Genomic DNA, 144,179 nt, shown 5'->3' on the forward strand with positions numbered 1-144,179 from the left:
CACCCCTATAAAAATGGCTTCCGCCATTCAATATACATCTGACTGACATTCTATTGCCCCTATCGCCATTCGATTGCTCTCGTTTGAAATTTATGGACACGGTATTACCCCTTTATTGAAGTTTGGCACTGACGTGGTAGGCGCTACAATGGCAATCAAATGGCGAAAGAACCCTTTAGCGTCTTTTTATTGGCAGGTGTCAATACAGAATTCGGGTATCGTCTTTTTATACTCATCCTATTGTCAATCAAGCGCCCCCGGTGGCAGTGCAATACCGGCTGTTGTAGAACCAGATTGGACAAACTGAATAACTGTGTATTAAAGGTACACACTGAAAGTTACATTGCTATAAAGACAGTTTCGAGCAGAAGACGCGTTAACCGCGTCTTTCCTTTAGGAGGACCCAACACAAAGAGACCGAGCCACACCCCGGCAACCCAGAAATTCCCCCGTTTCTCTCTCTCCTGGTCATAAAACACTACGCCGACTACGTAGACTAAACACTCTCCGAAAACTCCCCGTCTTTGGGTCGGGTTTCCAAACTCCGTGCCCCCTCGCCGCGGCTCAAGTGATTTGTGGTATACGAGCCAGTAGACCGAGGTGGCGCGTGAAAACTCTATCCGCAACATCCTCCCCGCAGATGAGCTCAGCTCATCTCAAGTGGGTATAGACGCTGAACAGGGCGCCTGACCTCTGAGCCGTTACACAATTTTATCTTACAGGCTCGCACATTTCCGTCCCGACCTGGGAAACACTCCAGAATCCTGCCGGTTCTCCAAAACAATCGAGGAACGTGGTCGTCATGCACAATTACGACATCACCAACATTGAGACCGCTGCGGGATTGAGGCCTACGAGCATGCGCACTTCGTAGGTTATACAGATATTCTTTAGCCCACCTGTTCCAAAACATATTCATCAATCGCTGGCGGTGTGACCATCTCCCAACCAACTCCGTTCGAGTGGATGTCGTGTCTCCTCTTTTATGATGAGGTAATGTGGTTAGCCTCCTACCACAAAGGAAGTGAGCAGGAGTTAAGACATTTGGTTCGTTTGGTTCGGAGTAGACATACGTCATTGGTCGAGAGTTGATCACAGCCTCAACTTCCGTTAGTACAGTTGTGATCTGATCGACATCAAGCGCAGCTTTGCCGATGTTTCTTTTCAGACAACTCTTAACCGATCCCACCATACGCTTCCAAAAACCACCCCACCATGGAGCTCTTTCAACGATAAACCTCCAAGTGATCCGGTGGGTGGTGCAGTAGTCTTTCAATTCGGAACTACATAACACATCGTACATCTGCTTTAGATCTTTAGCAGCTCGTTTGAAAGTCAGTGCATTATCTGAACACATCATTCGCGGCAACCCACGCCTTGACACAAAGCGTCTGAAAGCCATTAGAAAGGCGTTGGTAGACATATCCAGGACAAGTTCTAAATGTATCGCTCGCGTAACAGCACTTGTGAATACAAGAATATATGCCTTGACACTGTTTGTTCCGGATTTCACGAACATCGGTCCAGCAAAGTCCACGCCACAGACCTCGAACGGTTCTGCCTTGGTCACGCGGTCTTCAGGCAGAGGGGCCATCGGGGCGGTCATGGGCTTGAGCTTGAGTCGAAGACACATCTTACAGCGTCCGATCACTCGTTTTACGCACTGTCGCCCTCTCACAACCCAGTAGTGCTCCCGCAGTTCACACAGAGTAGCACTCACACCACCATGCAAAATGCGAACATGCGTGTGCTCAACGAGGAGCTCCGTGAAACGGTTGTCTCCCGGAAGTAGCACCGGAAACTTCGTCTCGTCGGGTGCCGAGACATTCTGCAGTCGAGTCTCAATGCGGATCACACCGTCTTCATCCAAGAAAGGGTGCAGGTCCCGGACACGCGAGCTCGACCGCAGGCGGTCACTGGCGACGAGGCTTGCTTTTTCTTCGCTGTAGCTCTCTCCCTGAACATGTTTCGTCCAGTATCTCTCTGCCTCCTCCAATTCATTGGTGGACAGAGATCCGCTGACTCTTGAACCCATGCCTTGCAAGTTTTTAATGAATCGCATGATCCACGCCGTCACCCTCATTGCCTTGAGCCATTTGCTGTAGTCTGTAAGTACGAGGAGAGGCCCTTGTACGGTTGTTTTGCTGAGCAGCACTGTGCTTTTGCCTCTTAGCTCTGCGTCAGCATCCGGAACCTCGTCGTTCGTCTCTCTTCTTTGAGGCCAGAAATCTGGATCACGTGACAACCACTGCGGGCCCTGCCACCACACCTTGGAAAGGGTCAGGTTGGAGGCGGGTACTCCTCGGGTGAGCATGTCCGCGGGGTTGTCCTTTCCTGAACAGTGTCGCCACCGAAGGGGGTCGGTGTTGCTTTGGATCTCCACGACCCTGTTGCACACAAATGGCTTCCATTTGCTTGCCGATGCCTGAATCCAACTGAGGGTGATGATAGAATCTGTCCAAAGGTGGCATTCCAGGTCAGGCAAATCCAATGTCTCAATCAAGAAAGCCATCAATCTTGATCCGATAAGAGCGCCGAGGAGCTCCAGACGTGGCAAAGTCATTTTCTTCAAAGGTGCAACACGTGCCTTGGACATCACAAGCCGTACGCTGGTGTTTCCGTTAGTGTCCTCGACTCGCATGTAGGCCACAGCTCCGTACGCCTGAGTGCTTGCGTCCGTGAAAACATGGAGTTGTCTGGACTTAACTGCTCCCTCTGTCACCAAGAAGCATCTGTCGACCGAAAGAGAGCCAAGTTCAACAAGCTCGCCGCACCATGCAAGCCATTCCTCACGCAAATCATTTGGCAATGAGGTGTCCCAGTCGATTCCTTTCTCCCAAATATGCTGAAACAAAATTTTGGCTCGGATGCTGTATGGAGAGAGCAGTCCCAAAGGGTCGAAGAGCCTCGAAGTGGTCTGAAGAACGAACCTCTTCGTATCCATTCTTTCTTCGACGAAGTCTGACAGTGACTGTAAGTTCACCTGAAGATTGTCCTGTTCGGTGTCCCAAAGAATTCCCAGTACCTTTGTCAGACCTGACGATTCAGCACAAGTAGACGTTTCGTCCGCTGTCTTTTCAATGTGACACTTGAGTTCCCTTGAGCTCGTCGACCACTTTTGAAGCCTCATTCCCGCCTTGGCAAGTATTTCCGTGGAGTCATCGTAGAGTTTCTGCGCCTCTTCGTATGATGAGACACCCACAATCAGGTCGTCAACATAAAAAAAATGAAAGCCGTTTACAATTCCCTGTAACGCCGGTTAGAGCGCAGCTCTTGAGGAGGAAGATGGAAGCGTACTGAGGGATAGGTGACTCCTTGAGGTCACGTGACCTCAAGGGGGTCACGTGACCTCAGGGGGTCACGTGACCTGAAGGGGTCACATGACCTTAGGGGGTCACGTGACCTCAGGGGGTCACGTGACCTGGGTGGGTCACGTGACCCCCAGAAGTCACGTGACTTCAGGGGGTCACGTGACCTCAAAGGGGTCACGTGACTTCAGGGGTCACGTGACCTCAGGGGGTCACGTGACCTAAGGGGGTCACGTGACTTCTGGGGGTCACGTGACCTCAGGGAGTCACGTGACTTCTGGGGATCACGTGACCTCAGGGGGTCACGTGACTTCTGGGGATCACGTGACCTCAAGGGGGTCACGTGACCTCAAGGCGGTCACGTGACTTCTGGGGGTCACGTGACCTCAAGGGGTCAGGTGACCTCAGGGGGTCACGTGACCTAAGGGGGTTACGTGACCTCAAGGGAGTCACGTGACTTCAGGGGGTCACGTGACTTCTGGGGGTCACGTGACTTCTGGGGGTCACGTGACCTAAGGGGGTCACGTGACCTCGGGGGTCACGTGACCTATGGGTGTCACGTGACCTGAGTGGGTCACGTGACCTATGGGTGTCACGTGACCTCGGGGGGTCACGTGACCTCGCGGTTACGCCGACGGCGACGCCGACGGCGACGCCGCTCAAGCCGGAAACGGGCCCCTAAGAGCTGCGCTCTAAAACACCTTTCAAGGTGCATCGCCGTTGGCTTGGCTTCTCCCTCGACCGAACGCAGGTGATGCTGCAATGTCGCTGTCAAGAGAAAAGGGCTTGCAGTTGACCCGAAAGGAACTCTTGTCATTCGAAACTCTTGAATGGGAGGCAATTCTTCTCCAGGAACGGGAGGGCTGTCAAACCACAAAAAACGAAGAGCATCCCTGTCCTCAGGTCTGACGCTGATTTGAAGAAAAGCCTTCTGAATGTCAGCTGTTAGTGCTATCCTGTGACAACGGAAGTTCACGAGGATCTTCAGCATGTCGTTGTTTAGATTAGGCCCTTTCTCCAGATGGTCGTTCAGTGAGAGCTCTCCTGTAGTGTGCGAAGACGCATCGAAAACCACTCGCAACTTTGTTGTGGCTGAAGCTTCTCGGATAACAGCTCTGTGTGGCATGTAGTACACATTTTCCTTTTCGTTGGTTTCTTCCGTCACTTTCTCTGCGTGTCCGTCGTTTAGGTATTGCCTAATAGCAGAGTCGTACTTCAGAAGAAGTTCTTCGTCTCGAGCCAAGCGATGGCAGAGCCCTTGCAGTCTCTTCTCTGCCACCTTTCTGTTATTGCCGAGATCTCCTAGGTTCTGAGACTTCCAGGGAAGAGCAACTTGGTATCTTCCATCTGTCATTGTGATGGTTTCCTCAAAACCCCGTAATACAGACTCGTAGTGAGCAGAGTTGGTCGTTGAGTCCTTGATGCCGAGGCTTTCAAGTTCCCAGAACTGCCGCAGGGTCGAGCTTACTTCATCGTCACCCGTTGCACCGGCTCTGAGCACGCACACGTTGCTGCTTGTTTGCTTTCGTCTTGAGTTCTTCGAGGTCACGCGACCCTGAAATGTCCATTCCATTGTTGTTTTCACGGCTGATAGACACCTGTTGTTTTCATCCCAGCATACTTCATGCTCCAACAGCTTTCCAAGCTGATCTGCTCCAACTAGAAGGCTGATTCCGCACTCTCTCTGAACGCCTGGGAAGACCAGCACATCCGCTAGATACTTTTTTTCTTTCGCGATTTTCTGCACGAAGTCATTGTCCATCGGTATCCGATCGATGTCTTTGCAAATGACCGGTACCTCAATCGCCTCGATCCTGTGCTTCTGATTGTCGTACTGACTTTGAAGTTCGATTTCGACCAATCTTCGCTCGTGCCTTTCGCTGTCCCGGACACTTCCGAATGCGTTAACGCTCAGATTCACTTTGCCAATCACCTTCAGTTTAAGCTTTCTTGACACATCTTCTCTGATGAAGGTTCTCTGACTGCCGCTATCAATGACGCCTCTAATGTAACAGCATTCATTTTTTGTCATGAGCCAGCCGCGGAACGTCTGCAAAAGCACATCGTCGTTGTCATCACAACTTCCTTTTGTTTTTGAAGCTGTGTGAATACTCGTGCTATTCAATTCGTCTCTTCCGACCTCAGGCGTCTTTTTTGCATACCGCGGGTCGCACATCGTTGTGGCATGCCTGCCCTTACAGGTTTCGCATGTTATCTTGCGGCGGCAAGTTCTCGCGCGGTGTCCTCGTGTCGTGCATTTAAAACACCTGCCATCTTTAGACAAGCGCGTCATCTTTTCTCTGAGGCTCAGTTGATGTTTGCATTCTTCGGTTTTGTGCCCACTAGAATTACAGAAAAAGCAGTCATTTGAGACCAGCTTGCTGTGGAGAGCCATGGAGGTTGGAAGGACCTTTCCTTTTGGAGCTGAGCTTCGTTCTTTGTTTTTCTGAGCGAACACATCATGCCCGCTACGCTCTCTGCTTTCAACTTCGACCGACAGGAACTCCAAAATCTTCTTAAGCGTCCCCTCTGATGTCTCAGCTCCCACTGGGCCGTTATAGCTTCTGTGTCGATGGTAAGCTACAACTAGGTCACTGGGCATCGCCTTCAAGAGAACTTCACACATCATCGACGAGTAGGACGCCGAATGTACACCCAGTGAGGTCAACCCCCGAATGTGAGTCTGAACATGATCATGTAGCTTTCGCAATCCAACGACATCGTCTGGGGACCTCACCTGGTGCACCGTTCTAAGCTTGTTCAGATGCTCCTGCTCGATTTGGGTCTTATCTCCAAACCTCTTCTGTAGCAGCTCTATCACCTCGACGTAACCTTCCTCAGTTGCTACAAGTCCAGACAGGGCAGAGGCGGCCGTTCCGGTAAGTTGAGATCGCAAATAATGAAATTTCTCAACATTCGACAAGCTGCGATTATCGTGCACCGTCGCTCTGAATTGATCCCAAAATCCTTGCCATTTGCTGAGTTCTCCGTTGAAGGTGATCATTTGCAGCTTAGGCAATCTGGTACCGCTTCCGGTGGCTCTATCCCGATGCAGCGAGTCGTCTGTGCGCGACGTCATGGGGCCGTTCTTCAATCGGTCGATCTTAAGTTCCAACTGCGCCAGTGAGGCGATCGCCGTGTCTTCGTACTCCATCACGGCGTCGCACTCAACACTGAGCTCCTCGGCAGGCACTAAAGGCTCTAGTTCTTCATTTAGCTTCACGAGCTCGGTGTTGCTCAGTTTCAATCTTTGGTAAAGCACGCTAAGAGCCTCAACGTCTGGTTGAGGCGATGCCAAAGATGCTCTTACCTCGTTGACCAAACGAGTGTTCTGGGCTCTCCTCGATGCTCGTCGTACTTTCAGGCGATCCATGGTCTTGTTAATCCAATGGTCTCGTTAACACAACTTTCTTTATCTTCCCGGGTTTCGGCACCAAATTATGTTGTAGAACCAGATTGGACAAACTGAATAACTGTTTATTAAAGGTACACACTGAAAGTTACATTGCTATAAAGACAGTTTCGAGCAGAAGACGCGTTAACCGCGTCTTTCCTTTAGGAGGACCCAACACAAAGAGAGCGAGCCACACCCCGGCAACCCAGAAATTCCCCCGTTTCTCTCTCTCCTGGTCATAAAACACTACGCCGACCACGTAGACTAAACACTCTCCGAAAACTCCCCGTCTTTGGGTCGGGTTTCCAAACTCCGTGCCCCCTCGCCGCGGCTCAAGTGATTTGTGGTATACGAGCCAGTAGACCGAGGTGGCGCGTGAAAACTCTATCCGCAACACCGGCCAAATTCTGCTGCAAGTAAATCAAACTTTAGGTACAAACCATAGTTATAATATACGCTAGAGGTTCAATTGGCTCTTGTGTTCAGCGGCAAATTGAAGAAAACCATACATGGTAAATTTCTTCCAAAATGTAATTTAATTACAATTACAATCATTTCGCTCCAAAAGTAGTTTAACCATAATTACAACTACTACTATGTGAAAAATAATTCATTACAATTACAAATTACATCAAAAAGTAATGCAATTACTTTACAATTACTTATTTCTGGGAGCGACCATTTTCGTCTATATAACTTCAAACAACATGTTAAGGATGCAACGCATTTCTTCATTCCTTGCCCAAATGTTTGAATCGCCGAATATATGTCACGAATTGTACATTTTTTTTTGTAAATTTTCTTAAATTAATGAGAGAAGTTAACAATTTGGGATAATGAAATCCTACGTTCTTATATTTTCAATAAATAATAATAAATTAGTTTATATACACGAAGACACCAGATCACTAAAATAAAATTGGTTGACACACTTTTGTTAGCAAGGCAAATAAAAATGTGACAATTAGCCATATCTGAATATTTTAATAGTGTTAATATATGACTACAATCTACATCCACACGCGCTAATACAGAAACATGGAACACATCGAAAGACATTCTGCTGAAGAACAAGAAATACTCGCACGCGAAAATGACACTACCTTAAGACTTAGCTCGTCACCTAGCCGGTAACATCAGCCGTGCCTTCGACACACGTTTCACTGATATATTACACCAAACGAGATTTTCAGCTGAAAACGCACTTGTGGCCGCTGATCGACGTTCAGAACAAAGGCACGGTATTCAAGGATTGCCTGGACATGTACGTCAACACGCACTCGAATGTAGTACTTTTTAACCGCTTCGCCTAGGGAGTAAACAAACAACCTGCCAAAGTCACTGAGAAAAGAAATGCGAAAGCAAAGAGGGGTCACACACTGCTAGCACGTAGAAGATTGCAGCGGGCGACTCTTATTTACCGGGCAATGTGAGCTGGACTTCGCTATTTCTTTCCTCTGTTTTGTTCTTAGCTCCTACGAATGCCGCGAAATCAAATAAACAAACGTGTAACGAGCAGCTAAAAACGAGCAGCTAAAAAAAATAGTGAAGCGCTTTTTTTTAGTAGTTTCGTCGTGTTGCTTTCGCTTTGTTTGTTGTGGACTCATCCCCGACGGCGAGCACCACCTGCGAATTTTCAATGCTCTCACCGACGAATCGTGCGATCGCAGTTGTTGAAGGAGGTCTTTGCAGTGTGATTTGTATCTTGCATCGTCTAACTTTTTTGTTTCATTCGCCCTCGTTCCACGACTGTTCCCCATTTCTTTTTTTATTTTCGTCTGGGCTGCGGACCCCATCTTTTCTGCAAAGTTCGTAAAGCGTTTGCGCGGTCATTTTTCTCGTCACTTTTTGTTTTTGTAATGCTGCCAATGCTGGTGCACTTGCTTTGGTAATTTTAACATATTGTTTGCGCACGTTTTAATAAGCACCCATCCAAGTAAAAAATTGTGACAACGCAGTTTGTAACGGATAAACAGTAACCTCTTACGACGCAGTTCGAGTTGCTAAACGCCTTTTTTTCCGCTTCCCAGATGCGCTTCAAACCCGTGTGGTCCCCCTGAGTGGCGTTTGAGACCTCTAAATAAAGTGCTCCATCTTTGTTTCTGTGCGCGTTGTTATTTGACTGTCGTTGCAGTTGCGATCAGTGGATTTGCTTTGCAAGCGGACTGAGCGTAATGAATTGTTTTTGCTGTTGGGGTGACGAAACGGGCACGCAAAGATCGAGGACGTCGCAGAGCCTATACTTTTCCATTGCGTCGACTGCTTCCGTAGACTCGGAGTCCGCTAGAGGCGCCACTGCTACGTTCGCCGCCGCTTTCATAGGTTTTCAGTGGAGCTTCCAGTATTAGCGAAGCTATATCGTATTTGTTCTCACTCTCGCTATGGGCGCGCTCGGGAACAATAGCGCCGCGTCTCGCGATTTTGCCGCTTCGGTAATCGGTCACTTGTGCTACTCTCTTTCTGTTGGAGCTGTACACACGACCAACCGCTCAAGCTTACCTATCAGATACAATCTCTTAAAATTATATGATTTTGAATTCATTTCTTGTTTGTCAAAAATGAACTTTCTATAGATTGAATATTATATACCCTAACACTGACCAACGCCAAAATCTAGTGCTCCGACGGGCGATAGGAAGGCGCCGTGAACCCGCGCGCTCGATTGCCAGATTCTCTTTTGTTTGAGAAAGCATATATATATATATATATATATATATATATACATATATATATATATATATATATATATATATATATATATATATATATATACATATGCGCTTGGAGATAGATGAAAGATGAATGGTGCTTGGACACAGTAACGAATTTCAAGCAGAAAAAATGTCCGAGTGCAAGAACTTTTGTTCATAAAACAACTTGTTACCGCCAAATTTTAACTAGCGCATGGAGAGTGGAGTGGGAAACAACAAAAGAACTTCCACATTGTGGCATCGTAAAGTCCGCTTCTTCTAGAGGACGGCAAGCTTCGCCAATCGACCGAACTCTCTTAGTCTAGAGAGCTCTGCCTTTTAGGTTTGATGGTCACACATTTTACTATTTCACTATTACTACAAGCATTATTTTAACAAGATTATAATCATACCGTTTTAGTAGTACGTCTCCTGCATATTTGACGTTTGTACACTTTTAGCTCGTTCTAAATAAACTAAAAATAAAAATTCAAACACATCCCCTATGAATTAAAGTAGATAGTTCACATATATTCTGAACAAAATGCTAGTATATTAAAGATGTTCTACACATGTTTATTGCGTGCTTTTAAACAGCTGAAACATATATTTCCATTTTGCTGGTTTATTTTGAAATACATAGAAAAAGTACCCATACTTTTGTCATAGTTTAAAATAGATCTAAAATAAGTAATAATATTTATGGCATGCATTTAGATACACTCAGAACATGCATGCATATTTCTGGCATACATTTAATGTAATAAGCAGTATATCTGAAATGTATTTCTGACGAACTCAAAATATTGTTTTGAAGCACGGATAAAAGCGTCAAACGAGGAACACAAGAGAGAAAAAGAAACACGGGCGCCTGCGTTCTTTTTAGCGCTTTTAACCATAGTTCAATACAGTCACCATCAACTAGCTCAACAACAAGTCCTTTTACATCTGATATGTATTTTGTGTTTGGACAAAGTATACCCTTTTTTGCTAAGGGTTACTCCTTTGTGTGTTGAATTAAGATATACGTGGTAGAATATTAGATATGATTTCCGTTATTTTTATGAAGACGTACACTTTCCAGATGCCCATAGCATAGTTTCTTTTTCCGACAACCAAATCTTGTAAGGACTATACTTCGTGCTGCGGATGAATAATGCGCAAACTTTGTTTTTCTTGATGTGACAAGTAGTACACACGACAAAGCGCTTCGTGTTAGGCAGGTCCGCAAGGGATTTGTGACAACTGGCAACACTGTATCCACTCATCAAAATTGTTAACGCTACTTTGAATCATATCTTGTTTAGCCGCTCTGTGGTTCGGAAAGTTTACAATGCCTTTGGTAAAGAAAAAAAAGAAAGACAAAAAAGAAAAAAAGAAGAAACCGCTGGTCAGGGAAATGATGCGTTTTTGATTGTTCCTCTCCACCTCCCTGCCGACATCTAGCTATACGAAGAAAAAGATACACAACTCCATTACTATTGCTTCCAGATTGCTTCCAGAGCAACCCGGCTTCCTGCAGACTATCTTTTGTTTACGGTGCAGCGTGCGGGGGAAAAGGCGGTGGGCACGACTGTGTTTACACACGATACTTTGTTGCCACGTTTCGCTTCGACCTTCCGTTCTCTTGGCTCTTTTCCGTTCTCTTCATTGGCCTTTGCCTTCCCGACATTTTTGGGGGAAAAAAAAACGGGGAATTCTGGATTTCCGCTCGCTTGTGCAGCTCTTGGTTTTCGGGAGTCAACCCCGCGTCCGAAGCATAGCAACTCTTAGGATAAGAAAAACAAAAAATCTTACGTTTGTCAGCTGCAGTTTCGAATCGAACTGCCTCTCTGAGGTTTTATTAGCTCTCCACGGAGGCCTCCGTTTTATACATGGATTTCTTTGTTTTAAAAGAAGAAAATGAAGTAAGGAAAGGTGCGCCCTTGTTCTGATGTTTTTTTTTTTTTTTTTGACCGGGTTGTTTAGTTTTGTTAAATGGAGTAAGGAAAGTTGCGCCCTTGTTTCGGCGTTTTTTTTTTTTTTTTTTGCCTTTTTCCACCATGTTGTTCAGTTTAGTTATGCACCCTGGGGGTGAGGGGGCTACGTTTGTTTACGGGCTAGGATGACTCATTTCACTATTTTGGACACCGCGGACTCGCTTTTCGACGCGGAAGCGAGGCCCCTTTTTTAATATATATTTCTGATCTATCCAAACCACGGCCGTCTGACTTGTGCGTGTTTTGCGAACGGTGCGGTTATTTACGGTCTTTCTCCAAGGGTGCTTCTAGGTCTCGAAATAACAATTCGTATTTTGTTTTCTGGCGCGCCTGCGTGGAAGAGCTGTTCGACGCACCCTGAATCACTCGAGAACTTCTCTTTGAATGGTGGACGATGTTACAAAGTTATACAATCTAAAATGACGCGATATTGCATGAAATCTAAAAATAACCGCGTGTGCATTCATTTTGGGGGATTGTGCACCCTGATTACCGATCACGTAATTTCGGTGGTTTAACGGATCATAATTGGAATGTTTCTGGCATATATGTCTGCCTGATGAAAATGAAGCAAAGTTTCGCTCTCAGCTACGTCAGGCTCATGCTTTGTTTATTATCGGAGTGAGAAAATACTAGTGGAGAAATAAAGTAACCGACCCTTGAGACTAAAATATGTGGCATGTATTTATTTTTAAATTACCCTTGCCTAGACAGCAGTGAATGTAAGCCCATGTACACATGTTCAGATACAATTTTTACAACAGAAACAATAAAGGAAAAATCATTAAAAGGCATCACTCTGCAAGAGCTTAACAGGGAGAACATATAAATAAATTATAAAAACGGTCGCACTATCCAGTTCTAACAAAAACAGAGACAGTACACACAAACAAATGATTAAAGGCATCATACTAATCTGAACTATTGCCACGCGTGTCGCCGAACAAGCGCGTGCGTGTCCGAGTTGTTACCGCGCTTGACTTTCGTGCGGAGGCCCCGGGTTCGATTCCTGGGAGCGACGCGTATTTTATTTATTCTTTTCATTTAGTGTTGTCGTAAGTTCGAGAACTTTGTCATCTAATCGAGGCACGAATGCTCTATGCGCCGAAAGTTCTACTCCGAATATTCCAAATCTCCAGGCGGTAAATCCCGTGACCATTTGAAAAGGTCAGGGGAGTGACCTATTGACATGATTCGTAAAGGCAATTGCCCCCCCCCCCCCCTCCCAATCAGACGCGTGTACGTCAGCGACCTTTTAAAACGTAGATGCGCAAAACGTAGAGCGACCTTTTCGGCGGTACCCTGGTACCGCCGAAAAGCTACGAAAGGTAAACGAACCCGGCAAACCATAACAGCTCAGCAAAGCTAGCACGAGCATCTAAACAAGTCCGGATCTGCCCGACGGAAAGCGAAGCCGGCGTAGCTAGCCCAGCCAGCGAGCAGATACCCACTCTAAGAAAAGCCCGTGGGTCTTCTATCCCCCACCAACACTCGGACAGCCAATCACCGCAACTTACGGAGGCAGCTCAGCGAATGACAATGCAGAAACATATGGTTAGACCAAAAAACGCAGTCTGAGTCGTGACATTAAGCAAGGCAAGCGTGACGTTTTGCATTGCTTAATGTCACAACTCAGACTGCGTTTTTCAGTCTAAACATATGTTTCGGCATTGTCATTCGCTGAGCTGCCTCCGTAAGTTGCGGTGATTGGCTCTCCGAGTGTTGTGCGTGAAAGTTGACGCAAAAACATTCTTTAGAGTGCGGCCAAATCTGCTGGATCCTTCATGGCGGCCAAAAGGGCGGAATGATGGGGTAAGGTCGCGTGTCATACACGGGTCTACCGCTGAGCTCGGCGGCGTGATCAAAGCTTCTCGCTACTTTTTCCAGTATAGAGGAACTTTATGTGGGATATGTTTGGTTCACGTGACTTCCGAGGCAGCGTTGTGATTGCATGCCACAGTCATGTACTCGAAAGAAACACAGATCGCAGTCAAATTGGTTTTCTGTTTCGAAAATTCTTTTTGGACTTCTTTTTAATAGATTCTAAACTCGGAATGAAATAATTCAAGTGTTTTTTGTTGTTTTTTTCAAATAAAAATATTTTGTACTTCATTTAAATTAAACGAAATCGGAGGAAGTTGGACGGCTAGATCAAGAGCTGTGCGCGATTTAATCATCTGAAGAAGCACGCCTATTTGGAGCATCTTCATTGGTTTCATATTTTTAAAAGGAAAGCTCAGATTCGAAAAGTCCCGTCGGCCTTTATATTCTAAAGGGAGATGCTCGCATAATGCACCATTGTAACTGTATTGATTCTAGGATCTGATGAAATTACTTCGTGTGCCACGACTACGAGTAAGGAGAAGCAGGTTTTAGAGAAATTGTCACCTGGTTGATGCCCATATTAACTCTGATTTGGCATAGAGAGCTTCGCTGTAATCGCCGCACCACCTAAAGAATAAAGCAAAAAGTAAGCAGAGGCTGTAGCCTTATTCCGCTCACGCTTTTCTTTAGAGGCGGAAAGGCCATTGAACAAATCACGGAATAAGCAAGGCCGCCCGTCTAATCGAAGTGGCAGCACTAAGACTGCCGTTGCCGGATTCGATAGAGCTTTTGTCGGCGTGAAGGGAAACGCACCGAGCAGACGGCCGGGAATTCCCTAGACGCCAAGGGCCCCGTGGGGGAGGCGTTGCAGACGGATAACTGGATTAGGCGCCATTACACTCTCAGAAAAAAAGGAGCCAAATGAGCAAAAAAGGGTTCTTTTCGCTAAACAAGAACCGATTTCGGGGAAGATCCTTTAGAAGCGTGCTTTCTCAACCAAAAGCACCCCTCGCAAAGTAAAAAAAGAAATGCAGAGCTAGTTTCCGGCCTGGAGAGAGCGAAAAGGGTTCTTGTTGCAGCCAGGAAAGAGATAAAGCGATCTTTGGAAAAAGGAGGTCACTTAAGTCTTCTTCCGGATAGAGGGACACAATGACCAGGCTCGAAAGGCTCTGCACGCGAGAAATTGGGTGCGCCATTCTGTGGAAACAAAGCTGCCCGTGCGAGCTGTCAAGTCCTTGAAAGCTTAGAGAGGTGGAATGTCGCAGTTATTTACCAAGTCGCGTTGTGTTATTTACCAAACCGAGATAATCTTCGCCTCGGACCACAGATGAAACAGGCTTCGATGCCTTTGACTCCCGGGCCACCTGCTTCAGCGGTTTGAACACTGGCGTTCGTTTGCAAGCCTAACTGCTCGCCGTGTTTTATTTAGTAAGAAATGTTGGTATAAAGCTACTCTTAGGTACTCATTTGTATAAACCAAACGGGTCATTGAATTAAAGTTTATTTGAAGAAATCTGTACCTCCGGAAATCGATTGTGTAGTTTATTTCCCCCCAACCCCCAAAAAATGCATACAAATTGTCAAAGGTGCAAAACTTCGATGAATGAGCAACACACACAAAAAAGTGCATGTTGCGATGAATGAGTGATACGGTGATTAAGCGGCGTCGTGTTTTTTTAGTAACAAAAGCTATTTTTTAACTTGCTTTCGTGTTTAAACAATATATACGTATAACTGCGCGTATGAATGAAAAAAAAATAGAACAGAGGAACGTTTTTTGGTTTTTTTGTTTTAGTATAGAATGCAGTTGTCCTAGCTTGTGGTCATGAGTCATGACACCACCCGTCTCCCAATACGGCGCCTCTGATTGTTTCGCGGCACGCGTCGAGCCGCAAAAATAGAGTTGGGACCCATCCGCGAGGGGCATCAAAAATCCTGCTGCGCGGAAGGTTCAAGTGATGTGTTGCAGTCATCTTTATCTTCAAAAATAAATCAGTCTGTAAATGGTGGTTTTTCGATTTCAAGGAGCAGTTATGTCTAGAAGGATACCCCGAAATAATCCCATAGGCATATTCTATAAGTGCGTTTTGAGTGAAGCAAAACTAAACTTCGATATGCTGTGCGTTCAAATTTATGTGCAGTGTAAGAAATGAGTGCTCCGTCCGCCGTTGAACCCCGCTCGCTACTTTGAGGTCGCCCACCAAGAGTTAGGAGAATGGGATGGCATGAGGAAAAAAAACAACAACACAGAAACGTGGTCGTTGCTGTTCTCGTAGTTTTCGCGAGCAAGATGGCATGATAGGATGCAGAACAAATGGCCTCGGACGAAATGGCCCTGGACGAAACGGCCCCGGACAAAATGGTCCCAAGTGCAATCCCGGAGAGAATGGTCCCAAGTGATTTTTAGACACTCATCTGTTAATAAGGTGCTACTCTGAAGTTCTGTTAAGTACATTCAATGCTCTTATAATGCAACTTTTGTAGAGACTATAAAAAAAAAAAAAAAAAAAGAAGCTCAATATAGACGCGACAATGTCGGAGAAACACACACACAGGGCAGGCACCTGTCTCGTGTGTGTTTTTCTTCGACTTTAAACCGTTTATTTTGCATTCTTTTTCATTATGCCGATCAACCAACTAGCCCAACAATCTATTTTACTGCTTGATACAACTCTTTCCGATCTCCTGCTCGAAGCTTTAAATTGATGCCGTACAGTTACATTTTGTGAACTTAATGTTTTACCTTAAAGGAGTTCCCTCTTCTAGCTCTGTTGAAAAGAGCTACAAGAAGACGTTTTGAGTGAAGCCAAACGTAGCACACATTTACAACTAGTTTCTTTGTGTAATGAAATGTTTATTTCACAAAAAAATGTATTGCATTATACGAATATTTATCGTTTTATATGTTGGGATTGTACCAATTAAAGCTAATAAAAATAAGGAGCAAGAAAAAATACGAAAAAAATTTATTTGAACCATTTTGTCCGAGTTTTCTATTCGAACAATTTTGTCCGGGGCCATTTTTCCGGTTTTTGGGCTGGTTCTATGTTTTTGATTCCCATTTCTAGTGTAAAAGAGATAAGCGCCGCCTGCACGCCCAGCATTTGCGTGACGTGGCGCTTAACTGAGCTAATATTTGTTCAGAAATGGCAATCGACGGTTCGGAGGTGGCTCCGATTGGAAGAAAAATTCTTTGTCAGCGACATCAATTCGCTCTCTCTGATTGATTTATTATCACTTCTCCTTTGAGTTCCAAAATAGGCTCGATTATCATTCAATCTTGTTCCCAGGCCCTCTATTTTGATAAATTCCTATAAAAAACACGTCACTGACCGGAGACTGAATCACCGAACCTAGGTGCGTTGTCGTACTGCCGGCACAAAAGTCGCTCAGCCACCAAATAGGCCAACACGCGTTGCTCAACACAGTGTGTTGATTGTTTCCGTTGCCGGAAGGTGTCACGCTGAATCGAGAATTTCGCTCTTGTTTATTTTGTGTTTATTTTTGGCAAGAGAGTGAACTGCCAACAATTTTACCGGCGGCTGACGGACATGCTTGGTGACGTGATCGCCGTGTTTCCTGGCAGACAAGGACGGAAAAGCGATGACATCTGCATATTATCTTCGCCAGCGAACCATGGTTCAGGCAGCTCAACGGCACCCCAGAAGATAAGCCGTAATGTGTTCAAAAGCGATGTTTCGGGGGCTAATCTGCTCACCACTAGGCTGACAGTTCGTTGGGAACGTCATGCTCGTTTGACCAGTGAACCTTCTGCCTTGCACCCTGTGATCACAACCGCAGAGAAAGGTGTCAGGTGATAAAAACCAGGCGACTAATTGGTCCGGCAAGCACGTAGCTTCCACCGTGCTGTCAGCTTAGCGGTGAACAGGAAGGGGTCGCTGAAGGTCACTAGAGCCAACAGGATCTAGTTTCGGTGCTCGAGGGAGTGCCACACTCGCTCGTACGAGTGGCGGAATGTTTGACCTCCTCTCCCTTTGGGTTTGAAGCTCTAGAAGGAAGTACCTTCCTCCCTTTCCTCTTAGCCATCACTTGCAACATGTCAGCGGACGTGAGCACATGGACGATTGGAGACGTCTGCTGGTGGCTTTTTGAAAACGAACGGCAATCGGCCTGTTCATCATTTCAAGGTAAAACTTCTTCTAATCAGGCAATATTTATAATTTATCTTGAAAATTGCTATAAGTACAGTAGTGCTCAAAATGGCCGGAAATTCTTTGATGCATAGGCAGAATAAGTAGGACGGGGGCGGCTTCTTATTAATTAAGCTACTTGTCGTTTGAAATTTGTTTTTATGCTATTTTAACTTGGAGTTGTCCAAACAAGCACGTTGCAAAAAAAAAAAAAACATTATTTTACAGACTTGTACGTTGAACTACACAAGAAAAAAACGTTTTTTAAGCGAACACTGATTTCATTACTACAATACTGACTATATATAATATGACAAAATGCTGAGTTCAAGCTTTCCGCCAGAAAGATCTCAAGAACAGAACTTCGAATTTACAGCGCGAATGAAATGAGCAATGATATCTCTTCGTAAATGTAAAAACGTATGTTACCGGGCTTTAATTAGCTAATGTATCCGTATTTATGGCCCCAATAAACGTGAGCGAATAGGTGCTGTAAACGTTTTTGTTTTTTGACCGGCCAGGGACATGGCACTCTGAGAGCCAATCACTGCAATTTACGGCACCGCTCAACTAATGAGGATGCCGAACATTTGGTTAGATCCAAAGATGCTGTCTGCGACATCAGGGAATGCAAAACGTCCCGCTTGCTTTGCTTAATGTAACAGCGCAGATTGCATTTCTTGGTCTAAACGTATGTTCCGCGTCGTCATTCGCTGAGAGGACTTCGCAGGTTGCAACGATTGGCTCTCGGAGTGTTGTGCGGAAATCGACAGGCGCGAACTTTTTGTGCATTTTGTGTTTGCACAAATGTGGATTTATGTTTGATAAAAATAACTGTTATACTTGGTCCTATATTCAGTGCTGCAACTATTATGTAAATAGCTTACATGCGTAAACGGCGCATCAACGTAACAAATTGTTTTTGTTTTAGGGATTCGTTGATACTCACAAATGTGAAGACGCCGTGAGTGCTCGCCGTCATGTTTTGCTCATGAACGAAGAGATAACTAAAGCGCCCCTGAACGTCGACTTGATACAAGACCGCATGATGCGGACGTTTCAGTCTTGCCAAGAATGGATCCTCAACGATGCTGGAGCCCTCACAGTCCTTGAGGAATTTCCGGCAATGACGATTCCCGGAATGGTAACTCAATATTATCTTCTTTATATTTAGTCTTAAAGTTTCGAGATTTTTACAGGTCATCAGGACTTCAAAAGTTTCTTACTACCCGTTTTATCGCCTGTGAATGAGATAAGGGCTTTTGATACGTGCTAAATTAAATAATTTTACCTCGTAATAAGGCTAGGCAATCAATTAGTTAACATTTCGATTAATTAACTATTGTTTTACTCTGAATCAAGTGAGTTTAACAGGCATATTGGTTGGATTTAGAGTTACGAAAAGTCTTATAAACAAAAAAGTAAAAAGAATATTCATTTAATTCTTTTTTTGTGTTTATAACACAATTGTCTCTCATGGCTACTTAAGTGTTTTATATGATTATTATCTAGAGTGGTTTTGAAGTTTAAATAATAACGTACAAATATTTTATTTTAAATGTTTTCCATGCTTTTCTTGTGTATGAGCACAACGGCAAGTTGATATTTGAACTTGTTATTGTACAAATATGTACATATATTTTATTTTAAATGTTAGCCATGCCTTACTTCAGTATGAGGCACAATGACAAGTTGTTATGTACTAAGCCTTATAAGACGTAGTAAAAACTTGTCAAAGAAAAAATCGGTTGTTCTAGGCCTTTTCTGGACACAATATCTTTCCTCGAGATCAGCGCGACCTATAAATTGATTAACTAGTCAATATAAAAGAAAACGTAAATCGAAATTATTTTAATTGACGCCAAGCCCTACTCCACTATAGTGAAAGTAAGTGGTCATTTAGTTTATATATATATATATATATATATATATATATGTGTGTGTGTGTGTGTGTGTGTGTGTGTGTGTGTGTGTGTGTGTGTGTAAACAATCCGTGTGTACAAATTCATAGCGCATAAATGTACTTTTGTAAACCAACAACACTGTCCATTCGTTGTTTATTTTTCAGTTACTACAAGACGTTAAACTGCCGTTCGGCAAAAACATCCGGAGGACATGGGAGCCAAGATTGAGGCATTTACAGCTTCTACACAGGTGCTCCTCAAAGGAAAAGAACGTCACTCTGAACCTCGAAGAGCTGCTTGAAGGTATACTTTAGTTGGTGTTTTTGTAATCTAGCACAAGTTTCAGACTGCGACGACGCAGAGGTTTACCTTCGTCCACCATAAATATGCTGGGTTAACTTACTACCTCATTACGAAATGATGACCGCTTATCGGGGCTATTCGTTTAAGACAGGGTTAACTTATACTCAGAAACAACTTTCTGTGGCGTTTCTGAAGTAAAGAGTGCGTGTGCATAGCTTTGATTGGCGCTTAAAGGGGAACTCCGGCGATATTTTGAGCAACCCCAACTAACGATATATTCGAAATCGCCGTCCGTTACTCTTTTCGGTATGCTATTTAGTATCGCGAAATTCAGAATAGTTTTTGTGAAATCGGCAAATGAAAACGACGCCAAAACGAAGATTCGAATATACCCGCGCTTTTCATTGCCCTGACGTCACGGTTGGGCTGGATTGCAGTTCGAGCAGGCAGTCTAAATATGAACTATGCCGAGCATTTGTATCGTGCTGCTGTGCCGGGGGCTGGAGCGACCTTCCAAAGCATTCATTTGACACCATGAAACTGTTTGTAATCAGATGTGAACAAAGTCTACAGCCCAAAGAGTGAACTCCTACCCAACCATGACGTCACTTTTTCAATGTTGCCCGTAGAGCTTTTCACTTTGAAAAACACGATGAGGTCCAAAATTGTAAATTCTGTAACTGCACGAAAAAACGTTATTTTGTTCAAATATTTGGGTTACTAGTTCAGCGATGTTTGTTGGTGTGTCTAGCAAGCTTTTAGGCAAATCGGGGACTATGAAGAAAACGGCGGAGTACCCCTTTAAGATGCGCGGGCGTTTTTAACTTCGACTACATTGCCAAAAAAGTTGCCCAAGTCACCCCCGAGTATAGTGCATTGTCACAGATGGTAATGCAAACTTGTCAGGGTTATATCTTCAATATACGAGCTAGTAATATAAAACATATCCTTGCTTTATTTTCTAAAAATAATATAGAGGAAATATAAGCGACTAAAGTCAATGACAGGTTAAGAAAAATCTAAAAGAAGAAAGCCGATGGACGCTTGAAATGGAGAGAAGGTTTCTCCTCTCCCCTACAAGCTTCTGTCCGCTTCCTCCTCTCCAGCTCGTAGATTTTTTCTTAACCTGTTACTGACTGTAGGGCAAGAAGGATTAAATATGGGTAGAACCAAGGTTTCTTGAAACATGCTTAAAATTCCTGTGCATCTACTTCCCGCAGAACACTCGAGAAGCCAATCACACCAATCCACGAAGAGAGCTCGACGAATAAAAAGGCCAAAGCATGTTTAGACATATGAATGAAGCGAGAGATGTCACTGAGCATGGCGGTTCACGTACTGACTTCATGCTCAGTGTCACGTTACAGACTTCATTTTTAAGTCAAACATATTTTCAGCTTCTCCATTGGCCGAGTTTTCTTCGTAGATTGCATTGATCGGCCCCTCGAGTGGACGCACGGGCATTTTTAAAAGCAGAGAAAATTCGGTGGCACGTTGGGCATTGTTTTACGTGTGTACTGCACATATATTGTAATTCATTGACTTCCGATCTTCTTCCTTTACTAGTTCTTGGATGGAAAGGGAACGCTTGATGCTGCGTACCATTTTTCGCTTTTACACATTGTTGTAGCGAAGGGGGCTTCGAAGGGGACGCTTCGTCATCCGCTGGTCGCGCTCTCTAGATCGCACTGATTGACCCACTAAATGTTTTGAGGGAAATCATATCTGCGGGTATGTTTCAGAGCGTAAGGCTAAACGAGAAATAAAATGCTTAGTGAAACCTATACAATTATAATTGATCTGAAAGCGCGGCGAATGAGCAACTCCCAGCATAATAATACAGAGGAAAATGTATGTGTTCATATTCTTGCTTTCTTGTTGTAGGAAGTCCGGACACTGATGCCACTCATCCATCTCCAGGAAAATGAATTTGACATCTTTTTGGACGGTGTCCTGACAGTGAGCGACATCAGAACGACAGTAGAAGCTGTGTGCACATTGCTGGCAGTGATACCCGTCTCGTCTTGAAACTGTTTCGAATTTCGTTAGCTTTTTTACTGCGAACAGAAGAATCAATTTTTGCTACTCCAATAAAGTATATGATTGGACATGATGTTTACTGTTCTGCCTGTCACCTAGTTAATTACGTACAGGAATGAAGTGTGTTGACTCTGGCCAGACTGATGTTTGTCAACCTGTCGAAAAGGCCCAGTGCTAGCGATTAATGAACAATCTTAAGACACTTTGGTTGGTAGAAAAAAATGCACCTTGTGGAGCAAGAAATACAAAATACGATTTACTAAAAACTAACTAGGAATGTAAAAAAAACTCATTTGTCATAAAAGAGGGTTAGAAGTACAAAATATGGTTTACTAAAATAACGCCAACATAATCTAAAGAACTTGGGATTTATTGAAAGAACCAAGGAGGGTTCCAAATAGAACATGAAATAGGGTTCATAAAGAAAAACCAAAGAAGGATCCGTAAAGAACCTCGAAATAAGGTTCATTAAGAGCACGAAAAAGGGTTCTGGAAAGAACCCAAATGGGGTTCATTAAGAAGAACCAATAAAGGATACGAAAAGAACCCTGAAATAGGGTTTATTTAGAGCACCAGAAACGGTTCTAGAAAGAACCTGAAATAGGGTTCATTAAGAGCACCAGAAAGGGTTCTAGAAAGAACCCGAAATGGGGTTCATCAAGAGCACCAAAAAGGGTTCGGGAAAGAACCCGAAATAGGGTTGATTAGGAAGAACCAAAAAAGGATCCTAGAAGAACCCCTAAATAGGGTTCGTTAAATAGAACCCAGAAGCGTTCTGAAAAGAACCAAAAATAGGGTTCATTAAGAAGAACCAATAAACGATCTGAAAAGAACCCCGAAATAGGGTTCATTAGAAGGAACCCTTTTTGTGGGTTCTTTTCTGCACCTTTAAGGGTGCCGCCCATTGGACAAGCGAAAGAACCCTAAAAGGTGCTAGTTGGCACGCTTTTTTTTTAGAGTGTAGTGTTAATGTTCCGTGGAGAGTGACCCCAATCTTTGGCGGCTTCCTCGTCTGGCCAGAAAGCACCAAAGTCGAATCTTCTTTTCTTTCTCACGCCACACGCACACACACAAACACACTCACTCACACGCGCGCACAAACACTTAAGCACAGAAACGCACACAAACTCAAACATACGCGAAAAAGCTTGAGAATAGGGGGAAGCCAAAGCCTTTCCTTTTTCTTTGAACTTGTTTAGCTTCTTAGAGTCGACTTTCACTTTCCATCTCGGAGTCACTGATTATGTTGAGGTATTTGCAATCGACTGTGTCTTATGTATTTATATTTCTTATGTATTCTACTTCCTGCAAAAGACAGATAGATACCGAAAGTAATTTATGGTGCTCCTCAAAGCAGTGCAACTTCTATAGTCGATACAATTGACTCATATGCTGCTGGATTGATAAATTCTGTTCTTTGATCATCCTGCTTGGAGGGACGCGATAGATTTCGATTCGTTTCGTGTCTGTCAGTCACACAACTGTGCGTTATCAAAATTCCTCCGTTTATTCCAGCAGCCGCGAATATGTACACTCTAAAAAAAGTCTGCAAGTCTATGCTTCGTCTCATCCTACGATGGACTAAAGGTCAAAGCCACGGGCCGCCAGGTCGAATCACGTTTCATGCTAAACTCTGACGTGCTTAACATTGATTAGGGATGAACCAATAATGCTCCGAATCAAAAAGCGCTGCGTCATTTCTATAGCTTCGACACTGCAAAGAGTCTGTATGTCGTCGCTTTCTTTGAGATGTTAAATTGATGAGTCACTCAGTGCTATTCAATTCGAACCACTGTCCGCCCATACTCATTAGTAATCCTAGACGCAGGCACCGACACGTGCATCGAAGCAAAATACCATGCAATTTCCAAGTGGCTTGTGATTGGATCTGGTGGACCGTATATAGCTTTTACCGTTAGTCCATCCTAGGGTGAGACGAAGTATACTTTCACGCACAACACTCGGAGAGCCAATCACCACAACTTACGGAGGCAGCTCAGCGAATGACGAATCGGAAACATATGTTTAGACCAAAAAACACAGTCTGATTTGTGACATTAAGCAATGCAAAACGTCGCGCTTGACGTTTTGCATTGTTTTTTTATACTTTTTTTAGAGTGTACAAATGAACAGATCACGTGACTTGTGATAACAGTGGAAAGGAAGGGAGTACATCACTCTAAAAAAGTCTGTGCGTCTACTTTCACGCACAAGACTCGGAGAATCAATCAGCGCTACTTACGGAGGCAGCTCAGCGAATGACGATGCAGAAACAAATGTTTAGACCAAAAACGCAAACTGAGTTGTGACATTAAGCAATCCAAGCGTGGCGTTTTGCATTGCTTAATGTCACCACTCAGACTGCGTTTTTTGGCCTAAACATATGTTTCGGCATCGTCATGCGCTGAGCTGCCTCCACAAGCTGCGCTGATTGGCTCTCCGAGTGTTGTGCGTGAAAGTAGACGCACATACTTTTTTTAGAGTGTAGATCGACGCTTAATCACAATGACATCACAGCATCCTTATCACCGCTCGCCAACTTGATGCCTATTGTCTTCTTTGATCTTTCTTTTTAACGTGAGTGCATTAAGGAGCTCGTGTCATACGAAAGCCGGCATCGGTGGAGTGCGCTAAAATCAAGGATTGGTCGATAGTCTCATGACGTCACAGCCACATGCCCTCGTGCTGAACAACCCACAACGCTCACGTGAAACGTGACGTCATGCGTGGAATTAAAGTGATTAAAAACAAGATGTGTAATACGACTTAAAAGTCGCGCCATCTCTAAAATGATTTTACTTTAAAAAGTAGGTAATTAATTTGCCTTAAAACAAAAATTTAAAAAAAAAATAATGAGGGATTCGAAGCCCCGACCGACTAGGCCACGGCTTAAGAACGAGCGGGAGTTTGTAAGTGTGTATGTTTCGCTATCGAATTCCAGTCCTAAAGGCGAAGCTTAAGTGTCCTCCAAGTGCTTTGGAAATATAATTCAATGAATCTAAATAAAACTTTTCGATGGCACTTAACAGGCCGACCTACATCAGTGTAAAGCGAACATTGCGAAACGATGGCCAGATATTGGAGATACAACGTGTTGATAGCTCGAGTGCTATAGCGTGCATTAAAACATATGCGCTCGACTAGATAATGACCTGACACCAATGCTCATCTTTTATAGTACTCGTTAAAGGAGTCATGAAACGCTTTTTCAACTTTTTTCTGTTTAGCTTTCCTCCTCAACTCATAAATCGCGCATTGTACGAGGGTGATTCAATAAATAAGGTGAATATTTTTGTACAAGGACTTCTAATACAGATAGAAGCTTACTTTTTTTTTATTTTTCTACGTAGTTTCCCAGCACTGTCACAGACTTTTCCCATCTGTGCACAAGCTTCCTTATTCCCTCAGCGTAAAAATCTTTAGACTGATGTCTCAGCCAGTCGCTCACAACACTTTTGACTTCATCGTCACTTTCAAACTTCGTGCCTCTTGTGAACGCTTTCAAGGGACCAAACAGGTGAAAGTCCGAAGGGGCAAGGTCTGGGCTATGAGGGGGAGGATGAGGGAGCAGTTCCCAGCCGAGCTCGTTGAGGGTCTGCACCGTTAAGGCTGCTGTGTTAGGCCTTGCGTTGTCATGATGCAAGATGACTCCTTTTGACTGATGACCTCTGCGTTTGTTCTTCATGTCTTTATTGACCTGCCTCAGCAGTTCACAGTAGTTGGCACTGTTCACAGTGCTTCTTTTTTCAAGGAATGAACTGGTGATTGGGCCTTGCATATCCCAAAAAACGGTGAGCATCACCTTCCTAGTGGACCGCTGGGACTTGAACTTCTTCACTGGAGAGCCTGCGTGCTTCCACTACATGGACTGTCGTTTAGACTCAGGCTCATAGTGCCAAACCCATGTCTCGTCAGATGTGACCACCTTCTACAGAAACTCATCACCATCCTTCTCATAGCGGGAAAGACACTGCTGGGACAACTCGACCCTCCTCTGTTTGTGCTCCGCAGTAAGCATCTTTGGCACCCACCTGCTGCTGACCTTCGAGTAGCCAAGGTCATCATGGACAATTTTGTGTGCTGTCCCCACAGATAAGCTCAAAGTCTTTGCAATGCCATCCACTGTCACCCTTCTGTCAGACTGAATGAGGTCATTGACTGATTCGATCACCTCAGGAGATCTCACTTCTGTAGGCCTCCCAGGCCTGTCTTCATCCTCAACACTGCTCCGTCCTTCTTTGAACAATTTAGCCCACTTGTAGACATTTTTCTGGCTGAAACATGTGGCACCATACACAGTTGACATTCTCCTATGAATTTCAACGGGTTTGCACCCTTCAGCAACCAAAAACTTGATAACTGACCGCTGTTCAACCCTGGAGCATGCTTCTTGGTCAGCCATCTTTGTTACTCGGTTAAATTCTCACAGTGTTGTTTGTAATCTGCATAAGAAATTAAATCCACGTGGAAAAGTAGTAAAACAATAAAAATAACTAAAAAGTAAGCTTCTATGTGTATTAGAAGTCCTTATACAAAAAAAATCACCTTATTTATTGAATCACCCTCGTACCAAACAGTTCAAGAAGTCGGAAAGAAGGGAGTCCCCTCTTGCTCGGAATCTCGCTTGTGTAGCCCGGACACAGCCATTGTCCCCCTAGAAGATTAGCTCGTCGCTCAAAATTCCGACTATACTCCGTTTCACCTTCCGTCCGAGCACAGCGGACGCTAGGAGCCATCCCAGCCAATGCGGCGTTGAGGGAGTGTCATGCGACCTTGAGCTCCCTGTGTCGCCCCGCCCCACCGGCAGGTCACGCGACTTTCTCCCGGCGCTGGATCGGCTGGGATGGCTCGTGGCGTCCACTGCGCTCGGACTGAAGGTGAAACGGAGTATAGTTGCTTTCCCCACCCCGTTCACCCCGAAGCTGACAGTGCTGTGGAAGCTACGTGCTCGTTGGGCCAGCCACACATTTTCCACGTGATCACGCCCTCTCGCGCATACCGACCCGCAGAGAATGAGGTCAACTGATGAAAGGGAGGCGGCTGATTGGTCCGGCAAGCGCGTTGCTTCCACCGCAATGTCAGCTTAGGGGTAAAGGGATCAAGTGAGGTCCGGTGTCGTGTGACGTGCGCTTGGGCCCTGGTGACGCGCTGCGGGGGCCCGGTTATGGTGGCTAATAGCCCGGTGACGCGCTGCAGGGTCCGCGGATGTATCACAGTGAAAAGGCGGAGAGTTTACGAAGGGAAGGAGGTACGAAATAGTCCGCTATGTTTTGCAAATTTTTGTAGCGAAAGTCAGGCTTCTGACTTTCTACCTTTGTTCTTTCGGCCCACTGAGCAATGTGCTATTAGTAAAATCCCAATAAAAATTGATTTACTCCAGCCCAAAATTCGTTTCATGGGTCCTTTAAGTGCGAGAGAGAACGTCTAAGGTCCAAGCGCCTAAAAACAAAAAAAGTTTTTTTTTCTTTTTTTGGCGTTCCTTCAGGTGCGTTCTGAAAAGCCAATATGGAGCGGAAGTTCGTCCGCTTCTTGAGCAGGTGGTGCGGTGACGTCAGAATGCTTGTCTCTGATTGCCTCCGATTGGAAGGATAGTGGGTAGACCTCAAGGCAGCTAGCATTGAGGTCTCTATACCTCCGTGAAAGCCAATCAGACATCGGCGTTCTGACGAAGGTGCGATCCCCGCGCACAGAGCAGACGAACTTGCGCTCCGCATTCTCTTAAACCGAAGTTACCCTGCTCATGTATCACACGAAAGACACGATGTTCACTGTAGACATGTTGACAGAATTATCTGCGGAAACGCCTGAAGCATGTTCGAAGCATGGTTGCTTCATGCATTTGCATCGAACATCTCTGCAGGCGATTTTTTACTTCGAATGTAACAGGACCGTTATACAAGGAAGAAACATGCATCCGAAACTGTCTGCAGACTGTCTCTTGTTCAATGTGTTGGCAGTTCGACCGCGGCGTTAGCGAAAGGAATGATGCGTCTCCGAGGTTCCCACGAGGTTCCGTTTCATTCATCGGGCAATGGATTTGTAAACATTTGTATACATCTGAAACTCCCCGTCTCGAACATCATCTCTTCCGGCTCGAGGTAGCACACCCTCGTTTCATCGAGCCGTATGCAGGATCACAGATTTGGAGGAAACGAAACAGAAAAAACGATGCATCGTGCATTCGGTTTGGGTGACCGTACGGGCAAACATTTTTTCCGGGTCCTAGCTGCACACAGTGCATGCTCAACGGAATCGAGGCACGGGTGAGGGGTTGCCACGCAGGGATTTCCTCGAAGGAGACATGTGCGATTTCTGGTGAGCGATCGCACAATCCCGCGGAGCTCCCTCCGCGTGTTTGCCCGGCATGGCGCCACACGAGACGCGTGCTGCCGTTTGCGCTGGGATCAAACGATTTCGTTCTCTCCCGCTGTCTGTCTCGGTGAATGCGCGGGAATAAAGTATTGTGGGAACATCCTTTCGAAGGCTGTGCGAAGGATGGCGAATATCCATTACAATAGTAAATAAAGACGAATCGGAATACGCGAGAATGAAATAGCGTTTTATCCGTCGCAAGCATTTGCACGTTTATATTGCTTTTTGGTGAACTCGGAACAGAATATATTCTTTTGGACACTCCGTATGGCAACTTTGATCAATATTCTCATATAAGTGTGTGGCATCTGTGCCGAACTAAGGGCGGCCTTCTTGAGGAAGATGGAGGAAGAAGTTGAATATACTACCAAGCGAACGTCTTTGAAAACAACGACAACAACAATGAGGCATGCCTATTCGAGTCATCGGTAGAACTCGACGCATGGATTAGATACAACAGCTGCGCAAGTGTTCATTTTGGAGTATGATCCAATCAACTTGTTCGCACAAGTGTGACTCTAAAACCTTTTGGTGACTGAAATTTATTCCAGGAGTGTTTCGTTCGCCGCTTTGGTACTGGTCAGTTCTTATGTTCGCACCGTCGAAACTGAGATATACGAAGAGAGAATTAAGAAGTGATTGGAGAACCAAATATCTGACCGATGCCTGTTGATATACATTTTTATGACCGCCGTTGGTTTGTCCAAAGTGAAACAGCCTTATGAGTTATCAGATGGCACTGAATATTGCAAAGAGTATGTTCGCCCTTTTCAAAACTGCGCCTCCTCCAGTAGCTGTCCCGTCGATTATACGAGCCGCCATATTTTGGGCACGCACTTTGAGCCCGCATGGGTAGATGTGCTGCGTCAGCGTTTGGGGCGCGCTCGGGTCTAAAACTACTCGATTCGAACTGCGTCAGAGTTCGGCGTAAACTCGGATCGAATTCCACCCTTCGCTCAGGAAGAGATGTCAAATATATGGCGGCCACCAGTGTTGCTTCATGGCATTTTGGAAATGGTGTATATTCGTCAAGCTTAACTAACAAGTCAACAGGTGGAACAATATCGCGTCCTGGTGGCTGTGGAACCGATGCCGCGTCTGATGTGGTACCGGCAGCAGAGGTTCTCGTTCGGCGTTGCCCAGGTCACCGTCAAAGCAATGCTGACCCGAAATTTGGATTTCGCAAAATAAGGCCGCAGAACCGTTGAACGAATTCCAAACACCTCCTATAGATCGATGTCTCGAACGGATGGCCGTACTTGTGGAAAATGAGGGCGCTATCAAGCGAAAACTGTGACGCCACGATCCTCGTGGAGCAGTTGAGAATGAGGGGAAGCGGCCTCGCTCCTCTCCTCCTCGCTTCGGTTCAGCTGCTCGAGGGGACGAAGCAAAGAGGAGAGGGAATGGGAATCGTGACGTGAAATATCTCGTCGGCCTCGTCGGCCGTGTTCCATCGCGTACTTTTTTCCCGAAAATACAGGTAACCGTTAGAGGTATCGCTGTATGAGTGATGTTTTGTGGTTGTACAGCGTCCCGCTTATCGCTCAAGTCTTGTTTTGTAAGCTCCAAATTTCGGTCCAGCAACTCTTTAAAGAGAAGTTGAAGCGGTTCTGTATTTGAGTAAAAACACCTAAATCGTCGTCATTTGACCCCCAGGATCACGAATATCGAGATTATTTTTCAATTTGGTGCATGGAGGCTACAGAAAAGCATTTTCAAAGTACCGCCGAAGCCCCTCCTTCCGGGAGCGTGACGCCATAAAAGGAAATTTTAGAACCTCCGTTCTCGCGCAACTTCACCGCTTGTCAAAGCAATGACGCGCACTCTTGCCATTTTCAAAAAAGTAAGAAAGAGACGTCACGACTCGTGTCAGTGCGGTGCAATATACCTGGCAAGCTTGCAATTGCACGCGTTGCCCATACGAGCGACACGCGCTTGGGGGCCGAAATATCCTTTTATGACGTAAAGACTACACAGAGTTTTTGTGTTTTCTCGCGCTTAGATACATCTTCGGGGAAAACGAACGTGATATTCAGATTCACTGAATAAAATACTTTAGATTTCACCTCTAACTCGTTTTCTTCGAAAACCTCTTCAGCTTCCCTAAACACCGACGTACATTCCCGCTTTACACTTTTGCCCGCCCCTCCTTTCCTATATCTTCTCCACTTTCAACCTCGCCCCAATTCGACTCCCCTCACAGCTTAGAAGAGGGGAGCGCTAGGAGGATTATCTGATTATCTTCCCTGCAGAAAATCGAGGTTTTATATCGGTCTTTAAAGGGATACTGAAGCGAAACTTAAAATACACCTGTTATGGTCAAAACTAGGTTTAATATGATCAATGATATCCGTAAATCATAATCGCGCGTTTGTATTTTGAACGGATGGCTATATTTTTCACCTTGAAGGGCCCGATTGAGCGCGCGCTCGAAAATCAGCCATCGGAGAGCGCGATGCGTCTTGGGATATTGGCCGCATTCGTGACGTCACTTGTGCCGGTAGGGAAAGGCTACGGCGTGGATGTTGTGGTTACGAGCGTTGCCACTCGGTAGCGCGTCGACGATACACGACCTGTGACAACTTGGCCGTTTGAGATGTGCAAGGGCTGCGCGCACGCTGGAAACGTGGGAAACGAGGGACGCGCGAGGCGGGTCCACACAGCACGGAGTTTCTCGTCGGCCGGAAACTTGCGCATCGGCAGCTCGCGATGTGACAAGCTGTTGCCACAACCCTCTGCCACACAATAGCGCGGCATCGCGGCGTTAAAACCAGGCTAACGACCGGCCGTGCCAGCAGCGTGCTCGCGTCGTGTCGTGCAAAGAGCCGCAACGAGAACGAGCTCACTGTGGCCAACTACGCTTGGGATTTCTCCGCCAAGGCTCTGCAAACGCGTTCAGGCCTAGGCAAATTCTGCCGGCACGCCGTATTGCCGCAGAACGGCGCTGCTCCTATGCCACAAGTGATGTCACGAGAACTTCCCCCCATCCACCAGATGAGAATTTGAAATCGTTTAATTATGTTTAAAATTACTTCTCCTGTGTTTTACAGCGCGATATTTATATTTCCGAGGTGGTGCCTGTCCCTAGCCCATATTTATGCAACAAGATCGGCGCTAAAATTTCGTTTCACTACCCCTTTAAGGCTCCGTTATACATCGACGTAGAGCGCGGCCAACGCGGCGTACCGCGGCACGCAGATGCTGATTGGTCGCAGATATCGGAATCCTGCTCGCCGCACAATGAAACGGGCGTGTTCCGCGCTCATCTGCTTTCGCTGCGGTCAACGTCGGAGGACGTGTGGGTGTCTACGCGTCGCATGTTCCCTCGAGGTGATCCTGTCGCTTGGTTGAAGGGGCAAGGGTGTTCGATGAACTCGGAAAGGGTGAAGACAGGGCGAGCGAGCCACGCGCAAAAAAAGGTTGAAATAAAGCAAATGCTAACTGCGCTTTTCCGCGCGATAAAAAAGGAAAAACAGGAGTAGAAAAACGTCTGCCATCTGCGCCGGTACTTTGCTCCAACGAAGGAAGTTTTGAGTTCTTGTTTCATTTTGTCGCGTCTAATCTTGGGCCCAATCTCCTCATGTGGTCGGAGCTTCTCGAGTGTTCGCATCATAGAGTAATTTTTTCGCGAAAGGTATTTGTATAATAGCAGATACTTTTAGAGCGCGCTTCTAGGTGCCCGTTTCCGTGTTTTGCGGAGTCGCCGTTGGCGTCGGCGTAACCGCGCTAAATTTTGCGGTATAAGTGACGTCACGTAACCTCAACACCAATTCAGTTCTCCGCTAAATTTAGCGGGGAATTGAATCGGTGTTAATTTTAAGTTAATTTAAGTTAAAAAGTTTATTTAATACCGAACGTATCCACAGCGCGTCCATTTAGGTAATCAAATCGTAATTTATGACTAAAATATGTTTCCTACGATTCAACGTGCTTCACGAAAACCGTAGATTACTCCTAATGAACACTCGACCCCAGCTCCTGCGAGAGGTTGGTACATTGCGCCGTGCACCTAGAGGCCTTTGATAGGCGTCACCATTTTCTATAAAAGTGATCGGTCGACGAAATGCAAAAATAAATGACCGACGACACCAATTCTAGAGCGGCGATTGTCTTCCCCCCTGCAGCCTATAGGGAAACGAATCGTGGAGCATCGATTCCGTTGCCGTAAGAGACCGATTTATCCGAAGCCATCTTTATTTCCCGTGTATTTTTCTTTTCTTTTTTTTCTTTGTATGCGCGGGGGAAGCGACCAAACGTGAGGTTGCAGTACTCTTGAATATTGAAAGTGCCTAGAGATCGTATGCAGGACTGAGAAGAAAACGAGTTTCTTTTTTTGTAAAGGGCAAGTCTGGAGGAGATGGCCGACTTTCGGATAGCGCTGGGAGGAAAAAAGCAAAAAAAAAAAAAAAAAAAAACCCGCTACATTTTTTTTTTTTTTTTTACTACTGTGGCAGTTTCTGTGTTAGAGAAAAACAGGGAGAGGCGATTGCGTGGAAAAAAAAAAAGAAACATTTTGCCCTTTATGTTTTGCTAGAGCTGAGTTTGGTCACGGCATCGCCGCCGCCTTCCCCCAGGTTTCTGCCTGCTCCATCCCTTCAATTTCTTCCGTTTTTGGTTTTTTTCTAACCGGAGCAAGACGACCCGTGACTGGCGATTTTTTTTCCTTCAATTCTCCTATTTTGACAGAGGTCAATTACAGCGCGTACCGCTATTCAAAATAAAAAAAAACGTTTTTTTTTTTGTTTTTTTTTTTTTGTTTTTGTGTGGTCTGATTTGAAGTTGTGGAGGTTGAAGAGGCCACCCGCCACGATCGATCCGGGTTTTGTAAGACCCGTGCCGCTACACAATTGGGTAACCCTGTTTCCAGGAATTTTGGGACGCGCAACTTTCCCGAGTACCTGAAGGAATAAAACATGAGAGCACTTTTTGTTTGCTTCTTTCTTTCTTTATGGGGATTCTTACCGCCGTCGCCGGAAAGGGATGTCAGGTACAAAAAGTACTGCTACTTGAGAGAATACCTATCCACCAAACAGTTCGACTACATTCTACTATAGTCCACCAAACAATCTACTATATTCACGCTATTTCGTAATGGCAATAGTGAAAAAACTAAAACCTGCAGATGAACATTAATATACGCAGAATTACTGGGCGAGACAGCGGAACACCAAAACAAAACTCCTCTAAAATATGCATAAAAGCTTACTTACAAAATTACAAACAATAAATATTAAGCATCTTTTTATCTCATACACCTAATGCGAATATCGTTGATTACGTAATTGCGCGCACAATTTTATCTTAGTTTATAATCTCTAAACCCTGCGCGAAGCAAATTTCATGTATATTGTACTTGATATACTAGGATATATCCTAGGGTTCCTTCATTCATGTCATTCATGTTCAACGTTTTGTAATCGCTCCTAAGACATATCCTTTATGGATATGTCTTAGGAGCGTAAATTAACAAACATTATTTGTAGTCAAAAAGTAAACTCCTGAGTTACTTCATATGTCGGATAATGGTGCGCGCTAGAGTTGCGTAGCTTTTTTTATAAAAAAATAGAAATACGAGGCCCAATTCAAAGTTCCCGCCAGTGCACTGTGTCGTAACAGTGTACCGCAAGGTGTCGGGGCGGTCAGATGGCAGGCATCGGCCTACGTCACTGAAAGTGGGTTTGCCGGATGTCACGTGAGTTTCACTCCTCGTGCCCTCCGCGAGCGTGCCTAAGACTTTTTTTTTCTGCTCTTCGTACGAGCAATTGTAGAAAACGAAGTTTCAGTTCCACTAGCTCTTTATCGCCGCACCGTTGGTTAGTTTGCGTGCTGTAAAAGTTGAGGACGAAGAGTCAGTGGATCGACGTGATGGAGGTCAATGATGAAAGCGTTGCGAGTACAAGCCAATGTACGACTGCATGCAGTCAGTCCGATGATACAGAGCTATACTGGGCACAAAAAAAAAACTATCAAGTTTTGAAAAAAAAATTTAGAACGCTCGCAGAAATTAGGATTGCTAGCGTACGACACGCCCAATTGCATTGCTGAAGGTTCGGACACCGAGGTCGTCGAATCATCGTATACTCTCAGGGATGAAGATGCCTGCCGTCTCTCGGAAATGCTTGCAGTGAGATCTCTTTTTCAGTTGCTGAAATACCGGGACAGTCCCTCACACAGCACCTTCTAGGCATTGTAGTTGATCACGTCAATTCACAGAATCCTCTTCTTCTACCTTTACAGCAACATTAAGCGATGAAAAGCAAATAAAAGAAAGCTTGTCTGCTTGGATTGCTCGTGGAGGTGCGGAGAAGAACAAAAATATTGAAAAAAAATATTACACGCGCTCGCGGTAAGCACGAGGAGGGATGCAACTCACGTGACCTCCGGCGATGCCTCCCTTCTGACCGCCCCGACACCTTGCGGTACACTACTTACGTCACAGTGCACTGGCGGGAACTTTGAATTGGGCCTCGTATTTCTATTTTTTATGAAAAAACTACGCACCTCTATAGTGAAACAATTTTTTTTTTGTAATGTCCTGACATGCCATTTCAACGCCTAGCATGAAAAAAAAAATTTTTTTTTGGCGTGTCAGAGGTCTTTTAAGCGCTGACTAACTACTCTGTGGTATTCATAATACAAAAAGAAGACGAAGAAAAAGGTGTAAATATACCAGAGAGTTGTTAGTTAGCGCTGCGAAAGTGTCTCTGTCTCCTTTTCTGTGCGTGGACTTGAGTGACTGTTTTCCGGGTGCGCTGTTCCCCCTGTATGTAAATTCTCAACTTTCACAATCTATAGGTAGTATTCACTGGCGGCCATAGCTGTGTGCGCGACTGCTGAGCACGTGCTGACGGCGTGCTTCCACAGTTCTTTCGCCTCGTGCATTCCGCACCACCAAGATTGTCGGTCTTAGCAGCCTATTAACGTGAGCTCGTCCCGAGCATGCGCTCTAAACATCGCCCTCAAATATGGCGTACAGTGAATACTCCCTATAGGGGCCGTGCTGGTTCCTATCGGAATAATACCCGCGTCAGACGGCGTTCTAAAGATCCTTTTCACTAAGCTCCTTTATAAAATCGGCCAATCTGCTCGCGATGTTGAGTGCGGACGTGCCCTACGGCGTGCGCGGGTTCGCCGATTTTATAAAGGAGCTTAGTGAAAAGGAACTTTAGAACGCCGTCTGACACGGGTATAGAGCCCCTCTATGCTGAAAAAAAGTGTCGCCATTCATTGTTGTGGAAATGCTCGAGACACGTGCCGCTCGCCACTTTTGGGAAGAACACGGCGTCTGAAATCTAGATCAGTGCTGTGCTGTGCCGCCACGATCTTCTCAAGGGGTGCACATTGCACGTGCCTCTTCCGTCGACGCACTTTGCGCTACTTTTAAAACATGAAGGGGCTTTATTTCAGAACGGCTGTGATCTGGATGATCCGCGTAGAACAGCAGGACGAGGTAGGGTCTGCGATTAGTAATTCTAGTTTAGTAAACTCCGAGCGATATAAGGGTCTTACTTCGTACTTTCACGTCAGAAAGATGTAAGCGTGGATCTTTATTGTGAGGCTTGTCATACAGGAGCTAGGGAGCCCGATTTTCACACTGTGGTACCGCCATCCCTGAAAGCTGCAAATACGAGCACTGCCAAAATATTACACTAAAGGGAATCCGCTAACCGCTCTAAAACCGATATTAAAAATGCCACCACCACGCTACTCAGCGAGCATTCAGCGGGTTTGCTGTTTGTCAACCAGCCTTATGCAAAGACGTCATGTTCGAACTCAAGGAGATCACTCCTTTGTACTGCCACCTCTTTCACCGTGTTTTTCTGTTGGGTTTCCGGCCGCACGCGCGGGCTATTTTCCTGTTTTGATATGTTTTAGCGGCCGTAGTGTGTGAATACTCCGCAGCGATCGCGCACGAAACATTTTCGACACCTTCCTCGCTCAAGAGCGTCAGGGTGCCGAAGGCGGCATTCAATGGCGGCCATTGTTGAGTCTGTGCTTGCTCAACGCGAGCTTACGATATAAGCTACGACAGCACTTCTGCAACGTCTACTAAATAGCACCGAGATTGTGGTTCTCAAAAAGTACGTGGGGGCTCGTTCTGAGCCTTCGCTGAGCCTGTGTTCATCCCGGCGAAGTTTCGTTTTAGGCGGCTACTTTATGATTGTGTATGATGTTTGACGTCTACGAAGAAAAGCAGTAAATCAGCCGTAGCATCTTACTTGACTTATCGGAAATGCTGCTGCGACTGGGCCAGTCGTACGTATTGCTGTACCGCGGTACGAACCTTGCATCACACGGTGGCCATGCAGCCGATCACCAGGGTTGCCATCATTCTCTTGCCGGTACTTTCGGTTTCTTCGTACACCCTCGAAACAAAACTTTGTGAAACAATATCAACAGAAATATACGAGTCATCGGAAAAAGAATACACCTCCTAATTTAGGCACACGTTCTTCACTAAAAACAGTCATAAGCCCAAACTTGAGGAAATGCACCGGAGTTACTCTTTGATTCACTGCGCCATTATAATTGGGCTTCCTGCAGATTCAGCTTAACCAATGAGTAAGACGAACAGCATCGCGGCTCATTCTTATTGGCCATGCCCCTTAAATATAAAAAACACGTCCAACTTTTTTTTTTCTTTTTTACGGGAGGTGGTTGCATTTTTTCTTAGGAAGTTTTCGTTCAATGTTCCGATACCTCATGTAACAACGCCCTATAACGGTACGATGCATGCGCACAGGCGTCGGTAAACTATCAATTGTCGTTATCAGAGTTATCGCAACGATCTACCATAACTCCTTATTGGCTGAACTGGTCTAAAGGGGAAGAACGCTCAGAAATTCAAATACATCTCGCGGCGCAGCATTTGAGCTTTCTAAGTTTTTCTCCTCCTTCGTCCCCTAATGCCCCATCGGATGCCCGATACCTCGCGGTTACATCCCAGAAACAACTTTCAACTTCACTTTGCCTCTCTCTCTCACTCTCCTTTTCTCCGCTTCTCTCTCATTTTCTTTCTTCGGCTACCGTTCCCTGAAACCATCGAGGGCGGCCTTTGCGACCCACACGCCGCTCTGAAGAAGAGACCATCCGAAAGTACCGAATCGGCGAGAGAGCACAAACTGAAATTCCAACGCGCAGGCGGACATCCGAGAGATGCCGCAATACCGGTCGCGTCCGGTGCAGAGGCATGTTGAAAGAGCCGTAGGAAAAGAAAACAGGAAGAACCGGGAGAGTTTATGTGATCCAATGTCCGGCGGCATGGCACTGCCCAGCGCACTGCTGAGGGAAGCCGCGGGGGAGAGGGAAGGGGGCGGCTGCAGCGAGATAGCGCGGTGGCGGCAGCGTACCCGAGCGCGGTGTGCCCTCCTGGCTTTTGTCTGGCCAATGTCGTTTGTCAGCGAGGCCAGAATGAACGGCGTCCTCCGAGCGGACCGCGTACTCCGGCACGGGAGAGCGAGCGACGGTTAAGGAACATACGCACATTCGCGTTTGAGCGCGGTGCGTTCCGTAGCGGCAAGCGGACGCGTTGCGTTGCGAAGACCGCTTGCGCCAAACTTGTACGCACAGTTGCGTTGACACGCAGTCAACCGCAGTCAAGAGCCAATAAGAACGCGCTATCGTCGCTAGTGGCTCACCAATAGTAAGCGAAATCCAAGGCAACATGGCGGCGCACGGCGACAGCGTCGAAGCGTTCGATCTTGGGACAATCTCGCCGGCTTCCCCGACGTTTTGTCAAGCTTGAACCATCGCAGCCTTGGAAAATACAGTGTCCACCGCTCCCCAAAACGAAAAAGCAAGCACTGCGACCGGCGATCCGGATACGTCTCGCCGAGTGGGCCGGGTGGGGCGAGCGAACACGTCACCCCCTCTCCTCTTTCGGCTTCTGATTGGTCGAACGCGCCCGAACGCACCGCAACGCTTCGGAGAGTTGAACGAGTCTCTACTCGCTTGCGTCGCGCTACCGAGCGTTGCGGGAAGGCGCGCGTCGGTCCGCAAGCGACCGCGCCTGGCTGCAAGGACTCCGCAACGCACTCAAACGCGTTCAAACGCGAATGTGCGTATGGCGCTTTATTTGTGCTCGACGCGAACCCGTAACAAGCGGCGGTAATTAACTCAGCGTCGTTTGTTATGTCCCCAGCGGCACTTCCTTTTTTTCTTTTTTGTGTGTGTGTGTGTGTGTGTGTGGGGAGGGAGGGGGTGGAGGGGGCTTGCATAAGGGACCGTGTTATGCCGTTAAAGCCATGCCCCTTCTTGTTCGTCATGCTCGACGATCCTAAAACAAAAAGAAGGCGTCCGGTACGTGATGTAACAATTAGGCTCGGGGATTCGAAGGTGCTACAGTGGAACACACCGGGCGGTATATATCGTGTGGGAGCCGTACCCGCTCTGCTAGTGCCAGCCAGCGATCTTGTAACTAAGGGTTATAAAATGTTTCCGAGTCCTAACTTTTGCGAACGGCATAACGGGCAGTGTGACCCAGGGTCAGGTTGGACGAGAAAGGACCGTGAGTCAAAGGGTCAGGCGCTCAGCTTTCAAGTGTATATGAAAGGCCTCGTTTCTTCTCTCCTCCCGGGGAAAGGAGGGGGCAAAGGAAATGGGCGGCCTATTGTTTTGGAGCATCGTCGCTCGAACGAGCAGGAGCCCAAGCGCGGGCTGCAAAATGCAAGGTTCATTTTTGGGCGTTTTTTACATGAACGAGGAGGTTTAAAAAATTGTCTTACTTTAGACCCTGAGCTGCTTCAATTAAGTATCAAACCGAAAATAACCGTTTATGTTAACGTATCCGTCTTACTCTCTGGCCCTTTTTTTGAATATTTAATGCTCATACTATATACCTTTACCACAAGGGTGCAGTCATCTTATGGTAAAGGTGTTTTAATCTCTCGACGCCACTGGAAGGTCTTCACAAAAAAATGCGTGATTGTCACAGAATCTTGTTTTGCCTCAGGCATTCTTTCTCGCATATACGAAGTTGAAATGTTAATTATTTTTAGTCCCCTATACCAAATTGGGAACCCACGTGACTCAGAACAAAAGGAAACGAAAAGCGTCTTATAGACGCTCTCAGGCAGCTGCGCATGGGCGCCGCCATAACCGACCTTCAGCTTGTGTTTCCTCTTCTTCCGTTCGCTTCACTTCATCATTACCACAGCAGGACAGGTTACTGCTGTTTTAGGTGCTACTGTGTCCTTCTTCAGAGCATAGGCCTTTGTGGAGGCTCGTCAACGCCCGCTTCAGTGGCTCGGCATCTTTGTAAGACAGGGGAAGGTCGGCAATAGCGGTTCAATGTGGCGCTGTTTAAAGCGTGTATGTAACTGACGAAGTGAAAACTGCAGGAAGGAGCTTCAGTTGTCCGCCTCCAGCGCGGACATTCTGCCATCAACAACACTTCGGTGCCTCGTGCACATCGAGCGCGCCCGCGCAGCCGGAGCACGGCGGAAGGCATAGATCGCATGATGGAGAGCGGCCGTTCGAAAGACACGCGTCGTGCCGCTCTCGAGCTGCCCTTGACTGCACGCCACGCGCGTGGAAACTCCAGGGCCGGCTTTCTACAATCAACGTCTAAAATAAAACGGTTAAAAAAAAAGCTACTGCCGAAGCTTACACGAGCTAAGTGGCACGTGAAGTCAAATCTTAGGCGCTCGCGCTCCCCAGGCTTAACGTAGGCTTTCTTTCACACAGACTAAGCTAAGACGCTGATTCCATCAAGCCGGCCAAGATTTCTAGTTTTACAGACTAAATGGCTCCTTTACAGCGATTAACCGGTGTTGCCGTACCTCCAGGACAAAGCTACGATGTACACAGTGAGTTCCCAATAGAAGAGAACGGTGTTTTTCTGCCCGGGTAATTAAACTATTCATCGCAGAAAGCTCAATCTTTGTGAGAATGTGATGCCAGCGGCTGGGATAAAACGCATCATTTTGGGAACATCACGTCAGCTGGATCAACATATAATCGAGAAAAACAAAATTTCTCTCCGCCGACGTCCACTTAAGCCTAATATGGTCACAACAAGAAATAACACTTGGGCGCCTTTAGCTTCTTTTTCAGTGAAAAACAACATCTCAGAAAGGAAGAAAACAATATCTTCGTTCTTGCTGACACTTTTTTTTTTTTTTTAGTTGAAATAGATGTTACAGTCGCCCCCAGTTTCGTTCCTTTTTCGATGATATTAGGGTTGGGTGGACATCGGCTCATTAAGAAATTTCGTTTTTCTCAAATTTCATTTGGTCCAGGTCGTGCTTTCAAACTTTCGCGTTCTACCCCAACCGCTAGCGTCACATTGCCACGGAGTTCGAGCTTATTGCAGTGCATAGTTGATTTACCCGGGTCGAAAGACACGATTCTGTTTTCTCAGGAGCTTCCTGTCGATACGTAAACATTCACAACACCAATTTGTTGATTTTTAAAATTTTTTATTTCTGTCTTTGGAAAGGTTTCTGAATCCAATGCAACGCGTTTGCGGAATGGGATATCCCTCAGGACGAAACATCGCCTTTTCGACTGACTCCATGCATCATCGCTGGATGACTCAGAACGCTTTACTTTCTTGAGTCACCCAGCCTCGGTGATAGATTTTGCTTCTCTCTCATCCATGCTTGATCATACGCTTCCGTTTGGTCTTTTTGATTAATTGGATGTTTATCTTTTTTTTTTTATCGAGAGAACTTTGTCGCTCTTTCGCAATTTTTATTTATCAAGAAAAAACAGTTAGGCGCCCCCACCAAAGCTATTTTTCAATAAGACCCCTAATGCGGCTCGATGACTCGGCACGAATACTGTGGCATGGCCTTGTCCTTTTTTTTTTTTTTTGCTAAAACTGCTTTACCATTGAAGCAGGTTACCAATCTTGTTTGTTATCCAGGCGTAATATACACTCAGGAAGTACTGAGACTGTATTAGTGCTTTAAGATTTCTTACTTCTTCTCATCGTGTCTCTTAGATATATTCACATGTTTTGCATAAATAGAAGGGAGAAGCGATCGTTCTTCCCCGACAAGAGGATGGTTCGATCAAGTGGCTGCCGTCAGCGAATGACAATTTCGTTAAAAGCCAAACCGAGAGAAAGAACGCGATGATGGCACACGAGCATATAGAAAAACAAAAACAACAGCACAAATAGAAAACAAAATGCAGCATTGACATCAATTTACTGTCCCACTTCAACATAATCTGTATTACAACGATATTTTCATAACGAAAACAAATATAACTGTCGGAGATGGCGATCGGGGGGAGGGGGGTGGGGGTTTGGTTATTAGCCTGCCGTATCTTGCTACCAGGGCTTATTTTAATGGAGGTTGTTGACAAAGATGGACGTGAAAGCAAATCTGAACAAAATACAAGCGTGGTGATGTATTCCAGAAACCTCTTGGCAAAATTGAATTCGGCAGGGAAACGACGTTTTCCTTCCATCGACGCTGAGAAGCCGTTATTATTATTATTTATTAATACTGCTCACCTCGTGGAGGCGATAGCAGGAGTAAAACTGTACATATTTGAAAAAAAAGAAAAAAGTGCCGTTATACACAGTTCAAAATCTCGGCAGCGCCTTGCTGCAACGCGAGACAGACAAGCAAAGTGACTCGCTCATCCAATCCCATCGGAAAACACTCGCGAATATAGAATGCATAATATACAATCAAGCTGCAACTCACACGTACAACAACTATTTACTTTTCTAACCGATTTGGGAGAGGAATGAAGACAAGTTCGAACAGCGTTCACATATTCCTCTTTGCACAAGATGTCTTTTGTGATGGCGCATTGGCGGGGTATTCCGTCGAGGATTCTGTTTTGTGGTGCTTGTATGACATCCGTCCTAAATTTTGAAGACAACGTTTCTTGTCTCGTTGTCAGCACTCTTGGAGTTTCCCGAACGTAGACTCTCCGGCAATGCACTCGGAGCAGCGATCATTCATGAACAACCAATGAAAAGTCCGAGCCTCCTTTTTTTTTATTGACTAGGCGGTTCGAAAACAAAAATAATGACCCATTCGCAATGAAGTGCTTGGCAACGTTTGACTATACGCTCCAAAAAAAAAAAAAAGTATGTGAGTTCACTTTCCAGCAGAACACCGCCAAACCAAATCACGGCGCGAAATAAAAAAATATCAGCGGATGACGAAGGTTAGAATAAGCTAGACTAAACTAAAAGATACAAGTAGCACAGGCACCATGAGCAAGTGAAGTGTAATAATTATGAGCACTGTAAAATGTGAAAAGGGAGCGTTATAATCATGAGGGCTGTATAATTATCAAGAGAAACGTCATACTCATGGCAGCGTACAATGAGCAAGTGAAGGGTCATACTTATGAGCACTGTACAATGAGCAACTATAACGTCATACTCATGAGCATTGTACAGTAAACAAGTGAAACTTCATATTAAGAGCCTCGTAATATAAGCAAGTGAAACGTCCTACCCATAAACATGGCACAATAAACAAGTGAAACGTTATACACATGCTCATTGTACAATGAGCAAGCGAAACGTTTTACTCATGAGGATTGTGCAATGAGCAAGTGAAACGTTATACTCATGAACATTGTGCAGTGAGGACGTGAAACGTCATACTCATGAGCATCGTACAATGAGCAAGTGAAGCGCCATACTCATGAGCAATGAACAATGGCCATGTGAAACATTATACTCATGAACATCGTACAATAAGCAAGTAAAACGTCATAAGCACGAAAATTGTACAATGAGCAAGTGAAACGTTATACTCATGAACATTGTACAATGAGCAAGTGAAACGTTATAGTCATGAGCCTTGTACACTCAGCAAGTGAAACGTTATAATCATGAGCATTTTACAATGGACAAGTGAAACTTCATCCTGGTGTTGTTTGCCGTAATTTCTTGTCTCGCGTTCTGCGGGGGGCCTTCCTTTAGAGTGCCGTTGCGAGGGCATCCGTTAAGTACGACTGCGAACGACAGTAATAACCTAGCGTTGTCCTGCTTGGCTACTGTGATAACGTGCTTTCCCATCTTGACGTAATCTCTTGAAACAGTATTAAAGGTATGTAGTGTAAAAAACACCACACCGCGTTAAAAAAGAAATACGGCGCTTCCTTTGTTTCCTTACGCGTTAGTTCGTATGTATCCTGCACACATTTGGTCTCCGATAACTCCCTGGTATTTGTTTTCTTCCTAAAGTCATGCTGGATTGATGCTCGGAACGCTTCGTCCAGCGACGCGAACGAAGCTTCTCGGTCCGTCTGTCACGATCAAGAACGGGAGATACCCCTTCTGTCTCGGCCGCTGGCTCGCTTTTGCTCATGCCCGGAGTTTCCGGACGAGGAGCCCAAGACGCAGTAAAGTCCTTCGCCTTTCTTTTTTTCTTCCTTCGTGTACATGTGTCTCTATAGGTGCGCGGAGTGTGTGCGTTTGCCTGTGCCTTTTTTTTTTTTTGGGAGTTGGCTTTGGATTCATGTTTCTTGTACATGAGATGGCATGCAGTTGTTCCAGCGTCACGATTCGTCATTTTCTTTTATTTGCCGGCTGTGAGGGTAGAAGAGAAATGTCCGATATCCCTCGAGAACTGCCCAAAAATAAAGCGTTAGTATATAAAGAAAGTGGAAGTTCACGAGCAGAAACGGAGCTACGACGAGACGTTGTGATACACGTTCGAGCGCGGTAATGCTCAGGTTGCCGAAGACCGTATTTAAAGGTCTGTTCACACGATGCATCTTTTAGGCGCGCAACAGTTTCGCGACACTCAAGTTTCGCGAAATGTGCTCGTTCACACGTACCACTTCACGTGCAACAACGATGACGTTTAGACTCGCGAAAATAGTTTGGGTGGTGACCATAAAGTGGCGCTTAAACAGACCACCGTCTTAAAACCAGCACAGCATACAGCTGTCATTTACTTCCACTTACTTAATTTACTCTTAAATTTTCATTTACTAGTTGTTGAATTGCCATTTACTGCCATTTACTTTATTTACTGCTGAATGTGTATAATTTGGATGGAGGTTGACAAAGAAGAAGACTGTTGTGGAAGTAAATGAGAGCTGCACGCTGTGCTGGTTTTGAGACGGTACTGTGTACGTCCCTTTTTGTTTCCTTGTCTCAAGGTTTTATTTCTTAATTATGACCAGAAATAGACGCGAATTATCATCATCACCAATTACGTCTTCGTCCATCGCTGGACTTTTTTCCGATATGCTTCTCACTTTTCCTTCAGTGGTGCTTGACGTGCTTGCGGAAGCGCCGGCAGTATCCATCGTTCGTGGTTTCGGTTTTTTTCGGATTTGGCTCGGCTACAACACCGGCAGTGAAGTGGTCTTCTCAAACAGCTCGCTCCCCCCTCAAAGGCCACGTGAGAGCGTTTCTGAGCGGCCATTGGCGGCGCCCTCAGAGTGATTGACAGGACTCGGCAAAGTTTCAGTAAAAGCTCGCTCCAGAAGCGAGGTGTGCGCGCAACTTTTTTTAGATGCGCGCGCCCTTTTCGGGCTCGTTCAGACGGCGCAACCATTTCGCGAAACTACGTTTCGCGACACTAGATGCGCGAGAAAAATGCATCGTGTGAACGGGCCTTAAAGGGGTCATGAAACGATTTTCCTACTTCTTCCTCCTTAGCTTTAATCCTCAACTCAAATGCGAATTGTGAAATCACGTGGTCGTGACATTCCTTCGGCACCGGTGCGATGACTCCTAGCTTCCACCGTGCTTTTTATGCACACCATAGAACTTGTCATTCCCCAGTGACGATAAGTTCCGTCAGGGCACTCATTGGCCACGAACGCGAATCCAAATATTCGTCAACGAATTGATTGTTGACGAGCGCATACGTCCGAGTGACGCAGTTCTCGTGTCCAATGCGTGAGCTGGGCTCTGCTGACATCAGTTTGGCGCCGGTGACGCGCTTTTGGAACCGCGGATGTATCATAGTGAAAAGGCGGAGAGCTTTCGAAGGCAAGAAGGTACAAAATAGTCCGCTATATTTTCAAATGTTCGTACCGAAAAGCTGGCTTTTGACTTTCTAGCCTCTTTCTTTTGGCCAACAAAACGATATGCGATTAGTAAAGTCTCAATTTAAACTCATTCATTCCAACCCAAAATTCGTTTCATGGGCCCTTTAAGGAAACGAAAGAGAGCGTGCATCCATCATGCTTGCACCCTGTATACAATAGGTCTCGTCATAAAAATGCATTATATATTTTTTTTTTCGACACTACAACATCGGGTTGTGATTCGAATCCCGCTTGGAAGGGGCAGGGTTATTCACCGGTTCTAAAATTGCGCAGGTGGTGCATATTTTACAGAAAATATGCACCACCTGTGGGCAACGCTGCACAGAGTTTTAGCGCGATAGGTTAAGAAGCCGATTTATGCGGTCGATTTAAAGAGCCTCGCCAATATTTGAGACACCCTGTAGAATGAATATGAAATCTTTGTTTTGATGTCGTCATAGTGCTAACACGGTCCGTCCTGCGGTGTTCGGAAGAAAACTAATGAACACATTTTCTTTCTCACGTTCCTCGGGTACTTAACTCGAAACGAATGAAGCGCGAACAAATGAGAGTTTAACGCGCCTACCCGCCCATTTGTGGGGAATGGCGACTGGAGTTTATCTGGCGCCCGGCCACTTGGTGCCGTCCACTCGATGTGGCCTGCGGGGCTGCCCATCGGGCTTGCGGGAGTAATGACCCGCTTATGCCATGCTCTCCACACGTCACGGGCAGAAGGTGACCAGAGATCTCGCGCCGGGGCTGAGGTGTGGGCAGCCGCCGAGCCGGCGCGACCAGCACGCTGCTTCGCTCGTCTGAAGGTATACTCACATCAGGCAGAAGCAAGATACTGTAAAAGGAGTACCGTGAATCGTATTTCACTCCAAAAGTAATTAAGTGTGTGGCTGGTAAGCAGTATAAGAAAACACGTTACAAGTACGGTGTTTTTTTTGTGTTTGTCTTTTCGTTACTTTCCAAGGTACGCTAATTGCTGACCGAGGATCAGCTATAGAAAATCCAGACATGATACAAAACGCAACACAAAAGGCCAAAAAAAAATACTATGAAAATAACCGTCTTTGTGATTCATCACTCTCAAGCTGGCGAAGGAAAGTTATTAAAAAAAATAATTAAACTTGCCTCGAATATTTTGATAAATCCGAGGAACACAGATTGCATGATATGCCTATTATGCCTGCGTGATGATTCTCTATGCTTGGTAGTGGGCAGCCGCGAGCAGCCGCGGTGGAGGGCAGTCTTTAGACAAGTTTAAATTTATTCGGCGGAAGATTGTGTCTCGACCATGTTTTAATTAATGAGAACTTTTCCACGGGTTCTGCCTTCTTAGTAGGTGCGTGTCGGGCCTTGAATTCTTAGTACTCTCGGATTTTTAGGAGCCCCTCGGGGCAACTGAACTTAGTCGCGAGGGGATCAAGGCGGTTTATCGCGTTTATGATTTTTTTTTTTGTCTGAATTTGCGACGTCATACGCCCGCAGCGCTATGCCTTTGTAAGTTATGATTCAACCCCTAATGTCGTGAGGACACGTGGGGAGGTACGCTTCGTAAGGAACCAGCTGCGCGCACCGACAGTCGCCTCCGGACTGTCTGTTTCAATCTGAAGGCCGACGACCAGGCTTGAGATTCTACAAGGCGGAAGATTCTTCTCACCATGGGGAGGAGGAAACAGGCAACGGTAGACGGGGTAGAAGGGAAAGAGGAGGAAACGAGGGAAAAGTGGAAAGCGCGAACTGGTCTTCGGTCTTTAAGTTCGACCGCAACCGACGCTACGATTTGATGCACCCAATCAAACAGCACCAAAAGTGAAATGTCGCTGCGATAATTGTCTTTGTAGGTTTTCTATCACCGACTAAATCAATGGCGCACAATAGAGGCGCCGGAATCCAGTGGCTGCTCTGGAGTCCGGTGAATCCTGTCTGGGAATCGTCGGACCCCATCTATAGAATCTGGTAACTTTTATGGTGGGGCCGCGTGATTCTAGTAAGACGGGAGTCACCCGATTGTTTTGGAAAGATACCGCTGACCCTCGCCAAGTCCTTGAAAAAGATCGCGGCTGCCGACAGGAATCAAACCTGGGTCCGCTGCTTGTAATGCGAAGGCCTTAAAACAGAGCGTTAACAACCCACTAGATACTTAGGATTTTTGTTGCGCCCAATGCTCACTGTTTGTTCTCTTTAGAAAAAAGGGAAAGAGAGAAACTAGCCGACAGCAAAGTGCCGTTGTGGCTATGTCAATGCCAAAAACCAAAGCCTCCGCTATAATAGCTAAGCCTCTCTGTTCGATGACGAAGCCACGGAGGCCAGGTCGCACAATCAGAGCGCGAGGACCTGGTAACAGAAAGCATTTCTCGGGGAACCTGGTATTCAGCGCACGGCTTTTGCACCGGCGAGTACCCGAAACACACGTGTTCGCTCGGGAGAAGTGTGTTTCGGCGCCTCGCCGTAGCGGGGCGCCAGTCACGTGGCTCTCCTGTCATCCGTTGTCTGCCGCTCTACCTTCTCACTTTCGGCGGCCGCGTCTCGTGGCGATCTGACAGGCTTTCTTAGTATAGAGGACGCTATGCAAAAACCCGTGCCAGGGGAAAGCGCTTTCACGCGGTGCGGAAAAAAAAAAACGCGTTCGGAATATAATGGTCGGACGTTTATTTTGTTATGATCGCTTTTATTCACACACCCCACGGTGCGTCAAAGCGACGCCGCTACCCGACGATTTCGCCGTGACTTGTTCCAGCTATCACTGTGATTATACTGTGAATTAACGAGGGACTGCTAAATCTTTTAGAGTGGATTTTTAAACGAGTTTAGATTGAGGTTTTACGAATAGCATATTGTCTAGCAAGCCAGAGGAAAGAAGGTAGAAAGTCAGAAACCTGAATTTCATTCCGGAAATTCGAAAACATAGCGGTCTATTTCGTAGCTCCTTTCCTTCGAAAGCTATCTGTATTTTCACCGTGATACATCCGCGGTACGCAAACCACGTAACCCTGCCCCAACGCACCTCACTCGACACCAGACCTCACTATATTTCTTTCACCCCCAAGCTGAGTGCGGTCGGAGCTACGGGCTTGCCGGACCAATCAGCCGCCTCCCTTTCATCACCTGACCCCGTTCTCTGCGCGTGGGTGTGCGCGAGGAAACGTGATCACGCGGCAAAAGATAGAACTGTGGCTGTCGCTACGAGCACGTATCTTCCACAGTACTGTGAGCTCAGAGGTGAACGGGGTGGGAACAGTAACTTTTGTTTGAATTTTGAGCCACGGGCTAATCTTCTAGACTTAGGGCGGTAATGTCCGGGTACAGAAACGAGGGTTCGAGCAAGAGCGAATTCCTCCTTCCCCTCTTCTTGAACAAAAAAACAAATTAGTCGTTAGTTGCTTATACAGCAGGAGTTTAGTCTGCCAGAACATAGCGACATTGTTACCCACTGTAGATGAGCAATTTAGCCAGTGCGGTACAACCGCTAGCCTGGGGTCTTTAACGTGCACCACGCGGTAGTGATACACGACCGCACGCCGGTACGATGCTCATCCAGATCGAAACGGGCAGGGGTGGGGCTCGAACCCAGGATCTCTGCGTTCTGCAGCGCGAGCTTTCTCTCCACGCGCGTCGAGCTGGGTGTGCGCTTTAGCCCACTCGGCCACCGACCCCCTTCTTCTTGAACAGTTTGGTACGCTGCACGATTCATGAGTGGAGGAAGAAAGCTGGGAAGGAAAAAGTTGCAAAATCGTTTCATGGCACCTTTAAGCCGCAGGCACGTACACCATAAAAAAAACACGGTGTTGGCTGCAGACATAATGTCATCTGCGGGCAAGCCTCGAACATGTTTGAATCGCTTTCTGCATGCTTCCAGCACGTCTGCAGACAGTATGACCGATGTTATACAAGGAACGTCTTAGACAGGGTCCGCAGACTTGTCTCTTGCGTGATGTATTTATAGTGTGACCACTGCTTTACACCGCATTCTCACCTGGCTCGTGCATGAGCCGGTCCAGTGCGCCCTTTAGAGGACGTCTGAAGACAAGCCCCTGCGCCACGCGAGATGCAACAAACTTTACCGCATAAAAACAAACCGACGACCCGATGAAACGATGGGACTCTCCCGCGCCCCCACGCACCAGGTATCAAAAAATATAGCCGCAAATAATGGCGCGGGCCGGGCGCCAGGAGATGTGCGATCCAGTCGGCGGGAGAACGAGGGGGCCCGGGAAAGTGGGACAAGAGCAGCAGGGTCTCTTCTCCAAACAAAACCGATTGGAGGTCGCGGGCTTTAAATAAAGCCACGCCGGAAGTGTCCGTATCGTAGCCGGGGACAGAAGCGGGCCCGGCTGCTTGTCGGCCTCGCAAACAACAGAGCTGCCGAGAGGCCCACGGCGACAGAGCCAAGTTTCGATTTGCCGCGGGTCAGTGGCAAAAGTGCCTGCATGCGGCTGACTCGGGGTCGAGAAAGTCCCTCGATGCAATCCTGCCAAGTCGATATTGCCCGGCCACTGAGAGCTTAGAGGGGACCTGAAGCGGTTCTGTAATTGAGAAAAACAACAACAATAAACACACTTAAGTTGTCTTCATTTGAACTGACGAATATTGAGATTATGTGAATACTCCCTATAGACGTTTTCGTTTCCTTTCTTTCTCAGTCATGTGGGTTCCGTATCTGGTATGCGGGACGAAAAAATAATAACACATTTCAACCTGTAATATGCTAGAAAATGTAGGTTGGGCGAAACAAAAATATTTGACAATCACGCATTTTTCGTGAACACCTTTCAGTGGCCTGGAGAGATCAAAACGATGTTTTAACGCATACCAGAAGTGACGACATTCAAGATGGCTGCGCCCTTACGGAAAAGGTGTATAAACGATTGCGAACAAGGCAACTGGGCGCCGCCATGTCCCCGTTCGCGCGGGCAAACCAGTGCAATCGCAAGCTTGCCGAAGCTATGCTCACGCGCACCCTGCTCGTGCCTGCACCCATGGGGCACCAGTGTGGACGCCATGCTTGCAATTGTCTATACCTGGCAAGCTTGCAATGGCACGCGCTGCCCACACGATCGACAAGCGCTTGGCGGCCTAAAGATCTGGCTGTGAATGAAGTCACTGGATTCTGGGAAAGTAGCGCCAAGCTCCCCATAGGGTCGCCATCTTGGTCCGTGAAATGAGCAATTTCTCCTCGACCCCTCCGTTCTTGGAAACCGCTTATCATCGATTTCATAAAAAACATAACTACCATGTGATCAACCTCCTTCTTCTGCATTCTGATAGGTTGCACTCTTATCGACTGCGAGCAGAAAATGCCCGGCACACGCTCTGCATTTCTTCAGCCTTGAGTGGTTATAGCGCTTAATAACCGAACGGTGTGACAGCCTCGAGTGCACGGTAACGCTGGGTCTAAGCGGCGAATAAGGTGGAATATTATCGTTCTTAGCTCGAGTTACGCAGTTCTGTTGGTTTTTGGGGCATACCTCCGCATTACACTATAAACGGCATTAAGAAATTGAAATGGACGATATTCACCGAGATGTGTCCTGTTTACTGCTTGTGTGTAATGTCTCTCTTTGTTCCTTAGAGCCCTGAACGAACGGCATGAAGTGGTTGTATAGGTTACTACTATAAACATGGATTGACCAAGCCCGGGCGAAACTTTGCAGGTTTGGTCTATTTGTATCTTCAACTCGTCGTTGTGCATCGCGGTGATTCCGTTCACACGTGGGCAGTCGTAGCTGCGCTTATGGGCTTTTCATCGGTTTTTGTGAGCGTGTTATATATTCTTCATGATCACGGCCACGTTGGTCTATGCGTGGTAGCGGTCATGTCTTGACCGATTAGCCTTGTGGGGATTTTTTTTTTCTCATCTTGCACACTTAGTAGGTTGCAAACTTCAGTTGCTCCGGAAAGTCTTTGTTTCACCTAATCGAGCACTTCTTGCCCATGTCATATAATTGTATATTAAGTGAATGGTTGTACCCTTCACGCGTTACACTCTTAATAAAAGTGAATGGCGCCATTATAGCCCCCTTTTTATTTGAAATTTTATAAATATTATATGCCCTTTAGAAATACACCTCGAGACACCATGCTTCACAAACGTAGAAATGAACCCGAAAAGAAATAAAACAATAGCCGGTTTTAAAGGGGGCTTTACCGTCCTTCTCAGACATACGGACGCACACGCACAAACATGCACGCAGACATGTGCCGGAAATATACGCAATACCACACATACGCACAAAGAAACACACAGATACGCACGAACGCATGCACGCACACACGCATACAAAAACAAACGCACACACACAGGCACGCACACAGATACAGATGCAGACCCGGAGAAGAAATAATGCAATCCCGTTGCCGTCCACTCGGTGGTCCAGTCGCCCGACGAGCCGCAGAGTCACCGAAATAGGCAAGCTTTACTCCGCCCGCTTCCAATAAAGTGTTCGACCGGCCGTGGCCACAGCTCCGGTCTGTTGGCCCACAGAGAGCGCGAATCGGCGCCTTCGCTCGAGCGACAGAATAGATTCAGCAGGGCTGCGCGTATAGCAAGGGCCGAGAGACTCAGGAGCAAATCGAATCCAGAGCGAGACAAACGACAGGCTCGGAGGCCAGAAGACGGCAGCAGGGTGTGTGTACTTTGACCCCCGCGCTTGCGCTTCCTTGGACCCGCAAATCCGCATCGGCCGCGCGGGTCGGCAGACTGAAATCCGGTGTGCCTGAATCGAGCGAGTTCGAAATAGGAGTCGATTATAGGATCTGAAATCCCCGTCGTCGTGTGGTTGAATTACAAAAGTGCAGAGTGCACATACTTTCCATCGCTTATCATCCGGGAAAAAAAAAAAAAAAGCTGAGTCGTTGAGCTTTGAACGCACGCGATTGCTCAGAAGGCGTTCCACAGCCTGCAGCAGAGGAAGATGGCAGCGCGCAGAAGGCGATTTTTGCGAAGGTTTCAAGTAGCGCCAGCTAAGACAATCACGCGCAGAAAAAAAACGCGTTGGACTACGGTGCATTCAGCGGGCGCGATTGGTTTAGTCGATAGCAGACGCACAAAGGCGAAATGAGCGCCATGACGTTGCACTTTCGGCGCTGCTCCACTGCCCCTATCGGGTCGTACGTCGGCTGCTCTCGCACTTGCCGTCATGCTCGATGCGTGTGACAAAATACTGCAAGGCGATACACTCGGAATACGAATCGTTTCTCTTATTTCAATCGGATGAACCGATAAAATGGCGATCGCTATTATGTCTAGACGGTCACGCCGAGACTGCGGACTAATCGCAGGGTGGTACTGACCGCTCTTCTCATTGGTACACTTCTCTCGAGGAAAACCAGCTATCGTGAGTTCGAGTGACTCGCGGCGTAGTATACGGCGAAAAGTTGAGGGAGAGGAGGATACGAAAGCGCGCGGAGACGCCAGAACGCCGAGTTCCGAGTGGAATGATTAGTGCCTACAGGCAAAGCCTATTGTCTCTACTCAATCTGAAGGCTCAGTAAAGGCTCGTTCACGCAGTTGCTTTCCGGTGCGACTGCAACCGCTGGCGTCTCGTTAAGAGTGCGACGAGCCAATGGAGAGGCGCTGTTCTGCACAACACAACGGGGTCGACGCAACTGTGTGAACCAAGCCTTTATACTCTGCTTTACATTACACAAACGCGGCGTAGCGTAGCGCAGGTAGATACTGATTGGTAGCAGGTATCGAGTTCCTGCTTGCCGGACAATGAAACACGCGCGTTCTGCTCTACGCCGCGTTCGGTGCACTCAAGATACGAGTATAACGGAGCCTTTAGTACGCGTATCAACGTCGAACGCCGGCGTTTTGCGTTTCTCGTTCGCACACCGAGCGAGATAAAGGCCTTTGTGTCTCCCCAATAATAATTCTGCTCATTGCTCGGCGTCCTCCTCTCCATCTGTTTCTCGCCGTATGCACCCACGGACTTTTGAGAGTCCATACTCACTGAGATCGTAAGGAACACAGGGCGTGGCGAGCGTCTCATTTTCGCTCCTCAACCAACGAGGTTGCGGTATTAGCCAATCACAACGCCCTGTCACGATGCCTGATCATGATAGGCCACGCTCCGCCCGTTGTCAGTTGCTGGCTTTTCTCCAGACAGTTGCTATCAACTGTTTAACCCTTTGATGTCCGGCGTCGGCTAGGAGCCAGGACTCCAGAATGATTTATTTTATTCGGCGCCACATGCGCCTCAATGAATGTACACCGCCCTCTGTCGCGAGAGCGAGTGTAGGATACGCTTAGCGGTGGAGCGTCGCAATGCAGATTCAAAACAGATCGCTCGTCCTTTCAAACCAAAGCCGAAGCGAGGTGGGATGGTGCGCACCACTGGCCTCAAACCTAGGGGAAGAGAAACGGGCGCAAATATTGCAAATCCTGTTACACCTTTCTTAAGTGTACGAAATTCTAAATTCCCCTGTGACTTCTCCCAAATCGTAACTTTTCTCAGCCGTTCGACTTAAAGTAGCAAAGTGAAAATTTGGGCCAGTTGGTTCATGTTCAAAATATAAAGCGCCAAAAAAAAAAACGACAGGACAAAGAGGAGAGTAAACAAGACGAAGGGCCTCTTTGTCCTGTCGTTTTTTTTTTGTTTTCTTTTTTTTGCGCTTTATATTCCGGACTTAAAGTAGCGCTGCAAATGCCCAATGTTGCTCACGAGCAACATAAAAAAAAAAACGCGTTTAGGAGAGAAGGTGAATGGAGCAGATTTCTGTTATTCTGCGTGTTCTTAAACCACGTCAGGTTTTCTAGGTCTGCAGTAATTCGAGTAAGATGTTTGGGCATGAAAAGGTAAATTTGCGAATAATTGTATATATATTATTCGTTCGTGTTTACATGTCTAATTGATTGGGCGGAGAACCTGGTTCCTTATTTAGGGATCGGCTATTTCAAGACCAATGTGGGCATGTGAGCTGAAGCATGACCACCCGAAAACACGATACTACGACTGCAAATATACAATGTACACTCCACGACACTTTTATTGAGAATAAGCCTGTTTTCTTTGCTCGTTGTTTCTCAATACGCAAGGACTGCCATCAAAACTACTCTAGCGATGGAAAGTGCTCAGTCGAGGTGGCAACCCTTGTGTTACATTTTAATGGCCCCCAGTGCTCTCTTGAAGTAAATTGTGAAAGAGGGTCGTGTTCGGCTAACGCTGCCGTGCAGTGTACGTGTCTTGTAAAACGACTGTAGATAAAATAATAAAAGCGAACGTTCCTACTATCAGCATGTAGTGCGTAGATCTATCTACGAGCGCGCGAGCCGATAAATATTTCGGAATTTAACGTTTGCACGTTAAACCCTTAACCGCTGCGACCGCCTCATCAGACACTTCGGTGACCCTGATTCCGAATGCGCAGTTGGAACATTAACGATATATTTGTCAAGCATTTCAAAACACATTGAATGTTTGGCTGATATCGCCTGTCTGGACACTTTGTTGCCGCCCGGCGCGGACAGACCGTTTGGATCTCTTTCCGCATGCTTTCCGAGAAAGGAGACGTGATGGGCGTACCCCTCGATGGGGCATCGCCCGGCACTCCGCCGTCGCCAAGACAAGCATTGCCGGCCATCGCTGCGTTTTATGGCCCTTCCGTCGCCGCAATCTCCCTGCAGTGGCGCGGCGTGTGCCATCTAATTGCTCGAAAGGAACGTAACGGATACGCCGACAGAATAAACTTCGAATTTTGTTTGTGGCCAGTTTGTTTTTAACGTTTTCGCAGCTTATGGGTGCAAAACGGCTCACGGCTCCTAACGAGATGGTACTTTGGTTTTTCTCTCATTGACAGTACTGGTAAATATCGGGTTGCGGCGCTTCGTTACTCAGTCGTTTGCCATCCTCGAGCATTTCGTCGCTGAATTCCGGGATTTTCAATCGTTTCGGTTTCTAGAACATAACGCTTACTCGAAAGCAGGTCTATTCTTTTCCGCACGCCCTCTTTCTTCAACATTCCGCAGGGGTCAATAGACCTTCTGCAAAGCGTACAGCGTTTACCCCTGTGCCGAAAGGAATGCCGGAAGAGGTATGTACAGAACCAGTTGGAGAAAACGACGGAGGCGAGGGAGGAAACGCGGGCGAGCGGCGGAAGGCAGGCTTCCAACTGCGGAATCCTCTTTCGCACTCTTCGGTAACACGTGGTCGATCCTGCATGGGCAAGGAGGAGTGTACAAGATATAGCGCGCTGTTTATTGGTATTTTCTTGTAGCATTTCGTCGTGTAACCATTCACAAAGTAACGCGTTACTTGTAACACGTTGTGAAGTGCGCACAAACTGGGGACCTTCCCCGAGAACAACTTTGGTGGATTATCCGTGACCGGACGTGGGGACACCGTGGCTAATCTTAATCCTCAGCGCGCCCTCCGTTCCAAGGAGACGAGGTATGGGGTCAAGGAGAGGGCTAACTTTCGGCTGTCTGGCGACGCGAGGCTTATTTTTGTCTGGCGCGTTTCCGCGCTTTTTGTGTTGCACGTGCGGATCATCTTCGACGGGTGGCGTCTCCGGGGACTGTAAAAATTGGTGACCCTGACGGGTTTAGAGGTTGGCGTCCGTCAAGGTTCCGGAAGGGGGAAAAGGCTCGAGAACGAGGAGGAGATGAAGAGCGTCACGGAGGTTCCGGAAGGGGAAAAAGGCTCGAGAACGAGGAGGAGATCAAGAGCGTCCCAATCGAGGCCTGCCCCGATTGCCAGGGAGGGAACGAAAGGAAGGACTGAAAGGCATCGGCCGTCAGGGCTCGGCGACGGAAGCTTGTCCCGGGACGGACGTCGGCGAGCGACCTGCTGACAAGCAGCCACAGCCAGACCTCACCAGCCCGTGCCTGCTGACAGGGAGCCACAGCCAGACCTCACCAGCCCGTGCCTGCTGACAGGGAGCCACAGCCAGACCTCACCGGCCCGTGCCTGCGGACAAGCAGCCACAGCCAGACCTCACCAGCCCGTGCCTGCTGACAAGGAGCCACAGCCAGACCTCACCGGCCCGTGCCTGCTGACAAGCAGCCACAGCCAGACCTCACCAGCCCGTGCCTGCTGACAAGGAGCCACAGCCAGACCTCACCAGCCCGTGCCGGGTGACAAGCAGCCACAGCCCGACCTCACCAGCCCGTGCCGTGTGACAAGAGGCCACGACACGAGAGAATGACGTGCAACCTGCCAGGTTCCAAGCGCCGGCCCAAGCGGGTGAGCGGACACCTTACGTCCCCAGTCGGACAATAAACGTCCTAATTTAAATCCGAGTCTCGTGGCATTTCTTCTCCTCTCTACCCCAAAAGGGACCCCAAGGGTGGTGTAACCGCTACCTCCGGTAGCGATCATCACAACGTCACGTACTAGTCTCGCTCTATGGGCAACTCCAGAGGAGGAGACTCCACCCAGCGGCAAAGACGCGACATTTAGAGACGGCGATCTTGCACCTGTCCAAACGCGCAGCGAAAACTTCCGCGGCTTGGTGTCAAAAACATGAAACGCTGGAACGGGAATGTAACGCGCACCGTTCGACTCGCGAAGAGCAGTTTTCTTGCGAGCTCGAAGCTCCCAGGAACACGCGACGCCGAGCGATGTCGCTCGCGTGCCGGCGCCCTCTGAATGATTAAACGATCCACGAGGTCAAGCACACCTTGCGGCTACTTTCCCCTTTCCAGCCCCAAAGGCCGCGCTTCCCGGCGCCCCTCGAATCCCTCTTGCGCCGTCGAGTCCCGAGAGGGAGAGCCAGGTGTGCCCCAGATGGGCTAGAGAGCCAAGATTTCAGAGAGGGTACAACTCGTACCCAGAAGCGTGTTTGTAATTTAATGGCGGACGCCTCCTGCGCCGATGGGCTGCATGTTTGCATGCGTTTCGTCGTCGCGTGGCAAAGGGGAAAGCGGGTGGAGAGGAAGAGACGTTTGCAGTCGATCATCGCTTCCGTCACCACTTCGCAGCTAGTATCGCAAACTCGACTCATGAAACACGTGACCCCCATCAAGCCGTTGGCAACACTCTGGAATCTGGGCATACTAAGATGGGAGCGGAAGTACGCAGACCTGCCCTTTCGTGAGCTCGTCGCCCTCGTGCGACTCCGTTCACCCTGGGCTGACAGTGCAGGGGAAGCTACGTGGGAATGGAAAGGAACGTGATTATGACGTGAAAACGACCGACGTACGTCCGGTCCAGCGAGCACGGAGCTTCCGCCGCACCATCACCTTAGGGCTAAAGAGAGGTATACCTACTCCGTAGAAGGGCATGCACTTGGGCTAGCTGGTTATCTATGTTTGTAAGGGTAAAATCGCAAGATTAATTTATCATGTGGCAAAGTATACACAGGCCAATCGGGACGTTGTTTAAGTGATAAGCTCAGGGAGCATGCACTGTCAGTTCGATCGTCACCCTCGCGAAATGTGGCTGTGCACTGTGACAGATATGGGTGTGTCCCGAAGTTTGACAACACCATTATGTTGGCCCGAAACCGAAACAAAATGACAAGGGAGATATCCGAAGCTTTTTTCATATCTGAGTGTGTTGAAGGAACGTGTGTCAGCGCTCCATCTATAGCCGTGTTTGGCTCTGAGGTGGCGTTTTTAAAATCTTTCTTAAAGTAGATAGCGGACAGACGAACACTGATTGGGTGATGTCGCATTTCTGCAGTACATGGCGCGCTTTCACGGTGTATATATATGTGTGTTTTCTGAAAATAAACTTCAGTTGCCTGTAGCGCTCTGTGTTTTCGTTTATTTTACTCGTCCGTTGTTTTTAGCGCTTTTACCCTCACAAAAAAAAACAAACCTACTCCGTGTCACAGTGCGATGACCCGGGGGGGGGGGGGGGGGGGGGGGAGGTTTCGAGCCACACCACTGAATCCAGCACATCTCACATGTGACGTCACTACGCGCCGCAGGTGTGCTCTTACCTCTCCCTGTGTGGTCTCGTGACATTCGCAGGGTATTGAATTGGCCCAGTTGGCTCGTGGCGTCCTTTGCAGTCAACTTCAAGGTGAAACATTCCTCGTGACCTCGGAGGGGGAAAGGGGAAGGAAACTGACCTCCGTTTTTGATACGTGCTTTGGTATTCAAGAAGAGTGGTTGTTTGGGCGAGTTGGTTTGACATCTTATACAATCTTGTGCGCAACAAAGACGAGGACAAAAGCAGAGAAGAGGACACAACAGGGCGAAACTTTCAACTGAATTTTATTGAAAACGTGTTCCGGTATATATAGTCTCAACCATCGTTACAATGACAACAGAAAGACAAAAGTAAAGGAAAAAACACCATAGCAGAGCATAACTGGGAAACAACACAACCTCGTTCTCAGGAAAAACAATGCCTTCTCCGATAATGCAATCGACAGCATATCAACACACATGTCTCCTAAATAATCAATGTGCTCGGCTTCTATGATTTCGCGTGTTACCGCTGACTTGCATTTCCCAATTTTTACGCATTCATTTAATAGTGGGGTACAACCGCATGTCCTGCAATGCAAGCCAACGGTGGCTTTCTTGACTTGCATTGCAGGACATGCGGTTGTACCCTACTGTTGGATGAATGCGTAAAAATTGGCAAATGCAAGTCAGCGGTAACACGCGAAATCATAGAAGCCGAGCACATTGATTATTTAGGAGACATGTGTGTTGCTATGCCGTCGATTGCATTATCGGAGAAGGAATTGTTTTTCCTGAGGACGAGATAGTGTTGTTTCCCAGTTATGCTCTGTCATGGTGTTTTTTCCTTTACTTTTGTCGTTTTGTTGTCATTGTAACGATGGTTGAGACTATATATAACGGAACACGTTTTCAATAAAATTCAGTTGAAAGTTGCGCCTTGTTGTGTCCTCTTCTCTGCTTTTGTCCTCGTCTTTGTTGCGCACAAGATTGTATAAGGTGCTTTGGTAGCGTAATTTCTTTCGACTTTTTTTTTTTTCGTCTTTTTGGTAAATTATGAACCTTCACGATGGAAGAAGCGAAGTAGCAGTCTTCGCATGCGAAATCGCGAACACGGATCCGCTTTTAGATTGCGTTTCTTTTCAAGGTGTTCGCATGAAAGGTGGAAAGATGAAATCATTTGCCGACTCTTTTTACTAGCTTGCCGATCACGGCATATTAAGGAAGGAGAGATGAGATTCCCCCCCCCCCCCCCCCCCCCCCCCGAACCACCGCCCTACGTTGTACTAGCTCGGCGTTCAAAGTGCATGATTAGTTATGTATAACCGTGAGCATCTTGAAATGTAAAGAAGTTTTTTTAGCGCCCAAAACCTATCGCATATCAGTCTTCAATTAGGTACACGACCTAAACTAAAAAGAAAAATGAAACAATAAAGATACTAAAAATATTCACAACATACATGACCATAGATGTTTCTTTTGTCGTAAATTTGCCTAGATTACGAGCTCATTGTAATATCTAACTAAAATGCGGCACTAAAAATTGTCGCGCATATGTCAACGTGATGTGCGTCGAGGCTGGTATAAGATCCCACAATCAGAGAAGGCGGCGAAGTATTATACGTATTGCGAACAACATTGAGACAAATAAAATGTTTGCTAGCTAGAATATTAAGGAGCATAAGAGTTAACTTTGCTGATACACAAAGCATATTACGTGGCACAATACATCATTTACATAAACCTTGCGCAAACTTTTAGAATTTTTTTTCCAAACCAGGTGTTAACAAATTTAAAATCGCCGCACTGAAAAAAAAAAAGGAGTTAACTGAACAGGAGAACGAATTAGAGCTTCCAAATTTCAGCCTTGCTCCTTTTCCTCTAATGATGAGGGTAAAGTAGAAACAACAAAGCAGAGAAGCGTCGCTTGACTAAGCCTCCCCTTTCCGTCAGCGACAGAAGAAAATATTAGACGAAGCGCGTGATGATACACATATGTTTAACCATCAACAGCGCGGTGACAAAAAGTCGAGAACAACATGAACATCACTGCCAAGAATCATTCATCCGAAACCTGGGAGCAACGGACGCGGCTGCATTCTTTGGCATCTAAGAAACCCAGGGTGTGTTGAGTCCCGATCATCTCATTCTCGCTCCGTAGCCTAGGAAGAGAGCTGCCCATAGGATTGCCGAAGGAAGAATGACGAAGCAAGGAGCCTGGACATAATAAGCCCTCTTTTTCTTAGGCTTTCATTGATTAAACCGGACACTCCCGTTTTATACCGATGTAACGTTTTCCGTTGACGGTCGCAAGTCAGTAACGTATTTCAGTGAATACGTACGAATGTTACGAGTAGAGTTTATTCGGGCAACATCATTTGAGGAGTGGACGTTTCTGGCGTCAGCTGTTCCGGAAGGCCCGATCCAAAGGCAAAGGAAGAGCAATAAAGGACGATTTACGTCCCTATAAGAAACGGGGAATTAGCCGAAAGATCGCGCAGGAAGGGGGGTCGAATAATAGATGAAAGAGCAGATCACGAGAAAGCGCAAAAAAGGGTGGACAGTGCCGAACTGAGGTGGCGCGAGAGAAGTCCCGGAGGTCAATCCATTCGACTGCATTAGATTAATTGTGTTCGTTTACACTGTCAGGTGTCCTGCCTGCCTACCGCCCCGTGATGCGATCGGACTATAATCACTGCTCTTCCTTTCAAGTCAAGTCAAAAGTCTTTATTTTCTCTCCGTTCGGAGAGGGGAGGCAGAGAAAAAAGCAACTCAGTGTTGCTTGACGAGCCTCTGCCCCCCTCCCTAGAGCAGCACAAAAAAAATATATACACGTAAACAAACTCATACAAATTGACAATCTCTACACCAATAAAACGAAAATAAGTGAGCTAAATGCCCTCCCCACCGCAGCAGAGAGAAAGAAATATATACACGCACACAAACTAATACAAATTCACAATCTCTACACCACTAAAAAGAAAAAAAAGTGAGGTAAATCGTACAATCGATTCATACTTTAACTATTCCAGAACGTATTTAAGAAAATCATTAACAAATACAGAAAGCACGTCCTTCCGAGTTCCACTTAAAATGTTTATATCCAATTCACTGCAACAATTTAAAAGGCGCGGTAGTGCATATCTCAGCATTTGATCGCCGTAATTGTTCCTGGAGTGCGGTACTGCCCACGCATCTTCAGAACGAGTGTTGTAGAGCGTTTCCCTGAACTGAAGATTTGAGATCGATAAAAGTAAACGGTTGGTACAAAACGACTTTTTATAGGCAAGGGCTAATTTGTAACTATAGTGACTTGTAATTTGCACAATATTAAATTTAATCAGTTCAGCCAACGAGACGGGCGAGTGGTGTCGCGATCCCAGTGGTTATGGCGTTTAAGCAATGAGGCCCACCGCTTTACTGCTACAACTTGACTGCCATTGGATTACGATACCTATCACTCTTATGACTTATTAAACTGCTTCAAAGAAGACCCTTGATTGGTGTTCTTAGTGCCCCACCGAGATTTCGTATTCACTCCGGAACGCCTAAGAGTATAGACTGCCAAGCAGTGCTCGTTGAGCGTTGAAGGATGTATAAAAGCTAGGGCACTCGGCTCTGATCAACAGTGAACATGTAGATTCAATGCGCACTAACACGCACGGGATTGGAAGCCACGCCTAAAATATTCGTTTCCTATTCAAACTATTTAGCCAGTTTGAAGTCCTCGCTATCAATGAAAGCAGATAGATCAATAGATCATATATTTTTTTTTTGTAGTTAGTTCACCTTTTTTTCTAAGTCTTCGACAGAAGAAATAATATTTCGACAGGTAACGACTCAAAAAGCATGTCTGTTTTTCTTCGTATAGATGAACAAGATGCTTATTCATACGTGTTATTCTGCGTTAGTGTGTGCTTTTATAGTCTACTATCATAATCTCCAGCCAGAGGTTAGCCGCGCCAACAATAATAGCAGTACTCAGAGAATAGAGCAAGAGTAGCATTATATAGAAAAATAGCTTCCATAATAAATACTGATAGGAAGACAATAATGTAGTTAAGTGCATTTGAAATGCGCTCGTCGTATTTGTGCGCAGGGGTGTGAAGTACTGATATAGTGAAAATTCTGGTGTTGTAAAGATGTTTCATATAAAGAAAGAAACAAACAAACAGAATTTACTATAGTGAGGCTTTAAATTGCTCGAGCTGCAAATGCACGCGAGAGCATATAATTAAAATAATAACAGCCAGAAAGACCTTAGTTCGTTCAGAACACTCAAAGCAAAACTGAAAATAAACCCTAAAAGTCCTGTGTATTCATTAGCGACTAATGTATGCGGCCGTCTAAAATCAGAAGCGGCTAAAATGAGGTCGGCGGTCGTCCAATTCAATTACCAATGTACACATTACCCTCTCAAGCATATTGCAGCCCGCTGGCAAAATTTCGCATCGCTTGGACTCTCCAAACCTTCACGCACCGCTCCGATCGAGAGCAGGGTTTAATCAATATTTGTGTCTGATAATGAATAACCCGAGTGTAACTCGAAACAAGGTTTCGGGTCTGCTCAAAGTAGAATCCAATGACCAACTCACTGTTGATAGACAAGCTTGTCGTAACGTGAAATCTGCGGGCACTGCGACACTGCCCATGCATAAGCACAAGGCTATCTCACCATAAGTGTGAGCGAAGCCGAACCTTAACATGCGGGAGCATACTGCCTTGAAACATTCAAGATCCGCACAATCACAGGTGCTCGACAGAGCCGTTCAAAGCGCGGAGTTCTTTTGTGTTTTGTTACGCTTACACAGGCATGCCAGATGCGTATAATTTGCGCGTAATACTTTGAAACAGCGCCACCGCAGGGAAGTGGCGTCCATATTTTCTATGCAAATCGTGACGCGAGTACGATTTGCAGTAAATTGAATGACGTTCGCCATCACCTCAGTCGCAATGTCAGCCGCTTGTATATCTATACTACCATGCGATGCACTTGGAAGACCACAAGAAGTATGTTAAGTGCGCATGCGCCAATAAATGCAGCCTTAGTGGCAACGGAGGTGGACGTCACTGTTTTGCTGAGACTGCATAGTCAATGGGAGCGCAATATAAAGCTCGCCCGAGTAATTTTTCAAACTGTCTAAAGGAACATTGATTGATGGTCTTCCAAGCCCTTCGCGTGCGGCATTCATGCAGTACTTCTGAGAATGCCTGTTTGGTAGTTATACTACTCTTTACACTTCTTCTTTGTCTGTTTCTCGATGGATGCAGAGATGCTCAGAATGCACCTGGATTTTACCTGATCACCGATGGATAAATACCAGTAATAATAATAATACAAGCAACAACAAATCATAACAGTCATCAAAGTCTGCGATCGATAACTCGGTGCTCCATCACTCGCGAGTGCGAGATCCGCACGTTGGCAGTTTAAAGCTGCACGTTTTAACCGGGGAACTAGCTTTTCCCATTATTGCTGCTTTGCTCTTTATTTAATGAAAAAAAAATTAACCGAAGAACCGAATAAATTTGGGGCTTCCTGTGGGTTATAATGGGCAGAATTACCAAATTTCAGCACCGAAAGTTTATCTGTCGTCTTTTTCGCCTGCCTTTTTTGTTTTGGTTTTGCATAGCGGTTGGATTTTCGCGAAACTAAGACTGATGCATACTATATCTAAAGACGGCCCTCCATCTCTAAGGTCACGTGCGTCCTGCTCGACGAAGTGGATAATCGGAGACTATTATTCCTGCGCGAATCTCCGGCTCGCGTGGAATGTTGCCAGACAGGCGTTAGTGGCATTGGCTCGCCGCTTGGACACACCTCCGGATCGTTACAGGATGGGAGCAGTCGCATAAGCCACACACAGTAAATTTCTTTCCGTTTATAGCGTCAGATCCGTTATAGAGAAGCACACACACGCGTCGCACAAACGGTCGAGGGCGTGGGAGTGTTGACAGTAGGTGAGACGGGAGATAGACAACGTGCCTCTTGGACAGGCATCCGTATCGGTACGAGGTGAGAGCCTTCGTCTAAGCAACGTACATAGTATTACATTGCCTGAAACGCGTCTTTCACTTGTGGGTTTAGAGTTTTATACCGCCCATGCCTCAAAAGTGGTTTCGAAGTGGCACCAAATGACGACACGGGACCCGGCTGTCATCCTGTCGGATGTCACAGTCCTAATAGTTAATCGTTAAAGTTCTGAAAAAAAAAAAGAAAAAAAAAGAAAGAAGCGAACTTAACAGCTTTGACCTCGCAGCGTCCCAACTTTTGACTGCCAAAGCTTTCGTCTAGTGGAAAGCTGGAGAGCGACCTTCAGTAGGACAGGTGTTCACCGTACCCACCTTCGCTGCTGTGCAACTACAACGATCGTTGCCGGAGACATCATAAGACTTTTACGATGTCATTAGGCGGACATGGAGGTATCGAAAATGAGGACGCGGTAAACGCAGCAATCGGAGACACACTCGAGGCACCAACAGTACTTGGTCTATATCCCAATTCAGTTTTTGTCAGAAAAAAGGTAATTGTATGATAGAGAGTTATTGAAAGTACGGGGAATTCAAGACTCATGAACATCCAAGAGCGAGGGAGAACCCTGAGCGACACATTTTCGGGTATCCTCGAGGTTTTGTTCTCCCAATGCACTCGAAACACCGATCCATGGATTTGAACTTCATCAGCCTAGCATCTGACAGACAGAGCGTGGTTCCGTTCCACAAGTTGCACGCTGCCAAAGCGACAACAAGGGGACCGTCGCTTTAGTCACCGAAGGAGCATAGCCGTCGGAGACGAAGAAATTACCTTCCTGATTGGTTGGAATGATTGAAGGAAAACAGATGATTAGATCATGATTGGATACAGTATACGCTCAAGAACTCCAGTGGACGCTGGAATAAAGTTTGTGGAACGTGGGATGTTTCGGACTTATTCGTATATTTTTTAAAACTCGCCTCGAAACATTTCATGCCAAAGTCTTGTTATACCATAGACATATTTCGCCAGTTGTCGAATTATAGCTGGAATTTTGAAATGGGACATGATACACATAGTCACACTTTGCTCATGGCAACTTTTTTACCGCACCTGTATTTCCACAAGCTGCTGGTTTCAAGTTAATGCAAATCCAGCTAAGCGCGCTTTGCATGGCGACAAGGGGTCACCCTACTGTATTCGTGCCGTGGAGGCATTAGTCGCGCAACTATAAAAATATGAGGTATAAAAGAACATAAATAAGGATTCTCTTTGACGAAGCTTCTTTGTTATTGACAAATAGTGAGCTACACTCGAACTCGAACTTTTAACCTTGAACTTTATTACAAAAAAAAGTGTACCGAGGACACCGGACAAAAAGCTTCCAATAGAAACCTTCATTAGGTCCGGTGTTTCTGCACGTCGAGAAGATAATAAATTAAAATAAAACAACACTTTTCACCGATTAACCAACATAGCGCACACTGTTTTTTAATTGCTCATTGAATATCAGTGTGGTAGAAGACAAAGTTGTTAATTAATGTTGTCAGGTTATGAACAAGAAATAAAGTGCGTAATCAATACAAAAATCGGGAACGAATGAAAGTTCCTTTCGTCTAATACTGATAGCAGATACGCACTTAGCTAGGTTAAAAAAAATCAGACAAAAATCACTACACTGCACACTTGAAAATAAACAGCAATTCAGTGAACGGTAGTTAGAGACACTGTCAACTTTCACTGAAAAGCAACAGGGCTCGCGCTGCAGAACTTAGGGATCCTGGGTCCAATCCCCACCACCCCTGCTCGTTTCGATCTGGATGAGCATTGTACCGGCGTGCGGTCGTGGATCACTACTGCGTACTGTACGTTAGACCCTAGTCTAGGGGTTGTACTGCACTGGCTAAATTTCTCATCTACAGCTGGGAGACGAGTCGCTCGTTGAGGCAGACTAAGTTCTAAGGCATATAAACCTGCACACACCCCAATTTCTGTTTATAAGCAACGTGATATATATTTCGTGTAGAATAGCAATAATTTGCTTTACTTCTCTCACTTTACCCAATAAAAAAGACGAGCAGTGTCGCGCGTCAATGCCATGCCGTCCTGGTGGCAAAAGGGCGAACGTCATCAAGTCCCTGAGACTCGGTAAATAAGTAGAGATGTCTATTCACGCCTTTGCTCTATATAATGCGAATAGTAGCTTTACCACGCCATGTCACTTCGTCGCGGAAACTTCATACCGAAGGCATTTCATTCCAAGATGTTTTATTACAAGAGTTGTTACTTCGGGGAGATTTCATACCGCAACATTACATGACACAAGAACGCAGTGCCTAGAACGCTTAACGTATACTCACTTCATGCTGAGACGCTTTGCATTGAAAGAATAAACATCTGAGTATGGAATGGAATGCTCCTGGGAGGGCACGTAGCCAGGGGGGGGGGGGGGGGGGGCATAGATCCCGCCCTTGAAATCTTACATTTTGCAGGGGCCTCCTCTCCCCCATCCCCCTCATACAGGATTTTGTCATGGGTGCCCCCCCCCTCCCCCCCCCCCCCCCCCCCCGAATCAAAATCCTGGCTACGTGCCTGGCTCCTGGCATGAAGTTCTTTGGGATGACGGGTATTGGTTTGGAATATACTTTAGTATAAAGTGTCCGGGATACACTGTACCGGTTTTGTCTTGTTTTGTCGTGAAATATTTTGTTGATTTCCGTATTATGGTATCGCCAATCACAAAACTGAACGTAGAATACTCTAAGACAGTGTAAATAATTTGAAGCTTTTACTGATAGTATATCAAACATACTTTTTTGTGTAGCAACACATTACCTGCGAGGCAGAATTGACGTGCGAACAGCACCGTTAAAATGCAAAGTATACTAAAATTGTATTACGTTTATGTGTTAGGCGTACTTTTTGCTGATGAGCGCAGAAAACGAGTCTACTTTTATAATCTGGTTTTTCTCTAAGTGTACGTAGTGCATCAAAAATAATCCTGACGGCGGCAGTTAGTTTTGAACGGTATTCCAGCTTATATCTGTACAAAGGTGCAATCTGGAGGTGTTGTGAATTTGTTGTGTGACACAAATTACTATATTTTTTAACGATAAACCAAGGTTTACAATTAACAAAGTATTGTGTGATTTATATTTGTATGGGATAGAAGTTAAGCTTGATTGACAGTAGGTTGGATGTCACAGCGGTGCCTGCAATCAAATTTGCACTTACATATATAATGTAGATGTTAATTTCAACGTGAATATTTAAAAAAACACACATATTGTTAAGAAAATCAAGACGGTTTAAAATCCCAGCGTTCGGCGTTCAACATTCATCGCCATCCGTTCATTTTCTCGCGCCTTCTTCCTGTCCTCCTTTTCGTCGCCTTCTCATTCGCAGCACCGCCACAACACTGCCCCCCGACAACACATGAACCTCGTCCCGAGGTGGTGCAAAAAAATATTCTGTCAGGTTGATAGGCAACCAGCCGATCAAAATGAACTACGTGAACTTTCCGGCTTAGCAGGTGCCGAACCCGGTACACGACGTCGTTTAGTCGCTTGACAACTTCGTAGGGGCCTTTCCAATTGGGCTGAAGTTTCGGGCAGCGACCTTTGGTGCGGCGTGGCTGGTGCAGCCACACTTTGTCTCCAGGCTGGAGTATGCGACCCGAGCAGCTTCGGTTGAAGCGGGTTCTTGCACATTCACTGCTCAGGTGCAAATGTCTTCGTGCAAAATCGTGCACACAGTTCAGTTTCGTTCGCAGGTGGCGGGAGTAGTCAGAGTAAAGAACTCTGCGTGTTGTCTCACGCGATGGAAGCACTGGCGTGCCAAAAGTGATGTCCGCAGGCAGCCTTAGCTCCCGGTCCATTAACAACATCGCTGGCGTGTAGCTTGTCGCAGTATGAACGGCTGACCGGTAGGAAAGTAGGAAGAACGGAATTAGAGTGTCCCAGTTGTCCTGGTGCTCGTCAACGAAGAGCGAAAGGTATTGCTTGAGTGAGCGGTTGAGCCTTTCTACCATGCCATTCGACTGAGGATGCAAGGGCGTGGTTCTCGACTTCCTGACTCCGAGTGTCTCACAAATGCTCTTGAACACTTGCGACTCAAAAGTCCGACCCTGATCAGAATGACTTTCCAGTGGTACCCCGTATCTTGGAACGATGTCTTCCGTCAAGATCCTGGTTACAGTGTCTGCGTCGTACGTTCGTACTGGAAATGCTTCTGGCCATTTGGTAAAGTAGTCGGCAATAACTATGACGTACCGATTTCCTTGTGTCGTTTTCGGTAGTGGACCTACAACATCAATGGCCACTCTTTCAAACGGGACACCGACGTTGTAGGTTACCATCCTCCCCCGGCTTCGTGATGGTGGTCCTTTACGCGACGCACATTGGTCGCACTTTTTACACCATACGCGCACATCTCGAGTTGATCCAACCGAATAGAACCTTTCTCGAACTCGTTGTAGGGTCTTTTATATCCCAAGATGTCCGCCAGCAGGGCTGTCATGAAGTTCGCGCAAGACGGTGTCGACACGGACTTGAGGTAAAATGAGCTGAAGCGTGCTGTTTCTTCCGTCTTTGCTCTCCCAGCAACGATACTGCAATCCATCCTGTAGAATGAGGGAATCCCATTGTGCCCAGTATGCTTTCATGACGCTGTTGTATGGTGCGACCACGTTCCCGCTGGGTACTTCTCGCACTCGCTTCCACTGCAAAATAGGTTGCAAATTGCTGTCGTTTTCTTGAAGCACACGGAGAACATCTGCAGTCCAGTTTGTCGGGTCTTGGTCATCTTGCTGGCGTTCTACCATCGCAGGGCAAGTAGTCGTTTGGGAGGACGACAACGGTTGGCAGTCCAATGGAAGGCGCTGCTCGCTTTTCAGGCGTGGGCGACAGTTGCCAGACAAGCAAGGTCGCCGCGAAAGTGCGTCGGCGTTTGCATGTCCCTTGCCGGGTCTATGCTCAATCCTGAACTCGTATTGTGCCAGCCGCTCTAACCACCTAGCTACTTGGCCTTCCGCGTTCTTGAAGTTTAAAAGCCAAGTGAGGGATGCATGATCAGTCCTTAAGAGGAACTTTGTGCCGTACAAGTAATGATGGAAATGGGTCACAGCTTTTACAACTGCTAAGAGCTCCCTTCTCGTAACGCAGTAGTTCTGTTCTGCCCTGCTTAGAACTTTGCTATAGTACGCAATTACTTTTTCGGAGCCATCCTGAATCTGGGACAACACAGCACCTAAACCGACGTTACTCGCGTCGGCATCGAGGACGAACTTGCAGATGTTCTCCGTGTGCTTCAAGAAAACGACAGCAATTTGCAACCTATTTTGCAGTGGAAACGGGTGGGAGAAGTACCCAGCTGGAACGTGGTTGCACCATACAACAGCGTCGTGAAAGCATACTGGGCACAACGGGATTCCCTCATTCTACAAGATGGAATGCAGTATCGTTGCTGGGAGAGCAAAGACGGAAGAAACAGCACGCGTCAGCTCATTTTACCTCAAGTCCGTGTTGACACCGTCTCATGGACCAGGTCCTAAAGGGCCTGCCGCTCGATATTTGCTTGGTTTATCTGGACGATATACTCAGGAAGAAGGCGCGAGAAAAAGAACGGATGGCGATGAACGTTGAACGCCGAACGCTGGGATTTTAAACCGTCTTGATTCTCTTAACAATTGGAGTCAGAAGTGGTGTTATGGAAGATCCCACTTCTGACACCAATTGTTAAGAAAATCAAGACGGTTTAAAATCCCAGCGTTCGGCGTTCAACGTTCATCGCCATCCGTTCTTTTTCTCGCGCCTTCTTCCTCTCCTCCTTTTCGTCGTCTTCTCATTCGCAGCACCGCCACAACACTATGATTGCGCGGAAAAAAAAAATTAAAAACGTAAGTCCAACCATGTTTAAATTATCAAGGTTTCCCGAGAATCAGGATACTATTTTAGTAAGAATTTAATATCCGTCTCAGTTGTTCAACAGGCAGGTTTGCTAAATTAAAAAGTTGCACCGTTTATTATTAAGGGATCTGCCACGATACGAGGATCAGGTCTCCTAATGACTTCAAATTAGTCTAACATCTGTGTCTACAGAAAGTAATTGGAACACCAGAAAGGTCACTCTTTTTGGTATTCCTCAAGGATACATATAGTTGAGGAAGACGAGGAACGGCAAAGAAGTTACACTCTCTGGTGTCCCTCGAGGGTCCGTACTTCGACCGATTATTTTTAATGTTTTCATAAACGACTTCAGCTCATCTGTTAGGCACTCAGAGATTCTGCAATACGCCGATGATCTAAAGCTATTTAGGCAGATATATTATTGATTTATTTATTTTTTTATATACCTCAAAGCGCCCTTTCGGGCATTGTATGAGGGGGGAATTACCAAAGGGAAGACAATACAATACAGACTAACACATATCATACATAAATCATAGGAAATCAACGAAAGTATAGCACAATTAATTATTACAATAGTATACACATGTGTAGCGATAACAAGAAACACAAACAAAAATATATCGCACATAATGTTCATTTCGGGATAATGTGAAATAATATTTCACATGACGATTTGAAAGTTGCTCTATCTGCAAGTTTAACTATAAACTGAGGTAGAGAGTTTTATTCTGAAATGGCAAACTGTAACGGGGAGTTGCAAAATTGATTTGTTCTACAATAAGGTAAGCGAATTTCTGGGGCATGATCACATGTATGAAAAACTCGATGGGCTTGAATTAATAAACTTTCTTTGAGAGAAATATTATAGTACTACATGTCGTGAAGGAACGTGAGACGGGAGATGTACGCCTGGTTTCTAATAGAGGTAAATGCGCTTTTTGTTTCATTGCCGAAACGCTCTTGTAAGGTGAATAGTCATGAAAAATAAAGCGCACCCCTTTGTTTTGAAGGCTCTCCAATTTAATTTTCCGATAATCCCGATTAGGAGACCATATGATGCTAGCATATTCCAGCTGCGAGCTGGCAAAAGGTTTAAAATCTAGCAGACGAGTTTCAGAAGATGCTAAAAACAGTTTGCGTCTAATATACCACAAAGAACGACTTGTCTTGCCCACGACATAGTTAATATGATCCTGAAAAGAAAGAGTATTGGAAATAAAAATAGCCCTGGTACTTATATTTATTTACTTTTTCGATAGGGACACCACTGATTGTGTAGTTGTAATTGATTATAGTTTTTTTTGTTGACACAGTCTCAAATTTGGTTTATGTTGATATGCATCTGCCGCTTGTCACACCATGAAACAATAGGGTTAAAATCGTCTTGCAAAGTATGAGCGTCGTCAGTTTTAGCTATCTTTCTGTGCAACGCGCAATCGTCTGTAAAATGTCTTATCGAAGAATAAATTTTAGCGGGAAGGTCATTTATAATAAAAGAAAAAGAAGGGGTTCTAGCGTAGAGTCCTGCAGTACGCCGGACTCAACCTCTGTGCTGTTTGATAAGTGATCAGAAATTAAAACCCATTTGAGTCTATTCATAAACGATTCTTCAATCCAAAATATGATTGAGGGGTTCATATTCAAATCTACAAGTTTATGTATTAACCGCTTGTGGGGCAGAGAGTCAAAGGCTTTGAAAAGGTCTAAAAATATTATACCAGTCTGCTTAAGCGAATGCACATTTCCATGAAGATCGGTTACTAGTTCAAAAACTTGGGTTTCTCTCGACTTGTCCTCGCGGAAGCCATGTTGACCATTGAAAATAATGTTATTCTCTGAGACAAAATTGAGCATAGGATAATAAAAATTATGCTCTGATCGTTCACAGGGGACTAGTAAATGATATGGGTCGGTAATTATTAAACACGACGCATCACCTGACATATGGACAGGAATTATCTTGGCATGTTTCCACTCACTCGGCAAACAACCTTCACAAGAAACTCATATGCAACGAAGCTAGAATGTCACTGGAGTAGGGTTGTGTAAGTTTTAGCAATTTAGAATTAATGCCGTCTATTCCTGGGGATGAACGATAAAAGAGGACTTCGATAACTTTGCTAACACTACATGAAGATATAGTGATATTTTCTAAGAAAGCTTGGTCATAATTGAATTCACAAGTAGGTAAGGGAAACAATTAATTAGTAAAGGCTTCACTGAAAAAGTTATTAAAGTTGTTAGCAGCTTCAAGATTGGAGGACCAATTCCCTTCGGAATCCGTGAAGCCAGAAGTTATTAAAGTTGTTAGCAGTTTCAAGATTGGAGGACCAATTTCCTTCGGAATCCGTGAAGCCAGGAATAGCATGAGTTGACTTCGGCGGATTTATGCTACTCCAAAATTTCTTGGGAATAGACTTCAAAAGATCTTTTGATTCTTCTCGATAAAATGTTGACTTAACCTTTTTTTATTTCAAAAGTACATATCGATAAATGGAGATTTCGCGAATCCCAGGACACATCATCGTTCCTTTCTATAGCTCTTGTATACAAACGTTCCTTTTTATTATGAGGCTCAATTTTTTTTTTTGGAAAACCACGGACGGTGAGAGTTGTTCGGAATATTAATTTTTGGAACAAAGAAGCTCAGGATATAATTAATTTGATTTTTGAAAGCAGTCGAGTTTTCTTCGACAGACCGTAAGTAGAAAGACCGCTCAGGCTCGCCCGAAACGATCCTCAAGGCTAACCCTATTTCGGCGGGCTTTGCCTTAGAACAGTCGTAGATTTCCTTGAATGGATTACGGGGGTGCTGAGTTACTGTGTGAAGGACTGTGTGAAACTTATGGATGATGTGAAATCAGTACATGATTGGTGTGGTCTGAACATGTTAACGCTTAATCCTACTAAGATTTATTACGTGTTTACTTAGGCAACTAAAGCCTATTAATTTGTGTTTGGAACTTGGCAATGCCCCGTTGTAAGGAGCCGAGTGCTCCCATGAAATTGGAGTTAATATGAACCCTTCTCTGTCATTCAGTACGTATGTCAATAGCATTGCCAACGCCTCCTTCTGGGCGTCGGGTTTCATTTCTAGAATTACACGTGAGCTTTCCATGTTACCCTGCATAACGCGCTTATGCATTCCATTAATTAGGTCAAAGCTGGAGTTTTCCTCCGTCGTATGGAATTCTATAGGGCGAATGTCTAGGAGTCTTTCTTTCGAAGTTGTTTATGATCAGTATGTGGGCTGGACAGTTTACTTTAAATATAGAAGACTTAAAATGAAGTGGTTGTTCTACCTTGACTGCAAGACGACGTGACAGAGCTTTTATATTTTTGTTTAAATGCCTCCACGGAGTAATTGATTGCCTTGATCAAACTTCAGCGATTAATATTCATGTACCGATAAAATGTTTGCGAATTTCTCTTACATTTTATGTCAATAAATATTTAGAGCTTGCGCCATGACACGCATTTAGAACTTGTATAATAGCGCCAACTCTCCATGTATTGATGCTTTTAGTCCAACGTTTCTCGCGTTCAAGTTTTTCCTCAACAATCTCTAGAATTCAATGTTACTCTTTTTGCTATATGTATATTGTGCAATGTTACAAAGACGAAAGTTGTTTACAAGCACCAAAAATAAACAAATGAATGAAGCAAATGAACGAATAATACAAAACAGCTTCTTACCGAATTAGGCCTAACGAAGCACGTCATTTATGCTCGCCGAGTGTCTTCATGCACGAAGCTATATCTCTAAATATGCATAACATTCCTTTCCAGACAAAAACTGGGCGTCCCGAATAAAGCTTTCTTTAGCACATTAGCATACATTAAGTAAAAGCTACTCGCGAGGGGTTTTTGAAAGTTTAGGACCTGAAAAAAAGAAGCCTTCAAAACGAGGTTTGCGTTCATTGAAGAAAGCGCTTTTACAGATGTCTTTATTTTTTTTTAGATACCACGAATACATGAGCGGTATGAGATTTATAAAAATGGGTTCTCCCATCAGAGCCTCAATTTGCGTGTATCGATTTGAGACACAGAAGCGAGTATAATGCTCAGCCCCTTGACTTTAATGATATCTTTCGTGTTTTGGATGACGATGTTTTTAAGCAAGATCTCAATGCTGAAATATAGAAGTGAAGCGGTGGAACGCAGTTAAACAACCTCACCCTCAATATTTTGACCCAAATAAAAGGAAGCTGCTAAAAATTAAAAGCGGTCGTCAGCAAGGCTGTACTTAACCTTTTTACTTTTACTATTGCTTTGAAATCCTATTTCTTTAAAACGAGTTATGCGATGCGGGTTTGGCTTTGGTGTATGCATAAGACTTTGGTACAAAAATAAAATTAGAACATGAAATAGGCTGGTCCTTTTAAAAAAAGTTAGATATCCTAAATATTGATGGTTTGTCTCGATATCTGTTTCATACAATTGTAATCGTTCGAAAATTAGGATTTTTGAAGCCTCGAAATTGCAGTCGACGTTTCCATCAAAGATCATCTTGAATTGGACCTCGTGAAAACCGTGGACTTCTTTTTTTTTCTTTTTTTACTTCTAGGAAGTTTTTTGGTTTGTCTTTATTTCGGATTCTTACCACCTTTTTTTAAATTTTTCTAATGTACAAGGTGCTTGCATATTCAGGGCATTCTTTTCTAAGAGTGAAAACATTTAAAAGACACTGTGACGAAATATATTTCTGCAGAATCACGTGATCGATCGGGGTGCACGCCGGGAGACGAGAATAAACAAACATTTAGTGACTTAAATTAAATTCGCTAGCTAACTTTTTAACTCTTCATTTCAGCTGGCATATTTCAATTTGAGATTTGCAGCTCGTCGTTAATATAGGCCAAACCAGATGATATAGGCCACATCAAATGAGTTCTGTCGTCCTGACTTTGCATTTTCTCTTCCCGCATCTTTTATTTTTCCTCTCTTCTGAGTTACTTTTCTTCTCCTTGATTTTCCCGCCTTTCATCGGATGCTCGCTTTTGAAATTCTGATATGTCCCTCGATAGTTGAAAGACATGGTTTTGTTGCCTTTGTCCTACATGTTTATTCTTTCTTTAATCTTGACCGGCAGAAGACACTCTTGGTCCATCATTTCAAGCAATAATCCTTATAAAAATAATTTACATTTCAAAATGTCATTTTTTTTTGCTTTTGAAAACACCCTGTACACATATTATGCACATAGTATATATTGTTGCGGGAGTCTCAGTTCATGGGCTAAACGGGCAACCCATAATTCAGTCCCCCGTTCTCCACACGACCTCGTCTTCTTCTCCTTTTCTTCCTTTTCCTTCACTCGAGTGCCTCGCTGTTGTTTGGGCAGTCGTCTTGGCAAGCCTTCATCATCCAATTCGAAACGGTTGCAGACTTTTACGGGTTCGACTCAACGTCCAGAGCTCGGGCAATGGTGGCCCAGTTAAGGGGGAACGCTGCTGAATGTTTGGAGAGCATGTCTGCCACAAGTCGTTCCTCATATCAGCTACTCATAGAAGCTCTAAAGTCCCGCTTTGGTGATGAACATCTCCAGCAATTTCACCTGACTGCTTTAAAGCACCACCGCCAAGGCACGGACACACTGCAGGAGCTAGCTGACGCAATCCAGCGGATGGCGAGAAGAGCGCTCGTCGGATGTACGGAAGTCGACGTGGAGCAGATAGCAACCACTGCTTTCATCGACGCAATCGAAGACACCAACATCCAGCTTCAGCTGTGCATCTCGTCGCCTTCGCCAACAAACACCTTGTATTGAGGCATGGTACACCCCGCCGGATAATATCTGACAGGGGAACGTCATTTATGTCCCGTACTTTCAGTTGTGCTTTGGGAGACTACGGAATTGAACATGCGGTCGCTTCACCCTACCATCCTCAAACGAATGGCCTAGTGGAGCGTACCAACCGCAGCATTGGAGATATATTAGCTGCGTTCGTCAATAAATCTCACAAGAACTGGGACACATTCATTGGTACAGCGGCGTTCGCTTTGAACACTTCACAACAGGAAGTGACCGCCAAATCTCCATTTGAGCTTGTTTACGGAAGACTCTCGACGCTTCCGCAGGAATCATCGATGGGCGCTGCATGGACCCGTCGGGCGCGAGAGTACGAAGAGAACTTCGCTGAACGACTAAGTGAAGCCAGAAAACTGGCTCGGCTGGCAATTCTAAATAAGCAATCAAAGTTGGCCGAACGTCACAACAGAGAAACCTCATTGCCGTCGTTTTCACCAGGTGATGTGGTGCTTCTTCAAAGGAATCTAAGATGTCCACAGCACTCGGAAAAACTTTTGCCCAGGTACTGTGGACCTTTCAAGATTAGCAGGCAACTTGGACCCGTAACATACCGTCTCGAACACCTTGACAGCCTGCCTCAGCGTGGGCGACGCCGCACTTTGACAGCCCATTCAAGCCATCTGAAACTTTATGTCACACAAAACTATCTTAGCATCGTCCGGGACGGACTTCCGAACGGGGAGGGGCGAGTGTAACGGACAAAGAAAAGGAAGAAAAGGAGAAGAAGAAGACGAGGTCGTGTGGAGAACGGGGGACTGAATTATGGGTTGCCCGTTTAGCCCAAGAACTGAGACTCCCGCAACAATATATATATATACATACAAAAGAAAACTCCTTATAGCCCCGACAATGCTTAAAATCGTAGTTTCAATAACCGATAGAGGCGGAGGGTTTCAATTTTGGCAATCGTTTTTCAGCAGCCTCGAAGTGATCAAGACACTTTCACTTATTTTAAAAGGTTTAGTGTAAAGGCGCGAGAAGAAATGAACACGTCACACAGAATAAAAAGACGCGAAGACAAGAGAGGATGAGGGATAAGCCCCCGTCGCCTCTAAGTCCGGACGTGAGGGATGAAAAAAAGGGTACGTGACCCTCGACTTAAGAGAGGACGGCCACTTTGACCAGCTTTATGAGGAAATCAAAACCCAAACTGGGTTTCGTGAGAAAATCGATGCTGAACTTGCAAAAGTTTTTAAACAGTCGCTTTGTAATTTACCAGTAACACTCTTATTTATTTAAGACACAGAACTGAATTTTTAATCAGTAAATGAGCTAGGTATACATTTTCCGTATGCGTCTAAACAATTAGGAAACGTTATTTACGTCAAGATAAAAAGCATGACAAACTTTGTCAGTATCGATCGAATGCATACATTCCTTCGTCAAGATAAAAAAATATATATATATACCTTTTTACTCTGTCCAATTTGAGAAAAAATCTCCAGTGCTCATAAATGAAAAGACGTACTTTGAAGGGCTGCGCAGTTTTATTACACTAGACGAGATGACGTTTCTGCCTTCGTCAGACCTTCGCTTGTTCCCAGGTTGACAGCCATAACAAAACGCAACTCGAATTGATTTAATGCAGATATTTCACAATCGTAATAAAGTCTTCTTTACTTTACTGCATTATGTATACATAGCATTAAAAAAAGAAAGACAGAAATAGAAAAGATATATATATATCCGTAGTTCTCTGCCGCAAGACTTTCTAATGTTCTTAATCATGGCCAAAAACTGAGCGCTAGACACGATGTTGAAGATAAAGTACTATTTGGGTGGCGGTGAATCCCTCCTTGCTATCGAAACAGGGACAATCACGTGGTGATACTTTTCTCGTAGACTCCGTTCATTTAACTGCTCTATAGGCGCCCATGTGTGTGCATGTCTGTTGGTTGTTGGGGCTAGCTCACGTTCCTTGAAACGCGCAATAAATAGCTTTTTCGAAGAAGGTTGAAAGGCTTAACCCTGTTTCGTCTGCAATCTTTGTGTTCGCAAACGGCCAACAGCCGATAAATTTTCAAGGGCACCTTTTTTGAGGACCATACTTTTCTTCCAGCAGTAAATTATAAGATGTGATCAGTCACGCCATTATAAGATACGACACCTCTTCGCGTTTTATTTTAGTCAAGCGTTATCCGTCTTCCAATCAGAACTCCAATTGGTAGTCGAAAATGATAGAAGGAACGTGAAAAAAAAAAAAGAAAAAAACAATAGGAAAACACCTTCTGCTTACATTCGAGTGCCAGCAAAGGGAGGCGTCATTTGCTCCGACGCTTTTTCCAGATACCTTTTTTTGATAGCTCTTTTGGAGAACAAAGCAAAAATAACCCGAGTTCGGAGAAGAGAGGAAGACGTTTTAGAAGTCGTTTTTCTCGTGCTTCATGAGGACGCCTCTTCATAAAAAGTATATATATATATAAAAAATTAACGGAGCCAACGCCCGTGTATATTTAGCATATTTGATCAAGAGTAAGCAGCCCGTTCTTTCGGGGTGTTATACTTGATCGTGTTCTACATTGGGTCGTGGCGTTGTTCTCTGGTGCTTTGAGAATAGTGAAGCGGCACACCCGAAATTATCCTTGTCCATGAAGCCTCCTCAGATCATGTTTGAGTTAATACTACTCCGTGCAGCACATCGACTATATAACAGGCCGTTTTGGCCAGGCGTACTGGTGCGTGATTTACGATAAGAATCTGAACAGTCGCACTGCACCAGCCGAATTGCTTCTCTGCACCGTCGAACTCCATACCTGAAGGGCTGACCGGCCTCTTATTTTTTAAAAAACAGCGAAGTTTGTTTTGTGTGGCGTCGAATAGCACGTTTCTGTTTCAATATAAAGCGTTTCCAAACAACTTAGTGCTTCTTATGAAGACACAACTTGTTTGCATTTCTGAGGATGCGACGCCTGCAATATCTACCCTAACGGGACCGCGTTGACGTCGCCCAGCCTGGCTTCGTCAGTGGAAAACGAGCGCGTTAATAATCCTTCAACGCCGCCTCCATCGCTCCAAGGAAAAAAAAAAAACAAAATCGATGGGCTTCCCCAAGTTCACTTCAGCTCGAATACGGCGAGCGAGTCCTGAACTCCTCTCCAGGACGCCTGCTCTGTCCTCACTTCGCCTCGATGATCCATGCTGTCATCGGCGATGCGTAGCTCGCGTCGTAACTTTCGGGGTTTTCTTCTTTTTATTTTTTCCCCTATCTTTCTCGCGATTAATAATGATGTACGGACACAGTGTGCAGGCTAAACGAGAGGCTGTTCGTGACTTCGAACACTATACCTGTGTACGCCATCCTATTCTTGGCCGACTGGTAGCGCTATTCGCGTTGGCGGATTAGCGGGGCTTATGTGGGAATTACTCTGGCTTGTAATTTTCGTCATCCCTGGTTATTTCCGTGCTCCAGAGGATCAAAACGTTACACAACGATCTATAATATTTTTTTTTCCTGTTGGAAGCATCGATGAAGTTAAACACCAGGTGGCTTATTTTTGGTCGTCCTATACTATTAGTTGTGCTTGACTATTCATATTAGCGAGCCGTTCAAACAATAGAACGTCGTTTCACTTCAAATCAAACATACTGGTTGGGGTGGGTATTTGAATTTTTTTCAATTAAAGATATATATAATAGCCCCATACCTAGAAAAAACAAAACCGCTTCTAAAAATATTTTGTGTTCTATTTTTGTACAAAGTTAGGTAGCTTGGTATGCATACTGAACAAACTAAAATATCTATAATTTTGTGTGTAAATTTATCGTAAGTGGAGTGTGTTTTTGTTATACACTTGAAAAATATGCCAAATTCCATTACCAAGACAAAAATCGACAAACATTGCACCTTCGACGTTCGTGTGACATATTTGGAGCCTTGTTTCTTCATATTCTTTTTAATTAGCGCTTACCAAACACTATCCTCGTGTAGTAGTTTCCATGGCCTATATTCTCATGATAATACTTTTGTTCGATTTATATTCACGAATTATTTTATATTAGTTTTCAAACTTTATAAAAACAATTGCGATCAACACAAAAAATAAATTTTTTTGTTTTCGCAATTTTTCCTATAATTTCCAGTCATATTGCTTTTCTAGACATGTAATACGAATCCCACCCCCCCCCCCCCCCCCCCCCCCGGCCCCCTTTTTTTGTTGTATTTTTGTTAGAAGACGTCAACCACATATCAACACGCCCGAATCGGCAAAACGATAGTTTCCGCAAGCTGGCTTCGTTGCAAGGTTTGTAGCTTGTAGGTTTTGCTTTGAAAGACTGCAGGTTGGGGCAGCTTTAATTAGAAAAGTCTTGGGGGGAATATTTTTATTCGAATTTATCAATGATGTATGTTATTGTAATAAAACACATTTTCACTGAACATTTGTTTTATATACTAGCATCAAAACAAATGCCGACGTTTTTATGTATGGTTATGCGTTTTCAGGGTTTCTCTTTGAGCAAATTCAAAGGGTGTTTATAGGAGTTTACTTTCTAAATCAAATTCTGAGTTTTATCTGCGGCGAATAAAAGTAAAAAAAAAAATTGTCCGGCAGTTTTTTACACGTGAGACCATATTGGACTATTGCCGTGGAGGTTTGTTTGATGACGCGTTTCGTTAATAAAAAGCCAATAATTTGTTTTAGTATACGCGCAAAAGTTAGAACGAAGAAGAGAAGCGCCAAAGTAATGCAGAAAATAGAAAAAAAAAGGATGGATTTCATAGAGCTCCAGTCTCGAAATTCGTAGTTTTTCAGGTAAATCTGAATCGGCAAATTTCTTACCGGCGAGTGTTTTTCGGGGTTCATTTGATTTATCCGGAAACTTAGAACCTCACTTAAAAGGAGAGAGAGAGTAACATTCAAGTTAACGCAAAACCGGGGATATAGAGAAATCAGAAGCTTGTTCTGCCTTTGTACGGTTTGGGTCTCAGAGTTAAATCTAGGATCGTAGACAAGAATGGTTTATTTGGAACATCATGACCAAGAATTGTTCAATAAGAACTGGAAATTCTAAACGAGATATGTCATAAATGCTTTTTACAATAAATATTTACATAAAACAAGCACACTATAATACGGAACAGGCGCTGCTTATTCGAAATAAGTAAATAACAATAATTAAATATTCTGGTTGCTCACATTTCAGAACGCAGTTATCACCAGACTTGTACGTAATCCGTTACAAGTAACGAAATTACTCGTAATCCCTTACATTTATCAGTAATTTAGTAAAGGAATAATTACATATTTTCTAGAGTAATTTTAAAGTAATTCCATTACATTTTTTACGTAACAGATTCCTTGTCATCCGTTACATTTTTTTGTCAGAACAAACCCCCCCCCCCCCGCCCCTTCTGAATAAAGTTTTTTTTTTTTTTTTTAGTTTTTGTAAAGTCGAGCGCAGTGAGACTGTCACGTGAATTGACCAGCGCAAAGGGAGGTTCGGCGCTCTTCAGTTCCGCAAAGCCTTTTTTTGCAACACCAAGCCCCTGAATTTTTTTTTTTTTTTTAGACCCTAACAACAATTTCAAAAAATCCAAACAAAAATTTCTACAAAAAAAAAAAGGAAGGGGGGCAAGTTATTTCCGCTTTTTTAGTCCCTTTCGTTTTTGTTTGCGGTCGAAGACGGGGAGAGGAGGACACCGAGTGATTGTATGGTTCTTCGAGAAGCTTGAGGCAGTAAGTGCACTGAAAAGGATTAACCATGTCCTTCCCGGTTATAGTGACTACGACAGTTTTCATAATGTCACCACACGAGACAACGCTCCGTCTACCCTACCCTTTTTGTGAGTCAGCTTTTTGCGAGCACTTAGAAAATGGTAATAGTCTTCCTTTCTTCTTCTTCCTGTTTTTACCCCAGCAGGACGCATCTTATCTCGACCAGATATTTTTACAAATAAACATAATGGTGGCTGACGTAGACTTGGATATTCTGGGCTTGAGGAGAGAGTGAAATTCGTGAGTGGAGTGGAGCCATAGCGTGGCTTACTTAGTACTCCACCCTTTGCTGCCCGTGGCATCAGCGAACGTCTATCTGGAGAACACAGGAGTAAACTGCAGCAGTCGGTTCGTGCTCCGTGCATTTTTGAACTGCACCAAGAAAGGTACACACGGCAAACGTGCGTATACATTTCCTTGTTTTAACCGACGTTCTAATTAATTGTTGTCATGAGCGTCCTTCTTTTTCTTCTATTACTTATATTTATATACTGGAAACTTTTCTTATTCACCAACCTCTCAAGTGGGGCTCGAACTGTTCAGAACCAAAGGAAGAAGAATATCGAGCCAAACCTTATTTATTATTCAATTATCACCTTACTGTTACAACTATGTTTTGCTACTGATGACTTCCACAGCTTCGCGAATCAGACAATGGAGAATTTTAATAGCTCGGTCCGATGACTCCGATAACGATATCCGACACTTCGCCCCCGTTTTTGCGCATCCATCATATCGTTATCAGGTACCGTTATCTCGGGTATCGGAAGGATCAACTAAATATCTCGAATATCAGGCAACGGCTGCAACGACGAAGCTTTACTTCGTCGTTGCAGCCGTTGCTTTTCATTACTTTTCATAAGGAAAAACATAATGGCTATATCGAGCTTTTTCCCCCGGGAAGGCTTCCAAAAACGCGCAAGCAATCGTCTTCTAGCAAGTCCCCCCCGCCCCCCCCCCCCCAAAAAAAAAAAATAAAAGCAGAAGAGAAAGAAAATTCCAAAAACCCAAGCGCTTCAGAAGATGAGATAGGCTCAAAAAAGTTAATAAATGGATTTCCTGAGTGGTAAGTGCCGTGAGTTTATTTGTTTACTTATGGCGATACGACCCGTGTATAACGAACGCATCGTGGAAGTTCGTTGTAAAGGGATTTTGCTATATCGAACTGATCCTGACGTTTCCTGCTGGTCGTTTTAAAACGGGTTTGACTGAAATACTTGTTATTATAGTCTTGTGATGTTATTCAATAAATTTTGTAACCATGAGCAACCGAGAACTTGGTGCCTCACTAAGCCTCGTTGGTGTTAACTGCCTTTCGTTTTATATTGCGGAATGCTGACCGACTCCGCCGATTGCACGTTAAATGCGTAACTGAAATCTATTCCCTATAACGGATTGAATGACTTGTTTTAACTGTTACCATCTTGCAGAAAAAAAAATATATGGCAGCTTGGGTAGATTTTACCTCTACTAAAAGCTGACGCATCAAAAGATTAAACTTTAAAAGAAAAAAAAAATCAGTGCCTTAATAAAAAAAAAAACAAAAAAAAAACATTTAGTGCCTTTTTAGTGGGGTGTACAAAAACAGAGAACTAAAACAGCTTGCCTCTCTCGCTATTCTGCCGGCTTAATCCCCTTCGCGTATATTCCAATTGTTTTTTGCTCCCAGTTCACAACTAATAAGGGCAGTGCTTTGTTTCGTAAAAGAGTTTGCCCCGGTTAGGGTTTTTATTAATTATTACTATTAATATTTTTTGACAAATAAATCATCTTGATTATTCAGGCGTCAGCTTCAGTGAGCGAAGCATTTTTTAAGTCTTCTCGCCTCCACGGCGCTGTGGTCTGCACTGCGGAACGTTTTAATGAACGTGGGAAGGATTCACATCTGTTTTCGCTATTAAATCGCTTCTTTTTGAGTCTGTATAGACAGTAGTCTCGTATTGCGGAATGCTGACCGACTCCGCCGATTGCACGTTAAATGCGTAACTGAAATCTATTCCCTATAACGGATTGAATGACTTGTTTTAACTGTTACCATCTTGCACTGTGTTTCTTTTTCATCATGTTTTCCTTTGGCTTGCGCGTCTGAAGATAGGTGGCTTGTGTATTTGCGCGGAGGCATGCATTTGTGTTTGTTTCTTTGTGATCATCTGTGGACGAGTCTTTGTCTCCAAGTTTCCGTGCCAGTATGTCGTGTGTGCGTGTACGTTTCTGTGTAGATACTTATGGTTGCGTGCTCGTCGTTTAAATGTTTAAAGATGTTTTCATTAATATCGTGCAGACCGTTCCCAGCGCCTTCAGTTCCATCTTCTTGGGAATCAAGGGGGGAGGGGGGGGGGGTTTGTTGTCAAAGATTGTGTTGTTGTCCCAGAACGTAATTTGTTAGCAACAAACAACCGTAATAATAGATTTCATTTTATTTAGCCAATTGTGCCGTCTTCCTCAGTCATAGAGATGAATACGAAATTAGATCAATCAGGTCCGGGTCGGGTAAAGGGTTCATGCCCTACCAGAGCTTTAACTCAATTCTATACTCGACTGGTTCTGCAGTTAGTGTGGAATTATGTAGAAAGATTTCTTTAAATGTCTGAACATTTCGCTGCACGGAGCTGCATTTTGTGTTCTTACGTGCTTTTTAAAGAGACTAATATTATACTTAACGTTTTAGATGACAAACTTAGCTTAGAATGTTGACTGTATTATTAGTCTATAGTGAAATTCAAGATAACTATTTCTATCGTCTTCTGCATACATAAGTACGCAGACGACACGAATTTGTTTTTAGTGAAATGGTCATATGATTTCTTAAGTAAATTATGAAGAGCTACATTGAAGCAGTTTGATTGGTTATTTTGAAATAAACTACAACTCAATGCACCTCAAACAACGTGCGTAATATATTCCAGTAAACAAACAAGTGGACACGATAACCAATAAATTTAAGGGTGCCTCCTGAAAATATGTAAACAAACATAAACATATTACTGCCTGACTTGACAAAGAACTCGCATGTAATTCGCACATCCACCCTATAAAAACGTAGTCATCAAGATATCTTGGATACATGCAAAAGATAACGATTTATATCCATCTGCCAGGAACTATGCATTACCACTCGTTTTTCCAGTCACATCTCTCCCACGGTATTTTGGAGTGGATAACGACGACAATAAATAAATATATATATATATATATATTTCAGTTTCAAGATTAGGGGGTTACGTGTGTATGCTGAGTACTATGGAAGCGTGCCAGACTTTTCTTGCGAGTCGCACCACATCGGGCACTACGCTATAATATATAAAATTGTATTCAGTTGGCACAATCCTTACGCTGCAAGATGATTGCAATTCGACATTTCGACAATATGGAGGAAAAAGAGCTTACTCTATTATATATTAATTTCTATTTTCGCGTAATTCTAAGAAAGATGAGATAGCAAAACTTGACTACCAAATTTACGCTCTATATAATATTTCTGATAAACAATGTAGTTGTATCGACTCGTGCCCCGATAGGTACAAATGTGAACTTTTTTCTTATTTGGAACAAAATCATCCTTTATACTTGGTGTGATCTCAAACTTCTGTTGCGCCCTCACCATTTATTGGCTTATTTGTATGTAGTAAAACGTGACAGTACTTGAATGTCCCTGTGTTGTAAAAAGAAATCTATGTGACCGCTTTAATAATCTGCTCAGCTTGTAAAATATGTAGCTTGCCCATCATCATCGTTATGTAACACCCAATACCGTGGTGCAGAAAAATTGAAAAAGACTTTCAAGTCGAAACAAAAAGTCAGTAGAACGTCTCAAACGCAGCTAATCTTTATTTTTTATACAACAGTGTCAGGTGTTACATTATGATTAATTATCACAAGCTCGCCCGCATACTCGCTCTTCTTTTTATGTAGTTTACATTTGGAAGCGTCGTTTAGTACCTTGGCTTCTCTTGTGCCGTTTTGTTCATTAACCCTTAAGATAAAGTGCATAATTCGTTTTTTTCTAAAGAACACATTGCTGTCAAAACTTGGGAATATATTGTTTTCTGTATGTCCTTCATTTTATGTTAATATAATTATGAAGGCATCTACAATGCGTGTTCACAAATTAACTTGCCCTTGAACACAAGAAAAGACGTAGCCAGCATAAATGCTCCATACCTTAATCTATCTTTTAATGTAATCGCCTTTCATATTAGGGAATTCCAGATATCGTGGCACATAGTCACCTCATGAAAGTACATCATAAAAAGAACCTGTGCTGCTAGAGTATTTTATAGCCATTTCGTGAGGTAATGATTTCAAAACTGTCCGACACGCGTTGCAAGATAGGAAGCTAAAAAGCGTCCGTTCTCCAGAATTTTCTCATTAACATTCTCTCCCAAGTCTGTCGGGACCATAGACGTCCCTCTGCTCGGCAGGGTATCATGAACGCTTTGTCGCACTTTATTAAGCGTGCGAACCTGCTTCCGCACCAAGAATGTGCACGTGGGTTGAAGTATATATATTTTGCAAATTTGTAAAGCAGACATTTCGTGTCAGCATGAGTACCAAAACTCACTTTTTTACGCCCTGCATTCTTCAGGCCATTCGCCAGTGGAGCTTGGTTTTGACTACTCTACTTTCCGTGGGCCAATACAAATTGGTGGCGGGTGGCAGAATTGGTGGCGGGTGGCGGATTGTTTTATAAAAACGACTTCTCGCACACTTTATTTTATTTCAATATATCCGCCAGCCCTAGTACAACACGAGGCAGGAGAGGACGATACAGAGGAAAAATTTCACTGCATGCTCAGAACACTTCCGAATTCGCACCTCACATAGGAGTATCAAAAAAGAAACATGACGAAGCTCACATCCTAACAACGACAACGAATGTTTTGCTTATTAAACAATACACTTAAAGCACTGTCAAATTCCAAAACTTTATCAAGAGCGACAACCTCCCCGGAAAGCTTTTTCTTTATTATTATTTATTAATGCTGCAATCCCTAGCTGCGATTTTAGCAGGTGGGTACATTGCTGCAAGTAGAACATGCAGGCAAAACAGAAACAAAGCAAACAAGACAACCAAATAAAATTTCTTAAATATAAAACCTGTACAAAAAAAAAAAGATTGTTTAAATTTGTTTATGGAGGCAAGAATTGGAGTGAGGTTTGTTTAGGTGATGCAAATGCTCTGAACGATGGCTTTTTGACTACATATACTTAGAACTGACGATATTAATATAGTCAGAATAAACTTGAAAAAAAAAAAATTCAGCCGCTGCCAGATTTCTCGATTCCTTAATGGCTGCATGTCACCTCGCTCCTTTCAGCGCCTTAACCGATGTCGTGCTTCTGAAATCAGAAAAGATTGTACGTGCCGTAAGTGACTTAACCATTTCAAGTTTATTTGAGAGAGAGAGAGAGAGACAGAGACCTGCCATGAGTTCTAGGCGTCGGACGCATAATCTGGTGTCGGTCTTACAGGGCCTTTCTAAGCAAAAGAGAGGAGCTGATTTTTATAGTTTTCTGCCTCAATACCAGTTTTTTTTTATTTGTCTTTATTATGTATTCCACGTGTTTATTCCATTTCAGATAGCTCGAGATAATATCACCTAAATACTTATAACTGTCAACTTCATCGTCAAGCTCATGATCAAAATATAAGATTTTTTTGTTCTAAAATGAATGCATTGTTTCTTGTTATGTTAATTCTCATATTATTTTTACAACACCATTATGAGTTACGAGATAAGCTATTGTTTACATTATCATGGTCGTCTACTGAATATACCTATAGGAGCATAAATTATTCAGTCGTCAACAAACATTCTTATTGTCGCTCTCCGTTACTGCTGATAAAAAAAACAGTTAACAAATGTTAAAAAAAAATGAAAACCGTTTAGAAATCCCTGTAACGCCGAATTAGAGCGCAGCTCTTGAGGACGGAGGGTACTGAAGGTCACGTGTTCTCGGGGGGGGGGGGGGGGGAGGGACTTGTGACCTGGGGGGGGGGTCATGTGACCTGGGGGAGGTGTCACGTGACCTCGGGGGGGGGTCACGTGACCTCACGGTTACACCGAGGGCGACGGCGACGCCGACGCCGCTTATGCCGGAAATGCCGCAGGGGTCTATGCCGCAGGGGTCTATGTTGGGTCCCCTGCTTTTAGAGCTGCGCTCTGAAAGCAGGGGACCCAACATAGACCCCTGCGGAACTCCGGAATGCCCTTTTAACAGTTTTTGCAAACCACCATTAGCATCAACGAACTGCTGTATATTTCTGAGATATGCAGTAATCCATCTTATGATCAATGAAGGTACACGGAAGTCAGTTAGTAAATTAATTAATTTATAGTGGGGCACTAGATTAAAAGCTTTTGACTGATCAATAAAAGTGGCATTCACTTGCAGATGATCGTTTTCATAACCAGATATTTCATGATAACATTAAATTAATTGGGTCAATGTGGACAACCCTCTACGAAAACCGTGTTAACTGGGTCTTAGTGTATGGTACTCATCCATAAATTGACTAGTTGCTTATTTAGAATATGCTGCAATAACTTATACGATCTATGTACAGGTCCAAAAAATATGGCAATATTTTCAATCAAGTCACTTTCCCACATTTTTAATGGGCACGACCCTTTCCATACGGCACTCATCCGGTAAAATTAGTTTGCACTGACCTAGAAAATTTATTTTTATTCATTTTTCAATTTATTATGCATGAAATTGATCACTGCATTCAAGCACCGGTCGTTTTTTTTATTTCTATTAATGAGCTTAATATTAATGTCTCCCCTTTTCTTTTAAATGAAAATTATGCATTCTAAAACACAAAAAGAGCCAGACAATTGAGCCCGCGGGCTCGCACTGCTTTAACTAGATGGGGACGCCGCTTAATTTTAGATGTCGCAACGGTTCTAAAAAGTCGCCTTTTGAGACTATGAAATTTGGAATGAATGAATGATGATTTTATTTTTGGAGATAGGTGCAAATAAGAAAAGTATAACCGGCGGCTGCGCGTACAGATACGAGGACAACGACATAAATGTTAAAGCCTTTCAGTGCGATGACGCGTTACCATGCTTTAGGTGTGGCTTATAGGGAGTGGGTCCAAATTTCCGAGGCTCCAAAAGACAGCCGCACTACGAACCCGAAGAAGAAACGAACATAATGTTTGTCGGCGGGATAAAAGTAATGTGATATTCCGTAAGCCAAGGTAGGTGACCGTGGTATGCACGGATTACGCGCAAAAGTTGAAGGGTCTTGTTTTTCCTTTTGTGTGAAAGTCTATTTATTGGTATGCTCCTATCAATGAAACTTCAGCTGCGTTTTGGTATTTTGTTGTGTTCGTCCGTTTTTTATCGTTCCCCATCTCAGGGTTTGCAAGATGTCTATTCACTTAACACTAAAATGCAGGTTTTTGTACTTTTACGTAAAAGTATTTGTAGTGCTCGCTACAATAAAACATGATTCCAAATATGAATAGAAACAGTTAATTCAAATTAGAACTAAAAAAAAAAAACTTTTGGGCTCCAATCCACGCTGTGAACCTGGTTGGCCAGCGAAGCTGTTGTATCACCTGGAACGATTGACCACTGCATGAAACCAAATGCCGCCGCTGATCGTTTTGCCATTTTTTTTCCCTTTCTCGCTCCTCGTATCCGCGCTGAGCTCCTCGGGTGTCCTAACTATGCATGTTTGTTTACCGTGAGAAGGTTGTCATATTCGATATATCTAATAACCCTCGAACATAAGATATTTTACACTATTTTTAAGGAAATGGTAGTAAGTTATATAGGACGGTAGTTTAAAGGTGAATTGTTTCCCGAATTTATGTATGTGGATAATACGGCTAATTTTCCAGTCACGTGGTACGTTTCCAGACGAAAGGAATTCACTAAAATATCGGTTAAAACAGGGATGACGCATGCTTTGTATTTTTTCAGTCTTTTTGAGTTGATGAGGTAATCGCCATGGCCTACCTATGGCGGTGCTGCAACAACAATAAAATCAGTTGCTAAAAGGCTTCTTCTTTTATATATGAAAGGCTAGTGACCTTGCACCCCTCGTCACAAACTGCAGTCGCCGCGGCAGCTGAGGCAACGGTAATCTTTATCGGGAAACGTATGCGGTGAGCTCTACGTGCTTCGCATTCTTATGAGGGGTGCCTTGTTATAATTATGTGGTTCGGATGCTTCTTTTGTTCTTGTTAATTATTGAAACTAATGCTGCGCTGTGTGTTGCATGCGTGATATATGCACTTTTTTTCTTCGAATCGCTGAAGGTTTTTTCTTCCAACAGGACGCCGACACAAAAAAATACGACCAAAGAGTCATCTACAAGCTTCGTTGTACAAAAACGACTAAATACTTCAAGCATTCATATTTTATACACGATGCATTGGTGCCTTTTGGGGTGTGAACGTGGCGAAAGCAGCTCTTTTATTCAAGCGCTGTTAAGATTTATTTGAAAAAGTACGGAGAGGATGAAGTCGCTGCAAACAATACCAAGTACATGGGTGACAAAATAAACAAATAATCCACCAACGACCGTTTAGCCTGGAAATGACGTCTATATTTTACTGCAAACAAAGTGCATACTACACATTTGCTGTAGATTTGAACGGCGGCAAGAAGTCATTTCAAGCACAGCGCAAGAGAAAATTTCTCGCATTTTTCAAACATGAGGGATGCACACCCTACTAAAAAAACCCGTATAAAAATTCATACTGGTTGACCCGTATATCTCATACGGTGTTATGGGATACGGGTCTCCCGTATGATTTCTGGGAACCCGTACCTGTACAGGTTGACCCATTCAGATACAGGAACCCGTTCAGATACGGGGCCCGTACCTGTACGGGTTGACCCGTTTAGGTAAGGGAAACCGTGCCTGTACGGGTCGACCCGTTTAGATATAGGAACCCGTACCTTATAGGTTGACCCATTTAGATATAGGAACCAATATTTATGCATGTTCATCTGTTCGGATAGAGAAACCTATATCTTTAAAGGTTTATCCGTTCTGACGCAGTAATAGGAATCAACATGGTGTCCAACGTTTGCAAACGGATGGATGGATTTTTGCAGGTTTAACAATTCGCATGCATTTGTCATGCAAAGAATGAGCATGAGCCAGGTCATTTCAGGTTATACGTGTATTTAGTGAACGCAAATTGGCATCTGCAGAACACCAACAAGAAGCTTAACCTCTAAGCAAGCTTAGAAGTCAAACTTCTAGTTAATATCCTGCAGTAGGATATTGACAAATTTGCATACTGCAGTAGATTCGCCCGAGCTGTCTTCTTCCCAGGAGAGGCCTCTCGAGAATGCCTCCATAGGTACTCGTTGAAGGCATCTGCAGGGGAAAAGAATACAACAATAAGTCATGTATATCTACAGTTTCCTGAAAAATTTAATATTTTACTTCCTGCAATTATAAGTAAGCAATTTCCGCTACAATTTTCTTTGTTAATATCTTGTGATACCATGTAGACCCCAAGAGTAACTTCTTACGATTACGCAGTCTGCTTAAAACAGCAGGCATGCATGATTCGGCCCGAAAGTTTTGAACCAGTTCAGACCGAGTTCAGAGGAGTGCAGAAGCAGTGCGCAAGTCGGGCTGCGGCTGCGTGAACTTAAGCTGCAGCGTTACAAACGACCCTGTAATTGGTTTCCGAAAGACCGAAGAGTTGCCATCTGTTACTGCATGAACGCTGAACTAACTTCGGCCAGCGCAAGATTCTGTGGAACCGAGGCTGAGCTCGTGCGGCACTGGAATAAATCGAACAGGCCAGTTCAGCGTCCATGCAACTTCCGGTTGAATCTAATGAGTCAGTTCTTACACTATTTGAACTAGATCGGCCAGTTCAAGCAAATCGAAAAGACCTAGTGTAACTTTCCACAACTATGGACTTAAAGTTTGCTTGCAACAGTGTGTTCCTTGCATTTCAGTGTTTATGAAAATTATAGACCTTGGAGCAGGGGACAAAAAGGAACGGAAAGACACGAAGCTCCAGAGCTTCGTGTCTGTCTGTCCCTTTTTTTCCCGACGTTCCCGGGTAACCACGTCTATCCTGAACCAGCTCGCCTGCCTGTTAACTTAAGTAAAAGTGTGTTCTATAAATCTAAATATGTATTTTCAATTATGAACATGGGCCTCTGATTGCCTACAACCTCTAACTTATTTCATGCCCAACAATGTCACCATGGGAACAAGTAAAAGGAACACTGAACACACAATTCTCGACCGGCAGTTTTAGTGCGAAAGAAAGATTTTGACCTGCAATTGTTGTTCTGGGCATGTATATAAATTGACAACACAGATTTGATATCAAGAACCATTTAACTAATTTAATATCCGTGTTACGAGCCTTCAATGGTCTATTCATACGAGATAGTTCCCTGGTAAGAAAACTGAGCACTAGAAAGGAGGAACACCCACGGTGAGAAGGCGGTTCAGAAAAAATGGGCAGTACTCAAAGGACAGAGCCACACATAGTTCGGTTGTAGCAGTTCTAGTGAACAAACAGACTCACTTTCACAACTTTGCTAGTGCCAGCTTTTCGTTCAAAAGAAAAAATAAGTGCCTCAGCAGAAGGTCCTGCAAAAAGGCCACTGATATCATGGACCTCCCCCAAAACTTGCAGGGATTAGCAGATATTTGCAATGCGGAGCATGTTACTGTAAAACCTCCTCAGTTTGAATACATCAGAAAGCACCAAGGGACCTAGATGACCGTGACAAGGTCACTTTACTTTTCTTTATATATTAAAAACAAAGAGGGAGATAGGGCTTCTTCATTTCGGTTTTGCGCTCAGAGCTTCACGTTCCTAAAGCTCGAACTAGTCGAACCGTGACCTTTCAACAGCCTATAACATTGAAAGTTCTGAAAGCCTTGGAATATTTTATCACATTAATTTTGTCGTAGCAGGTTGCAACTTCAGAAGCCATAAGGTTTGAGTGACTCACCAAGTATGAGACATCTGTGAGAAGTGGGCACTTACTGCTGCCAACTTGACTGGAGTCAGGGCCCTCTCGGCAACAGCGCCCTTGAAGCGCCGGCATAGCACCCCTCACACTCCGCCCATGCAGGTTCTCCCTGCCGAAGATCAACTTCGTGGCCTCTTTAACGAACATGGAGTCTCCCCGGGCTCCCCTCACGTAGAACAGTTTGTCCTTTTCCACCAAGACACCATGGAAAAGGTGAACCTAGAAATAGATAGAAATGCTCTACAGGAAATGCAGCCAGCCATTGGTCCCGATCTCATCGATCTTTCGGAAACTTGTGCAGACGTCTGCCGCACAATGCCACTTTTTTTGGACGCAGGACATGCAAGGCAGCTCTTCACGCAACATCTTGGGGGTATTCTTTTCAAAGCCAATCACAGAAATTCACCACGGGCACTCACTACTCGTCTCCAACTTCTCAATGTAAAGAACACCTCATCTTGAAGTACAGAACAGAGAGTGGAACAAACATAACTGCAAAAGAATCGCATAGCAAACAGTTCCAGCCACGCATGTCGTCTGCTATGCACACAAAAAAAACACGGAGGGGAAAACAAAAAAGCTCACGGTCGGGTGTAGCCACGTGACTTCCGCCCACTCACTCTCTCCTCTCCACTTCTCCGACCTCCGTGCGCGGGTTTCAGTTTCGGTTCTGAGCAGTTGCGTTTTTTGGCTTTAATAAAAATATATGTGACTGTTGCAAAATATTAATTTGGTAGTCTTTCGACACCATTAAAAATCGGCTGGCAAAAAATGAAAACTTTTATTGGGGGGTGTAAGTGTCCGTTTAAGTGAGTTCAGAGTAAAGAGAGAAAGCGAAAGAAGGGTACCAATTATAACACAATTTTAACTGGGCTACTTGGTACATGATTTATGAAAAAGCTCGAAATAAGACAAGGACACTAGATAGAAAACGTTTCAGAAAAGTGCCAATTAATTGGGAAGAAATATCTTATCAATGCCCGGCCCTACTCTTTACATTCATCAGCATTTTGAAGCAGCCCGATGGTTCAATTTAAGGAAGCATATAAATAACCTCATTCAAGGAGCTGTGGAAACAATAAAATTTAGTCACTTGCCCAATATCTGGAATGAATATTCCATGAAATTCTGAACTTACCTCGTCATCAGCCTCTGCAAGCACTGGCACACACTCGGGAAATGCCTCCGGCGGGCCTGCTACAAGATCCGCTGCTGGAACAGCAGCATCAGCGGCCGGTACAGGTCGAGCGTGATCCACACCAGCTCGCACTACGTGAACTGAAGCAGGAGCGCCAGCTGCAGGAACCACTGCTGGGCAAGCTGAAGGAGCTGACCCAACACTGCCAGACGGGACATTGTCCACTGCAACATAATAAAACACTCTTTAGAAACAAGACACAGTTCAGGAGTCAACCGATTTTTCGGACGCCAAAGATTCAGACAAGCTTGCTTATTCGGACTTCAGCACTTTCCTGGTTCGTTGATGGCATGAGGGCTTCATAGTACTTCATGCCACAGAAGACTACCGGCAGTGTGCTTATTTGTTTTTCCGTAACACACCGGGACTGGAAAAGTAGCGCGAGCAGGACACAAAACAAAAGGATGAGAAACAAAACCAAAGAAGAAAAAGAGGAAGAAAAGAAATGCGCTCAAGTTCGCCGGCAGTGGGCGGCAGAGAGGTTGTTTAGTTTACAAAAAAAATACCGGTGAATAGCTAATGAATATTCATGCCAAGCATTTCCAACGGTTTGCGAGATATAAGCTCAATCTTTCTGACGAAATCCAATGCTGTAGCAGATCGTCTGCTCACCTTTTAACCAGTTGCGTCGCTAGGCACAATCTGCCGCCCGATTAAAGTTCAGCCTTGTTGGTGCTGTGGTCATGCCTACGACCAGCTTCCTCACTCCCTCCTCCTCAACAAAAAGAACTCCTTTCTCCCCAATGACGAAAGGATGTGTGCTGGCCGGGCTCATCAGAAAGCGCATATTTAAAATGTTTTGATTGACAGAACAAACTTTCACTTCAAGCCTCATCTATGCACACAGACCATGGAGTCTTGGTATGACATAATTGTTTGACATACAGCAGAACCAGAAAAATATTTCTTCAATCAAAGCAAAAGTGCTGCCGAGCAAAACGGGCTCATCGCCATCAGCAACAAGAAACAAACTCTCACAGCTCCATTTGCACCCTAAGAGAAGAAAAGAGAATTATAGACACCTCTTAAACTCATTGATACATTGAGGCACCCCTGTAGTATATGCTTACTTCTGTTTGCGACAAAAAAAAAAATAAAATTACTTTTGATTCCTCAGATAAAGTGTGAGCACATAATGTGTAGTGTGTGAGGTAAGCAACTGAAAGTGCCTCCACGCTTACCTAGTAGTGCCAGCAGCTGCTTCTTGATAGCGTCCTCTCTATCTGGGGCTCCTGCTCCAGGTTCAGGACCCTCTGCTTTGCCGACCTCAGCTTTTCAACCAGTTGGGCATGCTCCCCAAGCGACACAGCGGACGTCCTGTCCTCTGTCTTCTTTTTTTTTCTTGTACTTGCCACCCACTGCAGGGGATGGCGACATCAAAATCTGGAAAAGAAAAAGGTTCAGGTGTTGTAATATTTATTTAATATAAACTCCAACACATAATTGGGGCACACACAGTTCACACTAAATTGCTCCCCCCCCCCTTTATTTTTTGGGTGCAGGTTTCAGCCCTATACCTGTGATTGCCCCCTCCCTGAAGAAATGCTTCCAGACGCCCCTGACAAGATATCCGGTATTCACTGTCAGTACAGGAAATAATTGGTATATCGTCCTTTACATACTCTAGTGTGTAAAGGATGATACCTGTTGTCAGAAAACACTGTGTAGGTAAACGAAATAGTATGATAAAATATTGTGTTAAAAGGTACTTCTAAGTTAGAAAGCAAAATATGATAATACTACTTTGCAGTCAGTGTACTTTCTATGAGGAACGTAAACTCTCAGTTGCTTTGTACTTGCAATTCAGTGCTTTTAAATACGATAGCATCTATAAGCAAAGCATATGCACTTTAGGCGTCTGTTGGTCCGAGGATTTATAACTGCTTTTGAAAACAGCATGTGCCGGCACATTATAATTCAGAAAAGAAAAACATGACGCCGGCACTGCGCCTCAAACCCACAACTGTTGGAGTCTAAGCCGGGCATCGTATCCGCTTCACTACGAGCATACATGGGTAAGCATTTGCGAAAGAGCTACTGGTTGCAGGCAAGAGCTGCGTTGATGCACGTGCCAGTGACTCAACGCCGTTGTTGCCATAGCAATGTGCGCCGCATCTGGTCGCAGTCGCACATAGCCACATCTGAGGAGAGCTCTGTGAACCAGGCTTGAGTATCATCTTTCGTTGTCGGTATGCGAAAGCAGGTCTCACCAGAGGAACATTACGCAAGCGTGCTGAGGCACAGTGAAAGCAAAGTGCCTAGGGTACTTCGGAACAACATAAAACATGTTTGTTGAAAGCTAGAGAGGCAAGTAGCAACAAGAGGACCATTGAAGCGGATGAAAAGATTAAAGAGAGGAAACTTCGGCTGCAACGCAAGCAGGACGCCAAACAAATGAGGACGTCTTGCGGTAGTGGAGAAGAGATGTAACTTTGTGTACAGCGAGATTTTGACTTGACTTAGAGCAGGTGAGCACATCTCGTAAGACTGAAGAGTGTCGAATTCAGATTTAATGCGGTCGAGAAACGAGCAGGAGAGTGTCTCTTGAAATTGAAGAGGGACAACTGCAGCTACAGCACAGTCGAGACCAGGAGTGGCCAAGCTGCGGCACTTTGTGCGTTAAAGTGCGGCTTGTGGTCCACTTTCATAGAGCGTTCTACCCACCGGATCTGTGTACCACAATAGCAAGCAATTTAAAAAGTGTCTGTACAAATAGTCCTGACCAGCCATAATGAATGGACACAATTACTCATAAAGCGAACAAAATGCAAGATATTCTTTAGCCTAACCGTTCAATTTTACCCACAATTACTGCCCACTGGTAACGGAAGTAAAGTATGCTGCTGATTTGAAAAAGGGAAACAAAAGGCGAACCCCCTCCTTCTGAGCAGAGTCGAAGATGAGGTAAGAAAAACAGCCTAAAGGCACACATAAACCTCGAACCTTGAGTTCAATACCATAGGGATGGCCACGTGCTTCTTTTTCAAAGCAGCAACCAGCTCAGCTCGTGTCTCTGTAAAACAAAACATGCACACTGAATTACATCTCAAAGTCGTCGTGTTCGTCTTCCTTTCCCTTCTTGTATCGGGGTTTATAAATATGACCGTTCACCAGCCAGCCTGCGCTATAACCCTTGTTTCAAAAATTATTTTTTTCGATATTTTTACACATTAAATGCACCACCTAGTCGAACTTATGTGGTAAATTTGTCGAGCTTACAAAGCCGATTTGTTGCGATTTATTTTGAGTGTCGCGGCTACCGTCTGGAGTGCCCTGTAGTTAAACAACGTAAAACCCTTTGCTCTTGCCGCCCAGTTCTTCACAAATCGGGCGCAAGGACCGAATCGGGCGCAAGGACATATTCGTGCCCACCATATTTCGCGAATTTTAGACGCCGGAACGGGGGACGCCGGAACGGGGGCCCACAAAATTTCCGCTTTCCACGTGTCCTTAAATTTCGCTAATTTTTGGACGCGTGGAATTCGTAAAAAATAGGGGGCTGGCGAACTTTAGGGAGTGTTCGTAGACCGCGTTTCGCGTTTCCCCCTCCGCAACGAAGATGCGCCTGCCCGCCGATAGTCTTGACTGTAGAGTTCCGGGTATATAGCGAGTTGCGGAGGGCGTTGCGGGACAGCGAAAACGATCTACGAAAACTCCCTATTAACGGTTTGCAGTATACGTTGTGCTTCGAGCCCCTGATGCGTAGACAACAACTTACCATTCCCCGGCGCACGCTCCAACAGCCTCCCAGTAGACGCTTTTCGGCACGTCGGGGTCGAAGTCGCCAACGCTCACCGGTTTGAACTTCTTGATACGGTTCACCACGCTGACTATTGCCTTCGCGCCATCAATATAAATCACGTACGCTTAGTACATATCGACACCGATACACACCGATCGAGATAGCCCTAACGTCAATGCGGCTTTGGTTCACAGCACTGGCTGGCACTGGCCGGCTGGCCAGCGGCGCAGGTATGTAAGGATTGGATTGGATTAAATAAATAATCTGCCTTAGTTTATATTAATACTATTTTTACTCAAAATAGTTTCAGAACATTTAAAAGCATAGAAACTTACCATGTTAAGTTTATTTATTGTTAAGAAAAACATTGTTTGTCCGTCATTGGTTGTTTTTCTGCACTCTGGCTTGTAGCTACGAAATCCAATCCAATCCGACGTCAATAAACCGAAACCGAAACTACCGCGGTACAGGGCTCAAAGCTATGAAGCAAACTCTCGTTTATCTCGGCCTCGCTTCCCATGGATTTCGTTTTCTCATTTTATGACTTTAAATATGCATGTCATAAAATGGTTGAGTTTGATAGCTGGAACTGTTAAACTGAAATGACCTAATATGTGATTTTCTGATTAAAATTCTTTATTGAAAAAAATATCACAGTTTAGTTTCGCGGTGAGCGCGTTCCCGTCGAGGTCTGATAATTTCTGGTCGCGTTAAATAGACCGATCTCACCGGCCAGTTTGACTACGCCACCGCTGCCGCAATGCAGCGAGGGAACTTTAGTCTTTGGGCACGTGCGACAACCTCGCTGGAGCTCTTCGCGTGCAGAGCACGAGAAGGCACGAACCCTCGCGTGCACGGCCGTCTGCCTCCTGTGAACTAAAGTTAAGGCGGCTTTACGCATATGCGCCCAACGCTTAGTGAGATCGGTCTATTGTGTATACCGGTAGAGCCTGTACAAGGTTACCGACCGCCGGTTTAAGTGCCGGCGGTCGGTAACCGTAGTTTAAGTGCCGGCGGTCGGCGCCGGTAAGGCGTTATCGGTCGCTCCGATACGTGGTTGCTGTTAGCCGCGCATCGATTACTGGCCACCGGTACGTTATTACGGCCCACCAGTGTGGCGTACCGGCTTCGCCTGTACGTGTTCACTCGCCGCCTGTACATGATAGGGGCAACCGATACGGCGTATCGGCTTCGCCGGTACGTGGTTACCGGTTACCGGTGTGGCCTACCGGCTGTTCCCGTACGTGTTTACCGGCCGCCTGTACATGCTATGGGCAGCCGGTACGGCGCATCAGCTTCGCCAGTACGTGGTTACAGGTCTCCGGTACAGAGCTACCGGTTACCGATATGAGAATACAGGACTCCGGTGTGAACCGGTATAGGCGGGTATACATTTGTACAGGTTTTTTCAGTAGGGCAGACTGGAAGCTTGCAGCGCTGCCTGGAAGTTGGGCTTTTCCAGCAAATTATTTCGATGTCAGCGTCTCAGGAAGCTGTGCATCTGAACGCCGAGCAGGCAAGCGGCTTCATCTAGAGTGCCGTTTTTTGAGACAGGTGGCGCAAAACATGTATGGGATGTGATACAGCACGGGTACACTCCTTGAAATGACACTTGCTGCAAAAGGCAATCTCGTCGTCTGACGAGGCACCAAGGTTGGGTATCTTCAGAAAATTGGGTGACTGCAGATATGAGACAAAGCACAATGTAGAACTTTTTTTTTAACTCATGAAGAAACAGACCAAGCGAATGTTTATATCGGAAAAATCATTCCTCTTTATAATCAAAAGCAACTGATTTAAATTTGTTATGATGGCAGAGCACTATGCTTTGAAGAAACACACGTAGTGACCACTTGCGTTGACTATATTTTCCTCCTTCTTTAAGATCATAAATTCGTGATCATAAAGAAACCTTGCGCTTCTTATTCGACCATTAACACTCGGTCACTATCACTTAAGAGATTTGCGTTGCCATAAATAATTGGCTCCAGCCCTCACCTGTCTGAGAAACATCTACATACTCGAAGTGCGGCAGGGCTAACGCTGAATCCTTTCCTCGCGCATATCCGGAACATCGACGGTGCAAATATTCATAAACGATTATAATATAAAGTGCAGAATTTATGCACATAATGATGGCATGCAGTTAGGTAGTAAAAGTATGATCAGAAACTTCACAAGGCAAGACAAAAATCTCGGTGAAACGCAACAAAAGACAAACAAACAAATAAATACAACGCCTTCGCCATGGCGCGGAGGGGCTTGACGAGCGACGATTTTAAGCCACCTTATGGCGGCCGCGTCACGTAATTCCAAGATGGCAGCGCCCATGTGTCGGAGGGCGAAAACGTCTACAGTTTGCGAAATCTCGTAGTAAAAGTAGCTTTTTGCTAACTTCCGTTGTAGTCTTGAATCTGTGTTTAAGTTTGCCGATGTTGGGCATTGTCTTTATTAAACGTTACGCCCTTCAAAAGTAACAATTGAAAAGAAATTGTCAAGCAAAAATTGTTTTAGTATTGTTTTCTTTTTGACCACCGCTGTGCGCGACAGCGGCCTCCGGCAGAAACAAAGAATAAAAACAGATAAGCTTGGAGAAGAAAGGAATAGGAGTAATTGTTTGCGTCTTCCAATATAGAAGTGATGGGTGAAAGGCAGAGAGGTAAGCCAAGGCCCAGGACTCGCCTTCTAATAAGGTTCTCAGTATGTGTTCGGCCATGGAATTTGCGCGTATTAATTGTGCTCTACTAAACACCTTTTTTGTAAGTCCGCCCTGCGCCATTTCCATGCATGGGAGCTATCCTTTATTTTGTTTTTGGATCTTTGTGTTTACATATGTGAAAAAATTATTTACGTCAGACTAAGAACAATGGGTCATTCAAAATGATCTGAGCCGCATTACGCGCAAGTTGGGATACAAAGACGCGATTAACTAATTAAATTTGACTTTCCTATGAGAGTTGTCACCTTTTCACCCTGAAACAAAAGTGGCGTCACAGTCCCCAATTTGCATGTAGCGTTTTTTACCACAGTGTTTTGAAGAGGGGTCCTCGAGTGTCAATTTTTCTGGAACACAGATCTCCTATGTCATATCTTCGCACGACGTCTATAATATGCATGCTCGGTAAGCTTGGGAAATATCAAATAAGCAGTGGTGAAAAGTACCCTTCTGTGTAACAATATGATGATATTCTTTCTCTGCATTGAGGAGAGGAGCTTTATGCTGATGGAACCACGCGCTAAATGCGACGTAACTCTTGCTTTGTATACGTAACACGTCGACAGCAAGTGCCTCAAGAAACTTTCGGCACTTGTAACACTGTAATCTAACCTAACGTAGTACAACCGCTGTTCATCATTCTCTTGAATATCTGTGGCCACCCGTCATCGGGGTACGGCACTATCAAGACCAAACTTGTGGAGTTTTTTTGTTTTTTTTCTTTGTACGAATTCGTTTGTCACGCGAAAAAAGATTCAGTTACTTCATCCGTAGACCTGAAAAAACTCCAGTCTTATTCTCACCCTATCCTGCGCCATCTTTGCCTTATAATATTGAATCTTAAAACTTCATGAAATGACAGGCATTAAAAAAATAAACACTTAATAGTACATTGCTGCACTTAATGATAAACACGCCAGCTGTACCATATTTTTTGTTGCACCTAAGAAGGCGGAATGCGAGTAGAAGTCGTGGTTTCAGCCGAACTTTGCAGGAACTTTAATTTTGTTTCTTTCTTAGACCTAGTTCCAATTAATAATTCTTATGTGTCAGGAGCGAGGGAAGGAAAGGGTTACATTTGAGACTCTGCGACCGAGTAAGTTAATAAAACAACAAAACAACTAACCAAAGCCTGTTGGGTGAACTTGAATAGAGTCATCCTGAATCCTCACACTGAAAGCGGATATATTTTTAAGAGACTTTCTAAGCTAAGTCTCTTAAAGAAATGTCGGATGTTTCTGTGAGGCTCCCAGAAAATTCAGTTTCCTGACAATTTCTGGAAATGAGTAACTTGCTTAGTTGTGGTTGGATCGACGAATGATTATTTTTAGCAGCGTGTCTAATTGCCTCGTTCGTACCATCTCTTTTTTCCAGGCAACAAGTTCAGCTGCGACTGCAGGATCTCCTGGATCGCGCATCTGGCCAACGCCACCAGGAACGACAACTTCCGGCGCGAGCTGCGGCACATCAAGTGCGACTTCGCGGCGGCCGACGGTGCGACGGGTACCAGCAGCAAGGTGGCCCGCCTCAGCACCAAGGAGCTCAACTGCCCCGAAGACCACGAGAAGCCCAAGTTCGAGAACTCCCACCCTGACGCTAGAGTCGACAGTACAACAATGACCACCGTCGCTTCGCCGGACGAAGGCGACATGTTCGAGCACCGGGACGACAGGAACCAGATCGAGGAGGAGGAGTCTGAAGAGGCGCTGGTCTCGGAGGCGCGGGACGACGTGACCGCGACGATGCAGGCAATGAAGAACGAGATCGACATGGTGCTCAGTCAGCGGAACGTGATGCAGAAGCAAGCCGCCCACTCGCGGAAGGATAACGGAAACACCGGCGCCTCGCTGGTCGGCTGGAGCATCACGCTGCAGCTTTTCTTCGCCGTGGCGGCGAGCGGGATGACCACCGCAGGGATTTTGGTTCGGCATAGCTGATCTCATCAAACCGAGATTATTCCTGTTTTTTTTTTCACTTAAAAAAATGCGCGTGACGAATGATGAGACCCATGAGAAAGCAGAGTGGGTGCGAAAAACCACCGGTACGCAGTCAAACCTCTTACACCTCAGTCAATGTAAATTCATGTACTGGGCCAGAGATTTTCGCTCGTGGTTACGTTGATAGGGACGTGCTGTATACTTACAACACAATAATTATATCGAATATTGCACCAAAGGGATCCCAAATATTTATTTCTGAAATGCATAAATATTCGAACGTCAAGATGTGATGCTGCAAAAATCACTTTACCTGGCGGCAATGTCGGTGAAGTCTTGGGGATCATTCATACCTTTAATAAATACGCTGTGAGCTATCAGAAGTTTTTCGGTGAATGCTGCATCGGGAGGCGGTCCAAATAATATTCACTGGACTTCTTTTAATCCATTTTTGTAACGGAAAAAGCAATCAATCTAATGTCCCACTTGTGAAACACAAAATGATATTAAAATGATTTAGGGCAACAAATACAAATAAACCTTTTAGACGTTAGATGTTTTGACAATGTGGGGTCGGTCTTCGAGAATATGGCGACAGTGGCTCTTGTCATAGATAAGAGCGTGGGCTCAAACTGCTAGCGTCGGTTCTTTAACCTGCCTTCCGCAGTAGGGATATTCGTCCGCACGCCGGTAGCAGGCAGGGGTGGGGACTAATGTCAGAATTTCTCTATTTCGCAGCCATAACTTCAGCTCTACGTGGTCTAAACTGCGGTTTGAAAAGAAAAAAAATGGGAGGCCTCCGAGAGGGAGTAACTACCGGAGCGCGGTACCGCTCACCCTTCTCATTCGCTAGTCAATAGGGAGTTTTAGGGAACCGTATATTTGCACATCCGACACGCTACAATTGGACCTCCTGTACAAACTTCGCGTGCGCTACCCCGCAATGCTCGCATATGCTCAGTTCGTACCGTATGGCCCATCGAACCGTATTGGGAGTGCAAAAACGTTTCCCTAAAACTTTGTAATAAACTAGAACTGAACCGTACTCGTAGCTGGTATAGCCACTGACAAGGAGTGTGGCCTTAATATGCTTTTTGTCACGTCATTCTATCTTTAGAATCCTTCTCGTCGGATGCAGTAGTCTTGTTGGCTGAGAGATGATAGTATGATGCTTGCAATTTTCCACGCCCCGCATTATTTAAGCTCTCAATAACAATAGGAAAAACGTGAAAGAATAAAAAACTCTGTATCAAGGTAGCAACCGTCGTTTCACTCACAGACTGCTCCAAAAAGATAAGTGTCATAACGAAACGCGAGCTGCCACTCCACGTTCCCACGAGGTTCCTTTTCGACTTCACCGAGAGAGTGCCGAATGATTGGTGTTTTCTGTGCATCACGACGCAGCATACATGCAATAACTTTCGAATGTGTAGAAATACTCCCACAGCGATTGAGGTGCGAGATGATTTGCCGCGTGCCTACTTGAGATTTTTGTTTCTCTCTCTGGAGCCAAAGCTATTTGCTTGAGCGAATGGCCGGTGGTTGGTTCTTAATGTAATAGGTTGTCGGCCGGTGAGATCACCTCACACACATAAACGATCCCGCTCGCAGGAAGCGCTCCCGTGAGCTAAAACGGATGTCACATCAGTCTGTTAACCTCGGATGATTTGTTCTCGAAATCGCGTTTTGTTTTCTCTCACTCGTGTCTCTCATTTTATTTTCGGGTCCAGTGAGCAGAATTTGTATGTGTGCACCCAATACCTTGTTGCATGGAATATTACTTGACGATTAAGGGAAACAGTGATATTTGTTTTGGATAGTTTAGAATCTTGGCGAAATGCCAGCTTGTTTAGGCTAGTTTGAAACGCGGATTGGATTTACTCATCGTGCTTGTTCTTGCGCGAAAAAGATAAAAAATACTTGTATTCTGTAGAAACTCGTGTACATAACTAACATTAAATATTTATTGATACCTCCGAAGTACGTTGTACGAAGAAAGCTTTTAACTATAAAAAATAACGTTTTCTAAAGTACCTTAATAAATAAAGTATCTAAAACACATAGAACGCAGCCGAGTCCAACCTTAACAACTAATGCTTTAAGCCACTGCATTTTGAGGTGATTCTTTCTTATTTAACTGTCTCAGACTCTTCATATGTTTAAACTGAGGTTTATAACACGAATGCAAACAAATATAATCCGGTTAAACAATACAGTTTTGAATGTTGTTATTTTTTCTTAAGGTAGTGATAACATGAACCACACTCGTCAGAAGTAAGCGTTTCAAGAAAAGGAAACCTGGGATTGTTCTAGTTCTTGTAGTTTCTCCAAAATATACAAATAGAAACAATGATAAAAATTACTGTGAATGCTAGGGTGGCAATAACAATGTTTGACAATTAAAAAGGAACATCCCCGAAGCGTGTGATTTCTGCTGTTTTTCGAATGGTCTCGACACGAGCCAGTTGAATGTTTGGGAAGCAAGGTATATGTAATTGAAAGAATAAGCACAGGGGCGAGCGCTAAGACACATGAAGATGTGTCTTCTGTCCGTCCCTGTGTTTATTCTTTCAGCAACGTATAATTTCATCAGCGCGCTCACCTTCTAAACATAATATACCAGAATTGATTTTTTTTTGCCTCTTCCAGCAACGAGGCTAATTAAGATGATAGCTCCTGATGATTTAATTTCGTTGTCATACTAAAGAAAAAGAGTATTTTCAAAGCTTGTACAGATAGGTTGGAGTGTAAATATGAATCATGTTAAAGGTAGAATGCGTTAGTCGTGTCATTAGCATCTTATTGCGCGCCCTAGACGCGGCTAGTCACAACGTGTTTTCGTCAATATTTTGTGAGTGATTCCTTACGTTTCTCCTTGTGGAACACGCTTTACACACGCAATGATGACGATGCTATTTGGTGCACGCGGATATCAACCTGAATTAATATGAACGTGTATTTGACGCTAAAAACAAAGTCATAACCTTTATATGTGTCCTTGTTTCGACGTGGATTTTCTGACATTCCCGAAATGTTTGTTTATATAGCTTCGTCTGAAATGCTCGTATTATTCGCAATGCTGCCGTGGAAATTTTTAAGAAAATATCGTTAAACTAAACGCGCGATGAAGGTCATTCTGCCACAGCTTGAGCGCAAATGCACTTGCGTAATAATTTTGAATAAGTGTCCGTAATTTCTATACCAAGAACACATCGACGTTTCTAGCTCTAAAAAACAAAAAAAAAAGTATCTAAAGGCGTGATACATTTTTTTTTCTGCAGGATCAGATATCGAACATCCGAGCAGGGAGCGCAATGTCTGGCTAGTAAAGTTGCTCTCAACAGAGGAACGGCGCTAAATGTTGCTTGGAATGTTATAACACTTCACGGCGACTGGAATATTGTTGTAATCTGCGTTTAGGGTTTGCATAAGAACTTCCAGGGGACGCTCACCTTACGCTTATACAATGTGTGCTCGTTTGATTTGTGCGAATACTATGTGCATGATTTCCCAAAGCGCAGCGTAATTCGCTGAGCGTGAAGCGATATGATATTTCAGGTGATCTATACACTCTTGGTAGGGTCTTGTATAAAGCACCGCAATGCACTCAGAACGATATTATTTTTTTAACTAGTTTAGCCAACGAGGCAAGCGAAGTGGTTAAAATCACCTAAAGATAGATGCTACAGGTGCATTTCGGAAAAGTATGCTGCCAGGCACCTCCGAGAGTGCGTATTCTCTAAGAAAGGATGAGGGCTTCGACCCTGCCACTTTTGCTTGTGTGTTGTGTGTCCCCGCTTCTGCGATCAAGCGACGCCCTGCCAGAGAAGCGAGCTTCATCTGCCCCAGGATGTAAACCCAGTGCCTTTTTGGGTCAAATGTAAATTTTAGGAGAAGTAAAGCACTGTTTTCCCGCCCGGGATAATGTTGATTCGATTTTTTAGTTTCTGGCCCACGCTGAACAATCTGTTCGCTTGTACTTCTTACTGCAATCCCAACTATCCTAACCTCCTACCGTAAAAAAAAGAAAACCTCTTAAAAATTTTTTTTGAAATACTAAAAAAAAACTAAGAAGCTAGAAATAGACGTAAATATACATTGAAAACATTAAAACTTTAACCTTTTTGACTCAGTATTTTTTCTTTTGCATTTAACGCGAGATTGCGCTGTAAATGTAATGTATTTACGCATTTTAATAGGTTCCCAAACACACCATGTAAGATATTTACTGGCAAGATTACATGTTCATAGCAGTGTAAGTGAAACAGAAAGAAAGCTTTTACGATATTTTTTTAATTCTCGGCGGACGTGTGTAATAAAGTAATCAATTTCAACACATTTATTTAAAACGGATACGTAATCGCCATTCTTTTCGCCATGAAAGCGCGCTGCTGAGATGTTTCGAGAAAATTGAAGTCAGTGATGCTGTTTAAAAGATAATAGGATCTTAGACAAAAAAGAAACGGGTTTTATAAAAATCGGTTTATACAAAACAGCTGCAGTTGACTTTCGAGAGTATGAAAGCACCGATAACTTGTCTTATATTAAAAAAAAAAAAAAACGTTTTTTTTTCTTTTTTTTTTTTAGCGAGCTCACTTTAAATCTTGATAAAAATGAAATGAAGCAAACGGCATCAAGCGATTAAAATTGGTAATAATGGCGCATTATGTATTTTATGGTATTAAGAGGTTGGCAAGGCCAACAAATATAGCGCCGATCATGGAAAGCGCCTGATGTTCTCTGTTAGGAGGGAGAAGGTAGCAAACCCCGTTAGACACGCTCTCAGTGATAAAAAGGTGTCCAGCTTTTTACCACTGAAATTGCCTGCCAATCGGGGCACGCTGAAAATTGACCTTTCCATTCTGTCAAGTTGATAAAAAAAAAAGAAGTTAATTTGTCCGGTGAGTGCTTCGCGGTGCAGTATGAGGAACGGCCGAGGGCGTTGGAGTTCGAATAATGTTTTACAGTGAGAAACGAGCTGCCTGCGTTGCGATATTTTAGCGAAGAGTGCGATGTTGTAGCAAGAACTACCTGTTTGTTTTTGTTTTTTTTAGCCACTTGGGACTCACAAACGGGAGCCTTCAAGCGAAGCCCTGTCGCATGAACTCTTATGCAGATTGTTCAAAAGCTGGCACGCTGTCGAATTCTATTAAGGCTCGTTAAATTCGGCAACGGGCGAGGGCCCCTGAAAGTTTTACGGTGCTCTAGACAAGTTCATTAATAGGCACAACAAGCGCTGGCTTGCAATTATTGCAAAACAGGTTCGTTTGTATTCACCACTCGTTCAATGTCGAGCTACATGTTCGCGACAGCAGGAGTCGGAGGACAATGGGACGCCTGGAACGCTCGCCTAAACATTTTCACCAACTTCCAAATAACGTGTTTAGAATGTTCCTTAATTCGGCTTTAATGATTAGCTCACTCGCACATTATTTTTCTCTCTCTTTACATTCGAGTCACCTTGAGTGGATCCGTCAAACATCTTGAAAGCAGCGCTTATACGCCTTTAAAAGTGCCCAAAATACTACAAACCCCCGAGTAACACGCTTTGTGTCAGAAATTAAAAGCGCTTTCAATAAAAGACGATACAAAAACAAAACTGCAGCGACATTTATTTTTAAACACCTATAATGTATTAGATGCATTACTTAAGGCCCATTTTTAATTTGCTTAGAAGATATTCGAGGATTTGGAGAGTCCTTTCGACGAGTTTAGAACAATATTCTTTTTTTATTGAATATGTCACCCCGCACTACGGAGGGTATCTGCATGTCGTGACTATAGTGGGAGGCTGTGGCATGCACATTAGCCGGATTTCGTGGAAAGTCGTCCAACAGGTGCAGTGGTAGAGCATCAGGCCGTCGACATAATGAGCATAGTTGTAAATCCGACACTGGGGATACGGACAAGGGACAGACACAGAAAGACACGGACGAAGTCCCCTGTCCGTATCTCCAGTCTCGGGTTTACAACTATGCTTATTTTGCACCAACTAACCTGCACCTTCTTCATTGCTTCACGACATAATATGTTCGAATTTTGATGGAGCATGAGTACATATAGCGAGTATTCACTGGCGGCCACAGCTGTGTGCGCGAATGCTGAGCGCGTGCTGATGGCGAGCTTCCACAAATCATTTGCAACGTGCATTCCGCACCATCAAGAGTGCCGGTCTTAGCAGCCTATTGATGTGAGCTCGTTCCGAGCATGCGGTCTAAACAGCACCCACAAATATGGCGTCCAGTGAATACTCCCTATAGATGGCTTTAATTCGGAGTAAGTGCTTGCATGCCTTGTTTCACTTGTGCTGCTCTCGTAACCAAAGCCGCTGTGCTGACAGGCCCTGCCATGGTGCATGCACGGAAGGACAGACGGAACCCTTTCTTGGAGCAGTGGATTTCGCATCAAGCACTCCATACTTTAAAAACCGTCTTACTCAAAACGCGGTCTATGCGACGGACAATGAGCAAGCTGAACGTCCGTGCACATATTGAGATTTCGATGCAAACCGATATCATTCTGTCTACACGCTTCGTGAATCGCAGCGATTGTCCCACCTGTATGCTCTTCGGCAAAAATACATGCATATATATATAAATATATAAGTCAAGGATGCGTACTGTCGGAGTTACTAATTCGAAGATTATTACGACGTTTCGAGCGCATCATGATAAACTTCGAATTAGTAACTCCGACAGTACGCATCTTTCACTTATTAACTTTTCCCGGTCCATTGTTTTATATTTACCTTACTTCACCTATATAAATATATATATATATATATATATATATATATATATATATATATATATATATATATATATATATATATATATATATATATATATATATATATAGCTTCCTGACGAAGGCCGGACTCCGGCCGAAACGTCGAAGTATAAATCGTCTGTTGTTGCTGTTTTCACTAAGAGTTTTTTCAACTCAGTTATATACCCACTCCTTCGGCCTCCCGCCACCATGCCCATTATATATATATATATATATATATATATATATATATATATATATATATTCATCTGCACATATTTCTTTATATCATCCTCGGAGACTAGGTACGACGGTGTGAACTGCCCGTGTTGTATATTCAATAACGTGGCTCTTGATTCTCGCAGATGATGATGATACCGTGTCTCTAAAGCTCATAAAACAAATAATACTACATGTACACGGGACGAGACAAACAGTGAAAGGATTTCTGGAGCACAAACAAGCACGTACCACGTGACACTAAGCGTCGTACCGCGTTCCACGCGGCGGCGTGTGTTTCCAGAACACCTCCGATTGGATACATTTCGTTTCTTGTGCATTAATAAGACAGATAGGAAACGCCAGAAAGCCAAGGTGGAGTGGTGTAGAGGTTAGCACACCCGACCGGACATTGGGAGGCCCAGATTTCAAATCCTGGCTCCGCCAATTTTTGGCTTTCGGCGGGTTCCTGGAAACTTTGATTCTTTGATTCATTGGATTAAGTACGGTTCATTCATCTGCACATATTTGTTTATATCCTCCTCTGAGACCACGTACGATGGTGTGAAGTGCCCGTGTTGTATATTCAATAACGTGGCTCTTGATTCTCGCAGATGATGATGATACCGTGTCTCTAAAGCTCATAAAAGAAATAATACTACATGTACACGGGACGAGACAAACAGTGAAAGGATTTCTGGAGCACAAACAAGCACGTACCACGTGACACTAAGCGTCGTGCCGCGTTCCACGCGGCGGCGTGTGTTTCCAGAACACCTCCGATTGGATACATTTCGTTTCTTGTGCATTAATAAGACAGATAGGAAACGCCAGAAAGCCAAGGTGGAGTGGTGTAGAGGTTAGCACACCCGACCGGACATTGGGAGGCCCAGATTTCAAATCCTGGCTCCGCCAATTTTTGGCTTTCGGCGGGTTCCTGGAAACTTTGATTCTTTGATTCATTGGATTAAGTACGGTTCATTCATCTGCACATATTTGTTTATATCCTCCTCTGAGACCACGTACGATGGTGTGAAGTGCCCGTGTTGTATATTCAATAACGTGGCTCTTGATTCTCGCAGATGATGATGATACCGTGTCTCTAAAGCTCATAAAAGAAATAATACTACATGTACACGGGACGAGACAAACAGTGAAAGGATTTCTGGAGCACAAACAAGCACGTACCACGTGACACTAAGCGTCGTACCGCGTTCCACGCGGCGGCGTGTGTTTCCAGAACACCTCTGATTGGATACATTTCGTTTCTTGTGCATTAATAAGACAGATAGGAAACGCCAGAAAGCCAAGGTGGAGTGGTGTAGAGGTTAGCACACCCGACCGGACATTGGGAGGCCCAGATTTCAAATCCTGGCTCCGCCAATTTTTGGCCTTCGGCGGGTTCCTGGAAACTTTGATTCTTTGATTCATTGGATTAAGTACGGTTCATTCATCTGCACATATTTGTTTATATCCTCCTCTGAGACCACGTACGATGGTGTGAAGTGCCCGTGTTGTATATTCAATAACGTGGCTCTTGATTCTCGCAGATGATGATGATACCGTGTCTCTAAAGCTCATAAAAGAAATAATACTACATGTACACGGGACGAGACAAACAGTGAAAGGATTTCTGGAGCACAAACAAGCACGTACCACGTGACACTAAGCGTCGTACCGCGTTCCACGCGGCGGCGTGTGTTTCCAGAACACCTCTGATTGGATACATTTCGTTTCTTGTGCATTAATAAGACAGATAGGAAACGCCAGAAAGCCAAGGTGGAGTGGTGTAGAGGTTAGCACACCCGACCGGACATTGGGAGGCCCAGATTTCAAATCCTGGCTCCGCCAATTTTTGGCTTTCGGCGGGTTCCTGGAAACTTTGATTCTTTGATTCATTGGATTAAGTACGGTTCATTCATCTGCACATATTTGTTTATATCCTCCTCTGAGACCACGTACGATGGTGTGAAGTGCCCGTGTTGTATATTCAATAACGTGGCTCTTGATTCTCGCAGATGATGATGATACCGTGTCTCTAAAGCTCATAAAAGAAATAATACTACATGTACACGGGACGAGACAAACAGTGAAAGGATTTCTGGAGCACAAACAAGCACGTATCACGTGACACTAAGCGTCGTACCGCCTTCCACGCGGCGGCGTGTGTTTCCAGAACACCTCCGATTGGATACATTTCGTTTCTTGTGCATTAATAAGACAGATAGGAAACGCCAGAAAGCCAAGGTGGAGTGGTGTAGAGGTTAGCACACCCGACCGGACATTGGGAGGCCCAGATTTCAAATCCTGGCTCCGCCAATTTTTGGCTTTCGGCGGGTTCCTGGAAACTTTGATTCTTTGATTCATTGGATTAAGTACGGTTCATTCATCTGCACATATTTGTTTATATCCTCCTCTGAGACCACGTACGATGGTGTGAAGTGCCCGTGTTGTATATTCAATAACGTGGCTCTTGATTCTCGCAGATGATGATGATACCGTGTCTCTAAAGCTCATAAAAGAAATAATACTACATGTACACGGGACGAGACAAACAGTGAAAGGATTTCTGGAGCACAAACAAGCACGTACCACGTGACACTAAGCGTCGTACCGCGTTCCACGCGGCGGCGTGTGTTTCCAGAACACCTCCGATTGGATACATTTCGTTTCTTGTGCATTAATAAGACAGATAGGAAACGCCAGAAAGCCAAGGTGGAGTGGTGTAGAGGTTAGCACACCCGACCGGACATTGGGAGGCCCAGATTTCAAATCCTGGCTCCGCCAATTTTTGGCTTTCGGCGGGTTCCTGGAAACTTTGATTCTTTGGTTCATTGGATTAAGTACGGTTCATTCATCTGCACATATTTGTTTATATCCTCCTCTGAGACCACGTACGATGGTGTGAAGTGCCCGTGTTGTATATTCAATAACGTGGCTGTTGATTCTCGCAGATGATGATGATACCGTGTCTCTAAAGCTCATAAAAGAAATAATACTACATGTACACGGGACGAGACAAACAGTGGGAGGATTTCTGGAGCACAGACGAGCACGTACCACGTGACACTAAGCGTCGTACCGCCTTCCACGCGGCGGCGTGAGTTTCCAGAACACCTCCGATTGGATACATTTCGTTTCTTGTGCATTATTAAGACAGGTAGGAAACGCCAGAAAGCCAAGGTGGAGTGGTGTAGAGGTTAGCACACCCGACCGGACATTGGGAGGCCCAGAGTTTAAATCCTGGCTCCGCCAATTTTTGGCTTTCGGCGGGTTCCTGGAAACTTTGATTCTTTGATTCATTGGATTAAGTACGGTTTATTCATCTGCAGATGTTTGTTTATATATATGATGAAGAGCGGTCCCCGCTCGAAACGTCGTAATAAACTTCGAATTAGTAACTCCGACAGTACGCATCTTTCACTTATTAACTTTTCCCGGTTCATTGTTTTTATATTTACCTTACTTTACCTATATATATATATATATATATATATATAGATAGATATATATATATGTTCTCCGCTTTCACTGTGGGAGACGGAAGTCGGGCATTTAATTTCTTTCACACAGCTCCAACCCGAGATCTGCAGGATCTCGGGTTGGAGCTAAGTAACAAGTAACAAGGAAAAAGCTTTAGGCTGTTCTCAGTATTGATATGATTGATATCGAGATGCTCTACAAGGACGTCGACACTTTAGTGTCGTGTTTAGCGAGACTGCTTGGAATTGAACAGGTCAAGTAAGAAGTAAGGCGACTGTAATGAAAAGTAAAGTGCAGCGGAAAGAAGTTTCGGGGTTTCTATTTTCAGTTCGAGACAAGCCTGCCCTGAGGATGAAGCCTTGGGAACGTGGTGAGTTCCTGTTTGCGGCCCCTGCGGAGAATGAACAGCGAGTGGCTTCCTCATCACTCTGAGAGGATAGCGCACGTAGTGACGCGGCGAAACTACCCGTTGAAAATATTACACTGGTTATTGAAAATGCGGAGATTCCGAGAAAAGAGGACGCCCTCTCAAGCTTTGTATTGCCGGGTTACGCGTGGAACCCATACAGAAGACACATCGGGGCATAAGATGTCACTTTGATAGTGAACCCTTGAATTTGATCCGGTGAATACCGAGCAACAACGAGCGCAGAACACCCACCATTTGTATTCATTTAATCACACTAACCAGTCAGAAGTGCAAATATTACCATACTCTAATGGTCCGGTGGCTCCGGCGATAAAAGATTTCAGAGCTCCTATATTTGGGTTTAAGGCACTGACCATTCTTCTCATTGGTTAATCTGGATAAGAATATAAAAGTGATATGTGAGTCGAGTGCATCTTGGCTAGGATACAAGGCGTAACAAATTAATTTCTGGAGTGGCAGGCATTGTGGTATTTCTGCGATCGAACAAAACATTTGTATCTGAGCAGGTTGAGGACATGTTCTAACGCATTCTTCTCTGAGACAAAGGTGACATAAGTGAATCGGTGCCGAGCAAAGAACAGTATACCAAAAACCAATTTGACGTTCGTGTTAATACAGCGTAAGGTTGGTCTTCCTTTGAGCTGCGGCGGCACTGGTTTGCGCAGTAGATGGGAAATTTAGCCAGTGCAGCACGACTGCTAGCCATGGCTCTTTAACGTGCACCACGTAGTAGTGATACACGACCACACACCGGTGCGATTCTTATCCAGACCGAAACGGGCAAGGATGGGGATTAAACCCAGGATCCGCAGATTGTGCATGTTCGTATTTTATACTTTGGGTGGAACATCAGGGAACGAAATCCGGAGCGGCGGATAAACGTTTGTGTGAAGATAGATCAAAGAAGTAGTGAATCGTTTGCCCTAATAACTATAGCTCAAGGAAAACATTCAATAAAAAAATTGGGTGTTTTTGAGTGACAAAGATGGTTTAGTAAATCGGAGCAGGGGCGCACGGTAATGTTAGAAGTAGGCAGCGAATAACACAAGAACGAGGGCTGGGCAGAGATACTCCAAAAAATAATCGGAAATACAAATACTGAGTTACATGTATTTTGAGACCCAAAAATACAGATGCTAAGGTACATTTGTCTTTTAAGCAACGGGATATCCCTAAGATACCTCTAAAAAAAAACACCGAAAGAGTATTCCGGAATACAGATACATATATTTAAAGAAATAAATTTGTTCCCGAAATGTTGTTACGTGGGGGGTACATAGTTCGAGGCGAATGAAAATGGAGATGTATGCTTGTGCTCCACTTTTTGTGTAATTTTCTGTACTTCCCTTTACCTCAAACTTAATCCGCTGAAAAAAAAAGACATATCACGCTCGGTGAATCACGCATAGTTGCAGAACGGTAAAGACTGCGTGCCATGCTTGACAAAAGTTGTTTGCACGAAATGAACCCTGTTTGACGTGAGAGCGCATCTAAAACTGTCGTCTTATATGCTCCCGAGTCATCCATAGTGTGAGGAGATTCGACGACAGAGCCGCATATTTTTTTCTCGACTCGATTCCTTCGCAGCGCTCGCTATGCTAAATTGAAAAGAGTCGAGGGCTTTGTGAGAGGAGCTTCTTTTGTTATTCTTGCAAGTAGCCTTCTCTAAACCACGGGTTGTTCTTTATGTTCGTCATTGTGATGGATTATGGTATAGGGCGGGTTCATGTTATGAATTCTGAAGAAGCTTGCACCAAGCTCATTTTTTTATCTTTTCAATTTGTCGTGAAAACGGCAACAAATTTAAGCAGATACCCGAGTCTGGCAAAGTATCGCGATATTGTAAATCTATTCCAGTATTGAGATACAAATAAATATATATATTTTTGTTTTCAAATTTATCTCGATACAGAGATACAGATGCTCGAGAGTATCTTTAAAATACTTTCGCGATACATTTGTATCGCGAAGCTGCCCTGCCCTTATAAGAACAAATTCAAATGTGGACAAAGTGTATATCCTAGTGCTCTCGGAGAGGAGATAAGTTGTGCAGCAAATGGGTGAATTCCGCTCGCAGATTTGCAGCGGTCCAAAAGCGTCCCTTTCGGAGCGCCCATCTTTCTCTAGCTCATCTCCTGTCAGCTCTCGAACATCTCCCCGGAAGTCGACAGCAGATCGCTACTGCGCATGCGCTTTTTGGGCCGAGTATGTCCGATCTCGTCCGGTCGGTCGGTTGTTTACGAGGGCGGCTACGGGCAGTGCGCGCGGTACGTGCATTCCGTCTCGTAAGAGGTTACCTCGCATGTTTCTGGGAGTGCAGAGGCAGGACTGGGACGTGGCAAACTGCAAGCGCTGACATCTGAGATCCCGAAAGGAAGGACGAGAAAGAACACAAAAGAAAAACCGAAGGAAGCAGATGCAAGTTTAGGCATATTGATTTTGCCGCAACTGATTGTTTACCTGTGCACTTTGCATGCCGCCGGTCATCTTCTAGTGCAATAATGCATGAGCAGACTAAGCAACGACCGTGCAAGTGATGGTTTGCTACTTCTGTGTTTATTAATGCCTTGCCAGCGACCTGAGCTCCGCCGCTGGCGGTCACTGCGTGCCCCGACTTTCATGGGTGCCGAACGCGGATCTATTCCAGTCAGGTGAAGACTCGGGCGAGTCGGTTTTGCATACTAAAAAATCAGAATAGCGCGAATAGGACAATGGACAAGAGTATATGTAGGCAGACAGAGCGCTGACTCTCAGCTGAACTTTATTGGAAAGCAACACATAAAGAATCTCTGTGAATAAACAGGAGGCAATTCTTATCATCTCGTCATGCACTATGACTGACATACAGGTGTTCCCAGGGACGGCAGTTTTTTATGAAACCGAGCGATCGAGAGCGCACTTAAAAACACGTCATTTCCACGTTGTTTGCTGTCTGTACCCCCCTCCATGTGACATGGACTCCTTGGTTTGGCGCTCGTCCTGTGCCGGGTATTTCTTCTGCTGGTGGAGTGCAACAGTAATGACTGGTTGTCACTAAAGTCCCTTGCTACTTTTTATACAAGTAACGCCAACCAATACAAACGACAAATCACATTCCGCTCGAAGCAAATGGCGTCATATAGTTCAGACTCCTGCTGTGCGCCTCCATTCGCTTCCTAAAGCATGCAGTTGGTGCTTTAAAGAATGTCGCCACTTGTAGGAAGCTATTATCTAGGAACTTTAGTATTGACTGGTTGTCGTAGATGTAATTCAGCTCGTCAAGTTCAAGCTCAGGTAAGTTTAAACAGAGGCCATTTTCAACGACCGTCTCCTCAGGTCGCTCCGAAATTGCGACTCCGTCTTCCGCTCGTCAATATGGAGCGGGTGCCGCGGAGTGGTTTTATAGGGAAGCCGTTAATGGCTAGGGTTCTTTGCATTTTTCATGTGCGTAAACAGAAGCTCCACGCTCGGACCGCCGCACGCGCAGCACGCGCACGCCTCCTAGTATAAAATATTTGAAGTAAATAACCGAAATAAAGCGTTGACGAGCGCAAGTGCAAGATGCCTTTTATTTTTGGTTGTTGCTTTAGAACAGTTACTGCTGTGGACGCCGATGCCCGAACGCGCATTCCTTCACCGTATAAAAGATTCGATGTAAATAAACAAAATAAAGCATTGACGAACGCGCGTGCAAGATGCCGACGATTCGTGAGCCTAACTATTTTATTTCAATGCTTTGCCATTGATTTTATGACATAAAATATGTTTTGTCTTGGCAGTGTCGGCTATCACTTTCTATTGTAACGGTGTTCTTCTTGTGAGGCAAGCGGCATGACTCGTGGAGAGGAACGGAGGGTTTGTTCGAAAGTATATACCGCGGTCTTGGGAGGGGCTCGCACGGTTTGGGGCATGACGGACGACTCAGTGGTCCGCCTAAAACGCGACCCATATTTGCTTATTCGCACTCTAAAAAAAGACCGTGCGGCTACTTTCCCGCACAACACTCGGAGAGCTAATCACCGCAACTTACGGAGGTAGCTCAGCGAATGACGATGCCGAATCATACGTTTAGACCAAAAAACGCAGTCTGAGTTGTGACATTAAGCAATGCAAGCGTGACGTTTTGCATTGCTTAATGTCACAACTCGGACTGCGTTTTTTTGTCTAAACGTATGATTCGGCATCGTCATTCGCTGAGCTACCTCCGTAAGTTGCGGTGATTGGCTCTCCGAGTGTTCTGTGGGAAAGTAGACCCCACACGATTTTTTTAGAGTGTACGTGAAACGTTCTTGGTTTAGCGCTAGTAACCTCCAGGCATTTCTTTTCGAGCTGTGCCTCCCGGTGTCTCCACTCCTCTCCACCCCATTGACTTTCCCCGTCGGTCACGTGTCAAATTTACCACTAAATTTAGGGGGTAAACTGAATTTATGCATGGATCACGTGACGTCAAATTTCTCTCTAAATCTAGAGGGGAAACTGAAATTGAGTTTAGGACACGTGAGATCATGTCACGTGACGCCATATTTTCTGCTAAAATTTAGGGGGAAATTAAATTTATGTAAGGTCATGTGACATGAAGTCATGTGACATCATATTTCCCGCTAAATGTAGCGAGGGAACTAAATTGGTTTTGAGGTAACGTGGCGTTCATTTTCCCACTAAATCTAGCCGGGAAAGTGAAATTGACTGACGTCACAAGCCAAGGATTCACTAAATGCGGCTTCACAAAATGCGGCTTCACGAAATCCGTAGCAACTAGCCAAAGAACAATTCACGTCAATAAAACATCAGCTCTATTCACCTGACTTAGCGGTCGGCTAATTTAAGCTCTTCTCAAAACGAAAAAAAAAAAAAGTGCCCTGAAAGGAGTAATAGTTTCTGACATTCCTTACACCCAGCGCCACACAACAACGTTACTTCGAGGTATTCCGGAAAATAACTTCCAAAAATGTCTCCCGCACTGGCACCACCGTCTGGCGATATGCATAGCTTCGCAAGAGGAGTTCTTTGAAGTTGACATCAGGCCATTAGTGCATAGGTTAGCGATATTTGCTTTCTTAGGGTCATTCCGGGAATGGAACTGTCGCAGGTCGCATATTCCGGAGTTTTTGAGATCGGTAGAAGCATATTTTGTAAGGCTATTGCAATTGTCTGGAACTGAAACCCATCTTTTATATGGATTATACGTGTGCACAATATTCACGCATTAATCTAATTAGATGCTAATGGGAGTAATATTTCTTACTCTACTAGTAGGAAATATCTAAAACTTACGAGAAAAGTAAATTGCCTTGAGAGACAACCTGGCTTACCAAAAGACAGCACCCACTCGGCGCCACTCTTTTTCCAGGTGTGCTGTTTTGGAAAATAAAACCATATGACTATGCAAAGGAGAAAGAGATAAGAACTGCCGAACAAAGTATCCGTTTCTTTTGTTTTGGGTTTTCACTTCGGCGAGTTTGCAATATGCCAACATTAAGAATCCGGTAACTAAATGTCGTTATTCGTCGTCATTACGTAAAAGTGAAATATTTAAAAATCACCCTTCCTCATCCTAAAAAAAAAAAGTTTACCAGTATCAGTAGCGGATTGCGAGAAACACGTTGATGCTACCGCGCTACGGCTGATAAGCTAGGGTAGGGGGCGAGGGGAGCTTTATGTGCCAAATTTAATACAAAAAAGCACTGCCAGTGATTTTAACCAGTCTGTTTGCTGGGACAACTTTCAGAAAACCAATAAGAATAAATTAAAAACGCAACAAATGTGGAAGCAAAATAGGTAGTTATTTTGATCACATTAATCCTCAATTACGACCTACAGTGTTCCAATAAAACAATTCACATCGGCTTTCCAGAATTTGTCTAGCGCATTACAGGCAGCCATCTTTTACGCCAGGGTGAACGCAGAACAACTTCCCCCGAGCAGCCTATGGACGAAAATCCTCCGGAGCCCGATTCGGAGGATTAGGCCGTTATATTAAAATCTAATTGGTCTCGCCCCCCGACTCGCATCGTTGGCTTTCACAAGGCCTCTCGGAAAACTGTCGACTCTCCTTTCTTGTGCCACTTTTATTGAACGAGGCCCACATGGGAAGATGACGGTGCAAACAATCAAAGAAAATGGCCTCCGGATCCCACCGTAGACTCAAGCGATGCCATTTAGAAGACGAGGCCTTTCCCACATAGAGTTTTTACAATGAACGCTAGAGGTTCAGGCGCTAGTGTGTTGTCGGTTTTCGAAGCAGACAGCCAGGCGTCTAAATTTCAATTCCGGTAATGCATTCCTATGGGAAAGCGCGAATGGGTTTTCCTCTTCGTGCTCGATTATAAGAGCAAAATTGCTTAATTTTGTGACAAAATAAAAAGTTTGGAACGTTTTACAATCGAATGTACAAAAATATGTGTCAGAGCGTCTTTCTTTAGAATTCATGGCGGCGAACACTGCATTGCGCTAGACTAGCCTTCAGATCTCTCTTTAAAACAATCTACTTCGTACCTGCTCCGTTCACTTCTACCAGGACGGACCATTCATGCAAGGTATGACCTTTTTAACAGGTTAAAACAGCGCAAACGACGAGGGACGAGAAGCAGAAGGACACATACACAGCTGGGAATGCAAGAGCCTGGACGACTTTAGAGCAGAGGCATGGGACTCGCTACCCAGCGAGAAAAGGTCCACGACGCTTGAGGACTGGACCCATCTCGGGGGACAGCCGCAGCACAAAAAAATAAATCATTGACTCCCTGATTCGCTACATCGGGGACTCTGAAGTCCATCACTTTATCTAGATTTACAAATGGTCCCTTACTCTTTCCCATCCATCCCCAGAATCCTTTCCCTCTCGCCTCGGGGACATGAACCCATAGACGAGTGAGCCTTTCCTTAAATCAATTGATGTTACTGTCTCCGAATGGTGAAGGTCGTATTTTGATATAAATAAATTAATGTGAATAAGGTCTCGAAGAAGCGTGCCTATTTGCGCACATGATTCAAGGCCTTGCAGGGCGCGAGCGTACGTGCTTAAAGGCCGCGTGGGGCGCCACCACGCCTCCGCGAAGGCCCTAAACCAATAGTGTCCCTGCCAGGAGATGCGCGAAGCCCGAGTGAAATTTTCGCCTTCTTTCTGATCTTGTTCAGATACCTTTATTTTCTTCCACCATTTTCCGGACTGAGGAGCAGCTGCGGGGCGGAGCTTCGTCGTACGCGGAATCACTACCCCTCACCGTGCCTCATCTCCTCCTCAATCAGGTAACAGTTGGGTCACCCCGTTCTAATTAACATTTTTTCGATCTATTATTAGCAACTATAATTGCTATAGTAATATTCATTTTCACCTAGAACAGCTGTCGCTCCCTTTAGAAAAGCAAGTACCTCTCCACATAGATGTCATGGGTTCTGCTCAAAATGCATACGCGATTCCTCGAAGTGCCGTACCAGATGCAATTCTTGGTCCTCGCTGATCAAAAGGATGCGATATGCAATATCGATCTGTCCTTCGAGAGCCCCCTACTACTGGCGCCGGGAAGCAATAAAAATATTCGAGCAGCATTACACCCATGGTACGCGGACACATGTCGGAGCGAAGAACTTTCTCGCAGCCATTGCCGAGACTGCCAAGGAGCACTGTGGAGGAAATGCATTCCGATCAATAGCAGCGGAACAACGCGGAGAACGGCCCACGTGCGGCTTCGCGCAGCAGGCCTTCGTTGAGCGAGTCTCGAATACTTCTCGAAGCAGCGCGTGAGCTCTAAGGGAGCGGGAAGAGCTACAGACTGCAAGAACACAAACTAGACGTTTTTCGAAAAGAGGGTGCTGTGGTACAGTAGAGATTTCTCACGAGATGTTTCGTGAAACTAAATTAGTGTCGCTGCCTACTTCCTAACAACTTAAGACGTGTTTACGGTAGGCTAGAACGTATGTGCAAAATAGCCTACCGCAAATCTCACGAAATATTTAAACATGCGAAAATAGTTCCCGGCTATTTTCGTAAAAACGAGGATACCAACTCTATGTAAATCAAATTTCGCCGAAAAGGTGTATGAACCTTTTTTAGCGAAATATATGTACGCACGCCTAGTACGTTTTTAAAACGATAGTGCGAAACATATCACCTCATGTTTCGATTTCCATGCAATTTTTTCTCGGTGTTTCGTACATATGTTTCAGTCTTATCATGAGCCTACCAGAACACTATCAGATCTTGCTAAATCTATACCCCTGCGTAATGAAATTGTATAGAGGACTTTAATATTTTTTGATAAGTTCAATCACTGAGAAAGTAAGCCGATATCGCGCCCCTATGTCCATACGATCTCAGTGGCAAACCATGCACAATGGGTGGCATTGAGTCTGCGCTCATACATGATTTACATTTCTTACGCAATTGATTTATCAAAACTGCAGCTCTGCGCAATCGCGTGGATCTTCGTCGCAGTGAGTCTGTCCCACATTTTATAAAGAGAACCGTCGTATTGTGTTTACTGCTTACGACACATTACTCGGTACTCGCATTTATTTTGGCTGTGAATATCCTGTTTTTAATTTGTTGGGTAGGGTACCTTCGTATGTAAGAAGGTTCTTGCATGAAACTGCGAACGCCGTGATCAATTCACATTTGCTCTTTAGTGACATTTTATATCGTGCTTTCCAAAAACATGTCATATATTTTTTTTTATTTTAATTGAAGAATTTTGATTTTGAGGCACGGGTGCTTGGAGCTTCTTTTTAATGAAAATAAGACTAATATTATTTAGTTTCCTAGTCGTAAGTTTTAGACCGTGATTGCTGGCACCTTCAAAAGGCGTATGTGGCTGATTATTTTATACTTTTTTTAATGCCGCCTTGTTGACTCAGGTTGAGTGAGACGCGTGTATTATCATATGCGGATGACATTGCCATTTTTGTGTGGATGAAATAGCATAAGAGAGACAGTGAAACTTGTTAAAGTTTGTGGCATATATGGTGTCAGCTCGATAAACTGGCTGTAATGTGTAGAGACCCTCTCCCCGTTCCTCAGTTCCCCATGACCTTCCCGCTGCCCGCAGCCGTCCTGTCCGGACGTTCCCCTATTTCCCGTGACCTTCCCGCCTCCCGCCGCCGTCCTGTCAGGGGACTAGGGAGTTTTCGTAGATCGTTTTTCGCCGTCCCGCAAGGCCCTCCGCAACCCGCTACGATAGCAGGAACTCCACAGTCAAGGCGATCCGCGCGCAGGCGCAGTAGCAACTTCTTCGTTGCGGAACGCTTAGCGGAGGGGGCAACGCGGTCTACGAAAACTTCCTAATGTTCGGGGCCATCCCGGAGGGGCGTGGCAAGTACCCCTCACCCAGCGCTGACGTCGGATGGCCGGCTTGCGACAAGGTGCCCGATCGGACGGTTGGAGGGACAAAGCTAGGAAGGCCTTAAAAGGGGAGGCCGGACAAAGGAAGGCTCTCTCGGACGGCGACGCTCTAGAGCGGAGGACAGCAAGAAGCGTCCAGCGGTGACAGGAGACGAGGACGCTGATGCGGTATTCGACGGGACACGGACGCTGGCGCGGGGAGTGCGGGTGCAAAGTCGAGCCGCGGACTCAACCGACGAACCGGACTGCGAACCTGGACGATGACGTCCTCATGACAAGGTGCGGACAACTACCGCTAGGATTTGGAGCAGCTGCAGACGCAGCGCACTTCCCCCGGTCTCGCTGATGACCGTTCCCCAACCCCGAAACCTCCCAGGCAATAAGTGAGTGAATAAACCCTTTTGCCGAGAGCGAAGTATTCCTGTGTCCTGTTCATCCAGGGACAGGGTGTGTGGGAATCGGAGTAAGAAACCCGCAAATGTCTTGGTCTCCAGCATGGGGAATGGGGCCCAGCCCCCAGGGTATTTGAAAAAAAACTGTGTAACAACACCCAAAACGCGCCATGGTGTCCCGTTAAAAAATAACCGTGGTAGCGAGCCCTATTAGAAAAAACAGACGGTAGAGCTGCGCGACAAAGCTGAGAGATGGAAGAGCAGGGACTTGTCGATTTTTATACGTGCCACGGTTTGCAATTTGTTTATTGTCCGAAAATTCCGGTATGCACTTCAATGGTTGCACTGCTCGCGCGTTAACGTACAGAAAACGTACAGTTTTCCTCGTTTTCATTTGGGGATTGACCTCGGAACGACCAGCTGAACGAATCTTTTTTGGCGTGTCCGATTCGGTGACTTGTCAATACCTCATTTATTTCTGAGTCAGGTTGTGAACGGATTAATTTTTGTGCGCAATCCGAATGTCGTTTTTCTCCCCACTATGTTTCATTTGCGCTGAGGCAGAGCTTTGCCTCAGTCTGTTGTTTCTCTCGCCTGGGCTGCAGCCGGGGGCTACTGGCGAGAATTCATTCAGGCGACACGGGCTTTGACCACTCGTTTTTTTTTTCGAATATTAAAGTGAAGTGTCGTGGAAAAAAAATGTAGAGGGATCTCGTCGATGTGGCGCTCATTGTTCCGTTATACAGGCTGCTGTATTATGTGCGCCCTGGTAAACATATTTTTCTGCGATTGAAGAGAATGGCAGTGCCTGCAAGTGTGAAATCGTTTTTTCTTTAAATTTCATACCGGAGTGTTACCGCTTAAGACATCGTTGGATAAGAAGGATATGTTTGTAGCATAGGGGTAAATTTTTTTTCTATGAGCCAGAGGCAGTAGAGCATATGTTTTGGAGTGCTGAGATGGGGTATATTTATGGGACATTCTCCGACGAACATTGAAGAAGAGGCTCTACTTTTGAACCCACACAGCATTCGGTACTTAGCCGTTGAAAATTGCAAGAATATACCGTTCTATTTTGTTTTACTTGTGGGGCTTCACAGCATTTGAAATTCGCGTATGGCCGTGACGCATGCAAAGTGCTTTTGCAAATTGATGCGACAAATTATAGAGGTGTGGAAAGCTCAAAGCTGTGTGCCTGATTGTGAATCTGTGCTGGAAAGTGTGGCGCACTTGAGATTCTTTTAACCATGCCATCTTGCCTGCTGTAGGGCCAACACGAGTCCTTTTTTTTAATTTTCCAGTGCTTTCGTTTTCGTTTGTCGAAAACCAGCGACAAAAACAGAAAAAAAAGCCTCGATGACTCCGAGGACAGTTCCAGCCTGCGGATCTCTAGGTGGAGGGTTCGAATCCCTGCCTAGATGCACGCAATATGACGAAGGCCTATTGCAGAGAAGGCGCCGTGTCACCGAGCTTTTGGTTGCGCGTCAAAGGATCGCCAGGTAGTTGAAATTAATCCTCAGTCTTCCTCTGGGGCGTGCCAGATGCCCGCCGTTAGTTTCACTCGTAAAACCCCCAAATTGTACTCTTATACATTCTTATATATTTGTTTTAATCTTCCTTTTTTTTGCTTTAGGGCTTAACTTTGCATAATATGCACGCTACTAAGGCTAAGAGTTGTTTATATTCAGAGTAAAAAAAAACTACATTAGCAGCAAAAGCACACCAATAAAACATGAACCACTTTTCTGCTTAGAGATGTTTCTTTATTGGAAATTGTTACCGGTCTCATTGCTCATTAAGAACTTTATTTCCATCGATTGTGATGAGGAACCCAAAATAAAAAAAAGCTGCCGCTGAACTGAGCAAAGGTTCATCGGTGTTCCAAGTGCGCCATGATGCGGTGTATAGCCAGTGACATCTGAGGCAGTAGCACTGTAATCTACCCATTCTAAATTAGAAATACCAGAAAATGTTCTATCTCACACTGTCCGGAAACTGAAGTCTTCACGTGCTCATTTGATCTTTATAATGAACTAGTTTATGACGGATAATATCGCTAGCGTCTACCGTTACAAAAATCTACACTCGTTGTAGATATGACTACTATAATCTCTTACTTATGCAGACGGGGCGCTGCCTAAATGATCGACTTCGCGAGCACAAAAACAACGTGCAAAAACCGAACGGTGACTATCTTTACTTGCATTGCAGGACTTGGGGTTGTACCCCACTGTTGGATGAATGCGTAAAAATTGGCAAATGCAAGTCACGCGAAATTGTAGAAGCCGAACGCATTGATTGTTCAGGAGACACGTGTGTTGCTATGTCGCCAATCGCGTTATCGGAGAAGGAACTGGTTTTCCTGAGAACGATAGTGTTTTTTTTTTTCCCAATTATGCTCTGTGATGCTTGTTTCTTTGCTTTTGTCGTTTTGTTTGTTGTCATTGTGACGATGGTTCAGACTATAAATACCGGAATACGTATTCAATAAAAATCAGTTTAGAGATGCGCCTCGTTGTGTCCTGTTCTCCCTTTTGTCCTCGTCCTTGCTGCTCACAAGATTGCATAAGATGGCAAACCAGCTCGCCGAAACAACGACTCTTCTCTGATTAAGAGTGAAACAAAATCCGCGAAGACAATACAAAAAGACATTAAAAATTTTTTTCAAAGAAGCCTCTTCGTATTGCAAAAGTATTACAGCGTCAAAAAGCAGGCTAAAGTGCCAACCAAACCCCAATAAAGAAGATTTCTAACCAACCAACCAAACAGACAAAAACAATTAAGTGTGTTCAACCCAGGGTAGCTGGTTCAATAATCTGGCTGTCAATTTAATTCCTAGAGATACAAGACGGAATTAGACGTTCTGAGAAATCCGCGAAAAAAAGAAAAAGCAGCTTCAGTGCGCGCAAGGAAAGAAAAGACAACGAACCACTGCTATTCTTGGTTGTAGCGTAAACACACCAATACTCCAGGCCGTCTTAACGCTTCGCGTTCCGAACGCATCCGTTTCGATACGGTGTTTGTTTGGTCAAGACCGGGAGAGAGCTAGCGGCTTTTCCTGCCTTACAGAGAAGCACATACACTTGTTTTTCTTCCTTGAAATTCAAAGAGGTTTTGTAGTTTCGCGTAAATAGCATGGAGGTAGCAGGGGGCCCGAAAAAGGGCAGCATTTCCTGCCTGTTCGTGTGGCTTCATTCTTTGCGAAACGCGTCATCCGCGGGCAGGGGGGATACAAAAGTTGCGCCTTTACGTGCCATTAAAACAGACTCGCTCGACTTTCCACTAGAACGTGGAGCTACCAAGGGGCAGCGAATTATGCGGCCGATGGAGCTGCATCCACCGGTCACTCTGTAGTCTCCATGTAGGGTGATCACAATCTACAGAGTAAAAAACGGGACATGGATGGAGGGGAGGGGGGAAAAGGGGGGGGGGGGGGGGGCGGAGTGAAACGGAAGTGGGTACCACGGCCAAAAAAAAAAAAGCAAGCTCTGCTACTATTCAGTAGACTGTGCAAATGCATAATCTTTCGAAGAAGTTCGTTTAGTTGGTGAACCAGCACCTTTCTTAATTTTTAAACAAATCAAAGCTCGCCAAATATAGTAATATATAAAAGTGACCCGAACTGAACGTATTGATCAATGGTACCACAAAACGAGCTCTAAATTTACTTCGGGTAAGATTTTCATCTTCAGTTTATTTTTCTTATAAAATGTAGTATGTGTTCTTTCAGATCTCTTCCACTCGCTTAGCACCCATCTTGCAACTTTGCACGCACTTTCCCACGAACACCCGGACGTGAGGCGTCGTTGATACACATTTACGGGGACGGGAGGAATGCACCTTTGAAGGGGGACTGTCCCTGCCATAACTGCTCACCCTTTCTTTATATTCACTGGCAGCACTATGACGTTCACGAGTGTGTGCCGCACAACGACGCACTAGGGACACCAATCCCTGACTTTCCTTTAGTCAGCTTAGCCAATGGGAAGGAGAGAAGGCATCACTCTTCAAGGGTGATGCAGTATCAAAGGCAAAGTGACGCACAGCCTTAGTACCGCAGAGACTTCCAAGGCCATTGTGGTAAGATGCCCACCGCCCACCTCATAATGTGAAGAAATTAAAGGTGGGCCGGTGACCTTTTTTCTAACGATATGCGGAGTAGTAGTAAGCACTCGGTACCTGTGGGGGAGGCCCTATAGGAGTCGCTGCTTTCATGAATGCATATATTTAAGAGCCCTGTAACAACGCCAGATTGTTGCAAAAATCAAAGGAAAGTCCTGCACACAAAGCATGATTGTTTGGCCGGGTACCCAGAATGCAGTAAGTATTGCTGAGATTTCAGTGAAAATACTTCGATCGATAAGTAATCCTCAACCTTGAGCATTGCAAAACCTAGAACAAGCTTAATCGTCGTAAACAACTTTCTTGTGGCTATGAATGACTTATATTGAGGGTAATTCGAAAAATGGCAGCGACGTTTACCTTAAAGTCATAATGCATGAAATGCAGTTTGTAGGAGCAATTGTTTCAATTGTTAATCAGTTAAACGGTCGTTATTTTGAGGAATCTGAATTGGTGTGTTACCTGACCAGGGAGAGGGCAAAAGGAAGAACGGCAAGTGGGGATTTAAAAGAAGGAAGGTACTGTAGGAGGGAGTAAAGAATAGGCAGAGGGAAGGGAATGGTGGGAGAGGAAGGAAGAAGAGAGATGGGAAGGGAGGCAGATGGCAACGGGTAAAGGGCTGCAGAAGTGTGAGGAGACGGCGTTGCAGCGTTGGGAAAGGAGGAGACGGAAGGGAGGAGAGAGTAATGGGCAGACGGAGTTGGTGGCATGAAGTACATTTACCCGCTAAATTAAGCGGCGAAACTGAATTGGTGTGTCATATGACGAAGAAGGGGGAATGGAAGGGCTCCACAGAAGAAAGGGGGAGGCATGAGAAGATGGCCTAGAGAGAGTGAGAGGGAGAGGGGGATGGGCCCTAGGATCACCTAGGATTATAAATGAGGTGCTGCTAGGACGGGGAAGGGATGGGAAAAGAAAGAGAGAGGGAAGGGATTGGGGAATTGATGTGTCACATGGCATACATTGAGCCGCTAAATTTAGCTAGGAAACTGAATTGATGTGCAGGTCACGTGACATCTGGTCCCTTGATGTCGATTTCACCCGCCAAATTTAGCGAGGAAATTGAATTGGCGTAGAGGTCACGTGCCGTCTATTTCACCGAGTTGTGTAGGACACGTGACGTCACATGATGTGACAATTTACAGCTAAATTTAGCCGTAAATGCACGGACGGAGGGAAGGACAAAATGTTAGGAATGAAGGTTACGTTTAAAAGCATTTCAAGCTGTAATAAAAGCAGGTATTGTGACGCCGTGATATCATCAAAAGAGACGTTACATAATCCTATTTTAAAACTGCCATCAGTTTGGTGCAAGATTTGTAAAACAGCAATATTGATAAATTCCTGTACCTGCTATTAAAATAGTTCTATAATTCTATGAAACTGTGGCAGGCAGACTCAAGTCTTCGGTTGAATGTCACCGTGAAAGAAACTTTCGGCTTTTAACTGCCATCTCGTCCGACCTGCTACACATTCGTGAAGGTAATACCTTGAATTTGTACGATTTCCTAAAAACTGTGCCGTTTGAGTCATTGTATAAATAAAACCGTAAATTGGTAACAGGATAAACTCAAGAAAAATGCAGAAAAGTTAATTTCCTCTCGTGTGCTCCTGCGTCTCGGGGGATATTGTTTCGAAAATAAAATTGGCTCTCTCACCAGTTGTTTAAGTATTTATAAGTCTTCTCCGCGATCCTGCCCGAATCCAGTAGAGTGAAGTCCCCCACCCACCTCCCCAGAAAAAAAAAAAAAAAAGTAAAAAACGAAGGTCCTATATAAACGCTTTGAACTGTGACTTGGGCACAGTCATCCAAGACGCCTAAAGACACTTTCAATTTTAACTCCTCAAAAGTCGAAAACGAAGACCCATCCGAGTAAGAAAACGGGGGAAAAGTGAAGGACGTGAGTATCTTTGGTGTTGTGGGTTCTTCGGAACGTTCCGACGTATAGATTCCCGGACGGAAACCCGATTTCTTTCAGTGACGCGCCGCCGCAGCGCCTCTCGGGTGCCCCTTCATTTCCGCTGGTCTCCTTTTGTGGCACCCCGGGCGGGGAAGGGGCAGCGCTCGGGGTCTGCCCCAAGTTCGATCCGCCCCGCGAGGGAACGTCTTCTCGCATTGCCCCTTTGGCCCAGGCACAATTGAAACTGCCACAAGGGGCTGCCTCTGCTGTCAGAGGTGATGGAGCGACGCGCCAGTCTCGCGGTCATTTGATAGACACGCTTTTTCTTTTTTTTTTCGACAAAAACTGACGGCAAAAGTATCTGTTCAAAATATTTGAGAGAGATTTTGAGTTTTGCGGCTGGCATGCTTTTCCGGGTTGAAAACTGAGGATAATAGTTCGGATAAACTGAAAAAAAAAAAATATATATATATATAGATATATAGATATTATATATCGGGTGTCTCAAAGAGCGACCAGGCTCTTTTAATGGGCCGCGAAAATCGGTTCCTTAACCTATTGCGCTACGATTTTGTGCAGCGTTGCCCACAGGTGGTGCATTTTTTTGTATAAAGCTCGCAAAGAGTGAACTTACTTGAGGAAAATTAAAGAAAGAAAAAGGCTTAACTCCTATCGAAACTCGGCGAAGCCACCGGTCTTCTATCAATAGGGTGGCCAATTGTTTGAAGACCGGTGGCTTCGCTTCTTTTCCATGGCACTTAAGCCTTTCTTTTTTATTAATTTTTTCCTCAGGTAAGTTCCCTCTTTGCTAATTTTATAGAAAAAATGTACCACCTGTGCGCAACGCTGCACAAAATAGTAGCGCGGTAGTTTAAGAAAACGAATTCTGCGGCCTATTTAAAGAATCTTACCGCTACTTGAAACACCCTGTATTATAATACAGAAACGAACTGGTCAAAATATAGCGAACCTAAAGTTAAAAATTGGGATAATCTATTTTTTTGTGTAACGTAACTAGATTTAGATAGCGGCATCCTCTTGAACTCTCAAAAGTTCCTACACCTGTACAACCCCAGAATGCACTCGTAACAATAACAATTTGTCCCTTTTTAGTCGGCTTAGCGATGTGCTAGCCTTATTGTCTCTGAGTGGTCTCAGCGTCAAAAAGGCGACCACCCTTTTGTGTCTAGATTTGCATTACAATTGGAGCGGGGAGATAGGAAAGCAAAAGACAAACAAGGATTGGACACCTCGGCGTGACGTCTTATCATTGAGGACAGATCAAACTAGAACCCGAATTTAGACGGAATATAAACGAGCCTCGCAAATTAGAATGATTGTGGCTGCAAGTGTTCCGCCCGCCAACTTGAACAACATGGCGGCATTATCGTGGACCGAATTCTTTACGTCCCGCCATGGATGAAATTTAGACAACCTCAGTGAAAAGCCTTCGATACATTTCATTGAAGTGCCCTAAGGATCTCTCAAGGACTGCCATCTGCACCAAAAAAACATCTCCAGGCTTAGGCTGGTGACTCGCCCGCAAACAAAACAACGACGGGCTCAGAAAAGAAGACGTTGTCATGTTATCGGTGTGAGATGTTCAAGGACGCCATTCTGTCAGGCCATCATTCCCCCTTTGTAGGGCCATAAAATTCTTCGTCGATCTCATTGGCTGCTTGAAAAGCTTTCTTACACTTCTTCTTCCGAACCAGCAGGATGCCTAGCTATGTTCTTCCGACTCTGACTCGCTGTATGCCTGTCTTTTCTGTCGCCTGAGCCCGCTTCCCTGGCACTACTAAGCGAACTGTAAAGATTCCGCTTTTCATAAAATCAAATATAATAGTAATAATAATCCTTATTTCTATCGACTATGTTAAATGACCATTGCTTACCCCCTCACAACATTGCTGCAGAAATTTCTGTTCTTAGGTCATGTTGCGGATCTTGTGGCACGTGACATTTCTAATGGCTCTAAAATCGTCTGGGAAACTTACCTTACACCATCTGATGAAATATATATATATATGTGTCGTAAAAAGGAGGTAAATGCTTTAAGACGTATTTATTGGACGACGTTCCGAGCGGGGACCGCTCTTCATCAGCTCCTAATGTTGCAGTGAAAGCTGGAAGCCCGCCACTTTGACACGGCGGCAAAAAAAAAAAAATAAAAAAATAAAAATAAACATTGAGGAAAGGCGAAAAGACAACTTTTCAGGACGGACCATGGGTAGACGAAGGCCGCGGCCAGGGAAGGGTCCCCGCATGCATCCCCAAACAACCTCCCGCTAGGCGTCGGCAGTGTCCAGAACGAAACAAGGGAATAAAACAAAATCAAGTGGGCCCATAAGCGCGCCCGGGTGGCCAAGAAGAGCCAGCAGAGACACAGGAGCAGCTTGGGCGCAAACCGAGACGCGCCGGTGGTTCAAGTTACACACCCAAACACCCCTCTTTTCACCCCCCCCCCCACACACACACACACACTCACGTGGAAGCATGCCGCCCCCCCCCCCCCCCCTTCTTTTCTTTGTCCATTTTTCTTATTCTTATTTTTCTCACCGCTCGCCTCCTCATCTCGCACCCGAGAGCGAAGACAGTCCTCGAGGTCGTAATGATGTCCTGCGCAGGGAAAACTCTAGGCAGGGGACTCCGTCTGTTCGTTTTCCCGTCGACGTGGGGAAGCAGGCCGGCGCTCTCGTTAATGCCCGCGCGAAACGTGTTAAACTTTTTAATTAGGTACGATTCCCTTTGCTCCCTTTCGCGTGCTGTACTAAATCCCGATTGAAGTATAGTTACAAATATTTTGTGTATGTGGTGTTGATCGAGACGCTTATGTTTGGAGAGCGGGAGTTTGGGGAGTGTGTTAAGGTGGTACTTGTGATTGTTAAATCTTTGACGGAAGGGGAGATCGGTCTGTCCAATATACTACATGTTGCATACGCGGCAGTACAACAGATAGACAACATTAGCTGAGTTACAGTTATAATTTCCGTTTATCCTAAAGGTGAAGTCCGAATTTGTACTTTTTGCCTCCACGGATTCCGTCATGTGGCTACACACTTTGCACCGCGGCACCCGGCATGGCCGAGATCCCAGGAACTCCTCATGTGTGGTTTTGGATCGTACTAGCATGTCTTTAGGGCTTTTTCCTCGACGGTAGACGACGCGTGGAGCCTGCGGATAGACAGATTGGAGGCGCTGGTTTTGTGAGAGAATATTAAAATTTTTTCGTAGGATGTTGTTGATGTTGGGAAGGTTACTTGCGTAGGTTAGCACTAAATTATACTGATTATTCTCTGAGTTTCGAACGCTTGTTTTGTTGATGGCTGTCGTGCGGTCGAGTTTACTAGCCTTTTCTATAGCATTGTTTATGACGCCTGCGGATAATTTTGCATAATGTGTGCTTTCGTTAGATTATCTGCGTTTTATTTAAAGTCTTTCTCGTTGCTGCATATTCGTTTGTATATATATATATATATTTCCTTTCCCTTCTTCTTGTCTGTATTCGTGATTGTATTGACACGTTTGGTGCTGTTGCTTAACAAAATACGGCTGGAATATCAGTTTTTGGTTCTTTAGAACTCCTTGACAAGTACCTGGGGTCGACCTTTGCGGGTTGGGTCTACTTGCAACGTCTACTTGTGTCTACTTGCAACGTCAAGGAGTTTGCATTGGATCTTGCATCGCCCCTGTTCTTAGCGACTTGTTCTTAGGAAGCATTGATCGCATCATTCTAGAACACCTTGACGGTACCAAGGTTGCAAGGGTTTTCCGTAATGCAGGGGATTTTTTAGTCCTGTTGGAAACTGACGTCTTGTCCTTTCATTCATCGATGACTCATATTTTAGACATCTTTTCTAACTGTCTTTCGCCACTTGTTTTAACTCATGAAGTACCTGGAGCAGTACGTATAAGATTTTTGGATTTAACATTAACAATGTGCCCGACCCTGTATGCTGGGCTTATGAACCTCGAGCCGGAGACCCTCTTCTGCCCCTTTGAATCCGCGCATTCAAAAATTGTAAAACGTGCAATCGCGAAGACCTGCTGCTACACACATCCTTTTCGAAGATCTTGCTTTCACAGAGTTCAACCTACCTTCGATAAGCAAACTGAACGCCTCACTGTCGCTAAGTTCCACTCACACGTGGTGTGAGGGGAGACTTGCTGAGTCACTGCTGAAAGAATCCAAAACTTGGCCTGAGACGAGCGATATCCCTATCAGCAGTAGAAAAGGACGAGAAAAAAGGAAGAAAATTCGCCGTCATTCCGTATATGCATGGCGTGGCACTTAACCTCAAACGTATTGCAGGCAGATGTGATGTGGACGTTTTGCTCACCGCTCCTGAAAAGCTTTCATGATTGTGCAGAGCCGTTAATCCCTCTGATAGGGAGGCGAGGGCCTGCACTTCGAGGCACTACAATCGTTACGTCACCTGCGCTGAGGGAGTCGTGTATTCCCTCCCTCTGTCTTGCGGCAGGCGTTATGTTGGCCAGACAGGTCGCTGTCTGGCCAACATAACGCCTGAACATGCTTACAACGTCTCTTCGACGGTTTCCGGCCACCCTGGCATACATTGCCGTAACTGCAGATGCCAGCCTCAGTTCCAACAGTGCGAGGTCGTTAAACGTCACCGGGACCAGCTGACACGTGAAATTCTGGAAACTCTAGAAATAGAAAGATTCCGTGTCATGGTGTGTCAGCAGTCCTTCTGTTGCCTTATCAAGGAAGGAGATTCCTTTTCTGGCCACTTGATTAGCTTGGTTTTAGCGCGTGCCCTTTGGTTGACTCATGAGAGGTGATACTACGTTTTTTATGCTTTTGTTTTGGGTGTTTTTTATTCTGACTTCCTTCTTTTTGTTCTCAATTGTGCGCATATATTGCACCGTTGGGTCTAATGAAAATTTAGTTGGGAGTAAGCGCTCTTTGTGTGTCCTTCTTTACCCTCTCCGTCGTTTTTTGCGCTTTGTTAACCTTTTAAGTTAAATTTTTGTTGTGCTTAAATTTAAGGGGGTACAGGTCGTAAGCTTCTCTCTTGGCTTAATAAACTTTTAGCTGCATTCGGATCTTTGTGCTTGCTCGTCTTTTTTCCCCTTTCTCCAGGGTTACTAGAGCGGTATTTAATGGATGGGATGATACGATTTCCTGAACTTCGGCTGATCTCAAAAGCACAAAATACAATTATTTTTTTTTATCCGCAATTTGACACATTTTTTGAATTTTTCAATAAGGAATTTTTGATAGTTTTTGCAGGTTTTTTGACGTCAATGAAGGTTGTGTGCCAGCATACTTCAAAAGAAAAAAATGTTGTATCTGCTTGAGATTGGCGAAGAAAGAACAAAAGAAACTTCAGACTGCTTACTTGTCAACCGCTTACACGCACGCGACATCTCTTGTGACATCATAATCTTAAAAAAAGAAGATAACTTTAAACAAATAAATGTGATGAAAAAGCTTCCAACAGCGAAGACGTGCATAAACACCTCAAAGCGAACAGAAACCTTTTTTATGTAGTGTTTATACCTCCGGAGCAGAGTAGTCAGACCTTTCTTCCATGTGTCCTTTTTCCTTCTAATTTTGTTGTTAGCTGAAAAGAACACCATTCTTACGGTCGTTTGTTTCTTAATTTTTACTTCATTTCGTCGTGAGAATTTTTTTTTTTTTTCTGTTTCTGCGCTTCGCACCGCTAGATCAAACCGAAACATCCTGTCACATTCTATGGGCGCCCACACGAGCAAAGACCGCCAAACTTAGAGAACGGCGTGGGCGGATTTAACCGGGCTCTTCTTTGCATTCTTCGACCGCCATTCGCCGCGCCTTGAAGTTCTCTATTCTAGCGAAATTTTCAGTATTTCTTTTTGTGTTAAAGTTTAACAAAAAGAGGTTCAGTGCGCGTGGAGTCTGTGCAAGTTGCTGCACATTTATTCGCCTCTTGCCGTGGTAAAGCCTGCAATTTTGTGAGGGTCATGTTTGTCTTCTTTTTGTTACGGGTGGCCTTTACTCGTAAAGCGCGGACTACTAAGTAGCTCTTTGTAGAACTACAACAAAGATGTGTTCAGGTGTAGAATGTTCTAGCGCAGTATGAAGGAGAGCTATCCGACGAGATCGGAAGCAGACATGATATGAATACTGAGCCACTTGGTTAAAGCGAACAAGACATCGGCACTTCTGCTTTAGTCAAAGCGTCCTATTGCTGAATGCCGTAGTTTGCCAACTAAGCAGGCACCACAGATGAACACATTCCGCTGACATCAAATTCTATTGATGGCGTTTCAGTTATGAAACAGGCTAGCGAACTTTTTTCATGTTATAACAGCGTTGCACTTTTGACGTAACACGCTTCGAGTAATGTGATACTACTTATACCTTGCTACTTCGAAAGAAAATGGCGAGCGCGTAACGCTTTCAAAACAGGGAAGAGTGACTTGTTCTTGGTGATTTTTATACCAAGCAACGAGCCACGGTATTTAGTTTAATTTATATAACAGATTTGTATTCAATCCAACTCGTGTTGTATTTGTGTCACATTCAGGAAGATCCAAAAAAGTAAACGACATCGCCATTCGGAATCTTTTTTCTAAAAACAACAAATAACATGCGCCATGTTACCTGAAATTGCGAGTTTCATTATTCATAATTTTATCCATGATCACAATCACAATCTGCAAACAAATATTCGTCGCATCAATAATTTTTTTTTAAACTGATTGTTTTATTGGACCTTTCTTGGATGTGCTGTGCACTGCAAACCTGGGTATATATATATATATATATATATATATATATATATATATATATATATATATATATATATAGTAGCAGCTCCGAAGAGCACGGCTTTTTGAGCAAGACTGCAACCTATGAACCACGGTGAGAGTCAGCTGCTTTATGTACATAAATTAGGCAAGTGTGACTCTATCAAAATATATCTATCAAAATATATCAATAACAGCGCCGGTTATTTTTATCCTAAGACATGAATTGTAGTCATATTTCGTTACTCATATGAGCTTCGCGTTGTGAAGAAAACATGGGCTATGATGTAGTAAAGTAGCCTTACAACGCTGGGCATGCTGCTTCGAGACTCCGAGGGAGAGAAGGAGACGAGAGCTCGCGGATACGTCAGAACGCCAAGCTCTGGTTGGAATGATCAGTGGGTAGACCTAACGCTAGCTGCCTTTATAGTTTATCCTCACTCCACTGCGAAAGCCAATCGCCAGTCGTCTGCGTTTTAACACGCTCTACAACCGCGGTGGAAATATAAAAAAAAGGTAGTTTTAGGTCTACCCTCAAATCATTCCAACCAGAGCTTAGCGTTCTGACGTCACCGCGCGCTCTTGTCTCCTTCTCTCCCTCAGTTTCTCGACGAATAGTCATCCGGAGATTACTGCATTAAAAGCCACAGTTTGAGATTGTGCTTGAAAACAAGGGCTTGAAATCAAGCTTTTGAAACTTGTAAGCAGCCAGCATTTGCATTAACGACGTTAACATCGATGTGACTGTCCTGATCAAGAACGCCGCTTTTTTTAATTATTTTGTGTGCTTAGAGATATTTTAGCAAGAAACGATGCAGCCAGACCGCGCAAACAGGTACCTTGCTGACTCACGTTGTGCCTCGAGCCTTCCTGTTAATAGATCCCTCGTTAAATCCCCTAGCGTCCCGGTCCGCACTCGAGGAATCATGGGAATGGTGTTCCTTCAGTTCACTAGTGATCGATAATTGTGACCAATTCGATGCCAACACTATATTGAGTGTAATACAAAGTCACACTGAACATGCGTCGGGTAGAGTCCAAAGAACTCTCCTATCACTTTAGAATATCTCGTCATATTAGCGTTTCTTTTTTGTTTTGTTCTTTTTTACTGTGCATGCCATGCACTTTTCAAAAACCTGGTGGAGGTGTAGAAATATTTTACAATATTATCATTCTCGTGCAGCTTCAAAGACGTTAATATTACCTTAGAAAGGCAATAAAATGCTATTAAAAGCATCGCTGATTCCGAGCTGAATGCTGGTTTTAGTTGTGAATTGTCGGCTTGTTAAGCAATTCCTGCCAAAACAACAATCATAAGAATGATAATATCGTAAAATATTTCTGCATCTCAGCCGGGTTGAATTGTGAATTGCGTGCAAAGAATAAAAAGTGATAACATTGACGAGAAGTTTTAAAAGTTAAATGGCAGGTCTTTGAACTCTACACAGCACTTGTTCAGGGTGACTCTGGATTACACTCAAGAGTCTCTACGCGTCAAATCGGTCGAGATTCTCGATCACTAGAGATGTTTCCCGAGTGCCGGCCGGGACGCTTGGGGGATTTAGCAAGTGCTCTATTAATCCTGCGAGGAATTTTTTAACTCAAGAAGTTTTTAACTCAAGCTTCGGTAAACTAAATTCACCGCGATGTGATGGCGCCTTTGCGGGAGTTTATGTGCGCAGGCCACCTTGTTGGTTCAGTTAGACATCGCAACTTGTGCCTTTCTTTTGAAAGTTAAACCGGGGTCAGACTGCTTATATATCATACAAAAGACAGTCTGCTTACAGATCCGAACGCGAGTTACCGCGAGATCTGTGCTTCGAATGCGACATGGCAATGAGTTCAAGGAGAAAACTTGGCACACAGCGTTCGAACCACGGATATTGTGGTGACTATTGTTTGCATAATGTATAAGCAGCGTGACCGCAAATTGAGGTGCTGCCATGCAATACATTTATTGAAATGTAATAATAGTTTAAACTTTAGACGATGAATACGCATTTTATGGGGCTATAAAAACGCAGCTTGCTACGTTCAGACAATAGACCAATCTCCCCAAGCGTTCGGTGCTTGGGGAGATCGGAGACCATGACTTTAGTTCACAGGGGACAGGCGGCTATGCACGACACGACTCGTGCCGTCTGGTGATATGCTCGAACAAAGCTTCAGCGAGGTCATTCCACGTTCGTGAAGACCAAAGTTCCCTGCATGCATTGCGGCTGAGTTGGCGTAGCCAAACTGATTGGTGAGATCGGACTACTGATATGTCATAACGCAGTTTCAACAAGCGGGCACATTTCTTGTGTGTCGCAGAGAGTCCCTTCGCTGAAAACTATTGCTTTAATAGTTGCTTTAGTTCAGAATCCATCACATAAAATCAATGAATGCATTTACAAAGCGCGGCACTTCTTTATTCGAACAAGTAACTCTCCGTGCTTTTCCTGCTTTCATCTCCCTATTGAAATTTTCCATTTTAAAGAAGATATTATGCAAAATTTATCAGCTCTGAGGAGAAATGACTGAGCACCTTTCTACGTAGTAAAATTTGATAATCGTTATATGCACTCTCAAAACAAGTAATAAAAATTAACGATCTCCTGTTTGAGCTGTTGCACGGCGTACCGAGGACTTTGCTTCCTAAGACTTGAAACCTGGCTCAGGCTTCACGGCAATGAACGACGAAGGCGATTTCATCAACGTGGATAACTCCGCATATATGCTGAAGTTTGTATCATTTTACAAATATTTCTATAAAGCCGCTTGTCTGCTATTAATGCAACTGTGTCTTTCATTCCGCATTTCTCCATCTTTCGTTGTATCTCCCTTGCCGCTCATGTTGGACACATTTTTCTTTTTGTATTGTCATTTATTCGTGTCGCGGAGCGTATGGCTGTTACTGTTGTTGGTTCTGTTGAACCTGCACTTTTTTGTAGAATATTTATTTACCTTTCCATGTTCCTTTTTACCAGTGGTGCTAGTTTTATTGGGGTCAGGAATTTTGTCGAGTCCCAGCATTGTATTTTCTCCCAGCCTCTTACATCTCCAATAAGTACGATGTTCAATGTCATTCAATTCAGTATTTACTTTTATTTCATCGCATAAGCTTGGGTCCGCACTCCATTTTATCAATCCATTTGTGCCCAGCAGCAGTCTTCAAGACTTGTACCACAAACCACAACGCAACGAAGTTCAAAAGGAAACAAATTGAATAAAAAAGACATGATAAAACGGGTACGAAAACACTCTGGTGCCCCCCTGGCACTCTTGTCTGTCCTTTTTATTTATCCTTTTTATGAATAACACTTCACGCATAATTTTAAGTGTTGGGAAATTACACTCATTTTGTTCCTGTACTGTGTCTGTGTGTAACAACTCCATCCATATTCGCGGTTATGGGTGTATATACTAAATGTAAGTAGATGTGTATAATTCTCAATGCTCTGCTCACACTCACCAAGTGGAAAAACTTTAAATGTAGTGACTGCCATTCAGCATTACGCGTGTTCGTTGGCAGGGCAGTCAAAGTGATAATGTTTCAGCAGAAAACTAACTCCAATTGTATGTTGGTAGAGTATCTTGCACTCCTAAGCAGATTAAGATCGTTCTGCTTGCGAACAGAACGAAACCCAGAGCAGAATACAAGCTTACGAGTGTCATGCACACCCCACCACCACTAATCCTCTAACTAGGAGTGTCCCGAAGCCTCACGTCTGGCAACTACCCGATCTCAAAGTCAGCCAGTGGCGGCACTCAACTAAAGTCCCCTGCCTTTACCGCGCACGACAGCAAAGCGTGGCTAGCGGTGCAGGCAGTTAGCTTTTATTGCCTCGTTAGGGAGATAACCTCAAGTTCGTGCATTTGGCGCGGGACGCTGCAGGAAGCGAACATCGTGCGATCAGCTACGCAGCAGCGAGTCTGCGACAACGAAGATTACGGTGCCCTACTATACAACGTCTTAAACGAAACGTGGAACATTGCGAACGCTAAGACCCTAGCCGAGCCAATCAGGGCGTTAGTGTGTGGCACGTGACAACATGCCTCCAGAGATCACTCCTTGTGTGGAGAGCTATTTCGTAGCTCTAATTGGCTCATGAGGGGGTCCTTGGCGTTTTCACTTTGCCACCCTGAGAAAAAAAAAAAAAAAAAAAAAAGCTGCTGAGGCAGGCTTTGTTTAATCGTGATGCGGACGACTTTCGAACGCTGTGCGTCAGGCCATTAGGCTTTGGAAGTGCGTTTGCGCTACGCTTTTTATTCGGGTCTTCGTTGCTGTCGCAGCTAACCTCGTTCTATAGTCAAATTATTAGCCCCCCCCCCCCATTCCTTAGCGCTGAGGCTTGCAAAAGTGCGGTTTCTTCGAACGCGCGACGCGAACTTGCTTTCGCGTTTTGTTTTCTGCTTCCCCGACGAGGCACTTCCACTTTTACTTTCGAGAAGGTGGAAAGTTGTCTCGCAGGGCAATGCATAGGCTTAGTTTATTCTTAGTAATTCAAATGAAGATATTTAAGATGGGCCAGTGGACGGGAGGGGTGGGGGGGAGGTGGAGGGGAGGAGTAAAATTTGTGATGCAACAAATATGAAGGGCCGGAATTCCAACTGAGCGAAAGCGGCTGTGCGTACGTGAGCATTCATTCCGGCCGTGGCACACGTAGCATTCACCTTGATTTTGCAGGTTCAATCGAAGAACACATGTTCCTCGTGGTTGTCGACGCACACGCAAAACGGCTTCAAGTGAGAGCCATGCCATGAACGACATAAGCAACTTCCATGGCTGTTATACGGGAACTTCGGGCTAGGAGGTGTGATCAAAAAGTTTCAAGACTTATTTTTCAGCGCGAAAAAAAAAAAAAAAAGGCAGCGCAGTGATGCGCGCTCAGCAGTCGAAGGAAGGGACCTTTGTGTCTCGTTATACCAAAGGTCGTCGTTCTGTGAGCGTTTTGAGCTTCGCTACACGAGTTTTCGTGACTATGTGAACGGGCACAATGGCGATTTCACCATAACCTCTGTGTTAAACTTAACAAATATAAAACAGAGACCTCTAAAATGATTCCTCAGGCATGTTTTAAAAAATACAGTGAAGTTTGCAAAGTGTTTGAAGTGGAACTCACGCTTTAGAAACGCAGAGCATCGCTGGAAGACGAAGTGTGGTAGGAGGACTTCAATCCGACCTCGACTTCAGTGACGTTCTGCTATTCTTGAGGCAGGAGTGCAACTCAAAACACCTCGTACACCTCACGGCTTTTTGAAATAAGCCTCCTAACTAATTCAGAGATCTCCATTTTAGAAATGCCGAGATTGATGTAAAATTGATGTTCGCTCTCACTTTGCTTCGCAGTCTATGGAGAGATCGCCATTATGCTTCTGCATGTGTTCAAACAAACTCATGTGGCGAGGCTCAAATGTTCACAAAGCGACGCCCTTTCCTATAACGTGACACGAAACTCACTTACCTCCACTGCTGCGCGCGCATCACAGTGGTGCCCTCTTCTTTTACGCTACAAAATTAATCCCGAAGCATTTTGATTACACCTCGTATATTTGCAACCTTTGAAGTGCCACGAAAGCCGTATCGGACAATGGAAGTGTTTTTCTGCAGAAGTACTGGAAGTTTACAAGAGAAACAAAGGCAGGGTAATGACAAGTTCACCTTACCACCCAGTGACCAATGGTCAGGCTGAGCACATGGGCTACGAACTTAAGCAAGGGCTGCAAGAAGACAAGGCCGATCGCTTGTTGGTAAGACAGGCGAGGTTCATCTACAGCCATCACTCGACGGTTATGTTTTCAACAGGTAAATCGACAGCCTTGTTAATAGTCGGTCGGAAAACCAGAATCAAGCACGCTGCAAACCGAAGACGGCTGTCGAATCCGCCATTCGATTTCGGCAAGAAAACTTCTCCGCAGAGGAGGGAACATTACGTGTCGTTCCGATGCCTTCCGATTTTTGACGGGGGCCCGCGGGAAGAGAGTGAGGAGCGTGAAAGGCTTTTTGCGTTCTCGGGCGCTCGGGCGAGGGGATTCCGACAAGGTCAGGCTTATGGATGCGTGCAAACCAAAATCGGGTCCCGACGTGCCCTCCTCACTTTTTTTTTTGCCGAAATTGGATATCGGATTTGGCAGCTGATCTCGGCTTGCACAGGCTTTAAGGAGTAAGATAGGCGGGTGAGGAAATGACCACTAAAACCTGGAGTCGCACTTTTGGAGGTGCAATAGGCGGCAACGGGGCTCTGTACAGGCCGCTTCGCGGCGTGTAGGGGTGGGCCAAGTGGGCTTGTATTTTTTTATAATCCATCCGCAGACTTTCACCGCGAAGTAAACCGGGGGGGGGGGGGGGGGGGGATTGAAGGGGCACTGACAGGTAAAAATTATATTCTTTTTATTATCCGAAACGATTGAAAACGATGTCTGGACATAACCCTCAAAATTCGTAACTTGGGAACTCAGCACTTGTGAAGTGACGTCCTGCCATTCTTGAGGCGCGAGTGCCTCTCAAGACACCTTGCACACCTCACGGCTTTTTGACATAAACCTTCAAAATAATTCAGAGGTCTTCATTTTAGATTTGCCTAGTTTGACGTAAAGTTGATGTTCGCTCTCGCTTTAGTTTGCAGTCTGTGGAGAGATTGCCACTATGTGGTTGTCCGTCCTTCTCGTTTTCTTCCTCAAGTTTAATTATCCCTACCAGCCTGATCGTTCTGTCTTTGAAAAAAAGAATTTTCAAAAGCCGAATTTGAAGTTCCCGCACGATTCCCGCCAATACAGAAACGTCAAAGACTGACTCGTCCTGCAATTCGAGTTTCTCTCACACCTCCCCATCCTGGTCGCCCGCGTCCCGCGATCAACCGCTCCGTCCGTGACGCCTATCGCTTTTAGCAGAAAACGCTTCACTTTCAAGTTTAAAGTTCGTTTAGGGCTCTTTAAGCGATCTCAGATTCTTGGAAACGGTGTGAGGCGGAAGAGAACGCGCAGTGAACATCTGTGAGTGACGTGAGGGGCCAGGTCGCGCCGATTCTACGTAAAATGCTGCCCCGGCGGTGTCACAGCCGAAACTATGGTACACAGACACCAAACCCAGTGGTTTTGACCGTTTGACGATTTCATTTGTTAAGTCTGAGAGGTCATCAGCACCTAAAAAAGAGAACTGAGCCCGATTTCCCGACTCACCGATCATCCTTAGTGTTGTATGCGTCGAGGCCGCTATGTTTTCCGAGGGCGGATTTTAAGGTACCCAGCTGCCGCCGAGATCTCCTGTGCAGCGCGACCCATGCTCTCGAGCTGGTGAATTCGCCGGCGTCGTGCTATTGGAACTCGACTAGGCACATCTAAAAATATTACTCAATCCCTCACAGAAAAACGCACATTAAGTCAGAGAGGACGGTTAAAATTAATTTAGCGCAGCACTCGCTCCTTGTTTGCGCGATGTAAATAAGCTTTGCGTAACGTTTCCCCACGCATCAACTGAGAGAACGAGGCTCTTGTTTGCACGGTCTTTCCGAGATTCTCTTCTTCCGCTTTCTCAATCAAAGAACATTAAACTTAGCTTACATTAAACTCATGCGCGACTACACGACGGCGGCTGGGTATTACCTCGTTTCTTTTCTTCTTCACAGAGGATGGATTTTACGCACACGTTGGTTACAGTAAAATATACTGCTTTGGTGACGGGCCCGCCCAACGTGGGTTGCCGTGATCACCCGATTGCAGTAAGGGCGAATGACGGGGCCAGAAAAACACTTTCAGGCCTAATATTTGCATGGTTTATATGACTTTAAGCAAGGATGGAGCATGTTAAACGTCATGTTCGGTCAGTTACCTCAGGGTGTAGAACGACGCTTGCTCGTACTTGTGCCGTTATCATAAGCATTTTTGTTCTCTTAAAAATTCCGGATGGAAGAGCTATAGAATGAGATAATCGAATGGTTCCTTTAGATTCATCTGCTTCGGACGATGACAATAAAAGGAGAAGAGCGGAAAGTTTCTCATCTTTATAACTTCATGATAAAAAGAAAAAAGGAGCCCGAAAAATTAAGAAAGAGGGAGGGCAAGAAACAGGAACCAGTGCTAGTTTTGCCTTTCCTTGGTCGTCCTTTTCTCGCGCTTTGTTCACTAGAAATGTCAAGACGAAACTAAGATTTTAATTATTTGATTTTTAGTTTTGAACTACTATCGTATTCACGAAGAACACTAAACATAGACATTTTCACCAGTGAGGATCTCTCTTGTAATTCTCATTCAAATAAAAAAAAAATGTCGAAAGGAATCTCGTCGTTTGTGAAAAAGTAATTTTACTAAAACGTACATTTCTTTAGGTAATACGTTGCAACGCGGTAACTGATAAATATGTCCCCTCAAAGAAATCATAAAGTGGGTTCGAATCACACGGACTTGATGACATTGACTGAAAAAAAATGACAGTCGAGAAGTAACGCATGAGGAAAAGGAGCAGCTACTAACGTACTTCAAACCTACAAAAACAAACGTACAAACAGTTACAAACAAAATTAAAAGAAAACTGTCCTTTCCCTGTTTCTTTTTTTTTTTTAAGAAACGTTTGCTTATTTCGGTCACGCTTCCCGTCTCCCAAACGGTGCCTGGGGCGACACCGCTGGATGCGGCTTGCGTGTGGCAGACACAGATTGGAGGAGCCGAGCGAGCTTCCCCATTCGGCTCGTGAACACCTCGCGGAATGTTCTTGTTCGCGTTCGGGGTGAAGTCGTACGGCGGCGGAAATTACCGAACTCTAACGACGTCCGGAGCACAGCACGTGCTCCGGACGTCACCAAAACGTGGCTATCCGTCCGCCCCGTAGAGTTAGTATAATGTACGCTAGAGGTTCAACTGGCGCTAGTGTCTATGCGACTTCCGGGAGGCAAATTAAAGCAGACAGCAACAAGTCTACTTTTGCGGCACTCCTGTGCCTTTCTATGGCAAAACACGCGTGCATTCTGTATCTTCGGCGACAAATAACATGGAACACTTTTGTAAATTAGGTCGTACCGAAGCGAATCTA

Source organism: Ixodes scapularis, unplaced genomic scaffold (assembly GCF_016920785.2).
Source record: "Ixodes scapularis isolate PalLabHiFi unplaced genomic scaffold, ASM1692078v2 PGA_scaffold15__6_contigs__length_5221840, whole genome shotgun sequence".
Taxonomy (NCBI): domain Eukaryota; kingdom Metazoa; phylum Arthropoda; class Arachnida; order Ixodida; family Ixodidae; genus Ixodes; species Ixodes scapularis.